General features: G+C 50.5%; 3 protein-coding genes and 1 pseudogene across 3 annotated transcripts; all 4 read right to left on the bottom strand.

The window, feature by feature from the left end:
• Nucleotides 1–55217: 55217 nt before the first annotated feature.
• Nucleotides 55218–70721, bottom strand: LOC119936591 (annotated as a pseudogene).
• On the bottom strand, nucleotides 70718–85141 carry LOC119936590 (basic proline-rich protein-like). Its single transcript, XM_038756059.1, is given in 7 exon segments — nucleotides 70718–70744; nucleotides 71910–71964; nucleotides 78721–78791; nucleotides 81105–81120; nucleotides 81952–82430; nucleotides 82432–84483; nucleotides 84485–85141. Coding segments are annotated over 7 exon segments (3357 nt in total).
• Nucleotides 85142–87914: 2773 nt separating this feature from the next.
• On the bottom strand, nucleotides 87915–92194 carry LOC119936589 (basic proline-rich protein-like). Its single transcript, XM_038756058.1, is given in 6 exon segments — nucleotides 87915–88046; nucleotides 88535–88628; nucleotides 88723–88778; nucleotides 88908–89630; nucleotides 89632–90369; nucleotides 90371–92194. Coding segments are annotated over 6 exon segments (3567 nt in total).
• Nucleotides 92195–92234: 40 nt separating this feature from the next.
• Nucleotides 92235–101673, bottom strand: LOC119936588 (uncharacterized protein C2orf78-like). The gene is made up of 6 exons (XM_038756057.1): nucleotides 101636–101673; nucleotides 95967–97857; nucleotides 95782–95837; nucleotides 95592–95685; nucleotides 92411–92607; nucleotides 92235–92343 (listed from the first exon to the last, which is right to left on the bottom strand). The coding sequence occupies exons 1-6, from the start codon at nucleotides 101671–101673 to the stop codon at nucleotides 92235–92237; spliced, it is 2385 nt and encodes a 794-aa protein (XP_038611985.1).
• Between the last annotated feature and the right edge of the window lie 41766 nt (nucleotides 101674–143439).

Raw genomic sequence — 143439 nt, 5'->3', positions numbered from 1 at the left:
CAGAGGGCACTCTCACAGCTCCTCCCATTCCCCCCAGTCAACTGGTGCTTAGGGATTGGCTGGGGTTGGAGATTCTCATGCTGCTCGCGAACTCGGTCAGCAGAGGACGCTCTCACTGCCCTTCCCGTTTCCCACCTCTCCTTAAATGACTGGAGTGTGGGGTTCAGCTGGAGCCGGGGACCATCCTGTAGGTCCTGGATCGGCCAACAGAGGGCGCCCTCGCAGCTCCTACGGGCCCACCCACCATTCAGTGGAGCGCGGGGATTGGCTGGGGGCCGGGGCCCGTCCTGCAGTTCCCTGGGTGGACCAGCAGAGGGCGCCATCTCTGTTCCTCCCGTTCCCCCTAACGACTGGTGTTTGGGGATTGGCTGGGGCCGGGGATTCTCCTGCAGCTCGGCTGCACGGCCAGCAGAGGACGCCCTCTCAGCTCTTCCCGTTTACCCCTCTCCTTAACTGAGTGGAGTGTGGGGATCGGCTGGAGCCAGGGATCGTCCTGAAGCTCCTCGGCTCGGCCAACACAGGGCGCCCTCGCAGGTCCTCCCGGCCAACCCCCAATTCAGTGGAGCTCGGGGATTTGCTGGGCCGGGTTCCATCCTGCAGGGCCCTGAGTGGGCCAGCAGAGGGCACTCTCGCAGCTCCTACCGTTTCCCTCAATCAACAGGTGCTTCAGGATTGGTGGGGTAGGGGTTTCTCCTGCTACTCGCAACCTCAGTCTGCAGAGGACACCCTCGCTGCTCTTCCCGTTTCCCACCTCTTCTTAAATGAGTGGAGTCTGGGGATCGGCTAGAGCCGGGAACCGTCCTGCATGTCTTGTCTCGGCCAACAAAGGGCGACCTCGCTGTTTCGCCACCCGACCCCATTCAGTGGAGCGCGGGGATTGGCTGGGGTCGGGGATTCTCCTGCAGCTCACGAGCTCGGCCAGCAGAGGACGGCCTCGCAGCTCATCCCATTTCCCTCCCTCTCCTTAAATGAGTGGAGCGTGGGGATCGGCTGTATCCGGGGACCATACTACAGCTTCTGGGCTCGGCCAAAAGAGGGCGCCCTCTCAGCTACTCCCGGCACACCCCCCATTCACTGGAGCGCGGGGATTGGCTGGGGCCTAATCCCAACCTGCAGGGCTCTGGGTAGGCCAGTAGAGTGGGCTTTCGAAGCTCTTCCCATTCCCCCCAATCAGCTGATCACTGGGGATTCACTAGAGTCGGGGAGTCGGGGATTCTCCTGCAGCTCGCGATCTCGGCCAGCAGAGGATTCCTTCGCAGCTCTTCCCGTTCCCCCCGCCCTCTTCTTAAAAGTGTGGGGCGTGGGGATCGGCTGGAGCCGGAGACCCTCCTGCTGCTCCTGGCCTCGGACAACAGAGGATGCCCTCGCAGTTCCTCCCTGCCCACCCCCCCATTCAGTGGAGCGCGGGCATTGGCTGGGGCCAGGGCCCGTTCATCAGGGCTTTGGGTGGGCCCGCAGAGGGCGCCCTCACAACTTCTCCCGTTCCCCCCAATCAACTGGTGCTTGGGGATTGGCTGGGGTAGGGGATTCTCCTGCTGCTCGCCAGCTCGGCCAGCACAGGACGCCCTCGCAGCTCTTCCCGTTTACCACCAGCTCCTTGAATGAGTGGAGTGTGGGGAACGACTGGAGTCGGTGATAGTCCTGCATCTCCTGGGCTCGGCCAACAGAGGGCGCCCACGCATCTCCTCCCCTTCCCCCCAGTCAACTGGTGATTGGGGATTGGCTGGGGTCAGGGATTCTACTGCAACCCGCGAGCTCGGCCAGCAGAGGGCGCCCTCGCAGCTCTTCCCGTTTCCCACCCTCTCCTTGAATGAGTGGGACGTGGGGATCGCCTGGAGCCGGTGACCGTACTGCAACTCCTGGGCTCAGCCATCAGAGGGCGCCCACGCATCTCCACCCGGCCCACCCCCATTCAGTGAAGCAGGGAATTGGCTGGGGCTGGAGCCTGTCCTGTTGGGCTCAGGGTGGGCCAGCAAAGGGAGCCCTCGAAGCTCCTCGCGTTTCCCCAATCAACTGTTGCTTGGGGATTTGCTGTGGTCTGGAATTCTCCAGCAGCTCGTGATCTCGGCCAGCAGAGAACGCCCTCGCAGCTCTTCCCGTTTCCCTCATCTCCTTAAATGAGTGGAGCGTGGGGATCGGCTGGAGCTAGGAACCCTCCTGCAGCTCCTGGGCTCGGCCAGCAGACGACGAAGTCGCAAGTCCTCCCGTCCCCACCCATTCAGCGGGGCTCGGATTGGTTGGGGCAAGGGATTTCCCTGCAGCTCGCTGGCCCGGCCAGCAAATGGCGCCCTCACAGCTTCTCCCGTCGCCCCCAAATCAGTGGAGTGTGGGGATTGGCTGGGGCCGGGGATTCCCCTGCAGCTCTTGGACTCAGTCAGCAGAGGGTGCCCTCTCAGCTTCTCCCTTCCCCTCCAAATTAACTGGTGCTTGCGGATCGGCTGAGGTCGGGGATTCTCCTGGAGCTTGCGAAATTGGCCAGGAGGGGCGTCCATGCAGCTCCTCCAATTCCCCCCAAACAACTAGTGTTTGGGGACTGCCTGGGGTCGGGGATTCTCCAGCAGATGGCGAGCTCAGTCAGCAGATGACGCCCTCACAGCTCTTCCCGTTTCCCCCATCTTCTTAAATGAGTGGAGCTTGGGGATCGGCTGGAGCTGGGGACCGTCCTGCAGCTCTTGGACTCGGCAAACAGAGGACGCCCTCGCAGCTTCTCCCGGTCCACTCCCTTTCAGTGGAGCGCGGGGATTGGCTGGGGCCGGTGCCCGTCCTGCAGGGCTCTGGGTGGGCCTGCAGAAGGTGCCCTCGCAGCTCTTCCCGCTCCCTCCATTCAACTGGTTCTTGGGGATTGGCTGAAGTAGGGGATTATCCTGCAGCTCGCGAGCTCGAGCAGCAGAGGACGCCCTTGCAGCTCTTCCAGTTTCCCCCACTCTCCTTAACCGACTGGAGTTTGCGGATCGGCTGGAACCGGGGACAGTCTGGCTGCTCCTGGGCTCGGACAACAGAGGATGCCCTCGCAGCTCCTCCCCGTCCACCCCCCCCCCACATTCAGTGGAACGCGGGGATTGGCTGGGGTTGGTGCCCGTCCTGCAGGGCTCTGGGTGGGCCAGCAGTTGGCGCTCTCGCAACTCCTCCATTTCCCCCCAATAAACTGGTGCTTGGGGATTGGCTGGGGTCGGAGATTCTCCTGCAGCTCGCGAGCTCGGCCAGCAGAGGACGCCCTCGCAGCTCTTACCGTTTCCCACCCTCTCCTTAAATGAGTGGAGGGTGGGGAAGGGTTGGAGACAGGTACCCTCCTGCAGCTCCTCGGCACGGAAAGCAGAGGGCGCCCTCGCAGGTCCTCCCTTCCCCCCCCATTCAGTGGGGCGCGGATTGGTTGAGGCAAGTGATTGAACTGCAGATCGCGGGCCCGGCCAGCAGATGGCGCCCTCTCAGCTTCTCCCGTCTCCACCAAATCAGTGGATTCCCGGGATTGGCTGGGACCAGGGATTCCCCTGCAGCTCTTTGACTCGATCAGTAGAGGGCGCCCTCTCAACTTCTCCCATCCCCTCCAAATCATGTGATACTTAGGGATAGGCTGTGGTCGGCGATTCCCTTCAACACGCGAGGTCGGCCAGGGGGGCACACTCGCCGCTCCACCCGTTCCCCCCAATCAACTGGGGCTTGACGATTGGCTAGGGTCGGGGATTCTCCTGCAGCTCGCGAGTTCGACCAGCAGAGGACACCCTCCTAGCACTTCTCGTTTCCCCAACCCCCCTGAAAAGAGTGGAGTGTGGGGATCGGGTGGAGCCGGGGATCGTCCTGCAGCTCATGGGCTCGGCCGAACGAGGGCGCCCTCGCAGTTCCTCCCCGTTCACCCGCCATTCAGTAGAGCGCGGGGATTGGCTGGGGTCGGGGATTCTCCTGCAGCTTGCGAGCTCGGCCAGCAGAGGACGCCCTCGCAGCTCTTCCCGTTTCCCCAGGCCCTTAAATGGGCGGAGCGTGGGGTTTGGCTGGAGCCGGTGACCGTCCTGCATTTCTCGTGTTCTGCCAACAGAGGGCGCCCTCGCAGGCCCTCCCGCCCCCCCCCCCCATTCAGTGGGGTGCGGACTGGTTTGTGCAAGTGATTTCCCTGCAGCTCGCGGGCCCGGACAGCAGATGGCGCCCTCGCAGTTTCTCCCGTCTCCACCAAATCAGTGGAGTGCGGGGATTGGCTGGGGACGGGGATTCTCCTGCAACTTGCGAGCTCGGCCAGCAGAGGACGCCCTCGTAGCCCTTCCCGTTTCCCCCCTCTCCTCAACTAAGTGAAGCGTGAGGATCGGCTGGAGCATTGGAGCCTCCTGCGGCTCCTGGTCTCGGCCAGCAGAAAGCGCGCTAGCAGGTCCTCCCATCCCCCCGCCCATTCCGTGCGGCGCAGAATGGTTGAGGCAAGGGATTTCCCTGGACCGCGTGGGCTCGGCCAACAGAGGGCGTCCTCGCAGGTCCTCCCGGACCCATTCAGTGGAGTGCGGGGATTGGCTGGGGCCGGGGATTCTCCTGCAGCTTGAGAGCTTGGCCAACAGAGGACGCCCTCGCAGCACTTCCCTCTTCCCCCCTCTGCTTAACTGTGTGGAGCGTGGGGATCGGCTGGAGCCGGGGACCGTCCTTCAGCTCCTGGGCTGGGCCAACCGAAGGGGCCCTCACAGCTCCTCCCGGCTCACCCCCCATTCAGTGGAGCGCGGGGATTGGCTGGGGCCGGGGCCTATCTTGCAGGGTTCTGGGTGGGCTTGCAAGCTGCACCCTCGCAGCTCCTCCCATTCCCCCCAATCAACTGGTGCTTGGGGATTGGCTGGGGTTGGGGATTCTCCTGCAGCTCGCGATCTCGGCCAGCAGAGGACGCCCTCGCAGCTCTTCCCGTTTTCCCCACACTCCTTAAATGAGTGGAGCGTGGGGATCAGGTGAAGCGGTGATCAGGAGCGTGGGGATGGGTGAAGCGGGTGACCGTCCGGCAGCTCTTGGGCTCGGCAAACCGAGTGCGCCCTCGAAGCTCTTCCCGGCACAGCCCCCATTCAGTGGAGTGCTGGGATTGTCTGGGGTAGGGGATTCTCCTGCAGCTTGACAGCTCGGGCAGCAGAGGATGCCCTCCCAGCTCTTCCCGTTCCCCCCTCCTCATTAACCGACAGGAGCTTGGGGATCGGCGGGAGCCGGGGACAGTCCTGAAGCTCCTGGGCTTGGCCAACCGAGGGCGCCCTCGCATATGCTCCCGGCCCACCCCCCATTCAGTGGATATCGGAGATTGGCTGGGGCCAGCACCCGTCCTGCATGGCTCTGGGTGGGCCAGCAGAGGGCGCCCTCGTAGCTGCTCCTGTTCTCCAAAATCAACTGGTGCTTGGGCATTGGCTGGGTTTGGGGATTCTCCTGCAGCTTGCTAGCTCGTCCAGCAGAGGACGCCCTCGCTGCTCTTCCCGTTTCTCTCCCTCTCCTTAAAGGAGTGGAGCGTGGGGATCGGCTGGAGCCGGGAACACTCTTGAAGCTCCTGTGTTCGTCCAGCAGAGGGCGCCCTCGCAGCTCCTACTGGCCCACCCCCCATTCTGTTGAGCACGGGGATTGGCTGGGACAGGGGACGCTGTTGCAGCTCGTGGGCTCGGCCAACAGAGGGCGCCCTCGCAGCTCCTCCAGGGCCACCCCCCATTCAGTGGAGCGCGGGGATTGGAGTGGGCCGAGGCCCGCCCTTCAGGGCTCTGGGTGGGCCAGAAGAGGGCGCCCTCGCAGCTCCTCCCGTTCCCCCCAGTCAACTGGTGCTTGAGGATTGGGTGGTGTAGGGAATTTCCCTGCACCTCGCGAACTCGGCCAACAGAGTACACCCTCGCAGCTCTTCCCGTTTCCCACCCTCTCCTGAAATGAGTGGAGCGTGGGCATCGAGTGGTGATGGGGATGCTTCTGCAGCTCCTGAGCGCCTTCGCATGTCTTTTCTTCCCCCCATTCAGTGGTGGGCGAAGTGGTTGGGGCAAGAGATTTCCATGCATCTCGTGGGCCCGGCCAGCAGACGGCTCCCCTCGCAGCTTCTCCCGTTGTCCCTAAATCAGTGGAGTGCGGGGATTACCTGGGGCCGGGGATACCCCTACAGCTCTTGGACTCAGTCAGTAATGGGCGCCCCCTCAGCTTCTCCCGTCCCCTCTAGATCAACTGGTGCTTGGGGATTGACTGAGGTAGGAGATTCACCTGCAGCTCGAGAGATCGGCCAGCAGGGGGCGCCCTCGTAGCTCCTCCCGTTCCCCCCAATTTACTGGTGCTTGACGATTGGCTGGGGTCGGTGATTCTCCTGCAGCTCGTGAGCTCGGCCAACAGAGGACGCCCTCGCAGCTCTTCGCGTTTCCCCCCTCTCCTTAATTGCGTGGGGTATGAGGATCGGCTGGAGCCGGGGCCCGTCCTGCAGCACCTGTATTCGGCCAACCGAGGGCCCCCAACCAGCTCTTCCCATCCCACCCGCCATTCACTGGAGCGCAGGGATTGGCTGGGGCCGAGGCCCACCCTGCAGGGCTCGGAGTGGGCCAGCAGAGGTCGCCCTTGCAACTAGTCCCGTCCCACCAATCAACCGATGCTTGGCGATTGGCTGGGGTCGGGGATTCTCTGGCAGCTCGGGAACTCAGCAAGCAGAGGACGCCCTCGCAGCTCTTCCCTTTCCCCCCTCTAATTAACTGAGTGGAATGTGTGGATCGGCCGGGGACGCTGAGTATCCTGCAGCTCCTGGGCTCGGCCAGCAGAGAGCGCCCTCGTAGGTCCTCCCATCCATTCAGTCGGGCGCGGTTTGGTTTGGTTGGGGAAACCTTGCTCCCAACTGCCATTCCCATTCCTCACCTTCCCCTTCCCCTTCCCCTCTCCCACCCAGGCTTTTCCCCCCTTCCCCCCCCACCACTCCCCCTAACCCCCTACCCAGGATCCCTCTGTACTAGCGCTAATCCTCAACTCCTCCCTCCCAGCCCCCTCCCTCCCCTCCTCCCCGACCCCACCCCATCCCAGTTCTCCTTTACCATCGCCATCCCTCTTCCCACTCTCCCCGCCTAGGCTCCCACCAACTCATCCCGATCCAAACACTCCCCACCACTTGCACCCTTCCCCCTCCCTGTCCTCCCTCCACAGCTGCTGCCAAGTGTGGCCTCTGGAACCCCCGCTCCACTATAGGTAAGCTCCCTTTCATCCTGGACCTATTCCTTTCCATGTCTCTACTCCTCCTCGGCCTACTCCTCCTCCATGGCTGTCTCCGGACAACACGGTATCTTCTGCTGCTCTCTCCAGTGGAGGCCTCCTCTTCTCCCACTCCCCCAGATTCACAGGACAAGGAGGAGGTGTCGGTTTCCTTCTCGCCCCCCAATTTCGCTTTCTCACTATCCCTCCTCCCCCTTCCCTTTCCTTCCCTTCCTTTGAAGCCCATATTATTCACCTCTACCACCCATCCACACTCTTGTAGTCGTCATCTACCGCCCCCCCCGGCCCCACCTCCAACTTCGTTTATGATTTTGACCCCTTCCTCACCTTCCTTCTCTCCTTTTCCATGACCACTCTGATCCTCGGAGACTTCAAAATCCAAGTGGATATCCCTGGTGACTCCTCTGACGCCAGCCTTCTATCTCTCCTTGACGCTGCCAACCTCTTGCTCCACTCCATCTCGCCCACTCAGCAACCTGATCGCACCCTCGACCTCATCATCTCCTACCGCTGCACTGTCTTCACCCTCAACAACTCTGAAATCCCTCTCTCTCTCTGATCATAGCCTTTTCAACTGCCTCCTCACTCACACTCCTTTCCCCTGTAAATCTACATTACTTCATCACAGAGACCTCTGCTCTCTTGACCCCATCCGTCTTTCTGAGCGGCTTACACCCCACCACGACTCCCTTTCCTCTCTACCCAATTTGATAATCAGATTACTGCTCTCAACTCTACCCTCTCTACTCAGCTCGACTCCCTCGCTCCCCTTTCCCTTCGCCACTCTCGTACCACCAAACCACAACCCTGGTTCACTACCACTGTCCGCCTACTTTGCCCTTATGTTCGAGCTGCTGAACGCTGCTGGGGAAAGTCTAAACACCATGGCAACCTCGTTCACTTCAGGTTTATCCTTTCGTGCCTTAACTCAACCCTCTCCTCTTCCAGAAAAAACTATTTCTCCTCCATTATTGACACCCATGTCCATCATCCCCGTCAGCTCTTCCGTACATTTAACACCCTTATCAGGCCCCCTGTTCCTCCCCCTCCTCCTTCCCTCAACCCCAACGATCGGGCCTCCTACTTCATTAATAAAATTAAATGCTTCAGGTCTGAGCTCCCCAAAGTCACTCCCCCCTTATCCAACCTCCCGTCTCTCACTTCTCTCCGCTACTCTCCCGTCTTTCCCACCAGTATCCTCAGATGAGATCTCCCTCCTCCCATGTGCTACTCCGGCCACCTGTTCTTCTGACCCCATTACCTCTCATCTTATGAAATCCCTCGATCCGTCCCTTCTCCCCTCTTTAACTTCCACCTTCAACCGCTCACTCTTCACTGGCTTCTTTCCGTCTGCCTTCAAACATGCCCACGTCTCTCCCATCCTGAAAAGCCCTCTCTTGACCTCACCTCACCTTCTAGTTATCGCCCTATCTCCCTCCTACCATTCCTTTCCAAACTCCTTGAACGAGTCGTCTACACATGCTGCCTCGAATTCATCAACGCCGACTATCTCCTCGACCCCCTCCAATCTGGCTATTGTCTCCTACATTCCACCGACACTGCCCTCTCAACGGTCACAAATGACCTCCTGCTTGCCAAACCCAACGGACCCTACTATAATCAATCAATCAATCAATCAATCAATCGTATTTATTGAGCGCTTACTATGTGCAGAGCACTGTACTAAGCGCTTGGGAAGTACAAATTGGCAACACATACAGTTCCTACCCAACAGTGGGCTCACAGTCTAAAAGGGGGAGACAGAGAACAGAACCAAACATACCAACAAAATAAAATAAATAGGATAGAAATGTACAAGTAAAATAAATAAATAAATAAATAAATAAATAGAGTAACAAATATGTACAACCATATATACATATATACAGGTGCTGTGGGGAAGGGAAGGAGGTAAGATGGGGGGATGGAGACGGGGACGAGGGGGACGAGAGGGACGAGGGGGAGAGGAAGGAAGGGGCTCAGTCTGGGAAGGCCTCCTGGAGAAGGTGAGCTCTCAGCAGGGCCTTGAAGGGAGGAAGAGAGCTAGCTTGGCGGAGGGGCAGAGGGAGGGCATTCCAGGCTCGGGGGATGACGTGGGCCGGGGGTCGACGGCGGGACAGGCGAGAACGAGGCACAGTGAGGAGATTAGCGGTGGAGGAGCGGAGGTTGCGGGCTGGGCAGTAGAAGGAGAGAAGGGAGGTGAGGTAGGAGGGGGCGAGGTGATGGAGAGCCTTGAAGCCCAGGGTGAGGAGTTCCTGCCTGATGCGCAGATTGATTGGTAGCCACTGGAGATTTTTGAGGAGGGGAGTAATATGTCCAGAGCGTTTCTGGACAAAGATAATCTGGGCAGCAGCATGAAGTATGGACTGAAGTGGAGAGAGACACGAGGATGGGAGATCAGAGAGAAGGCTGGTGCAGTAGTCCAGACGGGATAGGATGAGAGCTTGAATGAGCAGGGTAGCAGTTTGAATGGAGAGGAAAGGGCGGATCTTGGCAATGTTGCGGTTACTATATCTTAATCCTCCTTGACCGCTCAGCTGCCTTCAACTCTGTGGACCGCCCCCTTCTGCTCATTACGCTATCCAACCTTGGCTTCACAGACTCTGACCTCTCCTGGTTCTCCTCTTATGTCTCTGGCAGTTCATTCTCAGTCTCTTTTGCGGGCTCCTCCTCCCCCTCCCATCCCCTTACTGTAGCGGTTTCTCAAGGGTCAGTTCTTGGCCCCCTTCTGTTCTCGATCTACACTCACTCCCTTGGTGAACACATTCACTCCCACGGCTTCTACTATCATCTCTACGCTGATGACACCCAAATCTACATCTCTGCCCCTGCTCTCTCCCTCTCCCTCCAGGCTCGTATCTCCTCCTGCCTTCAGGACATTTCCTTCTGGATGTCTGCCCGCCATCTAAGACTCAATATGTCCAAGACTGAACTCCTTATCTTCCGTCGCAAATCCTGCCCTCTCCCTGATTTTCTCATCACTGTTGACGGCACTACCATCCTTCCCGTCTCACAAGCCCGCGACTTTGGTGTCATCCTCGACTCCGCTCTTTCATTCACCCCTTACATCAAATCGGTCACTAAAACCTGCCAGTCTCACCTCCGCAACATTGCCAAAAACCGCCATTTCCTCTCCATCCAAACCGCTAACCTCCTCGTTCAATCTCTCATCCTATCCCGACTGGATTACTGCATCAGCCTCCTCTCTGATCTCCCATCCTCCTGTCTCTTCCCACTCCAATCTATACTTCAGGATGCTGCCCGGATCATCTTTATGCAGAAATGGTCTGGGCATGCTACTCCCCTCCTCAAAAATCTCCAGGGCTACCAATCAACCTATGCATCAGGCAAAAACTCCTTAGTCTTGGCTTCAAGGCTATCCATCTCCTCGCCCCCTCCTACCTAACCTCCCTTCTCTCCTTCTACAGCCCAGCCCGCACACTCAGCTCCTCTCCCGCTAGCCTCCTCACTGTGCCTCGTTCTCGCCTATCCCGCCATCGACCCCCAGCCCACGTCCTTCCCCTGGCCTGGAATGCTCTCGCTCCACACATCCTCCAAGCTAACTCTCTTCCTCCTTTCAAGGCCCTACTGAGACCTCACCTCCTCCAGGAGGCCTTCGCAGACTGAGCCCCCTCCTTCCTCTACCCGTCCTCCCCCTCCCCACCCCCCGCCTTACCTCCTTCCCCTCCCCACAGCACCTGTATATATATTTGTACATATTTATTACTCTATTTATTTATTTTACTTGTACATAATTATTCTATTCATTTTATTTTGGTAATATGTTTTGTTTTGTTGTCTGTCCCCCTCTTCTAGACCGTGAGCCCGCTGTTGGGTAGGAACCAACGTATACTTCTATGTGTTGCCAACGTGTACTTCCCAAGCGCTTAGTACAGTGCTCTGCACACATTAAGCGCTCAATAAATATGACTGAATGAATAAATGCATGAATGAAAGGGATTTCCCTGCAGCTCACGGGCTCGGCCAGCAGATGGCGCCCTCGCAGCTTCTCCCGTCGCCCTCAATTCAGTGGAGTGCGGGGATGGCCTGGGCTTGGGATTCCCCTGCAACTCTTGTTCTCGGTCAGTTGAGGGCGCCCTCTGAGCTTTTCCCGTCCCCTACAAATCAACTGGTGCTTGAGTATTGGCTGTGGTCGGGGATTCTCCTTATGCTCGCGAGTTCGGCCAGCAGGGGTCGCCCTCGCAGCTCCTTCCGGCCCACCACCCATTCAGTGGAGCGCGAGGATTGGCTGGGGCCGGAGTATGTACTTAAAGGCTTTGGGTGGGCCAGCGGAGTGCGCCCTCGCAGCTCCTGCCTTTCACCCCACTCATTCGGTGCTTGGGGATTGGCTGGGCCCGGGGAGTCTCCTGCTGCTCGCGATCTCGGCCAGTAGAGGACGCCCTCTTAACTCTTCCCGTTTCCCCACCTCTCCTTATATGAGTGGAGCGTGAGGATCGGCTGGTGGCGGGGACCGTCCTGCAGCACGTTGGCCCTGCCAAAATAGGGCGCCTTCCCTGCTCCACCTGGCCCATGCCCCATTCAGTGGAGCACGGGGATTGTCTGGGACCGGGACTGTCCTGCACGGCTCTGGGTGGGCGCCCTTGCAGCTGCTCCCGTTCTCACCAATCAACTGGCGCTTGGGGATTGACTAGGGCCGGGGATTCCCCTGCAGCTCGCGACCTCGGCCAACAGAGGACGCCCTCGCTTCTCCTCCCGTTTCCCCTCCTTTCCATAATTGTGTGAAGCGTGCGGATCGGCTGGAGCCGGCTACTGGCCTGCAGATCCTGGCATCGGCCAACCGAGGGCGCCCTGGCAGCTCCTTAGGGCCCGCCCCCCGTTCAGGTGAGCGCGGGTATTGGCTAGGGCCTGGCACCGTCCTGCAGGGCTCTGGATGGGTCACCAGAAGGCGCCCTCGCAGCTCCTCCCATTCCCCCCATCAACCGGTGCTTGGGCATTGGCTGGGGCTGGGAATTCCCCTGCAGCTCTTGGACTCTCTCAGCAGAGGAGCGTGGGGATAGGCTGGAGCCTGGACCCTCCTGCAGCTCCTGGGCTCGGCCAGCAGAGAGCGCCCTCACAGGTCCTCCCATCCCCACCATTCAGTTGGGCGCGGATTGATTGGGGCAAGGGATTTCCCTGCAGCTCGCAGGCCCGGCCAACACATGGCGCCCACGCATCTTCTCTCGTCGCCCCCAAATCAGTGGAGTGCGGGAATTGGCGTGGGACGGGGGTTCCCCTGCAGCTCTTAGACTCGGTCAGCAGAAGACGCCCTCTCAGCTTCTCCAGTCCCCACCAAATCAACTGGTACTTGGGGTTCGGCTGAGGTCGGGGATTCTCCTTAAGCTAACAAGGTCAGCGAGCTTGGGGCGCCCTCGCAGCTCCTCCCGTTCCCCCCAATCAACTGGTGCTTGAGGATTGGCTGGGGTCGGGGATTCTCCTGCAGCTCGCGAGCTCGGCCAGCAGAGGACGCCCTCGCAGCTCTTCCCGTTCACCCCCCTCTACTTAAATGAGTGGAACATGGGGATCAGCTGGATCCGGGGACCGTACTGCAGCTCCTGGGCTCGGCCAACCGAGAGTGCTCTCGGAGCTCCTCCCGGGCCACCCCTCATTCAGTGGAGGGCAGGGATTGGCTGGCCGGGGCCCATATTGCAGGGCTCTGGGTGGGCCATCAGAGGGCTCCCTCGCAGCTCCTGCCGTTCCCCCAAATCAACTGGTGCTTGGGGATTTTCTCGGGTCTGAGATTCTTCTGCAGCTCGCGAGGTCGGTCATCAGAGGACGCCCTCGCAGGTCTTCCCGTTTCCACCCATCTCCTTAATTGAATGGAGAGTGGGGATCGACTGATGCCAGGGACTCTCCTGCAGCTCCTGGGCTCGGCTAGCAGAGAGGGCCCTCGCAGCTCCTCCCGTCTCTCCACCCTCATTCAGTGGGGGGTGGATTGGTTGGAACAAGGGATTTCACTGTAGCTCGCGGGCCCGGCCAGCAGATGGCGCCCACGCATCTTCTCCGGTCGCCCCTAAATCAGTGGAGTGCGGGGATTGGCCTGAGACGGGGATTCCCCTGCAGTTCTTGGAGTAGGTCAGCAGAAGACGCCCTCTCAGCTTCTCCCGTCCCCTTCAAATCAACTGGTGCTTGGGGATCGGCTGAGGTCGGGGATTCTCCTTAGGCTAACGAGGTCGGCCAGCAGGGGGCGCCCTCGAAGCTCCTCCCATTCCCCCAATCAACTGGTGCTTGGGGATTGGCTGGGGTCGGGGAACCTCCTGCAGCTCCTGGGCTCGGCCAGAAGAGAGCGCCCTCGCAAGTCCTCCCTTCCCGCCACCCCCATTCATTGAGGCGTGTATTTGTTGGGGCAAGGGATTTACCTACTGCTCGTGTACCCGGCCAGCAGATGTGGCCCTCGCAGCTTCTCCCGTCGCCCCCAAATAAGTGGAGTGCGGGGATTGGCTGGGGCTGGGGATTCCCCTCCAGATCCTGGACTCGGTAACCAGAGGGCTCCCTCTCAGCTTCTCCCGTTCCCTCCAAATCAAATGGTGCTTGGTGATCGGCTGAGATCGGGGATTCTCCTGCATCTCGCGAGCTCAGCCAGCAGAAGACGCCCTCGCAGCTCTTCCTGCTTCCCCACCTCTCCTTAAATGAGTGGAGCGTGGCGATCGGTTGGAGCCAGGGACCGCCCTGCAGCTCATGGGCTCGGCCAACAGACAGCGTCCTCGCAGCTTCTTCCGGCCCAGCCCCCATTCAGTAGAGCGTGGGGACTGGCTGGGGCCGGAGCCCGTACTGCAGTGCTCTGGGTGGGCCAGCAGAGGGCGGCCTCGCAGCTCCTCCCGTTCCCCCCAATTCAATGGTGCTTGGGAATCGGTTTAGGTCGGGATTCTCCTGAAGCTCTCGAGTTCGGCCTGTGGGGGCGCCTTCGCTGCACCTCCCATTCCCCCAGTCAACTGCTGCTTGGGAATTGGCTGGGGTCGGAGATTCTCCTGCAACTCGGGAGCTCGGCCAGCAGAGGACGCCTTCGCAGCTCTTTCCCGTTTACCTTCTTCTCCTCAACTGAATGGAGCATACATACTTCATGCTGCTGCCCGGATTATCTTTGTCCAGAAACGCTCTGGGCATATTACTCCCCTCCTCAAAAATCTCCAGTGGCTACCAATCAATCTGCGCATCAGGCAGAAACTCCTCACCCTGGGCTTCAAGGCTCTTCATCACCTCGCCCCCTCCTACCTCACCTCCCTTCTCTCCTTCTACAGCCCAGCCCGCACCCTCTGCTCCTCCGCCGCTAATCTCCTCACCGTACCTCGTTCTCGCCTGTCCCGCCATCGACTCCTGGCCCACGTCATCCCCCAGGCCTGGAATGCCCTCCCTCTGCCCATCCGCCAAGCTAGCTCTCTTCCCCCCTGCAAGGCCCTGCTGAGAGCTCACCTCCTCCAGGAGGCCTTCCCAGACTGAGCCCCTTCCTTCCTCTCCCCCTCGTCCCCCTCTCCATCCCCCCTTCTTACCTCCTTCCCTTCTCCACAGCACCTGTATATATGTATATATGTTTGTACATATTTATTACTCTATTTATTTATTTTTTTATTTTACTTGTACATATCTATCCTATTTATTTTATTTTGTTAGTATGTTTGGTTTTGTTCTCTGTCTCCCCCTTTTAGACTGTGAGCCCACTGTTGGGTATGGACTGTCTCTATATGTTGCCAATTTGTACTTCCCAAGCGCTTAGTATAGTGCTCTGCACATAGCGCTCAATAAATACGATTGATGATGATGAGCATGGAGATCAGCTCGATCCGAGGACCCTCCTGCAGCTCCTGGGCTCGGCCAGCAGAGAGCCCCCTCACAGTTACTCCCTTCCACCCCCATTCAGTGGGGCGCAGATTCCTTGGGGCAAGGGATTTCCCTGCAGCTCATGGGCCGGTAAAGCACATGGCACCCTCGCAGCATCTCCCGTTGCCCCCAAATCATTGGAGTGTGGTGATAGGCAAGGGGCCGGGGATTCCCTTTCATCTCCTGGATTCGGTCAGCAGGGGAGCCCTCTCAGCTCCTCCCGTCCCCTCCAAATCAACTGGTGCTTGGGGACCGGCTGAGGTCTTGGATTCTCCTGCAGGTCGCGAGCTGGGCCAGCAGAAGCCGCCCTCTCAGCTCTTCCCGTTTCCCCCCCCTCTCCTTAATTAAGTGAAGAGTGGGGATCTGCTGGATCCGGGGACCGAACTGCAGCTCCTGGGCTCGGTCAACAGAGGGTGCCACCGAAGCTTCCCCGGCCCACCCCCCATTTAGTGGAGAGGGGGGATTTCCTGGGGACGGGGCCCGTCCTGCAGGGCTCTGGGTCGGCCAGTAGAGGGCGCCCTCGCAGCTCCTACGGTTCCCCCCAGTCAACTGGTGTATGGGGATTGGATGGGGTCGGGGATTCTCCTGCACCTTGCGAGCTCGGCTGGCAGAGGACGCCCTCACAGCTCTTCCCGTTCCCCCCCCCCCCAGACCTTAACTGAGGTAAGCATGCGGATCGGCTGGAGCCAGAGACCCTCCTGTAACTCCTGGGCCCGGCCAGTAGAGAGCGCCCTATCAGGTCCACCCCCATTCAGAGGGGCGCATATTGGTTGGGGCAAGGGATTTCCCTGCGGCTCACCGGCCCGGCCAACAGGTGGCGCCCCGTCAGTTTCTCCTGTCACTCCCAAATGAGTGGAGTGCGGGGATTGGCTGTAGCCATGGATTCCCCTGCAACCCTTGGACTCGGTAAGCAGAGGGCTCCCTCTCAGTTTATTCCGTCCCCTCCAAATCAACTGGTACGTGGGGATCGGCTGAGGTCGGGGATTCTCCTGCAGCTCGCGAAATTGGCCAGGAGGGTCGTCCTTGAAGCTCCTCCCATTCACCCCAAAAAATTGGTGCTTGGGGATTGGCTGGGATCGGGGATTCTCCTGCAGCTTGCGAGATCGACCAGTAGGAGACGTCCTCGCAGCTCTTCCCGTTTCCCCCCTCCTTAAATGAGTGGAGTGTAGGGATCGGCTGGAGCTGGACACTTTCCTGCAGCTCCAGGGCTCGGCCTACCGAAGGCGCCCTCGCACCTCCTCCCGGCTCACCCCCCATCCAGTGGAGCGCGGGGATTGTCTGGGGCCGGGGCCTGTCATGCAGGGCTCTGGGTGGGCCAGCAGAGGGCGCCCTCGCATCTCCTCCCTTTCCCCCAATCAACTGGTGCTTGGGATTGGCTTGGGTCGGGGATTCTCCTGCAGCTTGCGAGCTCGGCCAGAAGAGGACCCCCTCGCAGCTCTTAACTGCTGGCCGACATTGCGAGCTTAAGGCGAATCCCCGACCACAGCCTTTCTCCAAGGACCAGTTGATTTGGAGGTGACGGGAGAAGATGAGAGGGCGGCTTCTGCTTACCGCGTCCAAGAGTTGCAGGGGATTCCCCAGCCTCAGCCAATCCCCGCACTCCACTGATATGGGGGTGATGGGAGAAGATGCGAGGGCGCCATCTGTTTGCCGGGCCCGCAAGCTGCAGGGAAATCCCTTGACCCAACGAATATGCGACCCACTGAATTTGGGGATGGGAGGACCAGCGAGTGCTCTCCCTGCTGGCCGATCCCAGGAGCTGCAGGAGGGTCCCCGGCTACCGCCGATCCCCACGCTCCACTCATTAAAGGAGAGGGGGTGAAATGGGAAAAGCTGTGAGGGCATCATCTGCTGGCCGAGCTCGCGAACTGTAGGAGAGTCCCCGACCCCAGCCAATCCCCAAGCACTAGTTGACTGGGGGAACGGGAGGAGCTGTGCGGGAGCACTCTGCTTGCCCACCCAGAGCCCTACAGGACAGGCCCCGGCCCCAGCCAATCCCTGCTCTCCACTTTATGAGGAGTAGGCCGGGAGGAGCTGCAAGGGCGCCCTCTTTTGGCCGATCCCAGGTGCCACAGGAGGGTCCCCGGCTCCAGCTGATCTCCACACCACTCATTTAAGGAGGGGGGGGACGGGAAGAGCTGCAAAAGCGTCCTCTGCTGGCCGACCTCGTGAGCTGAAGGAGAATCCCCGGCCCCAGCCAATCCCCGCATTGCACTGATTTGGTGGCGATGGGAGAAGCTGCGAGGGCGCCATCTGCTGGCCCGGCCCGCGAGCTGCAGGGAAATCTCTTTCCCTAACCTATCCGCCTCCCACTGAATGGGGGGCGGGACCTGCTTTGGCACCCTCTGCTGGCCGAGCCCAGGAGCTGCTGGAGTGTCCCCGGCTCCAGCCGATCCCCACGATCAACTCATTTAAGAAGAGGGTGGTAAACGGGAAGAGCTGCGAGGGCGTCTCTGCTGGCCGAGCTTGCGAGCTGCCGGAGAATCCCCGACCCTAGCAAATCCCCAAGCACCAGTTTGGGAGGAGCTGCGAGGACGCTGTCTGCTGGCCCACCCAGAGCACTGCAGGACGGGCCTCAGCCCCAGCCAATCCCCAAACACCAGTTGATACTGTGGAGCGGGAGGAGCTTCGAGGGCGCCCTCTGTGTGCCCACCCAGAGCCGTGCAGAACGGGCCCGGGCCCCAGCGAATCCCCGTGCTCCACTGAATGGGGGGTGGGTCAGGAGGAGCTTTGAGGGAGCCCTCTGTTGGCCGAGCGCAGGAGCTGCAGGATGGTCCCTGGCTCCAGCCGATCCTCACGCTCCACTCATTTAAGGAGAGGGGGGAAACGGGAAGAGTTGCGAGGGCGTCCTCTGCTAGCCGAGCTCGCGAGTTGCAGGGGAATCCCCGACCCCAGCTAATCCCCAAGCACCAGTTGATAAGGGGAAATGGGAGGAGCTGCGAGGGCGCCCCCTGCTGGCCGACCGCAAGAGCTGCAGGCGAATTGCCAGCTCCAGCAGATTCCCAAGCCCCAATCAGTTAAGGAGAGGGTGAGAAACAGGAAGAGCTGCGTGGGCGTCCTCTCCTGGCCGAGCTCGCTAGCTACAGGTGAATCCCCGACCATAGCCAATTCCCAGTCACTAGTTGATTGGGGGGACGGGAGCAGCTACGAGGGCTCCCTCTGCTGACCGTATCCAAGAGCGGCAGAGGAATCCCCGACTCCAGCCTATCCCCGCACTCTACTGATTTGAGGGCAACGGCAGATACTGCGAGGGCGCCATCTCCTCCCGGGCCTGCGAGCTTCAGGGAAATTCTTGCCCCAACCAATCCGTGCCCCGCTGAATGGAGGGGGGGGGGGGCAAGGGAAGATCCGCGAAGGCGCTCTCTACTATCTGAGCCCAGGAGCTGCAGGAGGGTCCCTGGCTCCAGTCGATCCCCACGCTCCACTCAGTTAAGGAGAGGGAGGGGAAACGGGAAGAGCTGTGAGAGCGTGCTCTGCTGGCTGAGCTCCCGAGCTGCAGGAGAATCCCCGACACCAGGCAATCCCCAAGCACCGGTTGATTGGGGGGAACGGCAGGAGCAGCGAGGGCTCCCTCTGCTGGCCCACCCAGAGCCCTGCAGGACGGGCCCAGACCCCAGCAATTCCCCGCCCACCACCGAATGAGGGTGGGCCGGGAGGAGCTGCGAGGGCACCCTCTGTTGGTCGAGCCCAGGAGCTGCAGGACGGTCCCCGGCTCCAGCTGATCCTCATGCTCCACTTATATAAGAAGAGTTGGGGGAAACGGGAAGAGCTGCAAGGGCGTCCTCTGCTGGCCGAGCTCGCGAGCTGCAGGAGAATCCCCGACCCCAGCCAATCCCCTAGCCGCAGTTGATAACGGGGAACGGGAGATGCTGCGAAGGCGCCCCCTGCTGGCCGACCTCGCAAGCTGCAGGAGAATCCCCGAACTCAGTCAATCGCCAAGCACCAGGTGATTTGGAGGAGACGGGAGAAGCTGAGAGGACATCCTCTACTGACCGAGTCCAAGAGCTCCAGGGGAATCCCCGGCTCCAGACAATCCCCATACCCCACTGATTTGGGGGAGAGGGGAGAAGCTTCGAGGGCGCCCTCTGCTGGAAGAACCCAGGAGCTGCAGGACGGTCCCTGGCTCCAGCCGATCCCCACGCTCCACTAATTTAAGGAGGGGGGGGGGACGGGAAGAGCTTCGAGGGCGTCCTCTGCTGGCCGAGATCGCGAGATGCAGGTGAATCCCAGACCCCAGCCAATCCGCAATCACCAGTTGATTGGGGGGACCGGGAGGAGCTGCGAGGACTCCCTCTGCCGGCCCTCCCAGAGCACTGCAGGACGGGCCCTTTTGCAATCCAATCCTCGCGCTCCACTGAATGGGGGGTGGGCCGGGAGGACCTGCTAGGATGCCCTCTGTTCGCCGAGCCCAGGAGCTATAAGACTGTCCCCAGCTCCAGACTATCCCCATGCTCCATTCATTTAAGAAGAGGGGAGGAAACAGAAGAGCAGCTATGGCATCCTCTGCTGGCCGAGCTCGCGAGCTGCAGGAGAATTCCCGACCCCAACCAATCCCCTAGCACCAGTTGATTGAGGGGAACGGAAGGAGATGCGAAGTTGCCCCCTGCTGGCCTACATCTCGAGCTTAATGAGAATCCTCGACCTCAGCCGATTCCCAAGCATCAGTTGATTTGGACGGGACGGGAGAAGCTGAGAAGGCGCCCTGTGCTGACCGAGTCCAAGAGCTGCGAGGGAATCCCGGGACCCTGCTAACCCCCTCACTCCACTGATTTGGGGGCTACGGCAGATGCTGTGTGGGCGGCATCTCCTGACCGGGCTCGCGAGCTGCAGGGAAATCCCTTGCCCCAAGCAATCTGCGCCCCGCTGAATTAGGGAGGAAGGGAGGACCTTCGAGGGGGCGCTCTGCTGGCCGAAACCAGTAGCTGCAGGACTGTCCCTGGCTCCAGCCGATCCCCTCACTCCACTCAGTTAAGGAGACGGGGGGAAACGGGAAGAGCTACGAGGGCATCCTCTGCTGGCTGAGTTCGCGATCTAAAGGAGAATACCCGACCCCAGACAATCCCCAAGCACCAGTTGATTAGGGGGAATTGGAGGGGCTGCGGGGGCGCTTCCTGCTGGCAGACCTCGTCATCTTAAGGAGAATCCCGACCTCAGCCGATGCCTAAGCACCAGTTGATTTGGAGGGGACGGGACAGGCTGAGAGGGCTCCCTCTGCTGACCGAGTCCTAGAGCTGCAGGGGAATCCCCGGCCCCAGCCAATTCCCGCATTCCACTAATCTGGGGGCGACGGGAGGAGCTGTGAGGGCGCCATCTGCTGATCAGGCCTGCGAGCTGCAGGGAAATCCCTTGCCCGTATCAATCCTCACCCCACTGAATGTTGGGGGATGGGAAGACATGAGAGGGCGCCCTCTGTTGTCCAAGCCCGGGAGCTGCAGGACGGTTACCTTCTCCAGCTGATCCCCATGCTCCACTCATTTAAGGAGGGTGAGCGAATCGGGAAGAGCTGAGAGGGCGCCATCTGCTGGCCGGGCCCGCGAGCTGCAGGGAAAATCCCTGACCCCAACAAATCTGCGCCCCACTGAATGTGGGGAGACGAAAGGACCTGCGAGGGCGCCCTCTACTGGCCGAGCCCAGGAGCTGCAGGAGGGTCCCCGGCTCCAGCAGATCCTCACGATTCACTCTGTTAAGGAGAGGGTGGGATAGGGAAAGAGCTGCGAGGGCGTCCTCTGCTGCCCGAGCTCGCGAGCTGCAGGAGAATTTCCGACCCCAGCCAATCCCTAAGCACCAGTTGATGGGGGTAAAGGGAGGAGCTGCGAGGGCGCAACCTGCTGGCCGATCTCTCGAGTTTAAGGAGAATCCCCAATCTCAGCCAATCCCCAAGCACTAGTTGATTTGGAGGGGACGGGAGAAATTGAGAAGGCGCCCTCTACTGACCGATTCCAAGAGCTTCATGGAAAACCCCGGCCCCAGCCAGCCAATCCCCAGACTCCACTGATTTGGGGGTGACAGGAGAATCTGTGAAGGCGCTATTTGCTGTCAGGGCCCGCGAGGTGCAGGGAAATCCCTTGCCCCAACAAATACGCGCCCCACTGAATGGCGGGGGACGGGAGGCCCTGAGAAGTCGCTCTCTGCTGGCCGAGCCGAGGAGATGCAGGAGGGTCCCCGGCTCCAGCCGATTCCCACGCTCCACTCAGTTAAGGAGAGGGTGGAAACGGGAAGACCTGCGAGGGCGTCCTCTGCGGGCAGAGCTCGCGAGCTGCAGGAGAATCCCCAACCCCAGCCAATCCCAAGCACCAGTTGACTGGGGGGAACGGGAGGAGCTGAGAGGGCGCGCTCTGCTGGCCCACCCAGAGCCCTGCAGGACGCCCCGGTCCCAGCCAATCCCTCTCTCCATTGAATTGGGGATGGGCCGGGAGAAGCTGCGAAAACGCCCTCTGTTGGCCGAACCTAGGAGCTGCAGGATGGTCCCTGTCTCCAGCTGATCCCCACGCTCCATTTATTTAAGAATAAGGAGGGAAACGGGAATAGCTGCGAGGGCGCCCCCTGTTGGCCGACCACGCGAGCTTAAGGAGAATCCCCAACCTCAGCCGATCCCCAAGGACCCGTTGATTTGGTGGGGACGGGAGAAACTGCGAGGGCGCCATCTGCTGGCGGGGCCCGCGAGCTGCAGGGAACTCCCTTGCCCCAACCAATCCGCGCCCTGCTGAATTCATTCATTCACTCATTCAATCGTATTTATTGAGCGTTTACTGTGTGCACTGTTCTAAGCAGTTGGAAAGTACAAGTGGGCAACATATAGAGATGGTCCCTACCCAACAGCGGGCTCACAGTCTAGAAGGGGGAGACAGACAACAAAACAAAACATATTAACAAAATAAAATAAATAGAATAAATATGCACAAGTAAAATAAATAGAGCAATAAATATGTACTAACATATATACATATATACAGGTGCTGTGGGGAGGGGAAGGAGGTAAGATGGGGGGATGGGGAAGGGGAGGATGGGGAGAGGAAGGAGGAGGTTCAGTCTGGGAAGGCCTCCTGGAAGAGGTGAGCTCTCAGTAAGGCTGTGAAGGGAGGAAGCGAGCTAGCTTGGCGGATGTGCGGAGGAAGGGCATTCCAAGCCAGGGGGAGGACGTGGGCCGGGGATCTACGACGGGAAAGGTGAGAACGGGGCATAGTGAGGAGGTTAGCGGGAGAGGAGCGGAGCGTAAGGGCTGGGCTGTAGTAGGAAAGAAGGGAGGTGAAGTAGCAGGGGGCGAGGAGATGGAGAGCCTTGAAGCCGAGAGTGAGGAGTTTTTGCCTGATGCGTAGGTTGATTGGTAACCACTGGAGATTTTTGAAGAGGGGTGTAACATGCCCATAGCGTTTCTGCACACAGATGATCCGGGCAGCAGCGTGAAGTATAGACTGAAGTGGGGAGAGACAGGAGGATGGGAGATCAGAGAGGAGGCTGATGCAGTAATCCAGTCGGGATAGGATGAGAGATTGAACGAGCAGGGTAGCGATTTGGATGGAGAGGAAAGGGCGGATCTTGGCGATGTTGCTGAGGTGAGACCAGCAGGGTTTGGAGTCGGATTGAATGTGAGGGGTGAACGAGAGAGCAGAGTCGAGGATGACACCAAGGTTGTGGGTATGTGAGACAGGAAGGTTGGTAGTGCCGTCAACAGTGATGGGAAAGTGAGGGAGAGGGCAGGTTTTGGGAGGGAAGATAAGGAGTTCAGGCTTGGACATACTGAGTGTTAGATGGCGGGAAGACATCCAGAGGGAGATGTCTTGAAGGCAGGGGGAGACACGAGCCTGAAGGGAGGGAGAGAGAGTAGGGGCAGAGATGTAGATTTGGGTGTCATCAGCGTAGAGATGATAGTTGAAGCCGTGGGAACGAATGAGTTCACCAAGGGAGTGAGTGTTGATAGAGAACAGAAGGGGACCAAGAACTGACCCTTGAGGAACCCCTACAGTAAGGGGATGGGAGATGGAGGAGGAGTCCGCTAAAGAGACTGAAAATGAACGGCCGGAGAGATAAGAGGAGAACCAGGAGTGGACAGAGTCTGTGAAGCCAAGGTTGGATAGCGTGTTGAGGAGAAGAGGGTGGTCGACAGTGTTGAAGGCAGCTGAGAGGTCGAAGAGGATTAGGATAGAGTAGGAGCGGTTGGATTTGGCAAGCAGAAGGTCATTGGTGACTTTTGAGAGGCCGGTTTCGGTGGAATATAGGGGGCGGAAACCAGATTGGAGGGGGTCGAGGAGATATTTGGCGTTGAGGAAGTCGACGCAGCAGGTGTAGACGACTCGTTCAAGGAGTTTGAAAAGGAATGGTAGGTGGGAGGTAGGGCGATAACTAGAAGGGAAGGTGGGTTCAAGAGAGGGCTTTTTTAGGATGGGATAGACGTGTTGAAGGCAGAGGGGAAGGAACCAGTGGAGGGTGAGAGGTTGAAGATGGAAGTTAAGGATGGAAGGTGGGACGGAGCGAGAGATTTCATAAGATGAGAGGGAATGGGGTCAGAAGCAAAGGTGGTTGGAGTAGCACTTGAGAGGAGGGCTAGAGAGAGAGGAGGGAGGACTCTCGCCTACAGTGTACGGTCTAACAAAAATCGATTCTTCTGCCTGAATCATTTTCCTTCTGGTCTGCATAATTTAGATGGATTGTGATGAGTGATATTGCATTTACTCCAATCTGTAAAAGTAACAGGTTTGATAGCTGAGAGCTCACCTCCTCCAGGAGGCCTTCCCAGACTGAGCCCCTTCTTTCCTCTCCCCCTCGTCCCCCTCTCCATCCCCCCATCTTACCTCCTTCCCTTCCCCACAGCACCTGTATATATGTATATATGGTTGTACATATTTATTACTCTATTTATTTATTTATTTATTTATTTTACTTGTACATTTCTATCCTACTTATTTTATTTTGTTGGTATGTTTGGTTCTGTTCTCTGTCTCCCCCTTTTAGACTGTGAGCCCACTGTTGGGTAGGGACTGTCTCTATGTGATGCCAATTTGTACTTCCCAAGCGCTTAGTACAGTGCTCTGCACATAGTAAGCGCTCAATAAATACGATTGATTGATTGATTGATTGATTGATTGATTGATACTACACTGGCACGGAAATGTTACATTAACGCTTCTCGTAATTGCAAAATTTCATGTCCATGCAAAATAGTAAAAACAGAAAAAGAAGATGCCTGCTCTAATATTTTTGATGCAGGATTGTAGCCAATCAGCAGTCTACATTTCCACAGAGATTATTTTCGTGCTATTCTGCTAAGTATGCAAGATAAATATGAAGTTCATTTAATGTATATTTTCTCAAACCTTAACAAAGCCAATTGGGGTTGATGAAATCTCGAAATTTCAAATGTTCTCTTCCACGTAAAACACTTGCACTGAAATGTAAGATTTCTACAAGAGAAATTTCTACAAGTCTGTTAAGAATGAATGTGAAGAGTGATTGTCTGTTCTGTGAAAGTCAATTTCGTTGAAACCTTTTAGAGAACTAAATACGTACATGGGAGCGTCGTGATACTTCAACTGTTTAGTTCATTTCAAAATAGTATTTACTGAAACAGAAGATGCTTACACCGATCCATGCACTGATGTATGCAGCACCTCAGGAGTCTAGTTTTTGCAGTCATCAGTTTTCTTCTATCTTTCTAATTAGTAAGGTTAAATACAAAAGTTGATTGAATGTCTCTGTCGGTCAATCCTGTCAATGTCATTGACCTTTAAAACTAGTTTGGTGGAAGATGTGATATGAGTTCCTCTTGTAAGTTCAAATATCCATTTTCAAAAAATACTGACAGAAGGTAACAGAGCCTTGTCTTGAAGTTTTCATCCCACTAGGGAGTTTAGTCACCTGCAGCAATCATTTCTCTTCTAGCTTGGTAAGTAAGAGTGAATGTGCTTAAGGATTGTGTGTTTTCTACAGTCGGCAAAATCCATTTGCGTTGAAAACTCTCAAGGACGATATACGTACAAGGGGACGTCCTGAAGGTTTAACTGCTCAATCCAATGTCAAATAAAAACTGCGGACACAGAAAATGCCTAATTGATCTTTGCTCTGCGGAATGCAAACCATCCAAGGATCTAGTTTTCTGCATGCACCCTTCTGGTTCTATCTTGCTTATTAGGAAAGTTTGTAACAGTTTCAATGATTACACTGTCAAATCCATTTTGTGGAAAATCGTAAGGCATGAAATCCCAAAGATGAACTCCTCTCGAAATTTCAAGTATCATTTCCATACATAGCAGCGATACAGTAACAGAAGATACCGACACCGATCCTTGCCGGCCAAGTACAGTTCATCTGGTGTCTAGCTCTCTACATGTGTCATTTCTTTAAAGGTTGCTCATAATAATGATGCTATTCTTTCAGTGCGTACTATGTGCCAAACGCTGTCGTATGAGCCTAGGATAGATACAAGGTAATAAGGTTGCCACGCTTAGGCTTTACATTATTGATTTCCTTTTAACAGTTGAGGTACCTGAGGCACAGAGAAGTTACGTGACTTGCCCAAACTCACACAGTTTACAAATGGGAGAGTCAGGATTAAAACTCACGACATATTACTGCCAAACAAGTGTTCTTTTCACTGTCACACACTTCTTTGTTAAGTAAGAGTTGATGTAGTAATGATCATAATAACAACAATGGCATTTATTAAGCGCTTACTAAATGCGAAACACTGTTTTAAGCGCTGGTGTGGTTACAAGGTGATCAGGGTGTCCCACGTGGGGCTCACAGTCTTAATCCCCATTTTACAGATGAGGTAACTGAGGCCCAGAGATGTTAAGTGACTTGCCCAAAGTCACACAGTTGACAAGTGGCCGAGCCGGGATTTGAAACCATGACCTCTGACTCCAAAGCCGGTGCTCTTTCCACTGAGCCGCGCTGCTTCTCTGTAAGGAGTGAATATGCGTATTCTCTATTCTGTTAAAGTCTCTTGCCTTGATAGCCCATTGATAACCTACTGTGAAATAGAACCTTCATGAAATTTCAACCATTCAGTTCCTAAAATGGTAATACAGAAACAGGACATGCCTACATCGATCCTGCCATTACAGTGTGTAACTAATCAGTAGTCTAGTGTTGTGCGTGTACCATTTTCCTTCAACTCACTATTCCTTTGTCAATTGGTTTGTAACCCCTCTGTTTCGAAGGGAGCTCCGTGAAATTTCAAGTGTTCAGTTCCATGTAAATAATAAGTATAAAACTCGAAGATGTCAACATCTATCCTTCCACTGAGATATGCAGCACAGCAGTAGTTTTCTGCTTGAATCATTTTTCTTTGATCCTGCTAAATTAGAAAGTTAGATAAGAAATTTAATTGGATGTATGTTCCTCTCAAGTCATTAGCTTTGATTACAGTATAACACGATATGTCACAGGAACTTATCTTAAAATTTCAAATGTTCAGGTCCATCTCCAGATATAAAGTCACAGAGGATCTACACTGATCCTGACCCTGGAGTTTTCAATCAATGAGAAGGCTACTCGACTGCGGAAGTCATTTTTCTTTTAACCTGCTCTAACCAGTTCTAACCAATAAGAATAAATACATTTTTCAGTCACTCCGCCTTTTTTTCCCGTCGTGCAGAAATTCACTTACCATGAAACCAGACTAACACAGAACTGCTACATGAACTCCTCTTTGTCATTTCAAATGTTCAGGTAAAATAGTAAATGGAGAAATTGTAGATGCTTACAGTCCTGGCATCGTAATATGTAGCCAATCTAAAATCAAGTTTTCTGCATATATCATTTTTGTTCTACCCGGCAAAGTAGTCTAGTGAAACAAGTAATTTCAATGACTGTGTGTTTCTCTCAATCTTGTCAAAGCCGATTGCTCTGAAACTCGCATGGCACGAAATTCTTTGTCAACCCGCCTTGACATTTCAGACATTATTTCCATGCCTTGCAGTAACAAAGTAACAGAGGATGGCTAGACTGATCATTGTTATGCAGTGATCAGCCTATCAAGAGCTTAGTACTCTGTGTCATTTTTTTCTAGCTCTCTTAGTAAGAGTGAAGGTGAGGTGTGATAATGCTCCATTCTGTAAACGTCACTTGCATTGAACGTCTCTTGGGATGCAGTACTCTATATGAGAGCTTCGTATAATTTCAACTGTTCAGTTCTATGTAAAACGGTAAATATTGAAACAGAAGATGCCTATACCGTACCTTAATCTGCAGTTTTCGATCCCTCTGGAGTTTAGTTTTCTACTTGTTTCATTTGTCCTCCATCCTGAACGTAAGCTAATTAAAATGAGAAAATTTATTGAACGTGTGTTTCTCTCCATCCTGTCAGAGTCAGTAACGAAACCTGTATGGCACGAAATGTCATAGAAACTCATATTGAGATTTCATTAGGTTTACATCAATGTTCAGAAATAAGGTGACAGAGAAGAGCTAACCTGACCCTTCGCCTGCAGTGCAGGTCTAACAAGAATGCAAGCTACTGCGTGAATCATTTTTCTACTAGCTTTCTTAATTTAGGTGGATGGTGATGAGTAATTGTGCGTTTTCTCAATTCTGTAAAAGTCACTTAGGTTTGAAACCACACTGGCACGGAAATGCTACATGAACACTTCAGGTACTTGCAAAATTTCAGGTCCATGTAAAATAGTAAAAACAGAAATAGAAGATGTCAACACTAATCTTTGTACTGCAGCAGTCCCGATTTCTACATACATTATTTTCGTTCTATCTTGCTAAGTACGAAAGTTAATTGAATGTATACTTTTATCAAACCTAACAAGGTCACCGAATGGCACGAAAAGTTAGATGAACTCATCCCGAAATTTCAAATGTTCACTTCTACGTTAAACACTAGTATAGAAATGGAAGATTTCTACAGGAGTCTAGTTTTCTTCTTCAGTCATTTTTCTTCTGGCCTGTTAATTAACAGTGAATGTACTCAGTAATTGTCCATTCTGTAAAAGTCGATTTCGTTGAAAGCTCTCAAATGATGAAATACTTACACGAGAGCATCGTGAAATTTCAACTGTTTAGTTCCTTTTAAAACATTAAGTACTGAAACAGAAGATGCTTACACTGATCTGTGCACTGATATATGTGCATATAGTTGTAAAATTTCAACTGTTCAGTTCCAGGTAAAATATTGGAACAAAAGATGCCAATACAGAGATTTAATATGCAGTATGCAACTCCTCAGGAGTTTCAGGAATCTAAGTTTCTGCTTCTTTCATTTGTCCTCTATCCTGCAACGTAGGCAATTTAAAATGAGAAAATTAATTGAATGTGGTGTTCTCTCTATCCCGTTAGAGTCAGTAGCGTTAAAACCCATTTGGTAGAAAATGTCATATGAACACGTTTTGAAATTTCATTAAATTTATGTCAATGTCCAGGCATAATGTAACAAATGAGAGTGACACTGACATTTCGCTTGCAGTGTGCTAACAGAAATCTAGTCTTCTGTGTGAATCATTTTGCTTCTAGCCTGCTTAATTTAGATTGATTGTGATGAGTCATTGTGCATTTTCTCCATTCTGTAAAAGTCTCAAGTTTGAAACTACACTGGCACGAAAATGCTTACATGAACACTTGTAATTTCAGAATTTCATGTTTATGTAAAATAGTAAAAACAGAAATAGAAGATGCTTGCACTAACATTTTTGCTGCAGGATTGAGGCCATCAGCAGTCTAGATTTCTACAGAGATTATCTTCGGTCTATCCTGCTAATTATGCAAGGTAAATATGAAAGTTGATTGAATGTATAGTTTTCTCAAACCTAACAAAGCCACTTGTGGTGAAACCTGTATGGCACGATAAACTAGATGAACTCATCTCGAAATTTTAAATGTCCACTTCCACGTAAAACACTCACACTGAAATGGAAGGTGTCCACAAGAGTCTAGTCTTCTGCATCAGTCATTTTTCTTGTAGCCTGTTAAGAAAGAATGTAAAGAGTGATTGTCTTTTCTGTAAACGTCAATTACATTGAAACCCTTGCTTGATCTTTAAACCTAGCCCTAGGCCTAGCTTTCAGATTACAACTAACCATAATCCTCACTAACTACTAACCTTCACACGAACTCTATGCCTACCCCAACCATATCCCTAATTACATTGTGAAACAGTCAATTCAGAAACAGAGGATGCCATTATCAATCCTTGCACTGCACTATGCATTGTATGAGGAGTGTAAGTTATCATTTTCATTCTGTACTGCTAAGAGTGAATGGAGTCCTCCTCATTCTGTAAAAGTCATTTATTTTCAAAACCTTTTGGCTATTAAGGGAGTTTCATGAATTTCAACTGTTCAGTTTGATGTAAAATGGTATTACACAAACGGAAAATGTCTTCAACTTTCTTTTCTCTTCTGGATACAAACATCGGTATGTTCTCTTTTTTCATGCTGATTAGAAAGCAAGTTATTTAGGAAACCTGGTGGAATGGTGCTTTGTTTCTTTCAATCTTGTCAAACGTACTTAATTTGCCAACCCAGTTAGCCAAAAATATCATAAGAACTTATCTTCAAAATTTTTATGGCATTTATTAAGCATTTACTATGTGCAAAGAACTTTTCTAAGTGCTGGGGAGGTTACAAAATGATCAGGGTATCCCACGGGAGGCTCTTAGTCTTCATCCCCATTTCACAGATGAGGAAACTGAGGCACAGACACGTGAAGTGATTTGCCCAAAGTCACACAGCTGACAGATGGTGGAGCAAGGATTTGAACCCATGACCGCTGACTCCAAAGCCTGTACTCTTTCCACTAAGTTACGGTGCTCGTATGTTCATCTGAACTTTTCAGATATTCAGTTCCATATACAACAAAGATACGGTAACAGAAGACATCTACATTAATCTTTACCTTTCAGTGAACAAATGCATCCGGAGTCTTGTCTTTTGCACGGGTCATTTTTTTCTAGCATGTCATAGAGTGACAGTGAAGACTGTTTCTGCGTTTTCTCCATTCTGTAAAAATCACTTGTGTTGAAACCCCACTGGGACGAAATACTACTTAAAGAGCTTCATTAAATGCCAACTGCTCAAGTCCATCCGTAGTAGGAGAGAAGATGCCTACTCTGATCTCTGCATTGCAGTTTGTACACATCATTGCAGTTTTCTGGGTGCATCATTTTTCTTCTGTCCCACAAAGTAGGCAAGTTAAGTAAGAGAGTTGATTGAATGTGTTTTTCACAACCTTATTTTGAAACCCACATAGCATATGGCACGAAATGGTATACGAACTCTTCTTGGACCTTCAAACATTCATTTCCAAGTACTGCACCACTGAGATAACAGAGGATATCTACAGTGATCCTTACGTCCAGCCCATCAAGACGCTAGGCTTCTACATGAGTCATTTTTCTTTTAGCCTTTCTCCATTCTGTAAAAGGCAATTGTGTTGAAACTCCCCTGAGAGGAAGTACTAAATGGGTGCTTCATCAAATCTCAACTGCTTAAGTTCCATGTAAAATAGTAGGAACTGAAAGATAAGGTGCCTGCACCGATCCTTTAAGAGTCTCGCTTTCCGCGTAGGTCATTTTTCTTTTATATAGCTTGGTACGCTAACTTGCATTAAGATTGATTCTGTGGTTCTCTCAATCCTAGCAAACCACGTATGTTGAAAAGCCCTATGAACATATAGAAATTTCAAATGCTCAGTTACATATATAATAGTAATACAGAAATGGAAGGTATCAAAACTGATCCTTGGTCAGCAGTGTATAACAAGCACGCCAGGATGGTGGTCTTTTGCAATGAGTCATTTTATTTCTCACCTGCTAAGAGTGAATGAGTTGAGTAAATGGGAGGTTTCTCCATTTTGTGAAAAAGTCACTTAGATTGACACACTACTTGAAAGAATTTCTGAAATGGGAACGTCATGAAATTTCAACTGAATGTTATACGTAAAATGTAATGCATAAACATAAGGTGTCTCCTCTGATTTTTGCACTGTGGTATGCAGCCCATCTAGGGTCTAGTGTTCTGCTTCACCACTGTAATTTATCCTGCTAAATGGGCTAGTTAAAGAGCAAAGTTAATTGAATAAATGTTTTTCTCTGTCCTATTAAAGTCACTAGCACTGAAACCCCTTTGACACGAAATGCCATATGAACTTAGTGACATTTTTCAAATGTTCAGTTCCTTGCTCTGCAATGTACAGCCGTTCAGGATCTAGTCCTCTGCATGAGTCATTGTTCTTTTAGCTTTCAGCTTGTTAAGTAAGATGATTGAATGTGCGTTTTCCCCAATTTTAAAGTCCACTTGCCTTGAGACCCCACAATGGCACGAAATGTTATATAGACTCTTCTTGTAATTTCAAATGTTTACATGTAAAATAGTAAATGAAGAAATAGAAAATGCCTATACGATCCTTGCACTGCATCCTATGTATCAATTTTCTTCTAGGCTGCTAAGAGTGAATGTGCTGAGTGAATGTGCGTTTTCTCCATTCTGTAAAAATTAATTGCATTGAAACCACTCTGACACGAAAAATATCTGGAAGATTCCTCAAAATTCAACTTTTCAGTTCCGCGTAATGTAGCAATACAGAAACAAAAGATGTGTACACCATTCTTTTATCTGCAATATATGTAACATCAGGAACCTAGTTTTTTGCTTGTTCCCCTTTTCTTCTATTCTGATACGTAACCAAGTTAAGTAAGAAATTTGACTCTGTGTTTTTTCAATCCTGTCACCGTTTCATAGCACGAAATTGTATATGAACTCTTCTTGTAAATTCAAAATTTGTTTCCGTATACCACAGAAATAAGGTAACAGAGGATATCTACATTGAACCGTGGCCAGCAGTGTATAGCCCATCAGGACTCTAGTCACCTGCATGAGTCCTGTTCTTCTAGTCCTGTGTTTCTTCTAGCCTGTTAAATAAGTGTGAATGAGTGAATTTGCGTTTCCTAGTTCAATAAAAAAAGTCAAATGCGTTAAGCCCTCTCTGGGAAGAAATACTTAGCTGGGAGCTTCAGGAAGCTTTGACTATGCAGTTCCATGTAAACCAGTAATACAGAAACAGAAGTTCTGTTCATCAATTCTTCTACTGCAGTATGACGCGCGTTAGAAGCCTAGTGTTCTATAAATACCTTTTCTTCGATCATGGAAAGAAGACAAATGTTATAAGACAATCGATTGGTTATGTGCTTCTCTCAGGCCGGTCAAAGATACTTTCCTTGAAGCCAGTTTGGCACGAACTGCCATATGAATTTTTCTTGAAATAGCAAATGTTCCGTTCCTTGTACAACATCAATAGAGTGAGAGAAAAGATCTATGCTTATATTTTCCCTGTAAGGAATAGTCTAAGGGAGTCTATTCTTCCGCATGAATCATTTTTCTTCTAGCATGCTAAGAGTGAAAGAGTTGAGTGATAGGGCATTTTCTCCATTCTTGAGTCTCTTTAGTTGTAACCCCTCTGGGGTGAAATATTATATGGGAGTGTGGTGAAATTTCAACTTTTCAGTTCCATTTAAAATAGTAAATATAGAACCGAAGATACCAATACCTATCCTTGCACCCCACCAGGAGTCTAGTTTTCTACCTTTATCATCTTTTCTTCGATCCTTCTAAATGAGCAAGTTAAATAAGAAATTTGTTTGGATGTGTGTTTCTCTCAATCCTAGCTTAGTCATTAGCTTTGAGCCATGCATAGCCTGACATGTCATATGAACTCATTTTGAAATTTCAAGTGTTCAGGAATAAAGTGACAGAGAATTCCTACACTGGTCCTTGCTCTGTAGTGTTCTACTGATCGGAGGCCTAGTCCGCTCCAGAAGTCATTTTTTCCTTTAGCCTGCTAAGTAAGAGTAAATGTGTTGAATCAATCTGCGTTTTTTTCCACTATGTAAAAATCATTTACCTTGAAACCCCACTGTCACGGAAATGCTACATGCACTCCACTGGTAATTTCAAATGTTCAAGTCTATGTAAAATAGTAAATAGAGAAATTGAAGATGCTTACACCGATCCTTTCACCGTAATACGTAGTCAATCTGGAGGCAGGTTTTCTGCATATATTATTTTTGTTCTACTCTGCAAAGTAGTCAAGTTAGTAAAGAAAGATGATTGAATGTGTTTCCCTCAATACTGTCAGATAATCCCATTGAAACCTGTATAGCACGAAGCTTAATCCAAACCCTAAAGCTAACACTAACCCTAAGCATTTACCTGAATTTATCCCTAGCCCCAACCCTAAACCTAAACTCAACCCGGATTATCTTTGTACAGAAACGCTCTGGGTATGTCACTCCCCTCCTCAAAAATCTCTACTGCTTGCCTGTCAACCTACGAATCAAGAAAAAGCTCCTCACTCTCGGCTTCAAGGCTCTTCATCACCTTGCCCCTTCCTACCCCACCTCCCTTCTCTCTTTCTACAGCCCAGCCTGCACTCTCCACTCCTCTACCGCTAACCTCCTCACTGTGTCTCGTTCTCGTCTGCCCCGCCATCGACCCCCGTTCCACATCGTTCTCCTGGCCTGGAATGCCCTCCCTCCACACATCCTCCATAAAGGAGTTTTTGCTTGACGCATAGGTTGACTGGCAGCCACTGGAGATTTTTGAGGAGGGGAGTAACATTTCCATAGCGTTTCTACACAAAGATGATCCAGGCAGCAGCGTGAAGTATAGACTGAATCGGGGAGAGGATGGGAGATCAGAGAGGAGGCTGATGTAGTAATCCAGTCGGGATAGGATCAGAGATTGAACCATCAAGGGAGTGAGTGTAGGTAGAGGGTAGATAGAGAACCCACTTTTCCCACGCTATCCAACCTTGGCTTCACAGACTCCGTCCTCTCCTGGTTCTCTTATCTCTCCAGCGATTCATTCTCAGTCTCCTTTGTGGGCTCCTCCTCCCCCTCCCATCACCCTATACTGTAAGGGTTCCTCAAGGGTCAGTCCTTGTTGTTTGTCTACACTCACTCCCTTGGTGAACTCAGAATGTGGGGCTGGGCTGTAGAAGGAGAGAAGGGAGGTGAAGTAGGAAGAGGCAAGGTGATGTAGAGCTTTGAAGTCACTATGAGGATTTTTTACTTAATACAAAGGTTGATAGGTAAGCACTGCAATTTTTTGAAGAGGGGGGTGTACACGCCCAGAGGGTTTCTGTAGAAAGATTATCCGGGCAGCAGTGTGAAGTATAGACTGAAGCGGGGAGAGACAGGAAGTTGGGAGATCAGAAAGGATGCTGATGCAGTAATCTAGTTGGGTTATGATGAGTGATTGTAGTAAGAAGGTAGTGGTTTGAAGAGGAAAGGGCAGATCTTGGCGATGTTGTGAAGGGGAGACCAGTAAGGTTTGGTGACAGAATGGATATGTTGGATGAATGAGGGACTGGAGTCAAGGATGACACCCAGGTTGCGGGCTTGGGAGACAGGAAGGATGGTAGTGCCATCCACAGTGACGGGAACGTCAGGGAGAGGACAGAGTTTGGGGGGGAAGATAGGAGCTCAGTCTTGTTGACTTTTAGGTGGCAGGTGGACATCCAGGTGGAGATTTCCTGAAGACAGGAGGACATGCGAGCCTGGAGGGAGGGGGAGAGAACAGGGAAGGAGATGTAGATTTGAGTATCAGCTGCACAGAGATGATAGTTGAAGGCGTGGGAGCGAATGAGTTCAACAAGGGAGTGAGTATAGATGGAGGACAGAAGGGGATCAAGAACTGACCTTTGAAAGAACCCCTACAGTTAGGATACGGGAGGGGGAAGAGGAGCCCAAGAGGGAGACTGAGAATGAAGAGAACCAGGAGGGAACGGAGTAAGTGAAGTTAAGGTTGGATAATGTGTTAAGGAGAAGGGGATAGTCAACAATGTCAACCAATCCATCAATCAATCAATCAATCGTATTTATTGAGCAATTACTGTGTGCAGAGCACTGTACTAAGCGCTTGGGAAGTAGAAGCTGGCAACATATAGAGACAGTCCCTACCCAACAGTGGGCTCACAGTATAGAAGGGGGAGACAGAGAACAAAACCAAACATACCAACAAAATAAAATAAATAGGATAGGTACAAGTAAAATAAATAAATAAATAGAGTAATAAATATCTACAAACATATATACATATATACAGGTGCTGTGGGGAGGGGAAGGAGGTAAGATGCGAGGGATGGAGAGGGGGACGAGGGGGAGAGGAAGGAAGGGGCTCAGTCTGGGAAGGCCTCCTGGAGGAGATGAGCTCTCAGTAGGGCCTTGAAGGGAGGAAGAGAGCTAGCTTGGCAGATGGGCAGAGGGAGGGCATTCCAGGCCCGGGGGAGGACATGGGCCGGGGGTCGATGGCAGGACAGGAAGGCTGAGTAGGTGCGAATGAGGTTGTCATTAATGTAACTGGGTGATAACAAGGGCCTTTTTCCCGGGGTGGTGGGAGTGGGGAGTCAGTCAGGACCGGACCGGGAAGGGGGGTTGGGGGGCACTATAAGGAAGGTCGCTTAAGTGGGTGGGAGTGGAAGCAGGGGGCGTCTATGGCGGCACTCGGAGGAGAGGAGCCTTCCGGGAGCATCGGGGGCCACACGGTGTGATGGCGGGCGGGCCTCTCGGGAACGGAGTCCCGGGCGTCCATGGCGGGCCTCTCTGGCGCACTGAGGAGAGGATCCTTACGGGAGCAGCGGGGTCCATGCGGTGTGATGGCGGGCGGGCCTCTCGGGAACGGAGTCCCGGGCGTCTATGGGGGCGCTCTGAGGAGAGGATCCTTACGGGAGCAGCGGGGGCCACGCGGTGTGATGGCGGGCGGGCGGGCCTCTCAGGAACGGAGTCCCGGGCGTCTGTGGCGGCGCTCTGAGGAGAGGATCCATCCGGGAGCAGCGGGGGCTACGCGCCGTGATGACGGGCAGGCGGGCCTCTCGGGAACGGAGTCCCGGGCGTCTATGGCGGCGTTCTGAGGAGAGGATCCTTCCGGGAGCAGCGGGGGCCACGCGGTGTGATGGCGGGCGGGTGGGCCTCTCGGGAACGGAGTCCCGGGCGTCTATGGCGGTGCTCTGAAGAGAGGATCCTTCCGGGAACAGCAGGGGCCACGCGGTGTGATGGCGGGTGGGCCTCTCGGGAACGGAGTCCCGGGCGTCTATGGGGGCACTCTGTGGAGAGGATCCTCATATGACGTCTCCCTTTGTGTAATAGTCAAGCATTTAGACAGCATCCTGTGGAAAGAGTGTTTGATTATTCTTCCAGTCATTTGGGAGTAATAGACACCTACCCTTGCCCTCCATGCAGCTGAGAGGTCGAGGAGGATTAGGATAGAGTAGGTGCCATTGGATGTGGCAAGAAGGAGGTCACTGTTGGGCAGTTTCAGTGGAGTGTAGGGGACGAAATCCAGATTGGAGGGGGTCCACGGGAGAGTTGGAGGAGAGGAATTTGCGAGTGCAGATGACTCGCTTTAGGAGTTTGGAAAGGTGGAAAGGAGATGAGGTAATAAATGGAGGGGGCAGTGGGGTCCAGGGAGGGGTTTCTTAGGATGGGGAAGACGTGGGCATGTTTGAAGGCAGAGGTGAAGAAGCCGGTGGAGAGTGAGCTGTTGAAGATGGAAGTTAAGGAGGGGAGAAGGGAAGGAGTGAGAGTTTTTATAAGGTGAGAGGGAATGGGGTCAGAAGCACAAGTGAAAGGTGTGACACAAGAGGAGGGAGGAGATCTACTCTGCAAAATCTGCTGGGAAGGATGGGAAAGTAAAGGAGCGGGTTGAGAACAGTGGGGGGTGGATGGAGAAGGAGGAGGGGTGACTTTGGCGAGCTCAGACCTGACGTTGTTAATTTTCCTAATGAAGTAGGTGGCCAGATCGTTGTGGGTGAGGTATGGGGAGGGGGAGGCATAGAGGGCCTGAGGAGGGAGTTGAATGTCTGGAACAGCGGACAGGGGTGAGGGGCATGGGTGTCAATAAGGGAAGTGTAATAGTTTTGCCTGGCAGAGGAGAAGGCAGAGTTAAGGAAAGAAAGGATAAATATAAAGTAAACAAGTTTGGCCTGGTGCTTAGACTTCCACCAGTAGCGTTCAGCATCTCGAGCATAGGAGCGAAGGAGGCGGACAGTGGTAGTGAGTTAGTGGTTTAGTGGTGCAAGAGCAACGAAGGGATAGGGGAGCGAGTGAGTTGAGTTGAGTAGAGAGGGCGAAGTTGAGAGCATCAATTTGGTCATCAAAAGTGGGTAGAGTGGGTAGGGAAGCAAGGTGGGGTGTGATGTGGACTCAATATGTCCAGGACTGAACTCCTCACCTTCCCTCCCAAACACTGCCCTCTCCCAGACTTTCCCATCACTGTAGACGGCACTACCATACTTCCCGTCTCACAGGTCCGCAACCATGGTGTCATCCTCTACCCCGCTCTCTCGTTCACCCCTCACATCCAATCTGTCACCAAAACCTGCCGGTCTCATCTCCACAACATCGCCAAGATCCCCACCTTCCTGTCCATCCAAACTGCTACCTTGCTGGTTCAATCTCTCATCTTATCCCGACTGGATAAGAGAGGCATCAGCCTCCTCTCTGATCTCTCATCCTCCTGTCTCTCCCCACTTCACTCTATACTTCGCGGTGCTGCCCGGATCATCTTTTTGCAGAACCGCTATGGACATTTTACTCCCCTCCTAAAAAATCTCCAGTGGCTGCCTATCAACCTACGCATCAATCAAAACCTCCTCACTCTAGGCTTCAAGGCTCTCCATCACCTCACCCCCTCCTACCTCACCTTCCTTCTCTCCTTCTAAAGCCCAGCCCGCACCCTCCGGTCCTCTGCCGCTAGCCCCTTCACTGTACTTCGTTCTCGCCTGTCCCCCCATCGCCAGGCCACGCCCTCCCCCGGGCCTAGAATGCCCTCCCTCCGCACATCCGCCGAGCTAGCTCTCTTCCTCCCTTCAAAGCCCTATTGAGAGCTCACCTCCTCTAGGAGGAGACTGAGCCCCCTTTTTCCTCTCCTCCTCCCCATCCCCCACCCTACCTCCCTACAGCACCTTTATATATGTTTGTACAGATTTATTACTGTATTTATTTTTCTTGTACATATTTACTATTCTATTTATTTTGTTAATGATGTGCATTTAGCTTTAATTCTATTTGTTCTGATGACTTGACACCTGTCCACATGTTTTGTTTTGTTGTCTGTCTCCCCCTTCTACACTGTGAGCCCGTTGTAGGGCAGGGACCGTATCTATATGTTGCCAACTTGTACTTCCCAGGTACTTAGTACAGTGCTCTGCACACAGAAGACGCTCAACAAATACGATTGCATGAATGAATGAATGATGGCCTAAGACAGATGGGTGAGGTCTAGAGAGCGGAGATCTCTGTAATACGGATTTAGAGGCTTTCCCCAACCAAGCCCTCCTTTCCTCTTCCAGTTCTTTCTGCCTCGCCTTGACTTGCTCCCTTTATTCATCCATCCTCCCAGAACCATAACGTTTACATACATAACTGAAATTTTATTTTTTCAAGCAAAAGTATGTCTCCCCCTCTAAACTATAAGCTTATTGTGACCAAGGAATGTGTTTATTATATTGTTATATGATACTCTCTGAAGTGCTTAGTGCAGTGCACAGTAAAGTGCTCAATGAATATGATTGACTAACGGACGACCTCTCAGCCTCCTGTCTTTCCCCCTCCATTCTTTCACTCTGGATCACTGGATCATTTTTCTACAAAAACGTTTAAACCATGTTTCCCCAATCATCCAGTCGTTTGCCCAAGAAAGACTCCTTACTATCGGGTTTAAAACACCTACTGAACCTCACAGTTTTCCTCCTACAACCCAGCTCACACATTTGCTCCTCACTATACTTCTATCTCATCTATCTCATGGCTGACCTCGCAAATGTTATGGAGAGTAGTTTTCCGGCGGATTTGAAGAGGGAGGGCGTTCCAGGCCAGAGGCAGTACTTGAGCCAAGGGTTAGTGGTGAGGCAGGCGAGATCGAGGCACACTGAGAAGGTTAGCACCAGAGGAGTGAAGTATGAGGGCTCCCCTAGTCACTGGCCTTTTCTGTGCTGATGTAACGATTACCACAAAAATACAAATTGTCAACTATATGGTATTTCCAGTGACAATGTATGGTTCTGAAAGCTGGACAGTGAAAAAACGGGATAGAAAGAATATCGATTCTTTTGAAATGTGGTGTTGGAGAAGGCATTTGTGAGTATCATGGACTACCCAAAAGACAAACAAACAGATTTTAGAGCAAATTAAACGAAAGTGGTCTTTGGAAGGCCAAATGACTCGACTTATTTTGGACACATAGTCAGGAGGACTAATTCTCCGGAGAAGACACTAATGCTACGAAACGTACAGGGAAAATGTGGAAGAGGCAGACCAGCAGCTAGATGGATAGAGACCATAACAAGAATAATGGAAGAACCATTAGAAAGGTTGGGGATTATGACAGAGGACACAGGACATGTTCTGGAGAAATTATATCCAGGGAGTCACTATGAATCAGAAACGACTCGATGGCTCTTAATAATAATAATAATTTCGTAATATACAATAATTATTTAACTATATATTATAACCACATATAATAATTATGCTGTCAATTATTATATATCATCATTAATGATATATTAAATTGTAATTCCTGTAAATTGTAATATAATGATTAATTGTTACATTAATTGCTGTAATTGCTTACCTCACCGACCTCATCATGACCCTTCAATCCCACTGCTCCTGTCAGCCCATCCCAGTTCATTTCTCCCACCACACTTCCCTGGTCTGCTCTGCCACCTAACTCCTTCCCACCCTTCCTCCCCGCCCCATCACTGTCTTGCTGACCCAGAGCCACTCCTTGTTCACCTCCTGCTTCAACTCACTCCCACCCCTCGTGCTGCCTCTTCCCTCACTGCCCTCTCCACAGCTGCTTCAAGGTGTAGCCTGTGGAACCCCCTCTACATCATGGGGATGCTCTCCTTCATCCTTGACATGTTCCTCTCTCAGTCACTCTTCCTCTTCACCATGTCTGAAACCTGGCTCTCCCCAGATGACAGGGTCTCCCCTGCTGTTCTCTCCAGAGTTGAGGGGAGGGGCGCTCATCTTCTCCCACTCCCCCAGACACACTGGGAAAGGAGGAGGTGTTGGCTTCCTTCTTGTGCCCCAATGCCACTTTTTCACTATTCCATCTTCCCCATCCCTTCCTTTCCCTTCCTCTGAAGCCCATATCATCTGCCCCTACCACCCATTCCAGATTCTAGTAGCTGGCATCTGCTGCCCCACGGCACCACCACCCCTGCCCGCCAGCTCCCACCTCCAACTTCTTTAACCATTTTGATCCCTTTCTCACATCCTTCTCTCTTTCTCGATAGATGCTTTGATCCTTGGGGACTTCAATATCCACATAGCTGCTCCTGATGACCCTCCTGCTGCCTGCCTTCTATCACTCAACTCCACTGACCTCCTGCTCCACGCCACCTCTCCCACTAGCCAACTTGGACACCATCTTATCATCTCTAACCACTGCACAATCTTTACCCTCACCAACTCTGAAATCCCTCTATCTGTCCACAACCGCCTCACCTGCCTCCTCTCCCACATATCTCCTCCCTGTAAATCTGTATTATCCCCCAAAAGAGACCTCTGATCTTTGGACTCCATCCAACTTTCTTAACTCATCACATCCCACTTGGCCTCCATTCCCATACCCATACCCATAAACCACCTCCCTTGGTGAAACAAATTGATGTTCTCAACATCACCCTCTCTACTGAACTCAACTCACTCACTCCCCTCTCCCTTCGTCGATTTCATACCACTAACCTAGCACAATCACCTGCACAATCTGCCTCCTTTGCTCTTGTGCTCGAGCCACAGAGCACTGCTGGTGGAAATCTAAATATCAGGATGACTTCGTCCACTTCAAGTTTATCCTTGCATACTTAAATTCTGTCCTCTTCTCTGCCAGGCCAAACTATTTCTCTACAATTATTGACACCCATGCCCTTGTATTGCCATTTGCTCTCTCCATTTAACTCCTTCCTCGGGCCGCCTGCCCCCCTACGCCTCCCCGATCCCTTGCCCACAATGATCTGGTCACCTACTTTATTAAGAAAATTGACAACACTAAGTGTGAGCTCTCTAAAATCGCCCCTGCCCTGTCTCAGTCTCTCCCACTTCCAGCCTTCTATTCAACTCTCCCATCTTTCCCAGAAATATCTCTAGAGGTGATCTGCTTCCTCTCAAAAGCCACCCCCTCCACATGCGCATTGGACCTCAGTCCTTCACACCCTATCAAGACTCTCGCCGCCTCTCTTCTTCCCTTCTTCACTCTCCAATGACTTCTTTCCCACTGCTTTCAAACATGCCCATGTCTCCCCCAATCCTAAAAAATCCCTCCCTTGACCCCACGGCTCCCTGCAGTTATCACCCCATCTCCCTCCTACCATTTTTCTCCAAACCCTTTGAACGAGGTGTCTACACCTGCTGTTCAAATTCCTCTTCTCCAATTCTCTCCTTGACGCCCTCCAATCTGGCTTCCGTCCCCGTCAAACCACAGAAACCACCCTCTCAAAGGTCCTCAATGTTCTCCTTCTTGCTAAATCCAACAACCTCTACTCCAACCTAATCCTACTCGACCGCTCAACTGTCTTCAACACTGTGGACTACACCCCTTCTCCTGGAAACCTTATCCAACCTTGGCTTCATCGACTCTGTCCTCTCCTGCTTCTCCTCTTATCTCTCTGACCGTTCATTCTCAGCCTCCTTCCGGGGACTGTTCCCCTGGCTCCCACCCAGTAACTGCGGGGGTGCCTCAAAGGTTCAGTTCTGGGTTCCCTTCTACTCCTCATCTACACTCATGTGGCTTAGTGGAAAAAGCACGGGCTTGGGAGTCAGAGGTTGTGGGTTCTAATCCCAACCCTGCCACTTATCAGCTGTGTGACTTTGGGAAATCACAATTTATCCGTGCTTCAGTTACTTCATCTGTAAAATGGGGATTAAGACTGTGAACCCCACGTAAGACAACATGATTACCTTGTGTCTACCCCAGTGCTTAGAACAGTGCTTAGCACATAGTAAACACTTACCCAATTCCACCATTATTATTATTTGTTGCTCCCATGGCTTCAACTACCACCGCTATGAGGTTGATATGCAAATATTCCAACCCTGATCTCTCTCCTTTCCAGTCTTGCATCTCCTCCTGCCTTTAAGACATCTCTACTTGGATGTCCTCCCATCACTTCAAGCTTAACATGTCCAAATCAGAACTCCTTATCTTCCCACCCAAACCCCGTCCTCCCTCTGTGGATTGTAGATGACACCACCACCCTTCCTGTCTCACAAGCTCCTAACCTTGGTGTTATCCTTGACTCCTCTCTCATTCAACTCACATATTTAATCTGTCACCAAATTCTGTCGGTCCCACCTTCACAGCATCAGTAAAATTCGCCCTTTCCTCTCCATCCAAACTGCTACTACGTTAATGCACTCACTCATCCTATCCCCCCTCCTTGCTGACCTCCCAGAACTCTCCCCATTCCACTCTATACTTCACTCTGCTTGCCCGGATCATTTTTCTACAAAAACGTTCAAGGATATTTCACCCCGCTCCTCAGAAAACTCCAGTGGTTGCCCAGCCACCTCTGCATCAAACAAAAACTCCTCACCACTGGATTTAAGGCACTCCACCACCTTGCCTCCTCCTACCTCACCTCACTTCTCTCCTTCTACAACCTAGCCCACACACATCGCTCCTCTAGTGCTAACCTTTTCACTGTGCTTCGATCTCGCCTGTTTCGCCCACCCCTAGCCCATGCCCTACCTCTGTCCTGGAACTCCCTTCCTCCTCAAATCTGTCAGACAATTACTCTCTCCTGCTTCAAAGCCTTATTGTGAAGGCACATCTCCTCCAAAAGGCCTTCCCAGACTAAGCAGCCCCTATCTCATCACCCACAGTATCACCCTGACTCCTCCCTTTGTTCTTCCTCTCCTCCCAGCCTAACAGCACCTATGTACATATCTGTAATTTATTTTTTTTTCTATTGGCGTTTGTCTCCCTCCGGCCCCCCAGACTGTAAGATCGTTGTGGGCAACGAGTATGTCTGTTCATTGTTATATTATACTCTCTCAAGCACTTGGTAATAATAATAATTATGGCATTTGTTCAGAGCTTACTATGTGCCAAGCACTGTATTAAGCTCTGGGGTAGATACATGGTAATCAGGTGGTCCCACATGGGGCTTATAGTCTTAATCCCTATCTTACAGGTAAGGTAATTGAGGCACAGAGAAGTTAAGTAGCTTGCCCAAGGTCACATAGCAGACAAGATCCCTTTCATCCTGGACCTATTCCTTTCCAGCTCTCTACTCCTCCTCGCCCTAACTGAAACATGGCTGTCCCCAGATGACACGGTCTGTTCTGCTGCTCTCTCCAGTGGAGGCCTCTTCTTCTCCCACTCCCCCAGACTCACCGGAAAAGGAGGAGGTGTCGGTTTCCTTCTCGCCCCCCAATGTCGCTTTCGCACTATCCCCCCCTCCCCCTTCCCTTTCCTTCCCTTCCTTTGAAGCCCACATTATTCGCCTTTACCACCCCCTCCAGATTCTTGTAGCCGTCATCTACCGCCCTCCCGGCCCCACTTCCAACTTATTTAGCGACTTTGACCCCTTCCTCACCTTCCTTCTCTCCTTCTCCATGCCCACTCTGATCCTCGGAGACTTCAACATCCACATGGATATCCCTGATGACTCATCTGCCGCCCACCTTCTATCTCTCCTCGACGCTGCCAATCTCTTCCTCCACCCCACCTCACCCACTCACCAAATTGGTCATACCCTCGACCTCATCATCTCCTATCGCTGCACTGTGTCCACCATCACCAATTCTGAAATCCCTCTCTCTGATCATAATCTTCTCACCTGCATCCTCACTCACACTCCTTTCCCCTGTAAATCCATATTACTCCCTCACAGAGATCTCTGCTCTCTTGACTCCATCCATCTTTCGGAGCGCCTCACACCCCACCTCGCCGCCCTCTCCTCTCTACCCGGTCTTGATGATCAGATTACTGCTCTCAACTCTACCCTTTCTACTCAGCTAGACTCACTCGCTCCCCTTTCCCTTCGACGCTCTCGTACCACTAAACCACAGCCCTGGATCACAGCCACTGTCCGCCTCCTTCACTCTTATGCTCGAGCTGCCGAACGCTGCTGGCGAAAGTCTAAACACCATGCCAACCTCTTTCACTACAAGTTTATCCTTTCCTGCCTTAACTCAGCCCTCTCCTCTGCCAGACAAAACTATTTCTCCTCCCTTATTGACACCCATGCCCATCGCCCCCGCCAGCTCTTCCGTACATTCAACTCCCTTCTCAGGCCCGCGGTTCCTTCCCCTCCTCCTTCCCTCACCCCCAACGATCTGGCCTCCTACTTCATTGACAAAATTAAATCCATCGGGTCCGACCTCCCCAAAGTCACTTCCCCCCCTTCTCCAACCCCACGGCTCTCAACACTCTCTGCTACTCTCCCATCCTTCCCAGCAGTATCCTCAGAGGAGCTCTCATCTCTCCTCTCAAGTGTCTACTCCGGCCACCTGTGCTTCTGACCCCATTCCCTCTCATCTCATGAAATCTCTCGCTCCATCCCTTCTCTCCTTCTTAACTTCCATCTTCAACCGCTCACTCTCCACTGGTTCCTTCTCCTCTGCCTTCAAACATGCCCATGTGTCTCCCATCCTAAAAAAACCCTCTCTTGACCCCACCTCACCTTCTAGTTATCGCCCCATATCCCTCCTACCATTCCTTTCCAAACTCCTTGAACGAGTTGTCTGCACGCGCTGCCTCGAATTCCTCAACACCAACTCCCTCCTCGACCCCTTCCAGTCTGGCTTCCGTTCCCTACATTCCACGGAAACTGCCCTCTCAAAGGTCACCAATGACCTCCTGCTTGCCAAATCCAAAGGCTCATACTCTATACTAATCCTCCTCACCTCTCAGCTGCCTTCGACACTGTGGACCAACCCCTTCTCCTCAACACGCCATCTGACCTTGGCTTCACAGACTCCGTCCTCTCCTGGTTCTCCTCTTATCTCTCCGGTCGTTCATTCTCAGTCTCTTTTGCAGGCTCCTCCTCCCCCTCCCATCCTCTTACTGTGGGGGTTCCCCAAGGTTCAGTGCTTGGTACCCTTCTGTTCTCGATCTACACGCACTCCCTTGGTGACCTCATTCGCTCCCACGGCTTCAACTATCATCTCTACGCTGATGACACCCAGATCTACATCTCTGCCCCAGCTCTCTCCCCCTCTCTCCAGGATTGCATCTCCTCCTGCCTTCAGGACAGCTCCATCTGGATGTCTGCCAGCCACCTAAAACTCAACATGTCCAAGACTGAACTCCTTGTCTTCCCTCCCAAACCCTGCCCGCTCCCTGACTTTCCCATCTCTGTTGACGGCACTACCATCCTTCCCGTCTCGCAAGCCCGTAACCTTGGTGTCATCCTCGACTCCGCTCTCTCGTTCACCCCTCACATCCAAGCCGTCACCAAAACCTGCCGGTCTCAGCTCCGCAACATTGCCAAGATCCGCTCTTTCCTCTCCATCCACACCGCTACCCTTCTCATTCAAGCTCTCATCCTATCCCGTCTGGACTACTGCATCAGCCTTCTCTCTGATCTCCCGTCCTCGTGTCTCTCCCCACTTCAATCCATACTTCATGCTGTTGCCCGGATTGTCTTTGTCCAGAAACGCTCTGGGCTTGTTACTCCCCTCCTCAAAAATCTCCAGTGGCTACCAATCAATCTGCGCATCAGGCAGAAACTTCTCACCCTGGGCTTCAAGGCTCTCCATCACCTCGCCCCCTCCTACCTCATCTCCCTTCTCTCCTTCTACAGCCCACCCTGCACCCTCCTCTCCTCTGCCGCTAATCTCCTCACCGTACCTCGTTCTCGCCTGTCCCTCCATTGACCCCCGGCCCACGTCATCCCCCGGGCCTGGAATGTCCTCCCTCTGCCCATCCGCCAAGCTAGCTCTCTTCCTCCCTTCAAGGCCCTACTGAGAGCTCACCCCCTCCAGGAGGCCTTCCCAGACTGAGCCCCTTCCTTCCTCTCACCCTCGTCCCCCTCTCCATCCCCCCATCTTACCTCCTTCCCTTCCGCACAGCACCTGTATATATGTATATATGTTTGTACATATTTGTTACTCTATTTATTTATTTATTTATTTACTTATTTATTTATTTTACTTGTACATATCTATTCTATTTATTTTATTTTGTTAGTATGTTTGGTTTTGTTCTCTGTCTCCCCCTTTTAGACTGTGAGCCCACTGTGGGGTAGGGACTGTCTCTATATGTTGCCAACTTGTACTTCCCAAGCGCTTAGTACAGTGCTCTGCACACAGTAAGCGCTCAATAAATACGATTGATTGATTGACAAGTGGAAGAGCCAGGATTAGAACCCACGTCCTCTGACTCCCAAGCCTATGCTCTTTCCACTAAGCCACGCTCATAGAGTACTCTGCACACAGTAAACGCTCAATAAATAAGATTGAATGAATGAATGAATACCCAACAGACGATAACTCTGCCTAAATTCAAAACCTGATTGAAGGTACATCTCCTCCAAGAGGCCTTCCCCGACTAGGCTCTCATTTCCTCGTCTTCCACTCCTTTCTGTGTCACCCTTGCACTTGGATCTGCACCCTTTATTCATCCCTCCTTCAGATGCACAGCACTCATGTACATAATCCATAATTGATTTATTTACATTAATGTCCGATGTGGGCAGGGAATAATAATAATAATGATATTTCTTTAGCTCTTACTATATGCCAAGCACTGTTCTAAGCGCTGGGGTAGATACAAGGTAATCAGTTTGTCCCACGTGGGGTTCACAGTCTTAATCCCCATTTTCCTGATGAGGTAACTGAGGCACAGGTAATTTAAGTGACTGCCCACAATCACACAGCTGATAGGTGGAGAAGCCGGGATTAGAAACCACGACCTCTGACTCCCAAGCCCATGCTGTTGCCACTAAGCCATGCTTAGCACAGTGCTGTACACACGGTAACTGCTCAATAAATATGATGGATTACTAGCCTTGGTTGAGATAATTGGATGATGTCTGATATTTGGATAGCTAGCTTTCCACTCTAATGTATTTCTTTAACACAATGATTTTGCTGCCATGTAATTGAGGGAAGGTATAAGGAAACGTTCATAGGCCAGTAAATTTTTTGTGGGTTCATTTTTGGAATCACGTTCAAAGGTTATGCTAAATATAGGCAAAATAGCAGAACATGATCTTTCTTACCAGGGAGTGGAGATCGTTATTTTGCTTGTGGTATTGATTTGGCCTGTCTCCCAATAAGTCTGATCTATTTGTGCTTATTTTAGACTCCACTAGGTCAGTTTTGTGTCCTGGGGGTGGGGTGGGGGGGAATTATGTTTATGTTAAGTGTTTGCATGACTCACATTCCAACAGAAATACCAAATCTTAGTTTATTTCATGTAGCCATACATTTTCTGAATATATGTTTTTCTTTCACATACTCAATCTGTCACCAAGTCCTGTCGGTTCAACCTTCACAACATCGCTAAAACCAGCCCTTTTCTCTCCATACAAACTGCTACTATGTTAATCTAAGCACTTATCCTATCCTAACTTGATTACTGCATCAGCCTCCTTGCTTATCTCCCTGCCTCCAGTCTGTCCTTACTTTAATCCATACTTCACTCTGCTACCTGGATCTTTTTTTTTTTTGCATAAACGTTCATTCCATGTTTCCCCAACTCTTTTTTATGGTATTTGTTTACCGCTTACTATGTGCCAGGCACTGTACTATGCGTTGGGATAGATACAAGCTAATCAGGCTGGACACAGTCCATGTCCCACATGGGGCTCGCGGTCTTAATTCCCATTTTACAGATGAGGGAACTGAGGCACAGAGAAGTTATGTGACTTGACCAAGGTCACATGGCAGAGAAGTGGCAGAGCCGGGGTTAGAACCCAGGTCCTTCTGACTCCCAGTCAGTACTTCCAGTACCTCCAGGACCTCCAGTGGTTGCCCATCCATCTCTGCATCAAAAATAAACTCTTCACCATTAACTTTAAAGCATTCAATCACCTTTTTCCTCCACCTATATTACCTCACTGATATCCTACTACAATACAACCCACATACTTCCCTCCTCTCATGCCAACCTACTCATTTTTCCTTGATCTCGTCTATCTCACCGTTGACTTCTCACCAATTCCTGGAACACCCTCCCTCCTCTCCCTACCTTCAAAACCTTATTAAAAGCCATCTCCTTCAATCAATCAATCAATCAATCAATCAATCGTATTTATTGAGCGCTTACTTTGTGCAGAGCACTGTACTAAGCGCTTGCGAAGAACAAGTTGGCAACATATAGAGACAGTCCCTACCCAACAGTGGGCTCACAGTCTAAAAGGGGGAGACAGAGAACAAAACCAAACATACTAACAAAATAAAATAAATAGAATAGATATGTACAAGTAAAATAAATAAATAGAGTAATAAATATGCACAAACATATATACATATATACAGGTGCTGTGGGGAAGGGAAGGAATCAGAAGGGCCTGGGTTCTTATCCCAGCTCTGCCACTTGTCTGCTGTACGTCCTTGGGCAAGTCACTTCATTTCCCTGGGCCTCAGTTATCTCATCTGCAAAATGGGGATTAAGACTGTGAGCCCCTCATGGGACAAGGACTGATTACCTTGTATCTACCCCAGCTCTTAGAGCAGTGTCTTGCACATAGTAAGTGCTTAACAAATACCACTAACCACAAATACCATTAACAATGGGTCTGTTATACCGTACTCTCCCAAGTGCTTAGTACAGTGGTCTGCACACAGCAAGCGCTCGGTAAACACAGTTGATTAATGCCCACTCTATAGATGAGGAAACTGAGTCCCACAGAAGTGAAGTGACTTGCCCCAGGTCGCACGGCAGGCAAGTGGCAGAGTCAGGATTAGAACCAAAACACATATACCTTCTTGTTTTCGTAAATAATTTTTTCTAAGGATTTTAGCTGGACCATCAAGATGTCCAATTTTTCCTTTGTTTTCAGAGTGACCTCCTGCCGTTCGTCAAACCATTTTTTCATTTCTGACCCCTCTTTATCCAGTTTTCCTTTCTCTTTTCTAAATATCTCCTTTACTTCATCCAGAGCAGCCTCCACGTCTGCAATCAGGATCTTCTCGAGGGCCATTTCCTCCTCCTTTTCTCTCTTCTGCGTGTAAATCTGGTTTATGAAAATGTTGGCTCTGGCTTTTTCTTCCATCTTCTGGTTCAGCAGCTGGACAGTGTCCTGGTACTCTCTGGTGAGCTGCCCCTGCTCTTTGTTCAGAGAACAGTTCTGTATCTTCACGTCAGTTTGCTTGGAAGTCAACAGCTCCAATTGGCCAGTGGTGCTTCCCATCATGGTCTGTAACTTCCTCGTCTTCTCGTCCCTGTCGACGTGGGCAGCTTTGACAGCATGTGTTTCCAAAGCAGAAAAAATCCATAGGCCGGGTCTAGCGCTGACCGTTGGTCCCAGAGCAGGGGAAGACAGCGGGAGCCCCATTAGGTCGCCGCTTCCAACTCGCTCAAGAGGTCTTACCCAACTAATCCCTCAATCAATGGTGGTTATTGAGCTCTTACTACGTGCAGAGCATTGCACTAAGAGCTTGAGAGGGTATGATGCAGGAGAATTAACAGGCATGTTTCCTGTCTATAATGAGCTTTCTGCATCGCTCTTTCTCTCAGCCCCAAAGCACTTATTTACATGCCATAATTTATTTTTATTAATGTCTGTCTCCCCTTCTAGGCTTCAAGCTTGTTGTGGGCAGGGAACATGCCTACCAACTCTGTTATACTGTTCTCTCCCAAGAGCTTAGTACAGTGCCCTGCACACAGTAAGTGATCAATAAATTCAAAGCAGAGATCTATTTCCGGACATTTAAAACAACCAGGAGGCTGCATACCACGTCCTCTTTACCCTTGGTGGGGCAAGGTCGGGGTAGGGAGGGAAGATCCCACACATTTTCAGTCACTTATGCATGCTCCTAGTTAAATCCAAACAATTCCTACTCCCCACTGTTCTCAGAGTGGAGGTGTCCAGGGTGCCTCCATTCACCACTGGCTCAGAGTCAAGTACCAGTTCCCATGGCAGTCATGGTAGGCTCACTCTTTTCCCCCTCCCATCCCTGTTCTAGACAGTGACCACTATTGGCTGTTTAGGATCACATGATCCCTTTTTCATGGGAGGGAGGGAGGCCACTTGCAGTTCTTGGATGGTTCAAGCCCCAGGTCCTACAGTGCCTGGACTTCTGCAATTAGGGTTTGGCGCATGCACACTATTGTTGGGAATAGCAGTGTGGCTTAGTGGATAGAGCACAGCCCAGGAGTCAAAAGGACCTCACCCTCGGCTTCAAGGCTCTCCATCACCTTGCCCCCTCCTACCTCACCTCCCTTCTTTCCTTCTACAGCCCAACCCGCACTCCTCTGCCGCTAATCTCCTCACCGTGCCTCATTCTTGCCTGTCCCGCCGTCGACCCCCAGCCCACGTCATCCCCCGGGCCTGGAATGCCCTCCCTCCCAACATCCACCAAGCTAGCTCTCTTCCTCCCTTCAAGGCCCTACTGAGAGCTCACTTCCTCCAGGAGGCCTTCCCAGACTGAGCCCCCCCTTCCTCTCCCCCTCGCCCCCCTCTCCATCCCCTCCATCCCTTCCCCACAGCACCTGTATATATGTATATATGTTTGTACATATGTATTACTCTATTTATTTATTTATATATTTATTTTGCTTGTACATATCTATTATATTTATTTTATTTTGTTAATATGCTTGGTTTTGTTCTCTGTCTTCCCCTTCTAGACTGTGAGCCCACTGTTGTGTAGGGACTGTATATGTTGCCAACTTGTACTTCCCAAGCGCTTAGTACAGTGCTCTGCACACAGTTAGCGCTTAATAAATACGATTGATTAATTGATGACCTGGGTTCTAATCCCGCCTCCAGCACTCATTCATTCATTCATTCAATTATATTTATTGAGCGCTTACTCTGTGCAGAGCACTGTATTAAACGCTTGGGAAGTAAAGTTTGGCAACTTGTAGAGTCTGCTGTGTGATCTTGGGCAAGTCATTTAAATTCTCTCCGCTTCATTTACCTCAACTGCAAAATGGGGATTAAAATTGTGAGCCCCACACGGGACAGGGCTTAACAAATACCACACTTAGTATTATTATTATTCTTAGTAATGGGTGGAGTCATCCATCTAAAATGGCATGCTTAACAAATACCATTAAAAAAGCAAAAATGAAAGAAGACTTTAAGACTGGGCCTGCGTGAAGAAATTCATTACAATAGAAGAGAAAGTGCCAAGTGCTCTCTTACCTTCCTCTCTCTTCCCCTCCTTTCCTTTTCTTCTCTTCTCTTCCCTCTACACCGTTTTATCTCTTGCCCACCCCCTCAAACATCCCCACCACCCACAATTTCAGTGTTCCACCACCACCAGAAAAATGAGAAGTGGACACCCTTGAGGGTTCTCAATGCATTGAGGGGAGTAGGAACAGTACTGGGATACTAGAGATTCCAGGGGTAGAGATGGAAGATTTTACCCTAAAAACCATGCCTATCTTATTCTTAAATTCATGCACACCAGTGTTGATAATGGGGCTGAGAGGGCCCAGATTTTCATTCTCTCTCTTTTCAGTGACTGAGGCGCCCCTATTTATTATTTTGTCTTCCATAGAATCCACATAAGATGTACACCTGGGGTAGATCTGAGGTTGAAGTATTCTTGTCCAAACAAAAAGGAGAATGTAAATGGCTCAGATCTGGAGAAAGACAGCTGAAATTCATGTCATCTGCTTCTGACATGATTTCTAATTTTCTTCAAGTAAGGATGTTCTTTTTAAACCGTTTTCTTTAACAAAGAGTATACATGGTCTGATTAAAGGAGAGTTTCTAAAAAACAGAAGTATTTAATGTTCACTAACATTAGCAGGGCAAGTAGTATCAAGATAACCATCTTCCTTTCCAGTCCCCCATCACACTGACAAGATACAAGCACACATGTGCTTATTAGGATGTCTCTGTTGTTGTTTGCAAAGTCAGAAGTTGCCTCAAAAGAAACAGTTTGAATAACTCACAATAGCTGTACGTTGCAGTAAAAAGTGTGCTTGGGAAAACATGACAGCTATGGCTCCTGGCATGAAAAACCTTCAACCTTAAACCATTTCAAACAATTTTACATTTTGAAAAAGGTTGACTTTATTCTTCCACTTTCCTGTATAAATGCTAATAAATGCCTAAGTAGGTAAATGCACTGAGCAAATTTAAATTAAAGGTTACCAGATACCGAACATTACATGGAACCACACGTCCCTCCACCCACTAAGGGAAGACGCACAAAGCATCCCACTTTAGAGTTGGGGGGAGGGAAAGGACCCCTCAACTGCCACCACTGCCACAAAGCGACTGGCACTTCTGGCTCAGTGGAAAGAGCATGGGCTTGGGAGTCAGAATTCATGGGTTCTAATCCTGACTCCACCACTTGTCAGCTGTGTGACTTTGGGCAAGCCACTTAACTTCTCTGTGCCTCAGTTATCTCATCTGTAAAATGGGGATCAAGATTGTGAGCCCCATGTGGGACAAGCTAATTACTTTGTATCCCCCCGAGCGCTTAGAACAGTGCTTGGCACATAGTAAACACCTAACAAATGCCATTATTATTATTATTATCCTAGAAAATGTATTAAAACACTTGTACCTTATTAAAATACTTGTCCCCTTCCTCCCTCTTTGATGGCTACCTTCAACCGTTCACTTTCCAACGGCTTTTCCCCTTCTGCTTTCAAACTTGCCTACATATCCCCTATCCTAAAACAACCCCTCCTTTCACCCCACATCTCCGTCCAGCTATTGTTCCAACTCCCTCCTACCATTCCTCTCCAAGCTCCTTGAAAAAGTTGTTAACCCCGTCGTCTCCTCGTCCCCTCCTCCAATCCTCTCCTTGATCCCCTCCAATCTGGTTTCCTCCCCCTTCGCTCCAGAAAACCAGCCCTCTCTAAGGTAAACAGTGACCTTCTTTCCGTCAAACTGCCTCTATTCCATCCTAATCCTGCTTGAACACTCAGTTGCCTTCGACCCTGTAGACCACTCTCTTCTCCTGGAAACTTTATCCAACCTTGGCTTCACTGACACTGTCCTCTCTTGCTTCTTCGAAGCTAGCTCCTGGATCAGTCCTTCTTAGTCTATTTTACAGGCTCTCACTCTACCGCCCACCCTCCGTCAGTGGGAGTCCCTCAGGACTCATATGTGGGTCCCCTTCTATTTTCTATCTACTCCCACTCCCTTGGAGATCTCGTTCGCTCCCATGGCATCAACTACCATCTCTTCGTGGATGATTCCCAAATCTACATCTCCAGCCCTGACCTCCCTCCTTCTCTTCAGGCTCGCATTTCCTTCCACCTTCAGGACAGTACTACGCGGTTGTCCTGCCGACACCTCGAACTTAACCCATCCAAACAGAACTTCTTATCTTCCCACCCAAACTCTGCCCTCCCCGCCTTACCCATCGATGTTGACAGAACTATCCTCCCTATCTCACAAACCCGTAACCACGACATTGTCCTTGACTCATTTTTGTCATTCAACCCACATATTCGTCCTCTCCATCCAAACTGCTACTATGTTGAGCCTTGGTCATCCCTATCCTAGCCCGCCTTGACTATTGCATCTACCTCCTCGCTAGCCTCCCTGCCTCTCCTCACTTCCGCCCACACTTCACTCTGATGCCTGGATCGTTTCTCCCCCCAAAAACAGTCAGTCCATGTTTCCCCGCCCCTCAAGAACCTACAGTGACTGCCCATCCACCTCTGCATCAAACGGAAACTCCTCACCATCGGCTCTAAAGCCCTCAATCAGCTCACTCCCTCTTACCTCACCTGATTTTCTATCACAGCCAAGCCTTCCCACTTTACTATTCTAGCGCCAGTTTACTCACTCTGCTCCGATATCGTCAATCTCATTGCTGACCCCTTTCTCACATATACTACCTCGCTTCCACCAGTCTCCCCACCTTCAGAGCCTTATTAAGGTCACGTCTCCTCCTTCCCCTCACTTCGCTGGCTCCATCTCCCTTCTCCATCGTCTATGCACTTGGATCTGTGACTTTTGAGCGTTTGGTATTTGTCCCGCCCTCAGCCTCACAGCACTTCTGTACATATCTATAAACTGTACTTTACTAATTATATGCTATCTATCTCTCCCTCAACACTGTAAGCTCGTTTTGGGTAGGGAGGGTGTCTAACACCTCTACTGTATTGTACTCTCCCAAGTGCTCGGGACAGCGCTCTGCACACAGTAAGCACTAAATAAATACCACTGAACAGTGCTTCTCACAGAGAAAACGCTTAGCAAATGCTATTATTATTATTATTATTATTATCATCATCATCATCATCATCATCATCCAGCTAGCTGTGGCTGACTGAAACCGTGTCTGTCCCAAAAGGGCCAGTTTGGGTGCAGGGGGTGCAAATTTTGCCCGCCTCTGTCACTTGGCTCGAGTGACAGAGACACTGGTAGCCAGCGAGGGGTGACCCAGAAACACAGAGACCGCGACTGGATAACGGGGGTAGTAGTCGCAGCCCGGCCGGTGCCTGGCAAATAACTTGGGAGGAAGGTTGCTACTAGTAGCATAGCACAGTGGAATGGGCCCAGGCCTGGGGACTGGGGGGCCTGGGGCTCCACCACGTGCCTGCTGTGTGGCCTTGGGCCAATTACCCAACTTCTCTGGGCTTGTTTCTTTATCTTTAAAATGGGGATTCAAGCCCTGGTCATCCTCCTACTTAGACTGTGAGCTCCATGTGGAGCAGGGATGGAGTCCCTGAGTCCAACCCCTCTAGACTGTAAGCCCGTTGTGGGCAGGGGTTCAGTCTCTCGTCACTGCTGTATTGTACTTTCCAAGCGCTTAATAAAGTGCTCTGCACACAGTAAGCGCTCAAAAATGCGATTGAATGAATGAGTGAATGAATAGACTGAATGAATGAACGAAACTTTTCATCTTGGATCCACTCCTTGGCACATAGTGAACGCTTCAAAGATACCATAGTTATCATTACTTGGCTTAGGTCATCAGCGACTCGAGTGACTCTGACCCTAAGTTTCTTTTTTTCTCTCTTCCCTCTTTCTCGCTCTGTTCTTCTGGCTTCTCTTTTCCTTTCCCCCTTTCCTCCCCGGGCCCCGCCCATCGCGAGAACGCGGAGGAAAGAAGGAGGTTTGATTTTTTCTTCCCGCAAACTACCCACGAGCTCGCGGAGGCAGATCACTGCGGACTTCCGTGCCAGCCGGTTGAGGATACGCCGGCTTCACCCGACGAACTGGACGGGAGGTTCCCTGCCCCTACAAACTGCTTCGTCATCCGGGGAGCCGGGTAGAGGTGGGGGCGAGCCGCTGAACAGTGGTTCCGGCACGAGGCCCCGGGGCGGGGCCGAGAGGAAATAGTCACTAGGCCGGCAGAGAGGGGGAGGGGAGGGGATCGTCCTGGACTGCCAAGGCGGGAGGAAGGACGAGGGGCGGAATTACGTCATTCAGTGGCATTTATTGAGCGCTTACTGTATGCAGGGCACTGTTCTGAGCGCTTGGGAAAGCATAATGCAGCAATAAAAACGGGCAATCCCTGCCCACAACGAGCTAACAATCTAGAGGATCACAAATGGGCGAACAAAGAGGGAGTAGGATAGCGCAGGACAGACGGTCGCCAGGGGTGTGAGGAGGGTCGGGGTCACGCTGGGCCTCCGGGGAGATGGGAAGTGTTGGGGCGGACCGGCGCGGGGTCTGCGTACTGTGGGCGGGCCTAGCCGGGCTGGATGGGGCTATCCGGGTCGGGTCGGGCTCAGTCCAGATGCAGGCCCAGATCCAGATCCAGATCCAGGTTTATTTATTTTTTATCAATCAGATTTATTGAGCGCTTACTGTATGCAAAACACTATACTAAGCGCTCGGGAGAGTACACTATAACAACAAAGAGACACATTCCTGCCCACAGTGAGCTCACAGTCTAGAAGGGGAGACAGACATTACTATAAAATGAACCGATAGAAAAATAAATTGATACATACATACCCTACATACATACATTGTGCTGTGGGGATGAGAGGGAGGATGAATGAAGGAGCAAGTAAGAGCGGCGCAGAAGGGAGTGGGAGAAGAGGAGAAGAGGGCTTAGTCGGGGAAGGTTTCTTGGAGTAGATGAGTTTAGGAAAGAAGAGAGGTGAGGTAGGAGGGGGCAAAGGGATTGAGTGCTTTACAGCCAAGGAAGAGGAATTTCTGTCGGATGCGGAGGTGGCTAGGCAATCACTGAGGCTCCCCAGGAGATGGGGAAACTTTGTCAGGGTTTTGAAGTGGGGAAGAGCAATTCTCTGTCTGATACGAAGAGGCGGGAGGGTGTTCCAGGCCACTGGTAAGATGTGGGCGAGAGGTTGATGGCGAGATAGATGGGATCGAGGTACAGTGTGAAGGTTAGCAATAGACCTCTATTGACCTCTATTCGTTCCTCTATTGCTAAGTATGCAAGCTGGGTTGTTATAGGAGAGTAGCAAGGTGAAGTAGGAGTGAGCAAGGTGATCGACTGCTTTAAAGCCAATAGTGAGGAGTTTTTGTCTGATGCAGTGGTGGGTCCAGGCCCAGATCCAGGGTGGTGAGAGCCAAAGGTCTCAGGCTGATGGGGAGGGACAGCAGCGGTACACTGGAAGTCCCGTCTGGTGCCCAGCCTGCACGACGGACGCCTAAGGCGTGGAGCCCGGAGACCTTGGGGAAATCTACCCCGAGGGAAGCTGAGAGGGACAGAAGCAAGCCCATCATTTTGGTCTACACGCCTGCAGGCGGTGCGTGTCCGTCGGTGGGACTGTGCACGTCTGCTGACTGTGCCCATCTGCAGATGGCACCTCTCTGCCTTCCTTTTAGTGGCCGCTGCACGTATTCGGTGGAGAAGAAAATCTCACACACCTCAGAGGGAGGCAAAATGCCTAAATAACCTATGCTTTACTTTTCACTTTTCTTTTTAATGGTATTTGTTAAGCGCTTACTAATGTGCCAGGCACTCTTCCAGGCGCTTGGGTAGATACCAGCTAATCAGGTATCACAGTCCCTATAGCACATGGGGCTCACAGTCTTAGTCCCCATTTTACAGATTAGGTAACTGAGGCACAGAGAAGTTAAGTGACTTGCCCAAGGTCACACAGCAGACGAGTGGTAGAGCTGGTGCTAGAACCCAGGTCTTTCTGACTCCCAGGCCTCTGCTCTATCCACTAGGCCACATTACTCCCAGCTGTTTTATGTGGGAGAGATTTTGCCATAAATGACCACTCCCTTTGTTACTGCTGCTGGTTCTAGTGGCAACTGTCAATACTGAAGACGGAGTTCATTTCAAGAAGCCATTGAAATCTGGGAACTCAGAGAAGAGACGGTGCATCTACTTATGCACCTACTTATGCATCTACTTGTCCCCGTGCAGGTCCATGCCCCCACTGATGCCTCTTTCAGCCTGCAGTAAAATCCCTCTCCCATAGCAGTAGCGTGATTTACCATATATATTTTCTTATGGTATTCGTGCTTGCTATGAGCCAGTGCTGGGGTAGATACAAGTTAATCCAGTTGGACACAGTCTGTGTCCCACTTGGGGCTCAGACTCTTAATTCCCATTTTGCAGATAAGGTGACTGCTGCACAGAGAAATTAAGTGTCTTCCCCAAGGTAACACAGCAGACAAGTGGCCTAGCGCATAAAGCACGAACCTGGTCGTCAGAAGGACACGGCTCCTCCACGTGTCTGCTCTGTGACTTGGGCAAGTCACATAACTTCTCTGTGCCTCAGTTACCTTATCTGTAGAACCAGGGTTAAGACTGTGAGCCCCATATGGGATAGGGACTGTTGTCCAACCTGATTAACTTGTAACTACCATAGTGCTTAGTACAGTGCCTGGCTCATAGCAAGGGCTTACCAAATACCATTAAAAATGGTGGAGCTAGAATTAGAATAATAACAATCACTGTGGCATTAAGTGCTTATTATGTGCCAGGCACTTTACTAAGCGCTGGGGTAGATACAAGCAAATCAGGTTGGACACAGTCCCTGTCCCACATGGGGCTCAGAGTCTCAATCCCCACTTTACAAATGAGGTGACTGAGGCTCAGAGAAGTGAAATGACTTGCCCAAGGTCACACAGCAGACAAGTGGTGGAGCTGAGATTAGAACCCATGTCCCCTGACTCCCAGGGCCGTGCTCTATCCACTAGACCATGCTGCTTCTTCCGCTGAAGTCTTCATTTTGGCACCGGACTAAATTTCAAATGCTCTCCTGCAATTTCCATTGCTATTTTTTTTGCACCATACAATCTTTCGACCTCCTCGTGCCCTCTCTCAAATAACTGCTAGCCCCTCTGAAGTAATAGTTAAGGTATTTACTGAGTGCTCACTGGGTACAGTCCACTGAACTTAGTTCTTGGGCCAGATTTGGTACAACCCCTGACCCATCCGGGCCTCACAGTCTAACAGGGAGGAAGAACAGGTATTTTATCAACATTTTACAATTGGGGAAACTGAGGCATAGAGGTTAAGTGCTTTACCCAAAGCCAGGCTTCTGCCAACCCTCACAGAAAATGGTAACCCTAGAGAGCAGTAGCAGCAGTGGCTTAGCTCAATCCTCCTAGTGATAGTAGTAGTAGTAGTAGTATTGAGAAGTAACATGGCCTAGTGAATAGAAAACGGGGCTGGGAGTCACAAGGACCTGGGTTCCAATCTTGGCTCTGCCACACCGCTGCTGTGAGACCTTGGGCAAATCACTTAACTTTTCTGTGCCCCAGTTACCTCATCTGTAAAATGGGGATAAAAGTGTGAGCCCCATATGGGACAGGGACTGTGTCCAACCTGATTAACTTGTATTATCCCCAGCTTGGCACATAGTAAGCGCTTAACAGATACCATTATTATTTTAGTAGTCGTAGTAGTAGTATTAGTATTTATTGAGACCCCACTGGGTGCAGTACACTGTAGTCAGTCCCTCATATTTATTGAGCACTTACTGGGGGAGTACAGTATATCACTGTAACTGACACATGTCCTGCCCACAACTAGTTTACAGTCTAGAGGGCAAGACAGATGGTAATATAAATAAATAAATTACAGATATGTACATTAAGCGCTGTGGGACTGAGAAGAGAGATAAATAAAGGGAGCAAGTCAGGGTGACCCAGAAGGGAGTTGAAGACAAGGAAAAGAAGGTTTAGGGAAGGCCTCTTGGAGGAGATGTGCCTTCAGTAAGGTTTTGAAGTCGGGGGAGAGATGGTGTCTGTCGGATATGAGGAGGGAGGGTGTTCCAGGCCAGAGTCAGAGTGTAGGCGAGGGGTCGGCAACGAGACCGGAGAGATCGAGGCACAGTTAGAAGGTTAGCATTAGAGGGGCGAGGTGTGCGGGCCAGGTTGTAGTAGGACAGTAGGAGGTAAGGTAGGAGTGGGCAAAGTGATTGAGTGCTTAAAAGCCAATGGTGAGGAGTTTCTGTTTGATGAGGAGGTGGATGGGCAACCCTCGGAGGTTCTTGAGAGTCAAGTATGGACTCCAGTGGAGAGACAGGAGGCAGGAAGGTCAGCGAGGAGGCAGATACATTACTCCAGGTAGAATAGGATAAGGGCTTTGATTAACGTGGTAGCAGATTGGAAAGGGTGGATTTTAGCGATGTTGTGAAGGTGGGACCGACATGATTTAGTGATGGATTAAATATGTGGGTTGAATGAGAGAGTGGAGTCAAGACTAACGCCAAGGTTACGGGTTTGTGAGCTAGGAAGGATAGTGGTGCCGTCTCCAGTGATTGGAAAGTCGGGTGGGGAGGGACAGGATATGGGAAAGAAGTTAAGAAGTTCTGTTTTGGACATGCTAAACTTGAGGTGATGGCAGGACATCCAAGTAGAGATGTCTTGAAGGCAGGCGGAAATGCGAGACCGCAGAGAGGGAGAGAGATCAGGGCTGGAGATGTAGATTTGCCAATCATCTTCAGAGAGGTGGTAGTTGAAGCCATGGGAGCGAATGAGTTCTCCAAGAGAGTGGGTGTAGATGGAGAATAGAAGCACTGCATTGTACTAAGCCCTTGGGAGGAACAAAACAAACATGTGACACATTCCCCGCCCACAAAGAGCTTACACTCTAATTATGGAGACAGATATGAAATGATATACGGAGAGGGTAAACAAAATAATACAATAATTTTAAAAAATCAATTTAAACGTGCAAAAGTGCTAAGCGTAGGGTTAACTCAATCAATTAATCAGTGGCATTTATTGAGTGCTAAACTATGTGCAGAGCACTGTTCTAAGTGCTTGTGCTTGGGAGGGACAATACAACTCCTTGGGCGAGTTGTCTACACCCGCTGTCTTAAATTCCTCTCCTCCAAGTCTCTCCTTGACCCCCTCCAATCTGGCTTCTGTCCCCTTCACTCCTCAGAAACCGCCCTCTCAAAGGTCCCTTGTGATCTCCTTCCTGCCAAATCCAATGGCCTCAACTCCATCCTAATCCTCCACGACCTCTCAGCTGCCTTAGACACAGTGAAGTATATATGTTTGTACATATTTATTACTCTATTTATTTATTTATTTATTTTACTTGTACATATCTATTTATTTTATTTTGTTAGTATGTTTGGTTTTGTTCTCTGTCTCCCCCTTTTAGATTGTGAGCCCATTGTTGGGTAGGGACTGTCTCTATATGTTGCCAACTTGTACTTCCCAAGCGCTTAGTACAGTGCTCTGCACACAGTAAGCGCTCAATAAATACGATTGATTGATTGATTGATGGAAGGCAAGAACGTTTCCTTCTCCTGGAAACGTTATCTAACCTTGGCTTCACGACTCTGACCTCTCCTGCTTCTCCTCTAACCTCTCTGGACGTTCATTCTCAGCCTCCTTTGCAGGTTTCCTCCTCTGCCTCCAACCCCTAACTGTGGGGGTCTCTCAAAGGTTCAGTTCTGGGTTCCCTTTTATTCTCCATCTACAGCCACTCCCTGGGAAAACTCATTCTCTCCCATGGCTTCAACTATCACTTCTCTGCGGATAATACCCAAATCTACATCTCCAGCCCTGATCACTCTCCCTCTCGCCAGTATTGCAACTCCTCCTGCCTTCAAGACATCTCTATTAGGATGTCCTCCCATCACCTCAAGCTTAACCTGTCCAAAACAGAACTCCCCATCTTCCCACCCAAACCTCGTCTTCCCGCTGTAGACTGTAGACAGCACCACTATACTTTCTGTCTCACAAGCCCATAACCTTGGAGTTATCCTCGACTTCTCACTTTCGTTCAACCCACACATTCAAACCATCACTAAATCCTGTCGATCCCACCTTCATAACCGCTAAAACCCGCCCTTTCCTCTCTGTCCAAAACTTCTACCTCTTTAATACAATCACTCACCCTATCCTGCTGGGATTACTGCATCAGCCTCCTTGTTGAACTCCCAGCCTCCTTCCTCTCCCCACTCCAGTCCATATTTCACTCTGCTACCCTGATCGTTTTCTTACAAAAACGTTCAGGATACGTCACCCTACTCCTCAAAAGACTCCAGTGGCTGTCCCTCCACCTCCGCATCAAACAAAAATTCCTCACCATTGGCTTGAAATCCCTCCATCACCTTAACCCCTCCTACCTCATCTCACTACTCTCTTACTGCAACCCAGCCTGCACACTCTTAAAGGCACATCTCCTTCAGGAGGCCTTTCCTGACTAAGCCCCTCCCCGCCCTTCCCCTTGTCTCACTCCCTTCTGCATCACCCTGACTTGTTCCCTTTATCCCCCCTCCCCTTCCCAGCCCCAGAACACCTATGTACATACCTGCAATTTATTTATTTGTATTTGTATTCATGTCTGTCTGTCTCCCCCTATCTAGTCTGTAAGCTCGTTGTGGGCAGGGAATGTGTCTGCTTATTGTTGTATTGTACTCTCCCAAGCGCTTAGTACAGTGCTGTGCACACAGTAAGCGCTCAATAAATACAGTTGAATAAATGAATACAATACAAGATAATTAGCAGACACATTCCCTGCCCATATCGAGTTTACAGTCTAAGGGGGAGGCCAGACATTAATATGAATAACAAGTTTATACTAAACAACTTAAAGATAGGTATGTAATTGATGAAATGGGAGCTGGCGAGACTTTAGTGTGAGGAGCTATTGCTCCAGATAAAACCGAAAGGCAGAGCGTTTTGGTTGTGCATCCCTTAACTTCTAATCCAAATATAAAAACAGAGACGAACAAGAGTGAAATCTTTCAATTAGCATAGATTTCAGAAGAAATTCTTACATCCAATGAGAGAGAATTAGCACACCCCAACCATAGCTTCCCCGAGATTTTCTCCGGAGTCCTGCAGGTGTAAATTACCATTCCAAAGAGAACCCTAAACTTGTAGGCTTTATCTAAAATGCCAGGAAGTACAGCCCCCATGAAGTAATTATAATGATCCCAGACATCCATTAAGCGATAACAATGAGCCAAGGACTAAGCATGCGGAGGGAATCATGGTTGTTCTTCCTGGCGTTCCAACGCAAGGCTGGGTTCTCAGAAATGGCAAAATAAAAAGTGTCAGCTCCATCATCCTGCGCGGACCCTGGGCACCAGGTTCCATCATCCCTCACCATATTAAGTTGCATTCCTCAGGGGGCAGAAGCAGTATGGCCAAGTGTATAAGTGCTAGATGTGGCTGATACATAGAGTCCTGGGAAGTTCTGTTGGAGGAGGTGGAATTTTAGGAGGGTTTTGAATACAGGGAGAGATATGATCTTCAGGATTTCGGGAGGGGGCTCCAAGGCAGGGAATACTATGAGTGAGGTTTGGAGGTGGGAGAGTCAAAAATGAGGAACAGTCTTAACTTGGGAAGAGCAAAGAAAGTGAGCTGGGGAGCAGAGGGTGAAGAGAGCAGATTGGTTACATGGGGTGAGGTGGTGGAAAGCCTGGAAGCAGATTGGTAGATAATTTGTGCAACAACTGGAATATAGATCAATCAGTCAGTGGAATTGGGAGGGTACACAACCAGCACTTGGGAGAGTGCAATACAAAAGAGTTGGTAGACACATTTCCTGCTCACAAAGAGAGTACAGTCTAGGGGGGTGGGGAGACACAGTAAAATAAAGTATTGATATTCCCCGCCTGCCCCAAAGCCTTTCCCAACTTCAAAGTCTTAATGAAGGAACATCTCCTCCAAGAGGCTTTCCCTGGCTAAGCCCTCTTTTCCTTTTCTTCCACTCCCTTCTGCATTGCCCTGACTTGCTCCCTTTATTCATCCCCCATCCCAGTCCCACAGCACTTATGTACATATCTGTAATTTTATCTATTTATGTTAATGTCTGTCTCCCCCTCTAGAATGTAAGATCGCTGTGGACAGGGAATGTGTCTGTCATATTATGCTGTCCCAAGCACTTAGTACAGTGCTCTGTACACAGTAAGTGCTCAACATATATGACTGATTGATTGTGTATGCAAGTTCTGTGGGTCTGAGAATGGGAGGGTACAAAACCAAGTGCAAAGGTGACACAGAAGGGAGAGGGAGTAGGGGAAATGAGGGCTTAGTTGTGGAAGGTATCAAATAGTGACTCCTTACCATAGGCCTTAAAGCACTCAATCACCTTGCCTCCTCCTACCTTACCTCCCTGATTTCTTACTACAACCCAGCTCTCACACTCCGCTCCTCTAATGTCAACCTACTCCCTGTATCTCAATCTCGTCTATCTCGCCTCCGTCCTCTCACCCGCAGCCTGCCTCTGGCCTGGATTGCCCTCCCTCTTCATCTCTGACAGACGATACCTCTCCCCTCATTCAAAACCTTATTAAAAGTATATACCTTATTAAAAGCATTTATCGAAAGGGATAGTGGGAATTGGATGGGAATGAGTTGATGGGGGCCAGCGCATGGGGGGGGGGGGGTGTTCAGAAGAGTTGGTATTTTGAAAATCTTAACATTTAATGATTTATTTTATTATAATTGCATTTATTAAGCGCTTACTATGTGCAAAGAGCTGTTCTAAGCGCTGGGGAGGTTACAAGGAGATCAGGCTGTCCCACGGAAGGGCTCACAGTCTTTATTCCCATTTTACAGGTGAGGTAACTGAGGCCCAGAGAAGTCAAATGACTTGCCCAAAGTCACACAGCTGACATTTGGCGGAGCCGGTATTTGAACCCATAACCTCTGACTCCAAAGCCCGGGATATTTCCACTGAGCCACGCTGCTTTGTTTATTGTTGAACAAAACTTCCACCACAACATTAAAAATTGGGTTGTACAAGGAGCCAGTGTTCTCTAGTTTAACTTGCTAAATCTTTACTAAAATCAACAAATAAGAAGTTGAAGATGATGTCTTTCCAGGCAAAATTAGAGTTAGTCAGTGTTTCTGAACAGAAAAACATGAACACATAACAAAACATAACATAACATAAAAAAGTTTTGCAGCTTTCTAAGTATTTTCAAAGCAGAATCGGTAGTTAGGGACCTTCTAAAAGAATCCCTGTCTTATTTTCCATTATTGTCAAAATTGATTTTGACTAATATTTGCAAACTCCCGGCCAACGCCTCCGCAGGATCCCGCCAGGGAATGGCGGCTTTCCTAGCATAGTTTGGATGTAGGTTCGCTCCTGGGCCACGTACCGGGCCCTGATACCAGGCCACATAACTCAGGGCAATTGCTGGGTGGCTTTTCCCCTCCACACGTTCTGACGTCCTCTCTGCCCCCCGCCCCCCGCCATATTACTGTGTCAACTACAGGAGTTGCAGCTCAGAGGGAAGATTGGCAGATGTGTTCACCAATCAGATCCTGTCGGGGGGTAGGGGGGGTGGACCCGCCACCCGCCCCTGTGGACTCCTGGCTCTGGGGCCAAGTGTGGACGCTACTCTCTGTCCTGCCATGGGTGGTGGGGGCGGGGGGGGGGCAATGCTCAGGGCACAAAGGGTTTAATTGGTAGGAGGGGGTGGTGGAAAAGGGGTCCTCAGACCCCCCCCCACACCGTTTTAAAGCCCAGACCCAATCCCACCAACACACAGCCCCCCATTCGTCCCACACTTGGACCGCTCCTTCTCTCCTCTTCCATCCCATCCTGGCCTCCCCACTTCCCGTCTCCCATAATGGCCCCTAGCAATCTACCAACTACTCTTCCCCCTCCTCTCTTATCACCCCTAGGCCCACTGTCCATTCCTTTGCTTCCAGGCCCACATCTGTACCTGCTGGCCCCTGACTTTCCTTTAGCTGATGGGAACATGAGGCGGGGGAGGCAGAAGGCGTCCTAGGAGTGGATAGTCCCTCCCCTGACCCCCACCATCCATTGCCCTCCTGGGAATTAAGAAAACATTTCCCCGCCCCCTCTTTCAGGTCAGTGAGGGGGACACCACATCCCAGTCCATCGAGCTCAAACTGGGATTCTGGCTAACTCACAGAGCATGGGCAAGAGCTACTAGCATGGGACCCCCCAACCCCTGCCGACAGACTATTCCCCATGGTTGTGGCTGTTCCCCATGACAAACAGGGCAGCTGGGGTTAGGGGGTGGTAAAAGGCACCAAGGGGGCATTGCCCTGATACTGCTTGGGCAGCTACCCATCTGAGCCCCAGATTCTCTGCACCGCCATACCCAACTCTGTTGTCCTCGTTCCACCAGCTGACTGGCATACTGCACAGGATGAGGTCCCGACACCAGGCCCAGTATAAGAGGTCCTGGGCCAGGATCTGGGGAGGAAGTATCGCCAGAGGCAGGGAGCAGTTGGTGGGAGGCTGGCTCCAGGCAAGGGTTGGGGGTGTAAGATGTCACCCGGGGTTGGGAATGGGTCATCAGACAGGAAACCAGGAACAGAACCCCATACTGGTCGCCTAGTCCCCGGCCTCCCACCCGGCCCTCTTCCCTTCCCCAGGTGTCTCCCCACTCCCGAGGTCTCCTGCGGGGCCCTGACACAGCCCCACCTCCTCACACTCTTCGGGTGACACCCGTGCCTCGCCGTCTATGGCCTCGAGGAACTTCAGCAGCAGATGATAGAAGATGCTGCGCTCCTTCACTCTCACTTTGTGCCCGAAAGCGAATGGTGACATAGCCTTCTTCAAGACGAGCACATTCTGCTCTATGTCATTTGCCAGGTACCTGTGTCCAGATGGGGGTTGTGGGCCTAGGAGCCAGGCCCCCAGCCGCCTTACCAGCGCTTAGAACAGTGCTTTGCACATAGTAAGTGCTTAACAAATGCTATTATTATTATTATTATTATTATTCCTTTCTTTACAGCCTGGCCAGACCCCCAGGGTCATTTCCTCCTCCCTTGGCAACCTGCTGCCGATCTCATGGGGAGGGCCCAGGTCGAAGGGCCTGGGACAGCGGGGTAGCCTGGTTCTGGGACCTTGGATGGGATATCACCACCCTCCTGGGGGCTACTAAGGGTGGGGTGCTGGGGAGCTCTGCTGTGGTGTGTTCCAGGAGACAGTGCGGTTCCCTCAGAGATGCTGAGTGGCAGAGCCTCTGGGGGACAGGAAGGAGCCCCAGACACTGCCTTCCCCTTCCCGGCTCCCGTGATCATGGCTGATGGCAGAGCATTACCCATCTCCTGGGCCCACACTGGGGGAGAGGAGGCAGGAATAGACTCACAAAGCCAGGAAGAAATGGAACCGCTTATACTGCCACGTAGGGTGGGCAGCACGGATAAAGTAGGAGACGACCATCGACAACATGTACTGCATCCAGGAGAGGGGAGGGGTCTGGGACCATGGGCCAGAGGAAGGAAGAGTGGGGGCAGGAGCCTGAAGGTCCTGTTCTCGGGGTATCTTGGGCCACCAGAGCTTCGGGCAGAAAGAGTCTGAGACAGGAGATTTGGGGATGGGGGATCTGGGTTGGAGGGGAAGTCGCTGGGGTTTGGGCACCACCAGGTGTCAGGGCGCGGGGAGAGATTAGCGAAGAGAGGGGAGCCGTAGACAGAAACTGCAAAGACCAGGCAGGAAGGTTGGGACGGTGAGCGGCGGGAAAGAGGGGTCAGAGGGGAGGGCTGGGGGAAGGAAGGATGCTGACGCGGTCACACCCATCTTATCTGACATCATGAAATATTTGTCTGTCTTCAGAAACCTCCGCACCAGTTGGTCATCTGTGGTGGGGAGAGATGGGGGCTCAGTTTAGCCGGGCTGGTCGGGGAGGGAGGGTCCCCCATTCCCTTCCCTTTCTGGAATATGCTCTCTGCCCTGCCTGCCCTCCAGTGACAGCTTCCTGGGGTGGAGGGTGTGCGCTCTGGAAGAGGTAAATCTCCCTGGGCCTCACAACATACCCATCAGCTGCACGAAGGCCTCATAGTTCTCCCTCAAGATAGGTATCCCTTGAGGGAGCTCGGGAGGAGGGTCCACTTCCTTTGCTCTCCACGGCCGCTTCCTCCTCCTGATTCCAGGCTGAGCACTTCAGGTGGTGATGTCGGGCCTCAGGCGGTAACCTGGTAGGGTGGACAGAGACATTAGAGAGGGAGATCCAGAATGATGTCTGGGACAACAGCGCTTGCGATGGAGGACTCCGGGTGGGGAGGGAGAGATCAGTCCCATCGCCCAACCCCATGGATGTGCTGAGTCACTGCAATGGTGCCGTATGTATGGATGAGCAGGTTAACAGCTCACAGCCTGGAAGCACCAAATCAAATTACCTGCTGGAAACGAGTCAAACAGAGCGGAGTGGTTGTGTCCCTGGGCACTGTTGAGAGGGGAATGGTGCCCTCTCCCTCCATATGGCTACCGTGTCCCACAGTGGGCAAGGAGTTTTGGTGTTCAGAAAATGCACAGGGTCTTTCTCTGTGTGCGGCTATGTGGGAGGCAGGGATGTAATTGGCCCCATGAGGAACCTAGCTGAACATGGAGCTAAATGGATCAACTGTCAGTTTGAAACGGAGTGTGGGGCATTTCTAAGCCTCTGGAATTGTACGGTACACATGTGGCGATTTTGTTCTGATAAATCTTTCCGTTGAAAGATTGGCAGACTTGATCAGTCTGGTAATGCTAGGTGTTCCATTGAACTCCCTGAACGTAGAGATCCAACTTATTTCTTGAGCTGGAAGGATTGAGTTAGGGATAACCATCCAAACTAGGTCAGAAAACATGGGTCTGTGGGACACAGGTGGTCATAAATTTCAGAGGTTGGAAAATACAGCAGAGAGAACATTTCTGGAACAAATTCTCATTCACTTCTCATCTCAGAAAGGGATAAAACTTTACCGTTGATAAGCTTTTCTCTCTGGTGAAATCAGCAAATTGCTATTGTCATCCGGATATCTGATGTAGTCAGATACTGGAATGGATGATTTTTTTGATATTGATTCTGGAAATTGTGCTTTGTCCTAAATGAGCTGCAATGGATCCATCGGGAAAGTAGTAACAGCGGCAGCCTGGAATGGAGATGGAGTGAGCGTTTTAATTACCTTGAGGCTGATGACAGAGGGGAATTATATGTCGGGGGCCAGTGTGTTTGGGGTTGATACATTCATTCATTCAATTGTATTTATTAAGCACTTACTGTGTGCAAAGCACTGTACCAAGCACTTGGGAGACTACAATATAACAATGAACAGACACGTTCCCTACCCACGATGAGCTTACATCCCGGGAACTCAGAGGTCAGGGCCTGGTTCTAATCCTGGCTCTGCCACTTGCCTGCTGTGAGACTTTGGGCAAGTCACTTCACTGATCTGTGCCTCAGTTTCCTCATCTGTAAATTTGGAGTTTAACGCCTGGCCTCCCTCCTACATAGACCGTGAGCCCCACGTTGGACAGGGACTGTGCCCGAACAGTGCTCAGCGCTTAGAACAATGTTCAGCGCTTAGAACAGTGTCCAGCGCTTAGAACAGTGCTTTTCACATAGTAAGCTGTTAATAAATGCCATTATTATTTATTATCTACCCCATTGCTTAGAACAGTGGTTGACACATAGTGTTTAATAAATACCACAAGATTAATAATGATGACAAGAATAAGTCCTTACATATTCCCAGACTCAAAAGACGTGTATTTTTCTCTGGTATTAGTATTGTTGGGTGCTTGTCAATGTCAAATGGAAAATCTGGGTAGTGTTCCCACAGGGAGAGCCAGGATTTGATTCTCTGGGAACAATGAGAAGCAGTGTGGTCTGGTAGATAGAGCACGGACCTAGGAGTTAAGAAGGACCTGCGTTCTAGTCCTGGCTCTGCTGCGTGCCTGCTGTGTGACTTTGGGCAAGTAACTTAACTTCTCCGTGCCTCAGTTACCTCACCTGTAAAATGGGGATTAAGATTGTGAGACCTATGTGGGACAAGGACAGTGTCCAACCTGATTACATTGTATTTACTCCAGCTCTTAGTACAATGCCTGGCACAAAGTAAGAACTTAACTAATACTATAAAATATGTAATATCAAGAACTGAGGTTTTTAAAAATAATAATGGCGGTATTTGTTAAACACTTGCTATGTGCAAGCACTGTATTAAATGCCAGAGTAGATACAAGGTAATCAGTTCAGGCACAGTCTATGTCTTCTACGGGGTTCATAGACTAAGTAGGCATGTTGCATGCCACACAGCAGCGAGGACCATCGAACCTCCCTGCCCAGGCAGAACTACTGAGATTAGCAGCCAGACAGGGGACAACGAGAGATTAAGTCATCCCCGCCGCCACCCTGACCCCGGGCCTGTCTCTATCTTCTCTCCCCACCACTGTCTCGTTTCTCCCGGATCCTCCCATTCTCTGTTACAGTCTCTCTGGAGCACTACACCGTAAGGTGTTAACGGTACTACCAAAGAGCTCTCAGACCAGACTTTGCCCAGGTTAATGGCTGCGGGCTGGCAGAGTTGCGACCATTGATGGAGACCAACTGCCAGGCTGCTTCCTGTTGCTCTCACTAGTTTGAGGAACAGGCAAACAGTTTAAACCCCTGAAGTGAATTGAACCCCACCCCTGCTTCCTCTCCTAGCTTGGAAACTTCAGTGCTCCACGTTCCCCTGAATCTTCCCAACTGTGTGTCCCAAATCCCATCCTCTATGCCTGATCTTCACTGGGTGTTTCCCCTACTTCCATGTTCCCTCTGGACGTGGACATGATTTCCTCTCCTCACCTTCACCAGGACCCTGGTCCCTCACCTGACGAATGGGGCACAACTGTACTCCCTTCTGCCTCCTCTCGTTGACGCTGGTGTCTTGCTCCTCTGATCAGGATCCATCCGGTTGATGTGTGGAGTGTGGGTGGACGGTTCTTCCTGGGACCTGACGGCAGGCAGAACAGGATAGGTGAGGCTTCATCCTCACCCCCCAAACACTCCAACTCTGCCCCTGCCTCATGTTCCCTGCCCCCCCCCCCCCCACTTCCATTCCCCAACATCTCACGTCTCTGAGGTGGTTCCAGAGAGGGCTGGCGCCCAGCGAGGCTCGCTGAGTCCTCCAGGGTGCTGGATGGGAGGGTGTCTCCAGTGTCTGTGCATCCTGTGGAAAGACAGCCCCCTTTTCATTAGCTGCTTTGGTTGGTTATTTGCTACTAGCCTTGCCTGCTTCCTGGCTTTCCCCTCTACTGCCCCCTCCCCATCCACAATAGTGCTCCTCTCCTCCCACTCCTAGTACCTACACCTCCCTTCCCCCACTCTCACTGCCACCCCCTTCCCCTGCCCGTCTCCCTTTCTCCTCTTTGCTCTGTCCTCTTCTCCCCTGGTCTCCCTGGATCCCATGGACCTGCCCTCCTCTCCCCTCCCTTTCTCCCCTTTCCCCATATCTCCTCTGTCCTGCCCTGACCTGTGCTGTCCTGTCCTCTTCTGCTCCAAAACTGCTGCTCTGTCGATCAGTATCCAAGTTCAGGCCGCTCACCAGTGAACACGCCAGTTGCTCATGTCTGAGTGACCTCAGATTCTGGCTGGTACCACCAACAGACACCGGGTTGAAAGGCAAACGGACAGAATCTGAGCGAAGCCTGGATTCGCCCTTGTAAAATGAGGGCGGGGAGAGACTGGAAAGGGGAGGGACTCTGATTATAGCATCATCACCTGGGCCCTCCGCCAGGACCCATGAGAAGCAGCATGGCATAATGGATAGAGCACGGGCCTGGGAGTCAGAAGGTCATGGGTTCTATTCCCGGCTACGCCACTTGTCTGCTGCGTGACCTGGGGCAGCGTGGGTCAGTGGAAAGAGCACGGGCTTGGGAGTCAGAGATCGTGGGTTCTAATCCTAACTCCACCACTTGTCAGCTGTGTGATTTTGGGCAAGTCACTTAACGTCTCTGTGCCTCAGTTAAAATGGAGATGAAGACTGTGAGCCTCACGTGGGACAACCTTGATTACCCTGTATCCTCCCCAGCGCTTAGAACAGTGCTTGGCACATAGTAAGCACTTAACAAATACCAACATCATTGTTATTATTATTATTATTATTTAGTCACTTCACTTCTCTGTGTCTCAGTTACCTCATCTGTGAAATGGGAACTTAGATACTGAGAGACCCACGTGGAACAGGGACTGTGTCGAACCCGATTTGCCTGTATCCATCCCAGCTCTTAGAACAGTGCCTGGCATATAGTAAGCACTTAGCAAAAACCATAATTATTATTATTGTTATTATTATTACCCCCCCATCATCCCCCGCCCTCCAGGCCACAATCGGCTCTATGTGTCCTCAGCTCTCTTTCCCTGTACTGGTCCATGGCTGTGGAGCTCTTCCGAGCACCTCAGGTCTCCCGTCGCCCCCCATCTCCCATTAAACGCAGGACCAGTTCCTCTGGCTACTTCATAGATGGTCCTGGTTTCCTCTGCTATGGCATGCCCACTGGCACCTGCCTGGCTCTGGCCTGGTGCAGATGGATCCTAGCTGGGAGAATCTCGGCCCTATGGCTCAAACCCAGGACATGAGCGATGGGTCGCTGGCATTAGTCCAGTGGTCTGTGCAGCGCAAAACACTATTGCCAATCGTAATACCACAGGATGCCCACTCTTTTGACTAGGTATGGACCATGTGATATTCTCTCGCTCTCTTTTCACTTCTCTAAACCATTCCCAAGGAGGCCCTAAAGCAAACCTCAGTCCTACATGCTGCTTCCACACTTCCAGCTGGCAGGACGTGGCCACTGGTTCAGCTTCGAGACTGCGTCAGCAAGCCGGTTTGAAGTCCTATGAAACATTTTTACTTTCTCCCTCACACACAGTTTAATATATTCGAAGTGTTTACTAAGAATGATGTGTAATAAGCCTTCATTTTCAAAGACAATTCAGAGCCAAATGCAAACTTGGAAACTGAAACTTGAGAACATCTCCAGGCCCTGTCAATGACAGAAAAGGATTTCTCCTTCAATAAGTCATGAATCACTGACCTTTTGTCCATGAATGGCTAATCATTTGGGCAGAAGAACCATTGCAGTTTCAGGGTGACTTTCGTCTAGGACAATCAGGACACTTCTCCATTGTCTTGATCTGGGAAAAATTCACCTTGGGAGTCTTCTTGGCTGCCTTTCCCCCAGTGAAGGAAGACAGTGTGGCTTAGTGGAAAGAGCCCAGGGCTGGTAGTCAGGGGATCATGGTTCCATTCCCAACTCTGACGCTGGACTGTAGTATAACCTTGGGCAAGTCATTTGATCTCTCTGGGTCCCAGTTGCCTCACCCGTGAATTGATAAAATCCCTTCTCTCTGTGGTGCAGAGTTTGGGTCTGATCGTATTATCTTGTATCTATCCCCACATTTAGCACACAGTAAGCACTCAGTGAATACCAAAATTGTAATTAAGAAGTTCGGAGACATCAACATTATCTAAATCCAATGGTCTCTTTTCTAATTTTCCTTGACTTATGAGCTGTCTCTGAAATCATCGACCACCCCCTTTTCCTGGAAACATTATCTAACCTTGGTTTAGCTGACCCTCTTCTCTTCTGGTTCTCCTCCCAGACCTCTGGCCACACCTTCTCAGTCTGTTTCCTTGCTCATTCCCTGCCTCCCACCCTCTCACTGTTGGAGTCCCTCAAGTTCAGTTCTGGATCCCTTTTAATTCTCCATATACACTCATTTCCTTGCAGAACTCATTCGTTCCCATGCTTTCTCCTACCATCTCTTCACTGAAAGAGTCCCAAATTCATTCATTCATTCATTCAATCATATTTATTGAGCTCTTACTGTGTGCAGAGCTCTGTACTAAGCGCTTGAGAAGTACAAATCGGTAACATCTAGAGACAGTCCCTACCCAACAACGGGCTCACGGTCTAGAATCTACCTCTCCAGCCCAGACGTTTTCTCTAGCATTTCCTCCTGCCTTCAGTACCTCTTTACTTGGCTGGCATGCCAACAACTTCAAATTTAACATTTCCAAAACAGTACACCTCAGCGTCCCTCCCAAATCCTGTCCTTCCCTTGATTTTTGCATCACTGTAGACAGCAGTGCCATCCTCCCTGTCTCACAAGCCCTTAACTTCGGCATTATCTTCAACCTATCGCTCAATCAACACACATATTCATTCTGAAACCAAATTCCATCGGTTCTACCTTCACAACAATGCCTCTCCATCAAAACTGCTACAAAGCTGATCCAACCCCTTATTATAGTCTCCCTTGACTGCTGCATCAGCCTCCTCTCTGACCTCCCTGCCTCCTGTCTCTCCCCTCCTCCGTCCATGCTTCACTCTGCTGCCCCAGAGCATTTTTCTGAGAAATCATTCAGTCCATATCTCCTCAATCGTCCCAAACCTTCACTGGGTCCCCATCCACCTTTTCATCAAACAGAAACTCCTTACCATCAGCTTTTAGGCCCTCATTTGGCTCACTCCATCCTACCTCACCTCACTGATTTCCCACTTCGACCCAATCTGCACACTTCACTTCTCTAATACCAACTTATTCAATCAACCTCAATACCGCCTATCTCTCTACCAGTCCCTTGTGCACGCCCTGTCTCTGGCCTGGAACTCCCTCCTTGTTTTGTATCTGACAGACTACCATTCCCCCCACTTTCAAAGCCTTATTGAAATCACACCTCCTTCAATATGCCTTCCCCAACTGATCCCTCATTTTCTCTACTTCCTCTCTCTTCTGCATCGCCCATACATTTGGATTTGTACCCTTTAATTGTAGTCTTCCACTCAATCAATAAATGGTATTCATTTTTTACGGTATTTGTTAAATGCTTGCTATGTGTCAGACAGCGGTCTAAGCGCTGGGGTAGATACTTATTCACTCATTCAATCGTGTTTATTGAGCTCCTATTGTGTGCAGAGCACTGTACTAAGTGCTTGGAAAGTACGATTCAGGAATAAAGAGAAACAATCCCCGCCCCCACACCGGGTTTACAGTATAGAGGGGACTTATTGAGTGCTAACTGTGTGAGGAGTACTGTACAAAGCACTTGGGAGAGTACAATACTATTGAGTGAGTAGACAAGTTCCCTGTCCATAAGGAGCTTACAATCTAGAGGGAGAGACAGACATTAAAAAAAATACACATATGTATATAAGTGCTGTGGGGCTGAAGGTGGGGTGAATAATCCACATTAAGCAGCGTGGCCTAGTGGTATGAACACGAGCCTGGGAGTCAAAGGACCTGGAGCCTAACCCAGTGCCACCATTTACCCGCTGTGTGATCTTGGGAAAGTCACTCAACTTTTCTGAGCCTCAGTTCCCTTATCTGCAAAATGGGGATTCAATACCTGTGCTCCTTCCTACTTAGAATGTGAGCCCCATGTGGGATCTGATTATCTTATCCTCAAACCCGCCAATCACTCTTCCCCCCCTTCAAAGCCCTACTAAAGATGCACCTCCTCCTAGAGGCCTTCTAAGCCCCCTTTTCCTCATCTCCCCCTCCCTTCTGCATCACCTCGAATCGCTCCCTTTGCTCTTCCTCTGCCCTCGCCGCCCCACAGCACTTACGTATATATGCATATACTTGTAATTCTACTTATTTAAATTGATGTCTGTTTACTTGATTTGATGTCTGTCTCTCCTCCTCTAGACTGTAAGCCCATTGTGGACAGGGGTCGTCTCTTATTGCTGTATTGTAATTTCCAAGTGCTTAGTGCAGTAAGGGCCCAAGGGCACACAGTAATGGCCCAATAAATACAACTGAATGAATGAATTAATGAATCTTCTATCTACCCCAGCAACTAATGCAGTACTTGGCACATAGAAAGCACTTAACAAATATGACAATTACCATCATCATCATTATTATGTTTATTAGCATTAAATGTGTAAAGGCTACATATTGAGAAGCAGCCTGGCATAGCTGAAAAGAGCACGGGCCTAGACGTCAGAGGACATGGATTCTAATCTTGGCTCTGCCACCTGTCTGCTGTGTGACCTTGGACAAGTCTCTTTACTTCTCTGTCCCTCAGTTCACTTATCTGTAAAATGGGGATTAAGAGTGTGAGCCCTATGTGGGACATGGACTGTGTCCAACCTTATTATCTTGTATCTACCACAATGCTTAGTACAGTTTGTGGCACATAGTAAGCGTTTAACAAATATCATTAATAAAAAAGATCCAAATGCAAAGGCAATTCAAAAAAATGGAAGCAAGATAAATGGAGGGCTTAGTTGGTGAAGGCCTCTTGGAGGAGATGTGATCTCCCCACTTCAATCCATACTTCATGCTGCTGCCCTGATTGTCTTTGTCCAGAAACGCTCTGGGCATGTTACTCCCCTCCTCAAAAATCTCCAGTGACTACCAATCAATCTGCGCATTAGGCAGAAACTCCTCACCCTCGGCTTCAAGGCTCTCCATCACCTCGCCCCCTCCTACCTTACCTCCCTTCTCTCCTTCTACAGCCCACCCCGCACCCTCCACTCCTCTGCCGCTAATCTCCTCACCGTACCTCGTTCTCACCTGTCTCGCCATCGACCCCCGGCCCACGTCATCCCCCGGGCCTGGAATGCCCTCCCTCTGCCCATCCGCCAAGCTAGCTCTCTTCCTCCCTTCAAGGCCCTACCGAGAGCTCACCTCCTCCAGGAGGCCTTCCCAGACTGAGCCCCTTCCTTCCTCTCTCCCTCGTCCCCCTCCCATGCCCCTCATCTTACCTCCTTCCCTTCCCCACAGCACCTGCATATATGTATATATGTTTGTACATATTTATTACTCCATTTATTTATTTTACTTGTATATATCTATTCTATTTTATTTTGTTAGTATGTTCGGTTGTGTTCTCTGTCTCCCCCTTTTAGACTGTGAGCCCACTGTTGGGTAGGGACTGTCTCTATATGTTTCCAACTTGTACTTTCCAAGCGCTTAGTACAGGGCTCCGTACACAGTAAGCTCTCAATAAATACGATTGATTGATTGATTGATTGATCTTAGTAAGGCTTTGAAAGTGGAGAGAGTGGTGGTCTGTTATATATGAAGAGTTAGGGAGTTCCAGGCCCAAGAGGTTGACAGCGAGATTGTTCAGACTGAAGTACAGTGAATAGTCTGATGTTAGCAGAGAAGTGAGTGGACTGGGTTGTAGTAGGAAGTCAGAGAGGTAAGATGGAGGGAACAAGGTGATTGGGTGCTTTAAAGCCAATGGCAACCACTGGAGGTTCTTGAGGAGTGGGGGAACAATGACTGAACATTTTTTAGAAAAATGATCTGGGCCGCAGAGTGAAGTATTTACTGGAGTTGTGGAAAGACAGGATGTGGGGAGGTCAGTGAGAAAGCGAATGCAGTAGTCAAGGTGCATACAGGAAGGGTTCAGTAAGTACCATTGATTGACTGATTAATACAATATGAGTACTTATTCATCCACAAATCTATCTTTTTATTTTCTTCTTCCTCCTATCTGAAATGTACTTCACATCTGACTCCCCTGCTAGTGTGTTGGCTGCCTGTTGTTTTAAAATCATTTCCTCTTTCATACTAAACGTATTCCTCAACTTTGTCGGTGGCCAATGTTTCGACAACAGTTTCGATATGAAATGTTGGGGAATTTGGCCAGGTCAGAAACGGCTCCATGTTATTTGTTCTGGGGAAGGGAAAGTCACAAACAGGCAGTAGGGGCTGAAAATGAGCTTGCTGAGTCACCTCGGGTAGAACTTGATAGAGATCCCAGCTATTTATTATTCGACAGCCTAGAAAAAAGCATAGGCCTCATTACATTACATTTTATCACAAACACTGGTGATAGTTAGGCTTAACCAGCTAGACTGAAACATTGCTTCAAAATTCGTCAACTTTTCTTAATGGTGCAAAATGTGACAAACTTGAATGATGGACATCAGGTTCCATCACATTAGATAAGTGGAAAGGAATGAAGGATGAGGATGTAGGGGTGAGGGAGTGCGGGAAAGATGGGGCAGGTGACCGAGAGAGAAAGACAGGGACACAGAGAGTTAAACACATGCAATAAATAAAAGAAAATATCCTTCTGAGATAAATAACAGATAACCACCTACAATCTGAGGATTTGAGGACAAGAGGGAGGGAGTGCTATTCAGCCGGGGGGATGGCTGAATAGCATTGCAAACCCAATTGCTAAACATGCAAGGTACATTCATCCCAAAGACCAATTTCACAATTGCCAAAGAGCACAGAGGACAGACAACCTATTTTTAGAGCTGCTGACATCCTGCACATCTATTTTGGTCTAGGGTGCCCAATTCCATGGAGAAAGACTGTCTTGCTACTGTATGAGGAAGCAGGATTTTCCAGGCAGAGAAGGAGGCTTCCCTCTAGAATCGGATCAAGCACAGCATGCCTCTAAACTCCCTACTGCAGGCCCACCAACCTGCCCTCAAACCCATTCCTAACCTGGCCTCCACTGCTATATTTCCCAGTGGTCCGCAGAGAAACGGTGGGCCAGGATGCTGAGCTCCCTCAATGTTTCCAGTATGCCAGTTTTGCCCCTCGTTCCCCCATGAAACACATGGCAAATGCAGAGCGACTGGCTGTGACTATGGGGAAGTGAGCCCGAGGTGACCTGGAGCTTAAACAGCTTGGGTAAGTAATGCGCTGGTCAAATAACACAGCTTCTAATAGGACTATCTTGGAAGAATTCCCAAAGACCAGAATCTCTGTCCATTGAGATGCAGTTCCTTCATGGAATTGTCCAAAATCTGGGCTATCCCACTTGCACTCCAGCTTCAATTCTTGTGGGCATCAGGTGACAGAGCTGGAGAATGGTGAACTCAAGCCAGGCAAGCCCAGATAGGGGTTTGCAAGGTTTAAGAAGAGCCTTTTTTTGGCACCTCAGGAACTGACTGGAGGACCCTGCATTTGGTGATCTGACTGCTATCGAGAAGTAGTGCCAGGACCATTGGTTCCAAACTCCCCTGGAAAACCTGGGTCATTGCAGCATACACTAAGATTTTTCTCTAAATAATTTATTTATTCTAAAATCCAAAAATATACCCATTCTTTCTTTGCTTGCCCAGTGAGCCAAAGGTACTGAGGAAATGGGAATTCTTAGAAATTTAGCCCAGTCTCTTGCTGAAAAATTGACTCTGGGCAGATAGGTAGCAGGAGGCCCATGTTTAAGTGACTATTCATTCAATCATATTTATTGAGTTCTTACCGTGTGCAGAACACTGTACTAAGCGCTTGGGAGAGTACAGTAAAACTGTAAAGAGGCACAGTCACTGCCCTCAACGAGCCCTCAATGAGCTTACAGTCTAGGCAAGGGGAGACAGACATGAATACCAATAAATACGATTACAGATATGTATATAAGTGCTGTGGTGTTGGAAGGGGGAAGATCAAAGGGAACTAGTCAGGGTGGTGCAGAAGGGAATGGGAGATGTGGAAAGGTGGGGCATTGTCTGGGAAGGCCTCTTGGAGGAGATGTGCCTTCAATAAGACTTTGAAGTGGGCGAGAGTTAATTGTCCGTCGGATTTGAAGAGGAAGGGCGTTCCAAGGCAGAGGCAGGACGTGAGCTAGGGGTTGGTGGTGAGATACCTGAGATCGAGGCACAGTAAGAGGCTCCAGCTGTCAGGAGTGAGAAGATAGTGAACCCAACTCTTGCAAGCCTGAGCAAGATTATAAGAGGGGTTTAAAAGCAGTCTCCTAGGAATGAAGTAGTTTGAGACATAACTCACTAGGCCCACTGACTTTTAGTCGAGAGAAATTCAGCTGGTTCTGCTAGGTATAGGTATAAATAGAAGGCCTGTGGTGTACTGCTCGACTGCGCACTGTGGTAGGTTGTGACATTTTCTTATGAATGTTCCTGTTCAATCCAAAATGGCTCTTATCTTTTCTGTTTCCGACCAGGAACTGTCTCTTCCTTGAGCAATTCGAGATCCCTGGTGGCCTCATACGTGCTCATGGTTTGTCTGGGATACTTAACATTAGCTGGATGGTAGCCCTAGATTTCAATGGCAACTCTCGTGGGTGTCAATTGTTGGGGGCTGGAGGACGGTAAACTCAAGGAGGACTGCCAAACCCAAGCTGGAACTTGCAAGCTTTAAGGCACTTTGTGTGTGTGTGTGTGTGTGTGTGTTTTCTTGTGATTCAATCAATCAATCAATCAATCGTATTTATTGAGCGCTTACTGTGTGCAGAGCACTGTACTAAGCGCTTGGGAAGTACAAGTTGGCAACATATAGAGACAGTCCCTACCCAACAGTAGGCTCACAGTCTAAAAGGGGGAGACAGAGAACAAAACCAAACATACTAACAAAATAAAATAAATAGAAGATATGTACAAGTAAAATAAATAAATAAATAAATAGAGTAATAAATATGTACAAACATATATACATATATACAGGTGTTGTGGGGAAGGGAAGGAGGTAAGATGAGGGGGATGGTGAGGGGGACGGGGGGAGAGGAAGGAAGGGGCTCAGTCTGGGAAGGCTTCCTTGAGGAGGTGAGCTCTCAGTAGGGCCTTGAAGGGAGGAAGAGAACTAGCTTGGCGGATGGGCAGAGGGAGGGAATTCCAGGCCCGGGGGATGGCGTGGGCCGGGAGTCGATGGCGGGACAGGTGAGAACGAGGCACGGTGAGGAGATTAGCGGCAGAGGAGCTATCCTTGAACACCTAAATGGCACTTGTCTTTTATTTCCTGACCTGTTAGTTGAGTCTGTTAACATCCTGTCAGGCCTGTGGGTGCTTGTGATGTGGCCGGGCATCTCATATTTGGCAGGGAGGACTATGTGATCATTAACTGTAATTTCACTAACTCAGCCCTATCTCCCTTTTTAGCTGAACTGGTTGTGCTCAGAATCCATCTCCCCACTCACTCTACGTATCATGCTCAGTCCTACCTCCCTTTTCACTCTACTCAGTCACACCAACCCTATCATTGTACTGGGCATACTCAATCCTCTGTGCCCTCTCTTTGTACTGGGTACACTCAGTCCGTCCTCCAATCTCACTCTATCGGGCATGCTAATATGATGGAAACAAGGCTGCCAAGGCCATAAAGGATCTTCAGCGGTTTAAATTGGCTTGAGCCATAGTTCAAAAGACTGTTGTACCTCTCTGTCAGTAAGCAATTGATCCAGCTCCATTGGTTTGAGATTTGTTTGATAAACTTCTTTGTTTACCAAACAAGCTTACAACAAACTGCCTTGTTAGTGACTGTGATGCCGCAAACCACAAGAAGGAAGAGACTGGCAAAGGCTCTAATAGGCTCTACCTGAGACGGGTGATTGCTGGCCTGTGGGGGTGGAGCGTGAAGAGACGCGTGGTTTTCTCTCCCTGATCTACACGGTAACCAGCCTGGACCAATCAGTGACAACCACATAGAGCCACAGCTGCTACGCCCAAGGTAGATGAATGGTTGTTGCTTTGAATCGCGAAGAGGCACGTTGAAGCACCGGCAGCAATCAGCACTGAGAAGCAAGCATTGGAGCAGGAGAAGCAGCTGGAGAGCAGCACTAGAAAGCAGCAGAAGGCAGCAGCACTTGGAAGCAGTAAGAAGAAGCATTGACAGAACGAGCTCCCTTCAGCAGACTGGTATTGGACCCTTGATGGAGTGAAGTGAGAGAGTGTGTGTATGTGTCACTCCCTTGCATTTTGGTAAAAACTAAGTAAAAAGCTTTCCACATTAACCTTGTATATATGTATATATGTTTGTACATATTTATTACTCTATTCATTTTACTTGTACATATTTATTCTATTTATTTTATTTTGTTAATATGTTTCGTTTTGTTGTCTGTCTCCCCTTGTAGACTGTGAGCCCGCTTTTGGGTAGGGACCGTCTCTATATGTTGCCAACTTGTACTTCGCATGCGCTTAGTACAGTGCTCTGCTCACAGTAAGTGCTCAATAAATACGATTGAATGAATGAATGAATCAGAGGAATGGTTTAACTGCACTACGTGTCACCGAGGCTTACCTGGTTCAGGAATGTCCTGCATGGTACAAGCCGGAGGCTGGTGCTCGAGACAACCTCTATCATGATGGGGGTGTCATTAGCGTTTTTGGTTTAATAATTTCTTTCCTTGTTTATTTTTCTTTCTTCCTTTACTTTATTCTCATTGTTTTCTTTCCTTTCCTTATTACCACTAACCTAAGCTTTGCGGCATTTTATAGCATTTCTATCTATCTCTTTCCTTCTTCTCTTGCTTTCACTCTTCCTTTTCTTTATTCTATTTCTTTTTGATCTTTTCTTTTTCTACTACCACTCGACTAAACGTTGCAGCATTTTGTGCTGTTTCTTTCTCTCTTTTTTCCTTCTTTTCTTGTTTTCTTTCTTCCTTGTCTTTAGTCTCTTTCTTTTCCTTCTTTTCCTTCCTTAGAACTGCTTGCCTAAGTGTTACGGCATTTTATGACATTTTCTCATGAATGTCCCTGTCCCACCCAAATGGTACCTGTCTTTACTGTTCCCAGCCAGCAGTTGGTTATTACTTCAGTTTGTCAAAGTCCTCGACAGTCTCCTGGGCTCTGCTGCTTCATTCAGGGCAGTCAACTGCTGTCCTGACAAGAGCCTGACTCTTGACAAATACTTAGCTCTGGATTTCCTCCTAGGTACACTCGACAATTGAGTGTCTCCACCTGCACCTCTGCGCAGCACAGACCCATCGTTGATGGTTTTCGCATGCTGATGTTGTGATGCACTTGGATGTTCAGTCTTGTAGACTGGGAGCCCGCTGTTGTGTAGGGACCCTCTCTATATGTTGCAAACCTGTTTTTTCCAAGCGCTTAGTACAGTGCCCTGCACACAGTAAGCGCTCAATGAAGACTGGGCTCTCTGGGCCCGGCGCTTCATGGCCTCGCGGACTGGCCTCAGATCCTTGGGAATGGGCAGTGACCTCACAGGGCCAGGGACGGTGGGCAGCCTCCAGGGCAGGGGCTGGCTGCTGAAATCGATCGGAACAGGGGCTCTGGGCCGGGAGCTGGGAAGGGGGAGCTGGGGAGGGGGCGGAAGCCGGGGCTGCGCATGGGACCTAGGGCCTGGCAAGGGGGCGGGTTCGGCCGAAAGGGGTCCGGCCGGTGGCTGTGGTGGAGCCCGAGGCGCTGGCAATAGGGGCGGCCGACCTGCGGCCGGCAAAGGGCAGCGAAGGGCTAACCTGGAATGCTTGCTCTTCCGAGTGGGCGGTGATCGTTGGGCCTCGTCGCTCCCGTCAGGCTTCTCGAACCGGACCTCCGGGGCTGCGGGCTGTCCTGAGTCCTTCCCGGGGGCTGCAGCTTCGGGGCTCCGTACCTGGAGCCGTGGGGTCTGGCGAGGGGGGGCGTGTGCCGCCCGAGCCGCCGCGGCCGCCACGGAAAGCAGCCAGGTCACAGGGACCGAGGCCCGTCGATGCCACACCGGGGCTAACCTCCAGGGACCTTTGGGGGTGGGAGGCCAACGGGCCCCGGGCCCTTTTCCCCGGTTGCGGGCTGAGCTCCTCCCGGCTTCTGCTCCGTTTGCGCCAAGGCCGCCTCCATTTCCCCTTCTCTTCAACAGGGCGGTCCAACAGAGGAGGCTCGTTGCCCTCTTCGGGGCTCGGACGGCAGCCGTCTGCATTTCCATCCCTGGGGGCCCAGACGTGGCTCCAACCCCAGCTTCCCTTGGGACGATTTGCTCTAGTACGACCTCCCGTGGCTTCCTTCCCTGGGCGCTCGTCCTCGCTCTGGAGAGGGCCCTTGGTGTCCCGGTTGGCGCCGAGAGGGCTGTGCTGGGCCTGCCCAAGACTCTCGGCTCTCTTGTCCCGGGTAGAGCTTCTTGTTTCATGCATCGCATGAGCCTGATAGCCATCTGCGTCCGTGGAGGGCTTGACGTCCGTCCCCCTGGGACACTCGGGAACCGCGCCTCCCCTCGGAGGGGGTCGGCGCGGAGCAGTGCGCAACTCCCTCAGCCCATTGGCCTGGTCCACCGAGGTCGAGGCAGGCCGCGTCGCGGCCAAAGCGCGCTCAGGACCTCGAGACCCCGGGAGCAAACCAGCGGCACCCTGCCCCGGGGTGCACGCTTCGCGAGCCTTACCTGCCTGGACGGCTCCGGTCGCTTTGGGCGTCCTGGGACCCCCCGGGCTTTCGTCTTCGCTGAGAGGAGAGAGGAGCGGAAGGATCCGCAACTCGGCGAGCGCCTTCTCGATATCCACGGGACTGGTGACGGGCCCAGTTTCCCTCTCTTGGGCCGCAAGGGAGTCAAGACTTCCGGTGCTTCTCCGCGGGAGGCCGTCCTCGCGGTTGGGCTGCTCTGGCGCCGAGCCAGCGCGGCACCTGGGCAGAGCCCCGTCCGAACGAACGGGGTCGTAGGGAGCCAGGCACGGCCACACGTCCCAGATATCACGAGGAGGTGAGGGGGGGCAGGGGGGGCATCGGATCTCCCGCTCCCGTTGGGCCCGCAGCTTCATAGCCTCACGCGCTGGCCTCTGGCCCTCGCCTATGGGCAGCGAGCTGACTGGTTCAGGGAGAGTGGGCAGCCTCCAGGGCAGGGGCTGCCAGCTCAAGTCCAGGCTAGGGGCCCCAGACCGGGAGCCCCGGATGGCGAGGCTGGGTGGGGGCCTAGGAGGAGCACCGCCTGCTGGGTCCTGGGCAGGGAGCCCGGATTCGACCCTCGAGACAGACAAGGGGTCTGGGTGGGCCATGGGGGCCCCAGCCGGGGGCTGTGGCTTCCGAAGGGCTGGACCAAGGGGAGCGCGCTCCGCGGAGGGTAAAGAGAATGGCACTAACCCGGAATCCGTCTCGTTCCGTGTCCACGATGGTCTTCGGGCCCGAGAATCCGGTGCCGAGGGCCGTCCTGAATCCTGCCGTTGAGCTGGAACTATCAGGCTCTGGGCCTGGAGCTCCGAGGCCGGACCCGCGTCTTCCCCCCGAGCGGGGTGGAGCGGACGGATCCTAGAGTCCTTCAGCTCCTTGGCGGAGTCCACAGAGCTCGAACCGGGCTCTGGCGATGAAGCCAGAGCTCGCTCAGGACGGCTGGATCCCGCGGGCGAAACAGCCGACCCATTTGCCGGGTTGGACGTTCCGAATGCCTTACCTCCTCGGACTGGCCTGGGGGGTGTGGGATTCCTGGGGCCCTCGGGGGTGTCGTCGTCGCTCAGTGGAGAGAGGAGCGGAGGGATCTGAAACTCGGCGAGCAACAACTCGATGTCCTTGGGGCTGGTGCCCGGGCCGAGCGATTCGCAGCGCCTGCTGCTGTTCCCCGGGAGGGCGTCCTCGCGACTGGACTTCTCTGGCGGCCAGTCAGGGCCGCTGAAGGGCCGAGCGCCGTCCGAAGGACAGGGGTCGTAGGGAGCCACGCGCGGCCCCACGTCCCAGATATCACGAGGAGGTGAGGGGGGGCAGGGGGGGACATCGGGTCTCTCGCTCCCTTTGGGCCCGCAGCTTCATGGCTTCGCGCGCTGGCCTCTGGTCCTTGCCGATGGGCCGCGACCTGACTGGTTCAGGGACCGTGGACAGCCTCCAGGGCAGGGGCTGCCAGCTACCGTCACGGCTGGGGGACCCCGGCCGGGACAATCTCGGTATGGTCAGGTGGGGACGGGGCGGGAGGCCATGATGGGCATCGCCTGCTGGGTCCGGGGCGGCGAGCCCGGATGGAACCCTCGAGCCGGGCAACGGGGCTCGGTGGGCCGGGGGAGGCCCAGCCACCGGGTAGGAGTGCCTACCGACTGGGCCTCGGGGCTCCCGCTCTGGGTCGCGCGAAGGGAAGGGCACTGACCTGGGATCCTCCGCGGCCCGGCTCCACGATGGCAGCTGGTCTTCGGCACCGCCGCCTAGCTTCTGGGCCCGAACGGCCCGGGCCGAGGGCTCTCCTTCATCGTATCCGGTGAATGAAGCTTCCAGCCTCCGTCCTGGGAACCCCGCGGCGGTCTGGCGTTTCCGGAGGCTCGTGCTCGCGGGCCCGCGGAGAGCAGGTTGGCCGGCCGGGGCGTGGCTCCTCGGCCCCAAAGCGTGGAAGACCCCTACCGACTCCTTCATGCGGGTGTCCAGGGAGTCGTCTCGGGGCATTCTTCCGGCTTGGTGGCTTAGCTCCTCCTGGCTTCTGCTGCTATTGCTCCACAGCCTGCCGGGCCTTTCTTCTCCGCTGGAGACTGAGGGCGGCAGCCACCCCTGCCCGCTCCGCTGGAGCCTTTCCGTCTGGGTAGTGCCACTGGTCGCTGCGGGAACGGACAGGGCGCGCCTATCCGTACTGGCCTAAAGGGCCGCCGCCCCGGTTTCGGGCACCTCTCGCCAGAACCTGGAGAATTCTCTGCCGGAAAGATAAGCAAGTCAAACAATTGAGGTTGCTTCTGCGAGCCGGCTGCCACAGCACCAGAATCCAGAAACCCCCTGCCGCTCCCCAATTCTAGGCTCAGACCCCTCCGGCTCGCCCCTGCTGGCTTCTCCGCACAGTCCCGCTCCTTAGGAAGCCCCCCTCCGAACTAGGAAACAAAATCCAAAGCAGATGCTCACCAGAAGCCCGCGCTGCTCCTCCTCGGCGGGAATCCCTGGCGTGGTGTCTCCGAGAGCAGCACAGCACACTGCTCAATCGGCCTGGAAGGTCGACAGGGAAGGTGGGGGTCCTTCTTCTCTCTTTATACTCTCCCAAATGCGTAGTTCAGCGTGGATCGGTCAGCAGGTGTTCCATGACTCACATGGGTCTGTCGAAGTGTAGATGACTCCCTAACGAGAGAGAAGGACCGATTCATCAGATGGCAAATTGGCAGCCCCGCGCCTTTGGCACTTGGTTCACACCGGCCTCACCTACAGGTGGAGTTACCGGACTCAGGCTGCCTGCACGCCCCACGTACCCAGCCCAATCCTAACGCAACCAGCTTTCTTCCTTTTTCTCCGTTTTTCTTCTGGTTTGCCGCTCTCCCTCCCACGCTCTACCTGTTTGTCTCTCCCTCTTCCTCTTCCACTCTATCCGTCTCTTCCAAGTGGGAACTCCTCCGAGGGGGAAGCATCGAAAAGGGGAAAAGAGGAAAAGGGGGAGGACAAATACCTGTACTGTCAACGAACTGAAACAGTGAGAGAGAGCGACTTGGAAGAGCTAGAGATTGAGAAAGACAGAGAGACATGGAGACTGTGTGTGGGGATGTGTGTGTGTGTGCGTGTGTGTGTGTGTGTGTGTGTGTGTGTGTGTGTGTGTGTGTGTGCTTGAGAGATAGAGAGGGAGCGAGCGAGGGAAAGAGAGAGCAGAAGGATGGGTACTCTACTGAATCACAGTATGAGGAACAGTCCGAAAATATCTGGGTCGAAGTCAACCCGTAAAGCGAGGCCCAGAAGGAGGCCATTACAATCAGCCTGCTGGACAGGACCAGGCGCGCCAGCCGTCCTCCTCTACCAAAGTTCGACATTTCTGTCCAGACCCCGGGCTCGGTCCCTTCCCCATCCCCTCTACCTCCGACGAAGTTGTCGTATGACCACAGTGCCCCCCATCCCCGCCTACCCCCTCGTCCTCCCTGGATCCCCATTGGGTCCTCTTCCCTTCTCCCCCTGACGCGCACTTCATTCAGGGCAGTCAACTGCTGTCCTGACAAGAGCCTGACTCTTGACAAATACTTAGCTCTGGATTTCCCCCTAGGTACACTCGACAATTGAGTGTCTCCACCTGCACCTCTGCGCAGCACAGACCCATCGTTGATGGTTTTCGCATGCTGATGTTGTGATGCACTTGGATGTTCAGTCTTGTAGACTGGGAGCCCGCTGTTGTGTAGGGACCCTCTCTATATGTTGCAAACCTGTTTTTTCCAAGCGCTTAGTACAGTGCCCTGCACACAGTAAGCGCTCAATGAAGACGACTGAATGAATGAATGAATGAATGAAAGTTGCCCGCCCCGACTGTCCGCTGTGAGGCTTGAAGGTCTTTCACCCTACCCGAATTGCTGAGTACAGACTGGTCTGAACCCTCCACTGCTACTTCTTAGTACCACTGCAGCCGCTGCTGCGGGGTTCCTGGCGGATTACTGAAATACCGACCAAGGGGAGAGTTTCTCGGCAAGGTCCCAGACCCCTGTGCACAGGACATGGTCCCAGGTTGAGCGGAATTCATTCACCCGTATTTCCCCAGCGCTTAAGGTATGCAAGGGACTGTACCCAGCGCTTGGGAAGACACAATCCCTCCCCTCAGCGAGCTCACAGTCAGCATGGGAGACAGGCAGTTATCTACAACAATAAATGAATGATTAACTAAATGAAGACGTACATAAGAAGAAAAGGAATGTTGGAATTTATAAAGCACCTACTAGGTGCACAGCCCAGTTCTAAGCGCTGGGCCGGTTCCAAGGTGATTGGAATGTCCCACGGGGGCTCACCGTCTTAATTGCCATTTTACAGATGGGGTAACCGGGGCACAGCGACGTTACAGTACTTGCCCAAAGTCGCACAGCTGACAATTGGCGGAGTCGGGATTTGAACCCATTACTTCTGACCCCGAAGCCCGTGCTGTTACTAGTGAGCCACAGTCTGACTGAATTTCACATATATAGGCACACACACACGCACACACACACACACACACACACACACACACGCACACACAACCACATATGAAGTGCATGGTTGGGAGGAAGGGTGAATGAAGGAATGAAGTCAGGGCGACCCACAAGGGCGTCAGAAAGGAGGAGACGAGGAGGTAGCCCGGAAGGGATTTTTGGAGGAGCCTTGCCTTCAATATGGCATTGAAATGGGGGAGGGTTATTTCTGTCTGCTCTGAGGAGCGTGGGCGTTCGTGGCCAGAGACATGATGAGGGCAGGAGGTCGGTCGAGAGACCGACGCGATGGAGAAAGAGTCTGAAGTTTAGGAACGAGGCGTGCCGGCTGCGTTGTAGTCGGAGAGGGGCGAGGTGAGGTCGAGGGAGACAAAGTGATTGAATGCTCTGGCGCCAAGTGTGCGGAGTTTTCGCTTGGTGCGGAGGTGGGTGGGCAAGGACTGGAATTTCGTAAGGAGTGGGAAAACACGTCCTGAAGTGTTTCGAGGGGAACTGATGAGGGCAGCAGAGTAGAGAATGGACAGGTGTGGTCCGGTGGGGGAGGCAGGAGGCAGGGAGGCCTGACAGGGGGCTGTTACAATACTCAAGGCAGTTGAGGATAAAGCGCTTGTATAGAGGTGGCCCTCCTAGTTGCACGGCTGGAGGCACTGGTGATCCTGGTGATCGTTTCCGTACGATGCTGGGCCCAGTCCCAGGCCAGTCCCCAGGGAAAAGGACTAGAGAATGGAGAGGGGGAATCCCCGCTGGGTTGAGAGAGGGGTGAAGAGGCGAAGTCATTGGCAACAGGCTGGCTTCCTCCTAGGGGGTGGTGTTCTAACGAGGCGGCTGTGTGGAGCGGGGAAAGGGAAGGCTGAGAAGCTGAGCTTCCCCGCTGCAGGAAGGTTCATTGCTCTGGAAGGGCGGTCCTGGTTGGACCTCGGCAGGGCACCGGGCCTTCCGAGCCGCCACTGCCCGGGCCTCGGCTCTCCCGGCATCCTGCCGACCGGATGCAGGTCCCAGGACAGGTCTTCAGAGCCATGTGGCTAGACGGGAACGGAGCGTATCGGCTAAGGTGGGGGCGGCTGCGGGGAGCAGGGCTCCTGGTCCCTCCGCCCCAAGAGCGCCCCAGGCACCTACCGGCTGCTCCGCTTTCGGCTTCGCACCGGTGCGCCCCCGAGCCTACCTGGGTTCCCCTCGTGGCCCACAGCGCGGGTGGGGCAGCGCTGGCTCGCTGCCCGCTGAGCGCCTAGGGCTGCTCCCTTCTAGGGCGCGGTTCCTATGTGGCGCGGCCTGCCTGCCGGGGCGGAGCCCAGGGCGCTTACGGGCAGAGCGCCCCTGGATGGAAAACGGTGGTCGGAAGGCCGGCGCCTGGACACATCCCAGATATCACGAGGAGGTGAGGGGGGCCATGGGATCTCCCGGGCCCTCTGGGCCCGGCGCTTCATGGCCTCGCGGACTGGCCTCAGATCCTTGGGAATGGGCAGTGACCTCACAGGGCCAGGGACGGTGGGCAGCCTCCAGGGCAGGGGCTGGCTGCTGAAATCGATCGGAACAGGGGCTCTGGGCCGGGAGCTGGGAAGGGGGAGCTGGGGAGGGGGCGGAAGCCGGGGCTGCGCATGGGACCTAGGGCCTGGCAAGGGGGCGGGTTCGGCCGAAAGGGGTCCGGCCGGTGGCTGTGGTGGAGCCCGAGGCGCTGGCAATAGGGGCGGCCGACCTGCGGCCGGCAAAGGGCAGCGAAGGGCTAACCTGGAATGCTTGCTCTTCCGAGTGGGCGGTGATCGTTGGGCCTCGTCGCTCCCGTCAGGCTTCTCGAACCGGACCTCCGGGGCTGCGGGCTGTCCTGAGTCCTTCCCGGGGGCTGCAGCTTCGGGGCTCCGTACCTGGAGCCGTGGGGTCTGGCGAGGGGGGCGTGTGCCGCCCGAGCCGCCGCGGCCGCCACGGAAAGCAGCCAGGTCACAGGGACCGAGGCCCGTCGATGCCACACCGGGGCTAACCTCCAGGGACCTTTGGGGGCGGGAGGCCAACGGGCCCCGGGCCCTTTTCCCCCGGTTGCGGGCTGAGCTCCTCCCGGCTTCTGCTCCGTTTGCGCCAAGGCCGCCTCCATTTCCCCTTCTCTTCAACAGGGCGGTCCAACAGAGGAGGCTCGTTGCCCTCTTCGGGGCTCGGACGGCAGCCGTCTGCATTTCCATCCCTGGGGGCCCAGACGTGGCTCCAACCCCAGCTTCCCTTGGGACGATTTGCTCTAGTACGACCTCCCGTGGCTTCCTTCCCTGGGCGCTCGTCCTCGCTCTGGAGAGGGCCCTTGGTGTCCCGGTTGGCGCCGAGAGGGCTGTGCTGGGCCTGCCCAAGACTCTCGGCTCTCTTGTCCCGGGTAGAGCTTCTTGTTTCATGCATCGCATGAGCCTGATAGCCATCTGCGTCCGTGGAGGGCTTGACGTCCGTCCCCCTTGGACACTCGGGAACCGCGCCTCCCCTCGGAGGGGGTCGGCGCGGAGCAGTGCGCAACTCCCTCAGCCCATTGGCCTGGTCCACCGAGGTCGAGGCAGGCCGCGTCGCGGCCAAAGCGCGCTCAGGACCTCGAGACCCCGGGAGCAAACCAGCGGCACCCTGCCCCGGGGTGCACGCTTCGCGAGCCTTACCTGCCTGGACGGCTCCGGTCGCTTTGGGCGTCCTGGGACCCCCCGGGCTTTCGTCTTCGCTGAGAGGAGAGAGGAGCGGAAGGATCCGCAACTCGGCGAGCGCCTTCTCGATATCCACGGGACTGGTGACGGGCCCAGTTTCCCCTCTCTTGGGCCGCAAGGGAGTCAAGACTTCCGGTGCTTCTCCGCGGGAGGCCGTCCTCGCGGTTGGGCTGCTCTGGCGCCGAGCCAGCGCGGCACCTGGGCAGAGCCCCGTCCGAACGAACGGGGTCGTAGGGAGCCAGGCACGGCCACACGTCCCAGATATCACGAGGAGGTGAGGGGGGGCAGGGGGGGCATCGGATCTCCCGCTCCCGTTGGGCCCGCAGCTTCATAGCCTCACGCGCTGGCCTCTGGCCCTCGCCTATGGGCAGCGAGCTGACTGGTTCAGGGAGAGTGGGCAGCCTCCAGGGCAGGGGCTGCCAGCTCAAGTCCAGGCTAGGGGCCCCAGACCGGGAGCCCCGGATGGCGAGGCTGGGTGGGGGCCTAGGAGGAGCACCGCCTGCTGGGTCCTGGGCAGGGAGCCCGGATTCGACCCTCGAGACAGACAAGGGGTCTGGGTGGGCCATGGGGGCCCCAGCCGGGGGCTGTGGCTTCCGAAGGGCTGGACCAAGGGGAGCGCGCTCCGCGGAGGGTAAAGAGAATGGCACTAACCCGGAATCCGTCTCGTTCCGTGTCCACGATGGTCTTCGGGCCCGAGAATCCGGTGCCGAGGGCCGTCCTGAATCCTGCCGTTGAGCTGGAACTATCAGGCTCTGGGCCTGGAGCTCCGAGGCCGGACCCGCGTCTTCCCCCCGAGCGGGGTGGAGCGGACGGATCCTAGAGTCCTTCAGCTCCTTGGCGGAGTCCACAGAGCTCGAACCGGGCTCTGGCGATGAAGCCAGAGCTCGCTCAGGACGGCTGGATCCCGCGGGCGAAACAGCCGACCCATTTGCCGGGTTGGACGTTCCGAATGCCTTACCTCCTCGGACTGGCCTGGGGGGTGTGGGATTCCTGGGGCCCTCGGGGGTGTCGTCGTCGCTCAGTGGAGAGAGGAGCGGAGGGATCTGAAACTCGGCGAGCAACAACTCGATGTCCTTGGGGCTGGTGCCCGGGCCGAGCGATTCGCAGCGCCTGCTGCTGTTCCCCGGGAGGGCGTCCTCGCGACTGGACTTCTCTGGCGGCCAGTCAGGGCCGCTGAAGGGCCGAGCGCCGTCCGAAGGACAGGGGTCGTAGGGAGCCACGCGCGGCCCCACGTCCCAGATATCACGAGGAGGTGAGGGGGGGCAGGGGGGACATCGGGTCTCTCGCTCCCTTTGGGCCCGCAGCTTCATGGCTTCGCGCGCTGGCCTCTGGTCCTTGCCGATGGGCCGCGACCTGACTGGTTCAGGGACCGTGGACAGCCTCCAGGGCAGGGGCTGCCAGCTACCGTCACGGCTGGGGGACCCCGGCCGGGACAATCTCGGTATGGTCAGGTGGGGACGGGGCGGGAGGCCATGATGGGCATCGCCTGCTGGGTCCGGGGCGGCGAGCCCGGATGGAACCCTCGAGCCGGGCAACGGGGCTCGGTGGGCCGGGGGAGGCCCAGCCACCGGGTAGGAGTGCCTACCGACTGGGCCTCGGGGCTCCCGCTCTGGGTCGCGCGAAGGGAAGGGCACTGACCTGGGATCCTCCGCGGCCCGGCTCCACGATGGCAGCTGGTCTTCGGCACCGCCGCCTAGCTTCTGGGCCCGAACGGCCCGGGCCGAGGGCTCTCCTTCATCGTATCCGGTGAATGAAGCTTCCAGCCTCCGTCCTGGGAACCCCGCGGCGGTCTGGCGTTTCCGGAGGCTCGTGCTCGCGGGCCCGCGGAGAGCAGGTTGGCCGGCCGGGGCGTGGCTCCTCGGCCCCAAAGCGTGGAAGACCCCTACCGACTCCTTCATGCGGGTGTCCAGGGAGTCGTCTCGGGGCATTCTTCCGGCTTGGTGGCTTAGCTCCTCCTGGCTTCTGCTGCTATTGCTCCACAGCCTGCCGGGCCTTTCTTCTCCGCTGGAGACTGAGGGCGGCAGCCACCCCTGCCCGCTCCGCTGGAGCCTTTCCGTCTGGGTAGTGCCACTGGTCGCTGCGGGAACGGACAGGGCGCGCCTATCCGTACTGGCCTAAAGGGCCGCCGCCCCGGTTTCGGGCACCTCTCGCCAGAACCTGGAGAATTCTCTGCCGGAAAGATAAGCAAGTCAAACAATTGAGGTTGCTTCTGCGAGCCGGCTGCCACAGCACCAGAATCCAGAAACCCCCTGCCGCTCCCCAATTCTAGGCTCAGACCCCTCCGGCTCGCCCCTGCTGGCTTCTCCGCACAGTCCCGCTCCTTAGGAAGCCCCCCTCCGAACTAGGAAACAAAATCCAAAGCAGATGCTCACCAGAAGCCCGCGCTGCTCCTCCTCGGCGGGAATCCCTGGCGTGGTGTCTCCGAGAGCAGCACAGCACACTGCTCAATCGGCCTGGAAGGTCGACAGGGAAGGTGGGGGTCCTTCTTCTCTCTTTATACTCTCCCAAATGCGTAGTTCAGCGTGGATCGGTCAGCAGGTGTTCCATGACTCACATGGGTCTGTCGAAGTGTAGATGACTCCCTAACGAGAGAGAAGGACCGATTCATCAGATGGCAAATTGGCAGCCCCGCGCCTTTGGCACTTGGTTCACACCGGCCTCACCTACAGGTGGAGTTACCGGACTCAGGCTGCCTGCACGCCCCACGTACCCAGCCCAATCCTAACGCAACCAGCTTTCTTCCTTTTTCTCCGTTTTTCTTCTGGTTTGCCGCTCTCCCTCCCACGCTCTACCTGTTTGTCTCTCCCTCTTCCTCTTCCACTCTATCCGTCTCTTCCAAGTGGGAACTCCTCCGAGGGAGAAGCATCGAAAAGGGGAAAAGAGGAAAAGGGGGAGGACAAATACCTGTACTGTCAACGAACTGAAACAGTGAGAGAGAGCGACTTGGAAGAGCTAGAGATTGAGAAAGACAGAGAGACATGGAGACTGTGTGTGGGGATGTGTGTGTGTGTGCGTGTGTGTGTGTGTGTGTGTGTGTGTGTGTGTGTGTGTGCTTGAGAGATAGAGAGGGAGCGAGCGAGGGAAAGAGAGAGCAGAAGGATGGGTACTCTACTGAATCACAGTATGAGGAACAGTCCGAAAATATCTGGGTCGAAGTCAACCCGTAAAGCGAGGCCCAGAAGGAGGCCATTACAATCAGCCTGCTGGACAGGACCAGGCGCGCCAGCCGTCCTCCTCTACCAAAGTTCGACATTTCTGTCCAGACCCCGGGCTCGGTCCCTTCCCCATCCCCTCTACCTCCGACGAAGTTGTCGTATGACCACAGTGCCCCCCATCCCCGCCTACCCCCTCGTCCTCCCTGGATCCCCATTGGGTCCTCTTCCCTTCTCCCCCTGACGCGCACTTCATTCAGGGCAGTCAACTGCTGTCCTGACAAGAGCCTGACTCTTGACAAATACTTAGCTCTGGATTTCCCCCTAGGTACACTCGACAATTGAGTGTCTCCACCTGCACCTCTGCGCAGCACAGACCCATCGTTGATGGTTTTCGCATGCTGATGTTGCGATGCACTTGGATGTTCAGTCTTGTAGACTGGGAGCCCGCTGTTGTGTAGGGACCCTCTCTATATGTTGCAAACCTGTTTTTTCCAAGCGCTTAGTACAGTGCCCTGCACACAGTAAGCGCTCAATGAAGACGACTGAATGAATGAATGAATGAATGAATGAATGAAAGTTGCCCGCCCCGACTGTCCGCTGTGAGGCTTGAAGGTCTTTCACCCTACCCGAATTGCTGAGTACAGACTGGTCTGAACCCTCCACTGCTACTTCTTCGTACCACTGCAGCCGCTGCTGCGGGGTTCCTGGCGGATTACTGAAATACCGACCAAGGGGAGAGTTTCTCGGCAAGGTCCCAGACCCCTGTGCACAGGACATGGTCCCAGGTTGAGCGGAATTCATTCACCCGTATTTCCCCAGCGCTTAAGGTATGCAAGGGACTGTACCCAGCGCTTGGGAAGACACAATCCCTCCCCTCAGCGAGCTCACAGTCAGCATGGGAGACAGGCAGTTATCTACAACAATAAATGAATGATTAACTAAATGAAGACGTACATAAGAAGAAAAGGAATGTTGGAATTTATAAAGCACCTACTAGGTGCACAGCCCAGTTCTAAGCGCTGGGCCGGTTCCAAGGTGATTGGAATGTCCCACGGGGGCTCACCGTCTTAATTGCCATTTTACAGATGGGGTAACCGGGGCACAGCGACGTTACAGTACTTGCCCAAAGTCGCACAGCTGACAATTGGCGGAGTCGGGATTTGAACCCATTACTTCTGACCCCGAAGCCCGTGCTGTTACTAGTGAGCCACAGTCTGACTGAATTTCACATATATAGGCACACACACACGCACACACACACACACACACACACACACACACACGCACACACAAACACATATGAAGTGCATGGTTGGGAGGAAGGGTGAATGAAGGAATGAAGTCAGGGCGACCCACAAGGGCGTCAGAAAGGAGGAGACGAGGAGGTAGCCCGGAAGGGATTTTTGGAGGAGCCTTGCCTTCAATATGGCATTGAAATGGGGGAGGGTTATTTCTGTCTGCTCTGAGGAGCGTGGGCGTTCGTGGCCAGAGACATGATGAGGGCAGGAGGTCGGTCGAGAGACCGACGCGATGGAGAAAGAGTCTGAAGTTTAGGAACGAGGCGTGCCGGCTGCGTTGTAGTAGGAGAGGGGCGAGGTGAGGTCGAGGGAGACAAAGTGATTGAATGCTCTGGCGCCAAGTGTGCGGAGTTTTCGCTTGGTGCGGAGGTGGGTGGGCAAGGACTGGAATTTCGTAAGGAGTGGGAAAACACGTCCTGAAGTGTTTCGAGGGGAACTGATGAGGGCAGCAGAGTAGAGAATGGACAGGTGTGGTCCGGTGGGGGAGGCAGGAGGCAGGGAGGCCTGACAGGGGGCTGTTACAATACTCAAGGCAGTTGAGGATAAAGCGCTTGTATAGAGGTGGCCCTCCTAGTTGCACGGCTGGAGGCACTGGTGATCCTGGTGATCGTTTCCGTACGATGCTGGGCCCAGTCCCAGGCCAGTCCCCAGGGAAAAGGACTAGAGAATGGAGAGGGGGAATCCCCGCTGGGTTGAGAGAGGGGTGAAGAGGCGAAGTCATTGGCAACAGGCTGGCTTCCTCCTAGGGGGTGGTGTTCTAACGAGGCGGCTGTGTGGAGCGGGGAAAGGGAAGGCTGAGAAGCTGAGCTTCCCCGCTGCAGGAAGGTTCATTGCTCTGGAAGGGCGGTCCTGGTTGGACCTCGGCAGGGCACCGGGCCTTCCGAGCCGCCACTGCCCGGGCCTCGGCTCTCCCGGCATCCTGCCGACCGGATGCAGGTCCCAGGACAGGTCTTCAGAGCCATGTGGCTAGACGGGAACGGAGCGTATCGGCTAAGGTGGGGGCGGCTGCGGGGAGCAGGGCTCCTGGTCCCTCCTGCCCCAAGAGCCGCCCCAGGCACCTACCGGCTGCTCCGCTTTCGGCTTCGCACCGGTGCGCCCCCGAGCCTACCTGGGTTCCCCTCGTGGCCCACAGCGCGGGTGGGGCAGCGCTGGCTCGCTGCCCGCTGAGCGCCTAGGGCTGCTCCCTTCTAGGGCGCGGTTCCTATGTGGCACGGCCTGCCTGCCGGGGCGGAGCCCAGGGCGCTTACGGGCAGAGCGCCCCTGGATGGAAAACGGTGGTCGGAAGGCCGGCGCCTGGACACATCCCAGATATCACGAGGAGGTGAGGGGGGCCATGGGATCTCCCGGGCCCTCTGGGCCCGGCGCTTCATGGCCTCGCGGACTGGCCTCAGATCCTTGGGAATGGGCAGTGACCTCACAGGGCCAGGGACGGTGGGCAGCCTCCAGGGCAGGGGCTGGCTGCTGAAATCGATCGGAACAGGGGCTCTGGGCCGGGAGCTGGGAAGGGGGAGCTGGGGAGGGGGCGGAAGCCGGGGCTGCGCATGGGACCTAGGGCCTGGCAAGGGGGCGGGTTCGGCCGAAAGGGGTCCGGCCGGTGGCTGTGGTGGAGCCCGAGGCGCTGGCAATAGGGGCGGCCGACCTGCGGCCGGCAAAGGGCAGCGAAGGGCTAACCTGGAATGCTTGCTCTTCCGAGTGGGCGGTGATCGTTGGGCCTCGTCGCTCCCGTCAGGCTTCTCGAACCGGACCTCCGGGGCTGCGGGCTGTCCTGAGTCCTTCCCGGGGGCTGCAGCTTCGGGGCTCCGTACCTGGAGCCGTGGGGTCTGGCGAGGGGGGCGTGTGCCGCCCGAGCCGCCGCGGCCGCCACGGAAAGCAGCCAGGTCACAGGGACCGAGGCCCGTCGATGCCACACCGGGGCTAACCTCCAGGGACCTTTGGGGGCGGGAGGCCAACGGGCCCCGGGCCCTTTTCCCCGGTTGCGGGCTGAGCTCCTCCCGGCTTCTGCTCCGTTTGCGCCAAGGCCGCCTCCATTTCCCCTTCTCTTCAACAGGGCGGTCCAACAGAGGAGGCTCGTTGCCCTCTTCGGGGCTCGGACGGCAGCCGTCTGCATTTCCATCCCTGGGGGCCCAGACGTGGCTCCAACCCCAGCTTCCCTTGGGACGATTTGCTCTAGTACGACCTCCCGTGGCTTCCTTCCCTGGGCGCTCGTCCTCGCTCTGGAGAGGGCCCTTGGTGTCCCGGTTGGCGCCGAGAGGGCTGTGCTGGGCCTGCCCAAGACTCTCGGCTCTCTTGTCCCGGGTAGAGCTTCTTGTTTCATGCATCGCATGAGCCTGATAGCCATCTGCGTCCGTGGAGGGCTTGACGTCCGTCCCCCTGGGACACTCGGGAACCGCGCCTCCCCTCGGAGGGGGTCGGCGCGGAGCAGTGCGCAACTCCCTCAGCCCATTGGCCTGGTCCACCGAGGTCGAGGCAGGCCGCGTCGCGGCCAAAGCGCGCTCAGGACCTCGAGACCCCGGGAGCAAACCAGCGGCACCCTGCCCCGGGGTGCACGCTTCGCGAGCCTTACCTGCCTGGACGGCTCCGGTCGCTTTGGGCGTCCTGGGACCCCCCGGGCTTTCGTCTTCGCTGAGAGGAGAGAGGAGCGGAAGGATCCGCAACTCGGCGAGCGCCTTCTCGATATCCACGGGACTGGTGACGGGCCCAGTTCCCCTCTCTTGGGCCGCAAGGGAGTCAAGACTTCCGGTGCTTCTCCGCGGGAGGCCGTCCTCGCGGTTGGGCTGCTCTGGCGCCGAGCCAGCGCGGCACCTGGGCAGAGCCCCGTCCGAACGAACGGGGTCGTAGGGAGCCAGGCACGGCCACACGTCCCAGATATCACGAGGAGGTGAGGGGGGGCAGGGGGGGCATCGGATCTCCCGCTCCCGTTGGGCCCGCAGCTTCATAGCCTCACGCGCTGGCCTCTGGCCCTCGCCTATGGGCAGCGAGCTGACTGGTTCAGGGAGAGTGGGCAGCCTCCAGGGCAGGGGCTGCCAGCTCAAGTCCAGGCTAGGGGTCCCAGACCGGGAGCCCCGGATGGCGAGGCTGGGTGGGGTCCTAGGAGGAGCACGGCCTGCTGGGTCCTGGGCAGGAAGCCCGGATTCGACCCTCGAGACAGACAAGCATCCTGCTTGTCAAATCCAACGGCTCATACTCTGTCCTAATCCTCCTCGACCTCTCAGCTGCCTTCGACATTGTGGACCACCCCCTTCTCCTCAACACGCTATCTGACCTTTGCTTCCAAGCTCCGTCCTCTCCTGGTTCTCCTCTTACCTCTCCGTTCTTCCTCTTTCACAGTTTTTCTTCTGGTTTGCCACTCTCCCTCCCACGCTCTATCTGTTTCTCTCTCCCTCTTCCTCTTCCACTCTATCCGTCTCTTCCAAGTGCGGACTCCTCCGAGGGGGAAGCATCGAAAAGAGGAAAAGAGGAAAAGGGGGAGGAGAAATACCTGTATTGTCAACGAAATGAAACAGTGAGGGAGAGCGACTTGGAAGAGGAAGAGATTGAGAAAGACAGAGAGACATGAAGACTGTGTGTCGGGGGTGTGTGCGTGACTGGGAGATAGAGAGAGAGCGAGTGAGGGAAAGAGAGAGCAGAAGGATGGGTACTCTACTGAATCACAGTATGAGGAACAGTCCGAAAATATCTGGGTCGAGGTCAATGCGTAAAGCGAGGCCCAGAAGGAGGCCATTACAATCAGTCTGCTGTACAGGACCAGGCGTGTCAGCCGTCCTCCTCTACCAAAGTTCAAAATTTCTGTCCAAACTCCGGGCTCGGTCCCTTCCCCATCCCCTCTTCCTCCGACAAAGTTGTCGTATGGCCACGGTGCCCCCCATCTCCGCCTACCCACTCGTCCTCCCTGGCTCCCCATTGGGTCCTCTTCCCTTCTCGCCCTGTCGCACACTTCATTCAGGGCACTCAACCGCTGTCCTCACAAGAGCCTGACTCTTGTCAAATACTTAGCTATGGATTTCCCACTAGGTATACTCAACAATTGAGAGTCTCCATCTGCACCTCTGCGCAACACGGACCCATCCTTGATGGTTTTCGCATGCTGATGTTTCGATGCACTTGGATGTTCAGACATGTTAACTGTGAGCCCGCTGTTGGGTAGGGACCGTCTCTATGTGTATATGTATATATGGGGACCGTCTCCAAAACTTCTCTGGTGGTGTGGACTCCTCTTTAGCTGCATGGTACACTGCCAGAGATCATCATGTCCAATTGTTCAGAGTCACTGGAATGACTGGGCGAGAAGCACCTGTCATATTGAAACAGGAACAGTTCGCCTGGTAGAAATAGTTTCCCTTCCCTGTTGTTGTCACACCATGGCTATGACTGAAGACAGGCTCTCTGGGAGGCAGTTCAGTGATGATTCCTTTGCTGGGCCTGTCTGGAAGTCAGGCAATCCTGACCATGGAATTGTGAGGCAGAGGAGCATCATATGGCCAGATACGATCGATAAAGTTTGAAATGATAGCTTTTTCCTAATAATATTAAACAATTATTCTTAACTCATTCTTTAAAACTACTAACAATTTTAAGAAATTTTCCAATTACTCTTCTGTTGCTTTCCAGATCCTTGGGATATGATGACTATGCCTTTCCAGTCCCTTAAAAGGAAACAATTGCAATGACAAAGTAGACATCCAGATCTGCACATATGTATGATACCGAATAATATACAACTGCTTTTTGCCCATTAGCTAGGCTATAGCAGAGACAACATGCAGAACTTGCATTGTCAACCCTGAAAAATGGAGATTTTATATTAAAGATCATCTGAACCAATTTAACAGGCAAAGATGAACAAACCCCAGTTCTAATACATATACTTTGTAAAATGCAGCAATTAAATCTGGACCTCGCGTGTTCTAATATTTAACACGTTAAGTGACGAGCAGGCCAAACAGTTTCAGAGAGTGATGTGTCGTCATTCCCCCTCTCCCAGGCGTGATGTCTGCAAAAGAGAAGGGTCTAGGTCTTGGAGGATCTCCAAGCCTCCACCAAAGTTAGTGGGCAGCCCTCATTGGTATTAGCTGCACAGGTTTGCCTAGTCAGATTCATTTATCATTTCAAATATATCAAGATGACTTTTGTAATTGATCTACTTTCACCGTTTACTAAGTTGGCAAAATTTAAGGCAGTGGCATTTCAGATATAATGATTAAATCACCACCCCTCCAGTTGTTCCTAGGTTGGGAGAACAATGACAAGTTCACTCCCAATTCATTCCTAATTATCGCCATTGTAGTTTCTAGGGGAAGGTGCCTTAGATTGAGGAAGGCAGCCATTCAGAAAGAGGGAGGCAGCCCTTTGCTAGAAGGAGGTGCCTTCCCTCAAAGGAATTCCCGTTGATCTCCCAATCTGATAGCTCTCGCCCTGAAGGCAAAGTGGTTACGTTTTCCTATCCCCATGCTTTAGCTTCCAAATTTCTTGAGTAGCTGGGTGCTCGGGTGATGGGAAGGGTCCCCCATTTCCCAGTAACCCCAATTATGGAATTATTTCCTGTAATTGATGGTTGGCCTCCTTGCCAAGCATCCTTCCTCATCATAGATACCCGGGCCCTGGTGTCTACCGGTAAGGAGACTTTCCGACGATCATTTACTAGGACGGTCATATGCGTGGGGGACCCGGGTTGCGAGAGGGCCGTGGCCGCCGTCCAATGGCCAGGCCCGCCGGATTCCCCTTCTAATTTCCCCGCTCCGTGGTGGTTAGGGCCTTTGGTCTACCTTCCTGAGTGAACAGCTTCAGGATATGTGTGGGCAGCCCATCCAGCTCGTCCATAGGAAATCCCCGCTCCCTTAACTCCCTCCATATGATCACCCGTTCTCCTGGGCCCAACCTTCCTGAGCCGACCCTCTGTGGGGGTCGGTGGGTATCCCTTTTACTATTCGTTGGAACTGGCTTTGCCCTCCTGAACCCCAGGCCTTTCCTAATCATGGCTGCTACACGCCGGGTAATCGGCACCTTAGGGGACTGGAATAGGGACCAGTCACTGTTGACCACATTGGCCAAAGTACTCCAGGTTTATACCCCAGTGGCCCTATCCCTCAAACGGTGGGCCAGCCCGCGCTCCGGCCCTGGGGGTGCACCCATTACTATTGCACGAAGTAGGCCCTCTTGGGCGGGGAGGGACCAGGGGCTTGGTTCCTGAGTTTTCTCCCTCTAATCCAGGAGTTGTTCAATTCCCAGCATCAGGAGATGCTGGCTTAATGTAGGTGGGTCGGTCCAGCGGAGGGTTCCGGCCCTTCCCTGTTCACTCTGGAGGACTGTCCGAGCCCAGTGTACCGCGAGGGTCCAGAGGGTACGACCTTGAGTGTGAGTGTGGGTCACATCCACCCCTGGGCCCAAATCGAGGTGGCTGCTTTCATTTGGGCTGAAGTCCAGCTGGGCTGTCGCTCCCTTCCATACCGTGGCCAGCCAGCCTATCACCGGCTCCCCGGGGTCCCGGGAAAACTCCTTAGAGAGCTGCCTGAGTTCAGCGGCTGTGAAATGAGTAGTTTGTGTGGTGACCTTTCCCTCAGGATTCCGCTTTTCCTTGATAATAGGATACAGGGGCTTGGGCTGCCCCTCGGGATTCTGCGGGGGCACCTCCCAATCCCAAGGGGAAGAGGCTGGTTCCAGTTGTGGTAGAGGATCGGGATCCCCCTTCTCCTCCCCAGAGGAATTCTTCCCACCCAGCTCCGAGTACATGACCCGCTTGATCTCCTGCTCAGTTTCGGGAAGTTTCCTCTGTGCTTCTAACTCCTTAGCCACCCGGGGTGCCAATTTCTGCTCTAAAAGTATCGCCTGCTGCATTTCTACCTCGGCCGCTGTCTGCAGTAAGAGGCATTTCGTCTCACGTTCCTTTAGTTTTGCCTCTAGGGTGGCCCTCTCCAGTCACCACCGCCGGCGGTCCTGGGCGGCGGCCTGTAGCGCCATTGCTAGGAGTCACCGTACCTCGCTCTCGCCTGTCCCGCCATCGACCCCCGGCCCACGTCATCCCCCGGGCCAGGAATGCCCTCCCTCTGTCCATCCGCCAAGCTAGCTCTCTTCCTCCCTTCAAGGCCCTGCTGAGAGCTCACCTCCTCCAGGAGGCCTTCCCAGACTGAGCCCCTTCCTTCCTCTCCCCCTCGTCCCCCTCTCCATCCCCCCATCTTACCTCCCTCCCTTCCCCACAGCACCTGTATATATGTATATATGTTTGTACATATTTTTTACTCTACTTATTTATTTATTTAATTTATTTCTACATATCTATTCTATTTTATTTTGTTAGTATGTTTGGTTTTGTTCTCTGTCTCCCCCCTTTAGACTGTGAGCCCACTGTTGGGTAGGGACTGTCTCTATGTGTTGCCAATTTGTACTTCCCAAGCGCTTAGTACAGTGCTCTGCACATAATAAGCGCTCAATAAATACGATTGATGATGATGAGGAGGGCGGTCTTTCCTTTCTTTTTCCTGATTTGGGTAGCCTCCCGCCAATCACAAAATTCCCTCACCAGATTGGCTGGGTCCTCCCAGTGCTCCTCCACCCAGCGGCTGTCCCATCTTGGGGTTTTCCATTCCTGATCGGCGAGGAATTCAAAAAGCCCTCTCGGCTCTTTGTTGCCTCTCACCGATCCCATCCCCGTCGCCATTTATGTCACCAGTCGTCCGGGAACGGGTTCGTTCAGTGATCGGCGAGGCTAGAGAGAGAGAGAGAGGATGGGGATGTAAAGCCTGAGTTTTATATAAAATTTATTCCGCGAGGCGAATTGAATTTATGTAATTGTTTAGGCCCAATGGATTGAACTTCCCTTTCAGGATGAATATAATCAATTAGCAATATTAGAGCTTCCCTACACGGGAGGAACACAATCATCAATCAGTCAATCAATAAATCTTATTTATTGAGCACTTACTGTGTGCAGAGCACTGTACTAAGCGCTTGGGAAGTACAAGTTGGCAACATATAGAGACAGTCCCTACCCAACAGTGGGCTCACAGTCTAGAAGGGGGAGACAGAGAACAAAACCAAACGTATTAACAAAATAAAATGAATAGAATAGATATGTAGAAGTAAAATAAATAAATAGACTAATAAACATGTACAAACATATATACATATATACAGGTGCTGTGGGGAAGGGAAGGGGGTAAGACGGTGGAGATGGAGAGGGGGACGAGAGTGAGAGGAAGGAGGGGGCTCAGTCTGGGAAGGTTAGCTGGAGGAGGTGAGCTCTCAGTAGGGCCTTGAAGGGAGGAGAGAGATAGCTTGGCGGATGGGCAGAGGGAGGGCATTCCAGGCCCGGGGGATAATGAGAACCGGGGGTCGATGGCGGGACAGGCGAGAACGAGACACGGTGAGGAGATTAGCGGCAGAGGAGCGGAGGGTGTGGGCTGGGCTGTAGAAGGGTAGAAGGGAGGTGAGGTAGGAGGGGGCGAGGTGATGGAGAGCTTTGAAGCCGAGGATGAGGAGTTTCTGCCTGATGCTCAGATTGATTGGTAGCCACTGGAGATTTTTGAGGAGGGGAGTAACATGCCCAGAGCGTTTCTGGATAAAGACAATCCGGGCAGCAGCATGAAGTATGGATTGAAGTGGGGAGAGACACGAGGATGGGAGATCAGAGAGGAGGCTGATTCAGTAGTCCAGACGGGATAGGATGAGAGCTTGAACGAGCAGGGTAGCGGTTTGGATGGAGAGGAAAGGGCGGATCTTGACAATGTTGCGGAGCTGAGACCAGCAGGTTTTGGTGACGGCTTGGATGTGAGGGGTGAATGAGAGAGCGGAGTCGAAGATGACACCAAGGTTGCGGGCTTGTGAGACGGGAAGGATGGTAGTGCCGTCAACAGTGATGGGAAAGTCAAGGAAAGGGCAGGGTTTGGGAGGGAAGACAAGTAGTTCAGTCTTGGACATGTTGAGTTTTAGGTGGTGGGCAGACATCCAGATGGAGATGTCCTGAAGGCAGGAGGAGACGCGAGCCTGGAGGGAGGGAGAGAGAGCAAGGGCAGAGATGTAGATTTGGGTGTCATCAGCACAGAGATGACAGTTGAAGCCGTGGGAGTGAATGAGGTCACCAAGGGAGTGCGTGTAGATCGAGAACAGAAGGGGACCAAGCACTGAACCTTGGGGAACCCCCACAGTAAGGGGATGGGAGGGGGAGGAGGAGCCTGCAAAAGAGACTGAGAATGAACGACCGGAGAGATAAGAGGAGAACCGGGAGAGGACGGAGTCTGTGAAGCCAAGGTTGGATAGCGTGTTGAGGAGAAGGGCGTGGTCCACAGTGTCGAAGGCAACTGAGAGGTCGAGGAGGATTAGGATAGTGTATGAGCCGTTGGACTTGGCAAGCAGGAGATCATTGGTGACCTTTGAGAGGGCAGTTTCCGTGGAATATAGGGGACAGAAGCCAGACTGGAGGGGGTCGAGGAGAGAGTTGGTGTTGAGGAATTCGAGGCAGCGCGTGTAGACAACTCGTTCAAGTAGTTTGGAAAGGAATGGTAGGAGGGATATGGGGCGATAACTAGAAGGTGAGGTGGGGTCAAGAGAGGGTTTTTTTAGGATGGGAGAGACATGGCATGTTTGAAGGCAGAGGGGAAGGAACCAGTGGAGAGTGAGCAGTTGAAGATGGAAGTTAAGGAGGGGAGAATGGATGGAGCAAGAGATTTCATGAAATGAGAGGGAATGGGATCAGAAGCACAGGTGGCCGGAGTAGCACTTGAGAGGAGGGAGGAGAGCTCCTCTGAGGATACTGCTGGGAAGAACGGGAGAGTAGCAGAGAGTGTTGAGGGCCGGGGGGTTGGAGAAAGGGTGAGGAGTGACTTTGGCGAGGTCGGACCTGATGGATTTAATATTGTTAATGAAGTAGGATGCCAGATCGTTGGGGGTGAGGGAAGGAGGGGGGGAACCGGGGGCCTGGGAAGGGAGTTGAATGTACGGAAGAGCTGACGGGGATGATGGGCATGGGTGTCAATAAGGGAGGAGAAATAGTTTTGTCTGGCAGAGGAGAGGGCTGAGTTAAGGCAGGAAAGGATAAACTTGAAGTGAACGAGGTTGGCATGGTGTTTAGACTTTCGCCAGCAGCGTTCGGCAGCTCGAGCATAAGAGCGAAGGAGGCGGACAGTGGCAGTGATCCAGGGCTGTGGGGTAGTGGTACGAGAGCGGAGAAGGGAAAGTGGAGCGAGTGAGTCTAGCTGAGTAGAAAGGGTAGAGCTGAGAACAGTAATCTGATCATCAAGACTGGGTAGAGAGGAGAGGGAGGCGAGGTGGGGTTTGAGGCGCTCAGAAAGATGGATGGGGTCAATAGAGCGGAGATCTCTGTGAGGGAGTAATATGGATTTACAGGGGAAAGGAGTGTGAGTGAGGAGGCAGGTGAGAAGATTATGATCAGAGAGAGGGATTTCAGAGTTGGTGAAGGTGGACACAGTGCAGCGGTAGGAGATGATGAGGTCGAGGGTATGACCAAGTTGGTGAGTGGGTGAGGTGGGGTGGAGAAAGAGGTTGGCAGCGTCAAGGAGAGATAGAAGGTGGGCGGCAGAGGAGTCATCAGGGATATCCATGTGGATGTTGAAGTCTCTGAGGATCAGAGTGGGCCTGGAAAAGAAGAGAAGGAAGGTAAGGAAGGGGTCAAAATCGTTAAAGAAGTTGGAGGTGGGGCCGGGGGTGCGGTAGATGATGGCTACAAGAATCTGGAGGGGGTGGTAGAGGCGAATAATGTGAACTTCAAAGGAAAGGAAGGAAATCGCGCATGGGTGAGGCAGCTAGCTCTCACCCATGTGCACTTCCCACTCGGGAAGAATCCACTTACTTTCTCAAACGGGAAGAATTCGTTACATTATCCACGCACGTGGTGGGCGGCTACCTCTCACAATGTGCTCTCCCTACATGGGACGAATCCACTCATGATTCCCATCAGCAGCGGGGTACCTGGGTCCCACCCACGAGACACTCACCCGCCCGCGGCCCTTGCCTCAGTGTGTTGGTTCTGGTTGTAAAGCGGGCATCTGGCCTTCTGGGCAGAGAGAGACACATGGACTGCTGCTACTGCTGCAGCGGCTGCTCCTCCTGCTGCTGGGTGTCCTGGTGTTCTGACCCTGAAGGTCAGAGGCAACAGGTATATATTGCCTGTACACCTAGGCCATTCCAGCTTCTGGCCTCAGTCTATCCAATCTATGCCCTCCCCCCTCCTCCATACCTAATTTGATTGGCACGGGGGCGAGGGACACCTTCTGTATTCCCGGCTTGGGCTGTCAATCTAGAAGATTTGGTCGTGGGGGCAGTATCCCACCCTCACTTCCGAGTTCCGCCTGCTGGCTCAGGTGGTCATGAGATAGCTTTTGACCTTGAGATGGCCGATACCCAAGGGTCACCTCGGTACAGTGAGTATTGACACTGCTCAATCGACGTGGAAGGTCGACAGGGAAGATGGGGGTCCTTCTTCTCTCTTTATACTCTCCCAAATGCGTAGTTCAGCGTGGATCGGTCAGCAGGAGCTCCATGACTCACATGGGTCTGTCGAACTGTAGATGACTCCCTAACAAGAGAGAAGGACCGATTCATCAGATTGCGAATTGGCAGCCCCGCGCCTTTGGCATTTGGTTCACACTTGCCTCATCTACAGGTGGAGTTACAGGACTCAGGCTCCCTGCACGCCCCACGTCCCCAGCCCACTCCTAATGCTACCAGCTTTCTTCCTCTTTCTCAGTTTTTCTTCTGGTTTGCCGCTCTATCTCTCTCTACCTCTTTCACTCTATTCGTCTCTTCCAAGTGAGAACTCCTTCGAGTTCGAAAAGGGGCAAAGAGGAAAAGGGGGAGGAGAAATACCTGTACTGTCAACGAAATGAAACAGTGAGAGAGAGCGACTTGGAAGAGTGCGAGATTGAGAAAAACAGAGAAAAATGGAGACTCTCTGTGTGTGTGTGTGTGTGTGTGTGTGTGTGTGTTTGAGAGATAGAGAGCGAGCGAACGAGGGAAAGAGAGAGCAGAAGGATGGGTACTCTACTGAATCACAGTATGAGGAACACTCCGAAAATATCTGGGTCGAGATCAACCCGTAAAGTGAAGACCAGTAGGAGTCCATTACAATCAGCCTGCTGTAGAGGACCAGGCGCACCAGCCTTCCTCCTCTACCAAAGTTCAACAGTTCATTGAACAAAGTTCAACTGAGCGCTTGGGAAGACACAATCCCCCCCCACCCCTCAGCGAGCTCACAGTCAACAGGGGGAGACAGGCAGTTATCTACAACAATAAATGAATGATTAACTAAATGAATAAGTACATAAGAATAAAAAGAATGTTGGCATTTATAAAGCACCTACTAGGTGCAGAGCACAGTTCTAAGCACTGGGCCTGTTCCAAGGTGAATGGAATGTCCCACGGGGACTCACAGTCTTAATTGCCATTTTACAGATGGGGTAACCGGGGCACAGCGACTTACAGGACTTGCCCAAAGTTACACAGCTGACAATTGGCGGAGTCGGGATTTGAACCCATTACTTCTGACCCCGAAGCCCGTGCTGTTACTATTGAGCCACAGTCTAACTGAATTTCACATATATATGCACACACACACACACAAACACACGCATACACACACACACACACACACACACAAACATATGAAGTGTATGGTTGGGAGTAATGTTGAATGAAGGGATCAAGTCAGGGCGACCCACAAGGGCGTCAGAAAGGAGGAGAGGAGGAGGTATCCCGAAAGAGATTCTTGGAGGAGCCTTGCCTTCAATATGGCATTGAAGTGGGAGAGAGTTCTTCCTGTCTGCTCTGAGGAGCGTGGGCGTTCTTGGCCAGAGACATGATGAGGGCAGGAGGTTGGTAGAGACACGATGGAGGAAGAGTGTGAAGGTTAGGAACGAGGCGGGCCGGCTGCATTGTAGTAGGAGAGGGTCGAGGTAAGGGCGAGGGAGACAAGGTGATTGAATGCTCTGGAGCCAAATGTGCGGAGTTTTCGCTTGGTGCGGAGGTGGGTGGGGTGGGGAGGTGGGTAGGGTGGGGAGGTGGGTGGGCAAGGACTGGAATTTCGTAAGGAGTGGGAAAACACGTCCTGAAGTGTTTTGAAGGGAACTGATGCGGGCAGCAGAGTAGAGAATGGACTGGAGTGGTGCGGTGGGGGAGGTGGGGGAGGCAGGAGGCAGGGAGGTCTGCCAGGGGGCTGTTACAATATTCAAGGCAGTAGAGGATAAAGCGCTTGTATTGAGGTGGCCCTCGTAGTTGCACGGCTGGCGGCACTGCCGCTGTGGTTCCTGGCGCGTTAATGAAGCACCGGTGATAGTTTCCGTACGGTGCTGGGCCCAGTCCCAGGCCAGTCCCAAGGGAAAGGGAATAGAGAATGGAGAGGGGGAATCCCCGCTGGGGAGAGGGAGGGGTGAAGAGGCGAAGTCATTGGCAACAGGATGGCTCCCTCCTAGGGGGAGGTGTTCTAACGAGGCGGCTGTGTGGAGTGGGGAAAGGAAGGCTGAGAAGCTGAGCTTCCCCGCTGCAGGAAGGTTCCTTGCTCTGGAAGGGTGGTCCAGGCCTCGGCTCTCCTGGCATCCTGACGGCCGGATGCAGGTCCTAGGTCAGGTCTTCAGAGCCATGTGGCTAGAAGGGAACGGAGTGTATCGGCTAAGGTGGGGGCGGCTGCGGAGAGCAGGGCTCCTTGTCCCTCCGCCCCAAGAGTGCCCCAGTCACCTATCGACTGCTCTGCTTCCTGCTTCGCAAGGGTGAGCCCCCGAGCCTACCTGGGTTCCCCTTGTGGGTCCCCTCGTCAGGAGACCAAGGTATGGCAAGTTAGGTGGCCACAGCCCGAGGCTTGCAGCGGGCAACGAGCAGAATCCGTTTGATGCCTCTGTGGAAGAGGAGAAATCGAACTGGTTCTTATGCAAATGGAGCAGGAGCCAGGAGGAGCTCAGCCAGAAAACAGGAAAAAGGTGCTGGGACCCCCGGCAGCCCAACTGCAAACGTCTATGGGGGTTATCCCTGCGTTGGCACCACCTCGCTGCTCTTTGTGACAGCCGCCAGGGCTTGGGCAGCACACGCAGCTCTTGCCAGATCACCTGGCTGCAAGTATGCATCCCGGAAGCTGCAGCTCCAGGAAGGACTCTGGACAGCCCTCGGCCCAAGAGATCTGGGTCCAGAAGCCAGACGGGCTCTCCAGTGCCCAATAATCACCGTCCACTCAGATGAGTGAGCATTTCAGATTAGTGCCCTTCCTTTTTCCCGCCCCAAGTTGCCTTCCCCTGTGGCCATCCCCTCGGAATCCATCACAGCCACCAGCCCCTGATCCCTTCTGGCAAACACTCCCCCTTTGCCTGGCCCTAATTCCACTGTTCAGCCTCATCTTCTGCACACTCCCCAGCTCTCCCTCCCCAGGTTCTGGCCTGGGGCCCTTACTCTTCTTGACATTAGCAACCAGGCCCTGTCCTGGAGGCTGCTCACCATCCTGAACCTGGGAGGTCATTGCCCATTCAGAAGGATCTGAGGCTAGTGAGTGAGAACATGAAGCAGCGGGCCCATGGGAAATCCAATGTCCCCTCTCAACCTTCTCGTGATATCTGGGATGTGTGCCTTCGCCTGGCTTCCAATGACTGCTTTTCTTCGGACAGTGATCTACCCCTTTTTGCCATGGATTCCACATGAGTAGTCAGGCCGGGCACCCAGAGACCACGCCCTAGAAAGTAGTAGCCTTAGGTGTGCAAGGGGGCAGTGAGCCAGCACTGGTCGATACTACTGAGGACTTCAAGGGGAAACTGGGCAGGCTCAGGAGCAAAGAGGGTAGAGGCCAAGAGGGGATCAGCCAGCAGCCCTAGAAAATGGTCCCGGGTGACCTGGACACACACGGGCAAGATCCCCGGGAAGTGCGTGGCCTGTCCTAGGGAAGAAGGGCCACTAATATGCTCTCCACATCCACCCACATTACCCAATAAGCTCCGTCCCCTTCTTGCTACCATGACTCCTAGGATAAAGTCTGGTAGCTGCATCCAGCTGGCAGAATTCTGGGAGAGCCATTGCCCAGTCTTTAGCGGCACTCAAAGCCAAAGGCACTGGTAAGGTCCAACGACAATCTCCGTGACAGAGCAAGGAACCATCAGCCAGGGAGCTCCGGTTAGTAGTCTTCTTTTTCCCCACTCCATAGGGTCACAACGTTAGGGCAGTTCCTCAAAGTCGGGATGGATCCTGCTGCAAATGACTTTGCCTTGTCATCCCTGTGTTTCCCCATCTGAGAGTCCCCCTCTATATTCTCTTTTCACCTTAGATTGGGACCACCTTGTGTGAGCCTGGGCCCGGAACCGTCCTGACGATCTCCACTCTTCACCGGAGCTTAATTAATACTTCAGGAACAACTGCACCAGCAGTGGCAGCAGAAGCAGCAGCAGCAGTACAGCAGTGGCAGCTTTGGTACTGGGAATCTAAATATTTGTGAAGGTTTTTGTCCAGACTGAACTAAGCATTTGGGATGGTGCAAAGGACCTACAAGACACAGGTTCCGGCCCACAAGGAGCACCAATTAACTAGAGCCATCAGAGTTAGAATCAGAAGCCATCACGGAATGAACTATGATGTGGATAAATGCGAGTGGAGACAACCAAAGGTTGAGGATGAATATCGATAAATCCATAACTAAGCATAAAGGTTAAACATAAAGGTTTGTACCATATTAGAAGAGTAGTTGGCTTTTCTGTGGGAATAAATGTAGAGTAAGAATGGAAGAGAACCCAATGGGGAGCCACGAAAGATGAAAGGTAAGATATCTGTGTCAGAGTGTTAGCAGGCAAGGAATGGTGGCTGGAGTCTAGAGAGAAAATTATAATGGTAATAATTATGGTATTTGTTAAGCACTTACTATGTACCAGGTACTGTACTAAGCACTGGGGCAGATACAACCAAATGTGGTTGGACACATCTCTGTCCCAGGTGGGGCTGAGTCTCAAACCCCATTTTACAGATGAGGTAATTGAGTGCAGAGAAGTGAAGTGACTTCCCCAAGGTCACACAGCAGATACGTGGTGGAGCTGGAAATAGAACCTTTGACCTTCTGACTCCCAGGTCCGTGCTCTATCCCTTATGCCATCTTGCCTCATAATTGTAGTGTTTATTAAGGGCTTACTCCGTCTCGGACACTGTACTAAGTGCTGGAGTACAGCCAAATCCAGGACTCCTTCCCAGACTGAACCCCCCTTTTTCCTCCCCTCCCCATCGCCCCCCTCCGTCTGCCCTAGCCTCTTCCCCTCCCCACAGCACTTGTGTATATTTGTACATATTTACTACTACATTTATTAATGATGTCTACATAGCTATAATTCTATTTATTTTGATGGCATTGACACCTGTCTACTTGCTTTGTTTTGTTGTCTGTCTCCCCCTTCTAGACTGTGAGCCCGCCGTTGGGTAGGGACCCTCTCTATATGTTGCCTATTTGTACTTCCCAAGCGCTTAGCATAGTGCTCTGCACACAGTAAGTGCTCAACAAATACGATTGAAAGAATGAATGATATTTTTCAGGGGTTGGGAGAAAGCTACCAATCAACCTACGCATCAGGCAAAAACTCCTCACCTTCGGTTTCAAGGCTTTCCATCACCTCTCTCCCTCCTACTTCACCCCTCTTCTCTCCTTCTACAGCCCAGCCCGCACCCTCCACTCCTCGGCCGCTAATCTCCTCACCATGCCTCGTTCTCGCCTGTCCTACCGTCGACCCCCGGCCCACGTCATCCCTCTGGCCTGGAATGCCCTCCCTCCACACATCCGCCAAGCCAGCTCTCTTCCTCCCTTCAAGGCTCTACTGAGAGCTCACCTCCTCCAGGAGGCCTTCCCAGGCTGAGTTCCCTCCTTCCTCTTCCCCTCCTTCCCCTCCCCAGCCCCCCCCACCTTACCTCCTTCCCCTCCCCACAACACCTGCTGCCCGGATCGTCTTTGTCCAGAAACGCCCTGGGCATGTTACTCCTCTCCTCAAAAATCTCCAGTGGCTACCAATCAACCTACGCATCAGGCAAAACTCCTCATCCTCGGCTTCAAGGCTCTCCATCACCTCGCCCCCTCCTACCTCACCTCCCTTCTCTCCTTCTACAGCCCAGCCCACACCCTCCGCTCCTCTGCCTTTAATCTCCTCACTGTGCCTCGTTCTCACCTGTTCTGCCATCGACCCCAGGCCCACGTGTCCCCCCCACCCCCCGGCCTGGAATGCTCTCCCTCCACACATCCGCCAAGCTAGCTCTCTTCCTCCCTTCAAAGTCCTACTGAGAGCTCACCTCCTCCAGGAGGCCTTCCCAGATTGAACCCCCTCCTTCCTCCCCCCTCCTCCCCTCCCCATCCCCCCGCCTTACCTCCTTCCCCTCCCCACAGCACCTGTATATGTGTATATGTTTGTACATATTTATTACTCTATTTATTTTACTTGTACATATTTATTCTATTTATTTTATTTTGTTAATATGTTTTGTTTTGTTGTCTGTCTGCCCCTTCTAGACTGTGAGCCCGCTGTTGAGTAGGGACCGTCTCCATATGTTGCCAACTTGTAATTCCCAAGTGCTTAGTACAGTGCTCTGCACACAGTAAGCACTCAATAAATACTACTGAACGAATGAATGAATAAATGAATGAATGAATGACTTCTCTCATCTGAAGCCTCACATTTCCTCCCGCCTTCAGGACATCTCTACCTGGAAGTCCTGTTGACATGTCAAATTTAGCAAGTCCAAAACTGAACTCATCGTATATGTATTCATTCAATCAATGAATCAATGTTGCCATGCTGAGCTGATGCCAAATTGAAAACGGAGTCAGATTCTCAGGATAAGAAAATAGCAATTGATTATTTGCGTCTGTCACCTAGCTTTTCCAGAGTAACTGCCATACACCTGCCAAGATCAGGCAATGGGACAGCCTCCCAGCATTTGCAGGCCTACCCCTATCAGTTTTATGTTCTGTTCTTTTATGCTTAATTTCCCTGCTCCTGCTGTGATGCTGCTTCTTTAGGGAACTTCCTCACTTCTTCTTGGCCCTGCCTGGTCCTCATCAGCTCCTTCTCCAACAACCCGATTTTTTCTCTTCCAATCCTCCACCAGATGTCCCTTTTACTGTTCTTATGTTGAACCACTTTCTGTATTCTGCTGGGTTCCTGACTTGTGGATGGAGCTAAGGATTTATCTTTACCATACTTTCTCAACTGCCCTTGGGTTCCATCTCACAACTATATCTTGATATGCACCTGCTAGCTTGATTGGTAGCCACTGGAGATTTTTGAGGAGGGGAGTAACATGCCCAGGGCGTTTCTGGACAAAGACGATCCGGGCAGCAGCGTGAAGTATGGATTGAAGTGGGGAGAGACAGGAGGATGGGAGACCGGAAAGGAGGCTGATACAGTAATCCAGACGGGATAGGATGAGAGCTTGAACGAGAAGGGTAGTGGTTTGGATGGAGAGGAAAGGGCGTATCTTGGCAATGTTCCGGTGGTGAGACCGGCACGTTTTGGTGACGGCTTGGATGTGAGGGGTGAACGAGAGAGCAGAGTCGAGGATGACACCAAGGTTGCGGGCTTGTGAGACGGGAAGGACAGTAGTGCCGTTAACAGTGATGGGAAAGTCAGGGAGAAGGCAGGGTTTGCGGGGGAAGACAAGGAGTTCAGTCTTGGACATGTTGAGTTTTAGGTGGCAGGCAGACATCCAGATGGAGATGTTCTGAAGTCAGGCGGAGATGTGAGCCTGGAGGGAGGGAGAGAGAGCAGGGGCAGAGATGTAGATTTGGGTGTCATGAGCATTGAGATGATAGTTGAAGCCGTGGGAGAGAATGAAGTCACCAAGAGAGTGAGTGTAGATCGAGAACAGAAGGGGACCAAGAACTGAACCTTGAGGAACCCCTACAGTAAGGGGATGTGAGGGGGAGGAGGAGCCCGCAAAAGAGACTGAGAATGAATGGCTGGAGAGATAAGAGGAGAACCAGAAGAGGACAGAGTCTGTGAAACCAAGGTTGGATAGCGTGTTGAGGAGAAGGGGGTGGTCCACAGTGTCGAAGGCAGCTGAGAGGTCGAGGAGGATTAGGATAGAGTAGGAGCCGTTGGATTTGGTAAGCAGGAGGACATTGGTGACCTTTGAGAGGGCAGTTTCCGTGGAACGTAGGGGATGGAAGCCAGATTGAAGAGGGTCGAGGAGAGAGTTGGTGTTGAGGAATTGGAGGCAGCACGTGTAGATGACTCGTTCAAGGAGTTTGGAAAGGAATGGTAGGAGGGAGTTAGGGCAATAACTAGAAGGTGAGGTGGGGTCAAGAGAGGGTTTTTTTAGGATGGGAGAGACATGGGCATGTTTGAAAGCAGAGGGGAAGAAACCAGTGGAGAGTCAGCGGTTGAAGATGGAAATTAAGGAGGGGAGAAGGGATGGAGCGAGAGATTTCATAAGATGAGAGGGAATGGGGTCAGAAGCACAGGTGGCTGGAGTAGCACTTGAGAGGAGGGAGGAGATCAGACAGACAAGACAGAAGAGGCAGATTCGGGCATCATTCACATGGAGATGATAGCTGAAGCCGTGAATGAGTTCTCCAAGGGAGTTGATGTTTGTGAATAATAGAAGGTGACCCAAAATTGAGTCTTTAGGACTCCCTCACACAGAGTTTGGCTTGGAGTAGGGCAATTAATGCTTCTCATTCTACATATCGTAGCAAGGTCGCTTCTCTAAGAGGAGGAATCAATTGTGAACTTCGTGCAATCCTAAACTTTATTAGTTTTCTTCTGACAACTATGATGACTTCCACCTTGTGTTATCTCTCTTTAGTCTATCCATTAGCACTTTAAAATCAACTGGGCAAAAACTGAACTCCTGAACTATTATTTTCACTTCCATTCTTTCCCATGCCACACAAATGATGTAAACATTCAAACATATACCATTATCTCCTTCCTCTTTCATGTCCTCAGTTCCTGCATCTGTAAAATGGGGATTGAGAATGTGAGCCCCACGTGGGACAGGGACTGTGCCCAACCCAATTTGCTTGTATTCATCCCAGAATTTAGTATAGTGCCTAGCACATAATAAGCAATAAACAAACACAATAATAATGATGATGATGATGATAATAATAATAATAGTAATGTCCTATTTCTTCCTCTTGGTATAGGTAAGGTATCACTTACTCTAGGTATCACTAAGGTATCACTTACTCTTCACTCTAGATTGCTATAATAGATTCCTTACTAATCTCCCTGCTTCCAGTCTCTTTTTTTGCAATCTGTCTCTCATAGAGATGCAACAATTATTCAAACAATATTATTTATTACGGGCTTACTCTAAGCTATACTAAATTCTCTGGAGAGTACAATGCAGTTGATAGACACACAATCCCTGCCCTAAAGAGGATCTAACTGTCTAGCGGGGAGTAAAACACTGTAACAAAATACAAGTAAGAGAAAGCAAGAGTTTTAATTTCTGTACATAAGTAATATTGTGGAGGAGTGAGATGAGCTCTAAAGTGCTTAGGGCACTGGAATGGCACTGACTGATTAACAGGATGGACTCGATCAGCAACAAGTGTATGAGTTATCACTTTAAACTTGGCCTCCGGAACCCAGCCACTCAGGAGAAATACTCCCATGCTTACAGTAAGCACTCAGTAAATACCACTGATTAATTGACTCCCATAGGCCCCTAATCAAACCTGGGAAGGATTTGATCAGTGACACCAGAATGAGGTCTTCTCAATTTTTCTTAAAAAAATAGTACTTTTAAAGCAATTACTTTGTGCCAGACACTGTACTAAGTACTGGGGTATATACAAGATAACGAGGTTGGACACAGTACCTATGCCTCATGGGCTCACAATCTAAGTAGGAGGGAGGAAGATTTAATACACATTTTACAGAGGCAACATAGATACAGAAAAGTTAAGTGACTCAGCCAAAGTCATTCATTCATTCAATCAATCGTATTCAATCAAAGTCACAGAGCAGATAAGTAGCGGAGTTGGGATTAGAACTCAGGGCCTCTGACTCCTCTGTCCATCGTCTTTCAATTAGGCCATGCTGCTTTTACAGCTAATATTTTGAGGTCATCAACTTCTGAGATTGTTGGGGTGAGCTGTGAGGAGCCTATAGTTTTGCTGCTCTTTGTAGATTTGTCATCATCTCTGCCCTTTCATTTATGTTTCCCTTTCCTTGTGTGTTATCCCTCCCCTCCTCATTTTTAGACTTTGAGCTACTTGGGGGCCATGTCTACATTTCATCTATGTATTTCTGAGAAACAATATGGTTTTATGGTAAGAGCATGGGCCTGGGAGGTAGAGAACTGTGTTCTAATCCCACCTCAGCCATTTAATTGCTGTGTTAGTTTAGGTAAGTCACTTAACTTCTCTGTGCCTTAGTTTCCTCTTCTGTAGAATGGAAATTCAATACTTGTGCTCCTTTCGTTTTAGACTGGAGGCCCCATGTGTAGTCCAAAGACTGTATCTCATCTGATTATCAATTATCCATTCCAAGCACTTAGCACAGTATTTTGCTTAATTACTACTATTACTACTGATACCTTTGGGGTGTTGAGGACTCACATGCCTATGTGATGCAGTGGTTGGGGAAATAGGTCATGGAAGTGAGAGATTACTCCTTACTCCCATTCCCTGGTGCTCAGCTGTACAGGAAGCATGCCCTCTCTCCCCTGGGATACCATATTTTCAATGATCCCATGTGTCACTACAGGGAAGTACTTGAACACCTGTAGTGAACCTTCTGAAATTTTAGTTCTTTGAGATGACTAGTGTGGTTTCAGCTGTGGCTTCTGTGATTGTTAGCCTGCACTATGTGGAGCCTGAAATCCTGATGCTCCTTTTATACAGGTCATCGCCTCCATTTTTTGTATCTCTGTTCAGTTCTCCTTAACTTTTCTCTTGACAACACCCCCACGGCTCATCTCCTCATGATTAGATTGTGAGCTCCCTGGAGCCAGAGACTATGACTAATCTGTCTATATATTTCTTTTCCACCCCTTGGTACAGTGCTAGACACATAATAAATCCTAAATGAATGCTACTCCTACCACTCCATGGAATTAGTCAGGGAAGGCTACTTGGAGGAAATGTGATCTTAGTAAGATTTTGAAGATTGCGAGGGTAGTGGTCTGCTGAATGTGAATTGAGAGGGACTTTCAGACAAAGGGAGGACCTGAGCACGAGTTTGATGGAATAAATTGAACCTCTTCACGTATTTGTTTATTATGCATAATCTGTGTGCATCATCTTTCTAAAATGTTAATCAGAGTACATCCCTCCCTTTCTCAAACATTTCCACTGGTTCCCTAACAAAACCTTCTGCCCAGTGGGTAAAGGCTTTTCATCAGTTCCCTCTTTCCTATGTGCTCTCCTTCCTCAATATACCAAGAAAACTTAACTCTCCCCTGCTCTCCACTATTATGTCTCTATTCCCCTTCGTCACACATTCTGTCCTGTATAAACTATCCTCCAATACTCAGTCTCATCAGATCATGTTTCCTGCCTTAACAAAGTCCTGTGGGCAAATCACCTACTCCATAATAATAATAATAATAATAATAATAATAATGATAATAACAATAATAATAATAATAATAATAATAATAATGACATTTGTTAAGCGCTTACTATGTGCAAAGCACTGTTCTAAGTGCTGGGGTAAGGTGATCAGGTTGCCCCACGTGGGGCTCACAGTCTTCATCCCTATTTTACAGATGAAGTAACTGAGGCTCAGAGAAGTTAAGGTCACACAGCAGAGTTGTGGCGGAGCAAACCAGTGGCCTCTGCCTCCCAAGCCTGTGCTCTTTCCACTGAGCCACGCTGCTTCTCTAGAAGCAGAAGGCATTCCTTGATTAATTTCCCCAATTCTTTGTCGTGCCATACAATTAGTCATCCCGTCACACATATATCTATCACTTTAATTATCTATTATTTTTCTCACATATTTATTCCCTCAGTCTCAGCTAGGAATATTTGCCAATTTTTATCTGCTGTCTCTTCCCCATTAGTATTCATGCTCCTACAGAGCAGGGATCACATTTTCAAGTTCATTTAAAAGTTCTAGCATACCTAGACTAGCACTCCACACAAACAAATACTGTTGGTACTGATAAAACATGTTCTGATGCCTGTCTACTGGAACTGCCACCTTTCTTTCCGCCACTGGGAGCTCCTGCTCTTGGCATGTTCTATATGCAACAGACTGTGGTTAACAGCTACTGGAGCCCAGTTCTGGTACCTCCCCATGAGTGAGCAAGTCAGGAAATGGCACCAGCTCTCCTCCGCACTTTCAATGGTACTCCATCTTGTTCTACTTTTCACAATCCCATCTAGAAAGAGAAAAACATCCATAGCATAAGGTCTCCACAGAACCTAAGAAAGACTGGTAGCTACACCAGTGGTTGATGTGCCTAGGGATGTACCCTGGACTGGATGACACAGGAAGTCTGAAATTCTATTCCTCTAGCCAGAGTACCTTACTGACTTCGTTTTTATTTTGCAGACGTGTCTGTGTTGTGCTTTAATGCTTCATCATTTATTCTGAAACAGACTACATTTATACATCTCAACAGAGATAGATCTATAAATATTTATTCATCACATTTCATCTCAAGAGACTGGGTGAATATTTTGCCTAATATCAGGGACATAAACAACAAAATATATCCTGGCTCTACCACTTATCAGCTGCGTGAACTTGGGCTAGGCACTTTACTTTTCTGTGCCTCAGTTACCTCATCTGTCATCTGTAAAATGGGGATTAAGACTGTGCATCCCATGTAGAACATGGACTGTGTCCAACCTAATTAACTTGTATTACCCCAATACTTCAAACGTCAAGTATTGAAATAAGGTCTGGGGTAGATAGAAATTAACCAGGTTGGACACATTCCCTGTCCCATATGAGTCTACAGTCCAAGTACTATTTTATTCAACAGTAACTACCCTATGAGACCAATCAATCAATCAATCATTAGTATTTGTTGAGAACTTAGTGTGCACAGAGAACTGTATTAAGTGCTTGAGAGAGTACAATATGATAGTTTGTAGATGCATTCCCTGCTTACAAGGACCTTACAGTCTAGAAATATTAATAGGGAATTAATACCAAAAAATTTTATCTTTTGAGGTAGAAAAAAGCTCTCAAATTATATAGGTTCTGTAGTTACAGCTCTATCCTCTCGACGCTATTCAGAAATATTGCTAATTTTGCTGTAGTGATTCCTTATTTCCAGAAGATGGCATTAAAGTTCCACTATAAGAAAAAAACGGTTGGTTAAATTTCAGATTTGATAAGTAAACCATTCACTCCATTAATAAGATTAAGCATAAAGAGAAATATAAAGCAATTGCAAAATCATAATTTGCAAAATTATGTAATTTGTAATTTGCAAAATCATAAATTGATGAGAATTATAGTAATTCAATAATGTTAATATTTATTATCATATATTCATATATATATATATAAATACGGTAAACATTTTATATTCTGAAATTTTCAGTCTCATATCTATTTTGGATAGCTTAAAAATACATTTCAGATCATGTAAAGGGAAGTTTCTAGACTGTGAGCCCGCTGTTGTGTAGGGACTGTCTGTGTATGTTGCCAACTTGTACTTCCCAAGCGCTTAGTACAGTGCTCTGCACACAGTAAGTGCTCAATAAATACGATTGAATGAATGAATGAATGAAGTTAGAGATTTTGGGGTGTTTTTTCTCCAACAGTGAGGAAGTAACTGAGGCACAGAGAAGTGAAGTGACTTGCCCAAGGGCACAAAGCAGAAAAGTGGAGGAGCCAGGATGAGGACCCATGACCTTCTGACAGCCAAGCTTTGTTCTCTGTCGACTACACCATGCTGCTTCTCTATTGGTATTGTAAGCAATACTACAATCCTCCTTGTCTCACCAGCCTGTAACCTTGGCATTGTCTTCAATTCATCTCTCTCATTCAACCCACATATTCAATCTGCAAACAAATTCTATTGGTTTTACATTCACGACATTGCGAAAATCCACCCTTTCCTCTCCACCCAACATGTTACTGCTCTGATCCCAGTACTTATCCTATTCTGCCTATACTACTGCATCTGACTGCTCACTGACCTCCCTGCTTCCTGTTTCTCCCCATTCTAATAATAGTTCGCTCTGCTATATAGATCATTTTTCTACAAAAAGTTCAGAACATGTCTCTCCATCCCTCAATAACCTCCAATTCTTGCCTATCCATCTCCAATTAGCTTTAAAACATTCAATCAGCTTGCCGTCACATCCCACATTCCAGCCCACACACTTCACTCTCCTAAAACTAACTTAGTGTACATTGATATTATCCATCTTACCCCCGACTCTTTTCTCACATCCTTCCCCAGTTTGGAACTCCCTCCCCCTCCATACACAGCAGAACATCATTCTACCCACTTTAGAAGCCTTCCCCAGTTAAGCCCTCTTTTCCCTGACTCCTTCTCCCTTCTGTGTTGTCTACGTATTTGTAATTTTTGAGCATATTTGCCCCACCTCAATCCCACAGCACTTATGTGCATTTCTATAAGTTATATATCAAAATTTTTATTTGGCCTGTCTTCCCCTCTATACTGTTAGCTCATTATGGGCAGGGAATGTATCTGTCTACCAACTTTGTTATATTATACTCTCTCAAGTGCTAAGTACAGTGCTCTGCACCCAGAAGGCTCTCAATAAATACCATTGATGATGATGATGATGATGATGATGATGATTTAAACATTTTCTTTTACATTTCAAAATGACGATTACTGATGCTCCTGACAACAATATTTCAGCCCTTCCACAGCTTTTGGTTCGCGCCCTCTGGGTATAGCAAGCTGGGGGTAGAGTTGGACTCAGGTGGAATATGAAGGAGCAGGTTATGAGAATGGTGGAAATAAAAGTTGGGGAGACCTGGAAAGAGGATGTAACACGGACCTCCTTCCCTAACGAATTGTCTCCCCAGCCCCTGCCACCACCAACCTTCCCCACATTCCACCTCATTTTACTCCTGGAGTGAGACAGAGAGGGGTATGGAGAGGGGTAGACGGAGGTGTATGGGGTGAGTTTATGTTATTGGTGGGTTAGGGTTAGGAAAGCTTCAGAGAGGGAGCTGGGGATAATGGGTAGAGGGGGTGGGGCTGGGTTACCTATCTCCACAAGAAAGAGAAAATGCATTGTGCTTAGTGCAGTAAACCAATTCACAATTTTCTATCCCTCAAATTGAGCTGCCTGAGGCTATCAGTTTGATGGCCTAGGTGTAAATCTTCCACAGGCTACCTCTGATGTGCAGTGCCTCTGGAACTCCCTAGAACATTTGTGATCCAAGAATTCTTGAGTACATTCAGCTCTCTGGGATACTATTTTCCATTACAGCTCCACATAATAGGGAGTGTAAATCTTTCTGCCAAAGGGAAGATAACTGTCACAGTTCACTGAAACAGATTTAAGTTCACTTCAGCGATGAGTCAAGCAAACCAATTTTGGGATCAAAATACTACTACAAGAAAGAAAGCCAACTAGGAGCCAACTTTCTGAGGATGCCAAAAGTGACCCTTGGGAAAGGTACAAATTAGTCTGGAGTTTGTATCTTACCATTGCTTTATGGACTGCTTCTGATAGCTTTTTATTCACTTAAAGATACCAATCACTTTATTCATATCTATTCTCCTTTCACTTGATATGGTCTTGACAGTTTTCATCTAGACTGTTCATAAGAATGGAATTAACAGAAAGGAAAGAAAAGGCATAAGCACAGGGGTGGCACAGATAAACGTAAGCCTACAATGTGCTTTTACTATAGCTCTTGTGAAAACACAATGGTTTGGAAGTCTGGAGGTTTTTTCAAATGGACAGAAAACAAAAATGGTAAAGAAATTGAAGTAATGTGGAAGCAAAATCTCCTTTTCCCTGCAAATCTTGAAGAAACATTACTATCATATTGATAACAAACCAAGATGACCCTACAGTTTGGACAAACTTCCTAAAGATGTTTGATTTTAGCAAATACCATTCATTTCTCCGTTCACCTTTCTCTATACCTCTGTGTTATTTTTTATTAGAATACCAAATAATTGCAAGAATAAATCTTTTTGCTAGACAACAACTAGCATAATTCTTCCTCTACATACTTTGCCATTTGATTCATTTCTTCAAGTCATCCCCATGGGTTTACATAGAGAAACAAGCCCCTTTCTAAGATGTTTACTCAAGATTAACTTTCTGGTGACTCTGATAGTCTCTCCATTGTAATACTAGCTTATCTATCATTTTTAAAATACAGCAACAACAAAGTCATACTTGAGATATCCTTCTCTTTTTTTCTCTTTTTTTACTGAGAAACCTGAGCAGCTGAACTCATGAATTCCTCTAGTGTGGAACCAAGGCAAGATAGGGGTGCAACTGTGTCAGGTCATTGTAATAGGGGAAGGGGGAAGGGGAAGAATGGAGCATGGAAAAAGGAGAGGCAGAGGGAGGAGGTATGAATGAGTTAGTAGAAGACAGAGAGAGTGGAGAAGAAAAACCTAAGGAGGGTTACAAAGTAAGTGAAAGAAGAAACCGGAAGAAAGAAGCCCTGCTTCTGTTCCTCCTCCTGGAAGACAGAGTGGTCAAGTAGTTGCCACTACTTTAAAGATCTTGTGAGACTGTGGGCAAGTCTTCTTATAATTTCATCACATCAGTGAATAAATTCATTTATGTTAGCATGGAAAAAGTTTGTCAGAGCCATGCCTCTGTCCTTCGACCTTCACTCCATCTTTACCAGATTGATTTTCTCCATGTCCCCTATTCAGAACCATCTTCGGTTCCCTCCCCTATTAATTCATCCTCTCTCCAATGCCACATCTGCAGATCCCCATCTACATTTTACCCGAGTGTTCTCCCTTCTCTTTTTCCCAAAGTTTGATGTCAATGAAAGAAGTATTGGCCTACTGTTGTGTCAGAGATCAGAGCCCCAAGTTCTAGGATTGATGCCTAGGCAAAATGGTGGAGGCCCAGCTACATGACTTTTGAATGAAATTATTCCTTTTCAAATCAATCAATCAATAGAGCACTTACTGGGTGCAAAGTACCATATTAAGTGCTTGAGAGAGTACCTTAGGGTTAGTAGAAATTGTCCTTATCCTCTAGGACCTTACAATTTAAGGAGAGGTAGGGTGTGCCTATAACCTCTCCTGGAACTTTAAGGATATTGAAGGTAGATTTGTTTCTAGAATACCTGAGAAATTAATTACACAGAGCCTGTGCTTTCACTGAATTAATCAGCTGCCAATATTTTCTTGAAGAAAATATCCGAGCTGGTTTTAATTTTCATTATTTCTATTATTCATTCTCTTATTATAATCTACCAATGGTATTTATTGAGTGTTTACTTTGTGAGGAGCACTCCATTACTTTTCTAATGCTGATATATTTAGGGCGTTTATAAATGTACCCATGGATGGCTCAAATGTTAAATGAACTGGACTCTTCATTAGATTTTATTTTATTTTTCATTATTTTCATATTGATTCTCCCCTTGTGACAGTGAGTAATTTTCTTAAGTTGATATTTTGCTTGAAGTTTATAAAAGTCCCAGTCTGGAGAGTAAATCACAAGTTTTTCAGTAAAATTTAAAACTTTAAATCAACTTCACTCAGTTTGTCAAAGCTTCTTTCCTCCCTGTCTTTTACCATAATTGATTGCATTAAACAAAAGAGAAAGATCTTTTGATGTTAAAATAAAGAAAAGTCTTATTTAGGTAATAAAGCCGAGTAGTACAAGAATATGAAATGGGAGAACTTGTTCAAACTTCTTCCCTACTAAGAAATTGACCCCAACATACGATTGTTAGGTGGGGAACAAAGACCAGTATTGCATTTCATGGCATTGTTATCTAAATAAATCAATACTAGACTGGAAATCAGGCATTCAGTCCTATGCTTGACTATGCTACCCCATTCTATAGATCTCTATTAAAAGTTATTGAATTACCATGTATGCAAAATTGTGTTACTACCTTTAAGAGGAATCATTAATTGAGTAATGACTCTGTAGGACTTTGAGGTCTTTGAAGAAAGGTAGTGGAAGTACAAAGCATCAGTGTAAAAACATTTTTAATAATGAAGACTATTCCTGCACTTAAGCCTAAAGTTAAATGTAGTTAAGTTTTTCTATTTTCCATGCCTGCATATTTGGGAATGACAAATAAGTGAAGTAGAAATGGTTGTCAGAAAGACATTTTTTGCCACTGTTTGCCTCAGAAAAGCATTGTTCTTTAGCAAAGGTTTCAAATACTTTACACAAACAGAGGATTTTGAATATTTGAGAAAAAGATTGTAAGATTTTATCTCCCACTTAACTAAAACCTGGATTGCTCTGAGGTTATTATTTTTTTCTGGCAAAATAAATCATATTCTATTAGAAAACTTGGAAGGAAAACACAAAACAATTTTGTTCTATACTCCAGGTAATGTTATAAAGGTTGAACATTGATTAGGAACTTATCAAGTATCAATTGTAAATAAAATGCAACCACATGGGCAATGGAAGAAATGGGAACATTGTCTTCTAGGTGACAAATGTGTCTTGCTGCTGTATCATCATTTTTTCTCCCAAGGACATAATTACTCTGGACAGAGCAGTTGTTGGAGTTTCCTGTGAGACAAGAAGCATGTGATTTTCAGCTGTGTCAGAAATTTACAGTAACTTCCTCGAAAAGGCCTAATGAGAGGTGGTGGTGGTTGCTGCTGCCACTGCCAAATTGATGATGATGGTGGTATTTGTTAAGCGCTTACTTTGTACACCTCTCCTCCACTCCTACTCCTGCTCTGTTGCCATGTTTACAATACTGACACGTGTGTGTCATGTTCCCTCCCATAACTCTGACTAAAACAGGATGCTAATGAGTCCAAGAAATGAATTTTTGGACAACAGTCAGAAACCTAAAAGGCCTAGTGAGATGTCTTACATAATTATGTTTGCCACATCAGTTCCATGAAGACTATTAGGTGCAGAATTTCCTGAAGACCCAGGAATGAACTCTATGATCTCCTCAAGCAATGGCTGCATACTGAATGTACAATACTGAACAGGTCTTCCCAAGATCAGCATTGTTTGCCCCGATTACTTCCTGGATGATTACCTTTTGATATCACAGGTTCTTCATCTGTGAAAAGAAATAAAGGTTATTTATGGACAGCAGAAACCTAACTTAATTATTGAAAAGAATAATGTCATTGTGCTTTGTCTTGGCATGGACCTCAGAGGCGGGGGTGGATGTGGTTTCCAACTGCCATTGGCCTGCTCTGAGTCTTAGTTTCCACATTTGTAAAATGGGGACTAAATACCTGTTTTCTCTCCTTTCTTTAAGACTGGGAGCCCCATGTAGAACTGGGACTGGTTCTAATTTGATTATTTTGCATCTACTCCAGCACATTTAAGAATGTTTTGATTGCTTGAATGAATGCACAGATTTTTGCAATATTACTGGCTTAGGTAGCACAATCATTTCTCAAAGTGTTTGTAATAATAATGATAACAATGGTATTTGTTAAGCACTTACTATGTGCCAAGCACTGTTCTAAGCACTGTGGGGGGATACAAGGTTACCAGGTTGTCCCTCCTGGGGCTCACAGTGTTAAACCCCATTTTACAAATGAGGTAACTGAGGCAAAGAGAAGTTAAGTGACTTGCCTTAAGTCACAGAGCTGACAAGTGGTGGGGCCAGAATTAGAACCCATGATCTCAGACTCCCAAGCCCGTGCTCTTTCCACTAAGCCACGCTGCTTCTCTAGTAATAATTGGATCATCATTATCATCATCATTTTCATTGTTATCATCATCAGTATTTGTTGAGCACAACGTATGGGCAGATCACTGTACTAGGAGATTGGAATATTGCAACTAGGCTGTAAACTTGTTGTGGGCAGGGAACATGTCTACCAATCTGTTATACTGTACTCTCCCAAGTGCTTACTAAAATCAATCAATCAGTTGATTCAATTGAATCAATCAGTTCAATTTATTTAGTGATTATTGTGTGCAGAGCACTGTATTAAGCTCTTGAGAGTGCAGTATAACAGAGCTGATAGACATGTTGCCCACCCACAACATGCTTATGATTGATTGGTTGATTGACTGCAACTCACAGAGAAGATATGTGGAGAAGCCGCATGGCCTATTGGAAAGAGCACAAATCACTTGCCTTTTGTGTGATCTTAAGCAAATCATTTAACTTCTCTCTGCCTCGGTTTCCTCATCTGCACAATAGGGATAAGACAGTTTTTTCTCTCTCCCACTTATATTGTGAATCCCATGTGGGAAAGAAGCCATGTCCACTAACTTACATTTTATGTACCACAGTGCATTGCAAAATGCTCATTAAAAAATAAATCCTTAAATGCCATTATAAAAATGTTTCCTGCCCTTGAGAAGAACCCAGACAAGCCCTGCCAATCCCCTGACTTTCCCATCACTGTAGAAGGCACCAGCAGCGTGGCTCAGTGGAAAGAGCACGGGCTTTGGAGTCAGAGGTCATGGGCTCAAATCCCAGCTCTGCCAAAGTGACTTTGGGCAAGGCACTTACCTTTTCTGGGCCTCAGTTACCTCATCTGTAAAAAGGGGTTTAAAACTGTGAGCCACCCGTGGGACAACCTGATCACCTTGTAACCTCCCCAGCGCTTAGAACAGTGCTTTGCACATAGTAAGTGCTTAATAAATGCCACTATTATTATTACTATTATTATGTCTTGCAAGCCCATAACCTTGGCATTATCATTGACTCTTCTCTGTTATTCAATGCACATTTTCTATCTCTCACTAAATCCTGTCAGTTCGACCCTCACAACCTTGCTAAAATCCACTCTTTCCTCTCCATTCAAACACCTACTACATCAATCCAAGTATTTATCCTTTCCTGCCTTGACTACTGTATCAGCCACTTTGCTGATCTCCTTGCCTCCTGTCTTTCCCCCTCCAGTCCATACTACACTCTGCTGCCTGTATCGTTTTTCTACAAAAACATTCAGGCCATGTTTCCCCTCTCCTCAAGAACCTCCAGTGGTTGCCCATCTACCACCACATCAAATGGAAGCTCCTTAACAAAGGCTTTAAATCAATCAATCACCTCACCTAACTACTCTCCTATTACAACTGAAACCACACAATTTACTCTTCTAATGCTAACTTTCTCACTGAACTCGATCTCTACTATTTCACCTCCAACCTCTTGTCCATGTCCTCCCAGTTCATTTCAGATAGACAACTACTCTCCTAACCAACAAAACCCTACTGGAGGTACATCTCTTTCAAGAGGACTCCCCTGTGTCCCTCAGGGCACAACTTCAGAAAGTGTGAAGGTGGCTTAAATTATGAAAGCATCTAGCCTCTCTCTATCCAAGATAGAAACAGGGCCTGCCAGGAAAATGCAATGGCTTTTATGGGGAAGAGAGAGGAAAATGTCAGATATCTCTCCAAAAACTCTCTGTATTCATGGATTTAGGTGGACTAGCATATCACATTGTTACCTTACACTGTGTGTCTGGCACAATGTTCACAGGGTACAAGTCAACAAAATGACATAGTACCAAATAGAAGGGAGCAGCAAATCCATCCCTGCTTCACTCCTACCATCTTCCCTTCTCCTCCCCGGCCCCCACTCCACTCCAATATACACACACATGCAAAGAGAACAAATACTTGAGACTGGGTCTGTTGTCTAATCTAGTAGACCAGACATAACCCAACACTACCAAGTCACAAGGTCTCTAGCCCATTGAGAAATCTGTTCAGTACTCTTTGGGTAAACTACTATAATCCATTCTTCTTACATATTCCACCCCAGCAAAGTTGTGTTGAGGTGACTATAGCCTCAGAATCTAGAAATTGACTTCATTCCATGACCATTCCATGGTTTGTGATCCTGTCTTGTCATTTGACATTGAGAATAGCCCCAGACTGATACGGAAGGAACCGTTCAAGGAGTTGGATATGACACCTATGGGTAATACAAATTTCAGAGCCGTGGAAAATGTTTGATAGCACTACTTTTGCTTTCATCTGGAGCCCAAAACCTCACTGCTGTTATGATTTGCTTGACATTGATGTAATAGATCTGCTGATGTTCTTGATTGGATAATCTGTTTTCTTGTCTGCTATTATATCTCTGATCAGTATGCTGCTGCAATAATAATAATAATAATAATAATAATAATAATAATAATAATGGCATTTGTTAAGCGCTTACTATGTGCAAAGCACTGTTCTAAGCGCTGGGGGGATACAAGGTGATCAGGTTGTCCCACGTGGGGCTCACAGTCTTAATCCCCATTTTACAGATGAGGGAACTGAGGCTCAGAGAAGTGAAGTGACTTGCCCAAGGTCACACAGCAGACACGTGGCAGAGCAGGAATTCGAACCCATGACCTCTGACTCCAAAGCCCGGGCTCTTTCCACTGAGCCACACTGCTTCTCTGCTTCTTATTAATTAAATAATAAAAATTATATGGTAGTGTTTAGCTCTATCTTGCTAATATGGGCTTATACCATGACACACTGTTGGCATTTGCCTTGGAAATGTGGATGTAATGTGAATGGCTGTATTGGGTACATTTTCCTATAAACTATCATGCAATTTACATGGTTCCATTACAGAACCAGACCCGACGTGATCACCCAGCCCTAAGGTAGTAAATATTACACTGCCAATTCCTCCCTACCTCACTTCTCCCCTCATTTATCCCCACCCCCGCTGTTATTAGGGGCTTTTCCATCCCCTGTCCAACAAACCTGGCCACAATTCTCCTCTGTCCCTGCACCCCCATCTTCCAGTACTTTATAAATGTTTTGAATTTTATTTATCTCGACAGTTGTTACTGCCAGACCATCTAGTTCCATCACCCCACCCCTCCCCACTCCTAACCCAACCCAGGAAATATTAGACTCAGAAGCTTTTTTTTTCATTGGTGGTTCCGTAGTAGAATTCTTGCCTCCAAGGCTCCCAGGTTCGATTCCTGGCCATTGGAAACTTTTCCTTAGAGAAGCAAGGTGGCTTAGTGGAAAGAGCATGGACATGGGAGTCAGAGGTCGTGGGTCCTAATCCCGGCTCTGCCACATATCAGCTGTGTGACTTTGGGAAAGTCACTTAACTTCTCTGAGCCTCAGTTACCTCATCTGTAAAAATGGAGATTAAGACTGTTAGCCCCACGTGGGACAACTTGATTACCTTGTATCTATCACAGTTTTAAGAACAGTGCTTGGCACATCTTAAGTGCTTAACAAATGCCAAATTCCATCATTATTATTCATGAGATTGTGCAAAACTAGGACTAAGATTGACAATTCTATATTCTGACCAATCAGGAGAAATGTGAGTTTAGAAATTCCAGGCAGTTTAGCTCTCTGAAGTCCCCAGTAATCCTGGTCAAACCAGTTTCCCAAAAAGAATACTGCCCAACATTGAGATTCAAAGGAATATTATAAATTGAAAAAAAATCAACCAAGGATACAAAGACTGAAATTAAAAGAATGGTACTTAGAGCTACTTAGATTTAAAATGTGAATGCAAAATTTGATTGCCTGGTTACTAGAAGCCACCTTCCAGGTAGTGGCCACATTTATTCCCTAAGACTTTCCTAGGGAAACATGAGTAGACAAGGTTGTAGACTAAAATAACTCCCAATTAGTTCATACTATGCCCCTTTTTACCCCAAATATTTTGCCAGCTACTCACCTCTCCAGCCCCAGTCCCATGACATTATATATTCAGCTGCTGATAATGTGCACGGAGTTCGGAGGGGAGGTGGGCTGAAAGGAGGGAAATCAACAATTTTGAAAAAGCTACTCTTTTGTCACTGGAGATGTTATTATTTCAGGGAACAGAAGAGGGATGAGGAGGGAAGACCACTGAACTATAAAACAAATATGTCTGATGCATACGCCCACCATCAGTGAGGGAAAAGCAGGTATTCTGTACTGGCATGGTGATCATTGTTATAATGTCTGATTTCAGGCATATTATTTATAACCCAAACCATAGCCATATTGAGTGGGTCATAAGAGGTCCTGTTGTATCTTTTGTGTGCCACCCTGAGGTTTGTGTGGTGCCTGCATATCTTATCTTCCAGCTGAAGCTGGCCCTGTTGTCATAAGGAATAAGATATTACTTCAAAATGATGATTGGCAATGACAAGTGCAGGGTCCCTTTACCAACAGATTAAAGGAAGGCTAGGTACTATGTCCAATCTTGTTTGACCTATTCTAGACAATCTTGTTCAAAGATACAAGAAATCTGGAGGCAAGTACCGGGAAATGATTTTTATTCTCCAAGAGTCTCTCTCAACGAATCAGGCTAATGCATCCTAGCAAATCCTTGAATAACTAATACAGGTGCTCAAATACATCCAAGACTCTGCCTTGAAAGCTCTTACCCAAGAGGCTATGCTTGAGCATGATGACGAGCCTCTTTTCTGAATTAATAAAAAAGTTGTTCCCTGAAGGATCTACCATCCACTCTGGGTAAATCCTATGAACAGAAACTCTTTATCATTAGCTCCTACCTTACCTCAATAATTTCCTACTATAACTTAATCCATACACTCTACTCCTCTAACACTAACCTACTCTCTGAAACTCAATCTTGCCATCCAAGAGTTAAGAAATGGGTACTTTGTAAAACGTCCATTATAAATCAGAGATGACTTACGTAAGTCTTCAGTTCACCTACTATTAAATTACCATTATTTGTATGCAAAAAATAATAATGATGATGATATTTGTTAAGTGTTTACTATGTGCTAGGCACTGTACTAAACAGTGGGGTGGATACAAGCAAATAGGTTTGGATATGGTCCCTGTGCCACATAGGGTAACTGAAGCAAAGAGAAGTGAAGTGACTTGCCCAAGGTCACCCAGTAGACAAGTGGTGGAGTCGGGATTGGAACCTATGACCTTCTGACTCCCAGGCCTGTGCTCTATCCACTATGCCATGCTACTTACCTAAGTCTTTTTTGCTCTACTTCATTTCTTTTTTAACACCTGTCAATTTCATTTTCTTAAAAATCTTCTGAACCACAGGATGACAATGCAAGCTTCTTGCATCAGCCTTGACTCTGTTGTCTAATAGACTAATGTTTCTTGTTGAATTTATGTAATAGACCAATATGCTTGGTAGTAACATAAGCAAGATAATGCGTAGAGCACTGTACTGAGTTTGGGTGACTACAATAGACTAAGTAGACAAAATCCCTGGTCTCAAGGATCTTATGTAGCAGGAGAGCTTACAGTCTAGCAGGGTATCAAGTCATTACCTAACTCACTCCTAAAGACTCATTATCTTTAGAGATTGTCAAATTGTGGCATCAATACGGTATCAAGATTCAAACCAGGCTGAATGTATATCCAGAGGAATTGTAATAACTGATGTAATGACTGACATTTTAGGTATGATTTAGAGGCCTCAAGTGACTTTACCTTTCCAGACTGTAAAGCCCAGTGTGGACAGGTTGTCACTATTGTTGACTTTCCAAGGTCTTAGTACAGTGCTCTCTGCACACAGACACACACACAGTAAGCACTCAATAAATACGATTGAATGAATGAATGAATTTAATATTACTGGCCATTCAGAATGACCACCAAAATTTAGTGAATCCACCAGCATCAAAGCTATGATCATCAAAACCACTTCTTCAGTGGAATAAAAGATAAACTCTAGAATCTGTGACCTTCTGACTCCCAGGTCCATGCTCTATTCCAAATTCCACCACAATACCTTTCCCTGGCATCTGAGGATAAAATTAGAATGTGAATATAAAATAAATAATGCTCCAGTTGAGGGGAGCCCATCAGCCCAGTGGTACCTGGATTCCTGGTAGAACCCATGATCTGATTCATCTCCTGGGCATCCATCCTATTATTTTGGATGGGCCATCCAATACCCTTAACTTTCCCTTTAACGATGTACTGTTTAAGCTCTCATCCAAACACTGATCAAACCCACCTTAACCAATTAAGATACAATTATGATGTCATTTGTTAAGTGCTTAGCATTTTCAAGCACTGTTCTAAGTGCTGGGTTAGTGTTGCTGTCTGCCTCCACGCGTCCAGTGCAGTGGGGAGACGGGCACTCGCAACGGAAGAACGCAGGCCAGGCGATTCTCAAGGTGGACAAGGAGACTGTTTATTGGGTTAAGCAGCAAGACTTTTATATCTTTCAGTCACATTCTGTATTTTTCCATGTTGCTGTGTTTATAACTAACACAGCCATTCTGTAACCTTCAAAACCAGTAACAAGCAACACCCGTCTATGCAAGACCATAGGGCCGATAACAAGCAACTCTTGCCTGCCCACAGCTCTCCTCTCAGTACCTTGTAGGTCTTCCTGTGAGCACGGAAGGCCTTGCTTACTACTTAGGCCCAGTAATTGATGGGCCAGATGTTTGGTCTGCCACAAGTCCCCCTTTTTGTTTTTGAGTTGAGTAAGAAGCGTGTGAAGGAAGACAGATAGCCAACGGGCAAGGCAGGGCAGGCAAAACAGGGCCAAGATCAACAAAATAATATATGGGAGACTATGAAGCAGCATTGAGAGCCAATTAAAAGGATTAACCGCCTCAAGGGCAGAAATGATCGGTGAAGCAATATCGGCAGGAATGGTCAAGGGAGGGGTATTTTGCATAGCATCGGAGAGTAAGGCAAGGTGTAACAAATCAAGGGAGACATTCGAAGAATTCCAGGCTCCTTGGAGCCGATTTCGGATCACGGACCACGAAAATCCGGGAAATGTGGCGTTATAATAATATGGGGTCACACAGATATAAGGGTAACGATAATCACAACGTTGAAAAGAAAGTTGAGTGCGCAGAGCATCAACCTCATTTCCTAATTGCATAAGAGAATGCTGTAGAAGAGAGAGGCGAGCGGTAAAGGCTTTATGTAATCATAACTGTGTTTGCAGAGCATCAGAAACATTTCTTGCAAGGGAATTAACAAAGGAGGCCTGTGTTATTTCAGTATGCAGGGTAATAGAGGATAAGGTGGTAGCAGTAATAAGGGATGCCAAAGTGATAAACCCAGTGATTAACAATCCAACAAACCGACGATGTCACCATTTTGGAATACGAAAATGATCAGCTAGCATCTGCAGGGCAGAATCCGCAGGGGACTCAGCCCAAGGGTGGGATAATGAGGTGGGTAGTATAGCATGACGAGGTTGTTCTACTGTAAGAATAGTAGCAGTGGCATCATGGGCGGATATACATTGGGTAAGTCTACAATTATCACATGTAATATTCCAGAGGGAAGGGAAGGGGATAAGGGATGGGTAGCCAACAAGGAAGGCTTGCGGTGGCAATATACATGCTCTTATTTGCCGTTCTTCCATATGCATTGGGATAGAATCGAAAGGGACCTGTAATCGAGCAAAAGCAAGCGTGATTGGACCCAAAGCAGCAAAAGCCCGCCAAAGACTAGGGTACAAGGGGGAGGAAGTTCCGGCATGAGAGGAACCTAAAGCCTGGAAAGCATCCGTGGGCAGAAACCCAAGATAACCATGCAAAGGGGATAAATAAATAAGGTTGTCATGTCTGCCCCAATTCAGTAGAGTGGCTGGGAATACGTGAGAGGACAAATGAATAACCGTGGGGAAGGGTTGTCGGCACGTTTGCCAGTTAGGCAAAACAGACTCTGATGGTGGCCAAGACAAGCTGGCAAACACACAAGAAGGAAGTTTGGGTACCGAAGGTGAGGTTCCCAAACGACGGGATACAGTAGTCAAACGGGTAATCCCACAGTACACCAAACGGGGCTGGGGTTCACGCAATTCTCTTTCTTGAGCCCAAGTAGTGAGGGGGAGCAGAGACAGACACGGACTTGGGGTCGGAGCTGCAGAGAAACATATAGGAGTGCGAGTAGCAAGGAGGGAGACATTGACAAGTGCCTCTTCCCCTGGTCCTTCCCATGGAATCACATCCCCCCCTACAAGATCAGAAGCATTAGTGAGAATATCTCCCACCGGGTCCTGCCACGTAATGGGCCGCAGCCACGGAGGGTACGGAACAAAAGTCCAATAGTCCTCAGTAATCACAACGGTGGAAAAAGCGAGGACCAGGAAAGCGATCATCATTTTGGGGAACTGGGCCGCTGATCCTCCGGAGGAAATGTCGCAGAGTCTGTCTCCTGGTTCTCGGTCAGCTCCTGAAGTACACAGGGTGAGGGAGAACGCACTGTAGAAAGGACACGGCATATGTTCTTTGTAGGTATCCAGATCGGGTGGTCCTCAGTTTCTGGAAAGACACAAGCATAACCTCGGCCCCACATTAATAAGGGATCTGGACCTCACCACTGTCGCGTGAGGGGGTCCTTCCATTTTACTCTTTCTGGGTGTTCCTTAGTTTCCCTACCACCCCATTTTTCAGTGGGGGTGAGACCTTTGTCATCTATAGTTAAAAAATTAAGGGTATATATAGCAGATTGTAATTGTCTATGGGGAGAGGTCAGTTCATCTCCCCCTTTTTGTTTTTCCAAAAAGGCTTTGAGCCAACGATGACGATTTTCGACAGTGGCTTGACCCGTGGGATTGTATGGAATACCCGTAACAAGGCGGATAGCAAAAGTATTACAGAAAGACTGGAACGCCTTAGAAGTGTATGCGGGGCCATTGTCGGTTTTCAATACCTGTGGAATTTCCATTAAGGCAAAAGCAAGAAACAAATGATCCATAACATGTTTGGCTGATTCACCAGTGTGAGCCGACGCAAAAGTAAATAATGTACAGGTATCAACAGTAACATGAATAAAAGCCAATCTGCCAAAGGGAGGGTAATGCGTGACATCCATTTGACACAGCTTTCTTGGCGCAAGACCACAGGGATTCGTGGCTTCAGAGGCCTCAGGTAATGTAGTAACACAGGAGGTACAAGCTTTCACAATAGCCTGCGCGCTTTCCCAAGAAATGCCAAATTGATGGCGTAACATTCCCGCCCCTTGGTGGAAGCGCCGGTGGGCTTGCGAGGCTGCGGCTGTACCGTCTAAAGGGAGAAGAGCCGGAGCCAACAGTGGTGCAACAAAAATAATCGCCTTTGGTGCACCAGCAAGTTCCCTAGTAAGTAGGTCCACACAGGCATTACCTTCAACCAATGGTCCGGGGAGGGACGAATGCACCCTAATATGAGAAATATAAAATCGATGAGAACAAGCACGAATCGTTGCTTGAAGTTCCTGGAACAAAGGAAAAAACGGCTGCCTCGGAAAACCGGAGCACAGCAGTCTCAATGTGAAGAGTAACAAAGCATGCATACCGGCTGAGATAATATTAAGTGATTGAGGGAAATCGCGAAGGACTGACATCACAGCCACAAGTTCCATGTGTTGAGCGGAATGGGACAGAATGGGGATAATGCGAGAAGTGTCTGGAGGACAATAATAGGCAGCTCGGCCTTTTGTTCCATCTGTAAAAACTGTGGTAGCCCCCGGTATTGGGTCCGGAACCGTGATATAGGGAAATACCCATGCAAAAGGCGAGAAAACCTTTAATCGTGGAATATCTGGGAGACCAGTAACCCAAGCCCCGGTATGCATTGCCAAAAGGATCTGCCAATCGGGATCGTTGCCAAGAAGTGTGGCAAGTTGATCTGAAGTATATGGTTGGTATAATGTAGAGGGTCTGGTCCCAGAAAGGACAGTAATGCGCCGAATTAAATGACCCAATAACTGGGCTACCAAAGTTGGATATGGGGAACCAGAGCGGTGGGGCTGAGTGGGCAAATGTATCCACTCAACCAATTGTTGTTCTTGACATATAACCCCTGTAGGCATGACAGAGGTGGGAACGACAACGGTGGATAAGGGTATCCCTGGGGTGACACGGTCCACCGTAGCCTGAGCCAATTTTTTGACTACCTGCTCTAACTCCCGGGTGGCTTGTGGTGAAAGGGAGCGGGGGGAAGAGAGTTCCGGGGCTCCTCGCAAGGTAGCAAAAAGGTGAGATAATTGATCGGTGGGGATTCCAAGATAAGGGCGCACCCAGTTTAATACCCCCAATAAATTTTGGAAATCATTAAGCGTTTTTAATTTTGAAACATCCAAGGTAGGGGTCACAGGGGACACTGTCCGATCTGTCAAAATATGTCCCAGATAGGTGATTTGGGGCTTTGTCTGGACTTTCTCGTGTGCAACCCGCAGCCCTCCAGATTCTAGAGCCGCCAGAAGAGCAGGCCGTAAGGCGTGTAGTTGGGCTGTGGTGGCACAAGCACATAATATGTCATCCATATAGTGAATAATATATGCCTCAGGATGCTTGACACAGAGCAGCATTATCAGAAGCGCAACGTAAGTCTGGCACATTGTAGGGCTATTTTTCATTCCCTGGGGGAGGACCGTCCAATGATATCGCGTAGTAGGTTGAGTCCTGTTAGCCACAGGGACTGAAAACGCAAATCGAATACGATCGTCCGGGTGGAGCGGAATAGAGAAAAAACAATCCTGAATATCTACTACTAATATCGGCCAATTCCTAGGGATCATAGCCGGGTTCGGGAGCCCAGGTTGCAGCGCTCCCATCGGCTGCATCGTCTTATTGACTTCTCTGAGATCAGTAAACATCCTCCAGGCCCCCGAGCGCTTTTTTATCACAAAGACAGGGGAATTCCAAGGGCTATCGGAGGGTTCAATATGACCCGCTGCTAATTGTTCCGCAACTATCACTTGTAAAGCAGCCAATTTCGGGGTTGGTAGAGGCCACTATTAGATTCATTGTATAGGACGACTGTAACCCATAATCACGAACACTTTTCCGCAACTCCTTAATCAACTCATAAGGGAGAGAGTCATACTGAGCCGGCCGGCTGGGAAGATAAGCCACCGGCATCGCTTGCAGTAGCTGTATGTCCCCTGGGCGCAATGCCTCCTGCCGCCAGCCCAAAAGGGCCCCTGTCTAGGCAGGCTGCGCCATAGCAGGCACAGCATATACATACGGCGGCGCAGCAGACAAAGGGGGAGCAAGGGGGGGAGGGGGAACAATTGACGAACGGGATACCGCCTGCAGGCTCTGGATCTGCAAAAGGTCCTTTGCTGTGGGTGCGGCAGCAGCCGTCATTGTAAGAGGGGCCAAAGGCAGGTATAGATCAGATCCCTCCTTCTGGTCTGCAGTCCCAGAGTCAGAAGTATCGCCAGAGTCATTATGATCCTGGTCCCTATACAAGTCCTCGGGATCCGGAACAGTAGCGTACATCGGCTCCAATCCTTCTGTTTGTGACAAAACTTCAAAGGACAGGGGGTCCTCCTGATCACTCCCTGCCCCCAAGTCGCGCATCGCCGGTGCCTCCTGTAACACCCGTTCAGTGGGATGCAGCGCCCGCAGCACCGTAAAAACAGTTTTCCATGTAATCAGTACCCCTTTGGGTAGGGACTGGTACAAGCTTTCACGAGTCTGTAAATCCCTGTAAGTCCCTGTAAGCATCTCGAAAGTGATTTGAACTGGAGGTCGGGCGCGATCATTGCGACGTGTTTGCTCCACGCACAAATCAAAAAATTCTGCCTTCTAAAGCAAATAGTCTCCGCCATCCAGGACAGTCTTGGCTAACGTTTGCCAATCATACGGGCAAAGAATTGGGGAAGCAATACTTTCTATGAGTGCTAGCACATAAGGAGTGGTGGGCCCATATGTCGCAGCACCCTGTTTCACTTCTTTTAATAGTTTGAAATTCAGGAGTTCGTGGGTACGGATTAACTGACCAGGATTAGCAGGGTCAGGTTGCTCCATCACAGGGAAACCCTCTCCCCCTTCCATAGCAACCCCCATCGCTCGCTGCAGAGGTGTTTGTGCTGGTTTCGGGACCCATGGAGGGGGTGGTGGAGGTGGTGGTGCGGAAGGAGCTGGCTCAGTGAAAGGATTCCACTTTCCTTCCTTTGGAAACCAAGGGCAGCATTTTTCCACGTATTCCAAAAATTGTTCAATCTGGGCAGTGGTGATAATCAACCCATGCTCCTTTACAACATCCTTAAGTAATTGGATATAATGATCCCGAGAACGGAATTGAATTTGTCCCATTTTCTTCCCTGCTGTAAGCCTGGTGTTTGAAAATGAAAGTAAACTTAAATGCCCTCACCTCTTCAGTTCCTTAGTGAGTCACTGCGCAGTGATGAGTTGCTTCGTGAGGGTTGCGGTGCTGAGTCTGAGGGTCCAGGGTTCATGTCCCTATCCCTGTTCGGGCGCCATTTGTTGCCGTCTGCCTCCACACGTCCAGTGCAGTGGGGAGACGGGCACTCGCAATGGAAGAACGCAGGCCAGGTGAGTCTCAAGGTGGACAAGGAGACTATTGGGTTAAGCAGCAAGACTTTTATATCTTTCAGTCACATTCTGTATTTTTCCATGTTGCTGTGTTTATAACTAATACAGCCATTCTGTAACCTTCAAAACCAGTAACAAGCAACACCCGTCTATGCAAGGCCATAGGGCCGATAACAAGTAACTCTTGCCTGTCCACAGCTCTCCTCTCAGTTCCTTGTAGGTCTTCCTGTGAGCACGGAAGGCCTTGCTTACTACTTAGGCCCAGTAATTGATGGGCCAGATGTTTGGTCTGCCACAGGTTAGGTACAAGTTAATCACACTGGACACAGACCCTGCCACAAATGGGACTTACAGTCTAAATGGATGAGAGAACATGTATTGAATGCCCATTTTACAGATGAGGCGGCCGAAACACAGAGAGGTTATGTGAATTGACCAAAGTTTCACAACAGGCAATTGGCAGAGCTGGGATTAGAACCTAGGTCCTTTGAGTCCCAGGCCTGTGATCTTTCCACTAGGCCATTCTGTTTCAACTGCATAACCCCAGTTAACTTTCCAGGACTCTGTACCATATCATCCTTACATCCAGCTTTGCGTTGTCCACTCACACTTGCCCCCCCCTCCACAAGTACTGCCAATTATGGCCTTTAGAGCCCCTGCTCCATTATGGGGAAGCTCACCTTCACCCTTGACCTGTTCCTCTCTCAGTTACTCCTCCTAGCCATCACTGAAACCTGGCTCTCCCCAGATGGCTCAGTCTCCTCTGCTGCTCTTTCCAGAGGGGTCCTCTTCTCCCACTCCCCTAGATTCATTGGGAAAGGAGGAGGTGTTGGCTTCCTTCTTATGCCCCAATGATGCTTTCGCTCCATTCCACTTCCCTGCTTCCTTTCTTTCCCTTCCTTTGAAACCCATATTATCCACCTCTCCCACACTCTGCAGATTCTAGGAGCTGTCATTTACCGCCCCCCCAGGTCCCACATCCAACTTCCTTAACCATCTTGATACCTTTCTCACATTCCTTCTCTTTCTCCATCCCCTCTTTGATCCTTGGAGATTGCAATATCCACACTGATGTTCCTGATGACCCCTCTCCCAGCCACATTCTATCACTTCTTAACTCCAAACTCCTGCTCCACCCTATGTCCCCCACTCACCAACTTGGACACACACTTAATCTCATCATCTCTAACCACTGCACAGAGAAGCAGTCTGGCTCAATGGGAAGAGCATGGGCTTGGGAGTCAGAGGTCATGGGTTCAAATCCCAGCTCCACCAATTGTCAGCTGTGTGAGCTTGGGCAAGTCACTTAACTTATCTGTGCCTCAGTTACCTCATCTGTAAAATGGGGATTAAGACTGTGAGCCCCATGTGGGACAACCTGATCACCTTGTATCCTCCCCAGCGCTTAGAACAGTGCTTTGTACAGTGTAAGCACTTAAGAAATGCCATCATTATCATTATTATCTCTATCCTCACTAACTCTGAAATACCTCTATCTGACCACAGCCTTCACTTGCCTCCTCTCCCACACTCCTCCTCCCTGTAAATCTGTTCTAATTCCCCACAGAGACTTCCAATCTCTCGACTCCATCCACCTCTCTCAACTCATCATGCCCCATGTAGCCCCCATACACAATCTATCAAATTCTTGATGACCAAATAGAGTTAACTTCACCCTCTCTACTGAATTCAACTCACTCTCTCCCCTATCCCTTTATCTCTCCTGTACCGCTAACTCACAGCCCTGGATCACCTGCACAGTCTTCCCCCTTTGCTCTCTTGCTCAAGCCTCAGAATGCTGCTGGCAAAAATATAAATATCAGGCTGACTTTGTCTACTTCAAGTTCATCCTTGCTTGTTTTAACTCTGCTCGCTCCTATGCCAGGCAAAATTACTTCTCTTCCCTTATTGATACCCATGCCCACTGTCTTCACCAGTTGTTCCAGACATTTAATTCCCTCCTCAGACCCCCTGTGCTCCCACCTCTCCCATCCCTTGTCCCTTGACCTGGCCATCTACTTTATTAAGAAAATTAGCACCATCAGGTGTGAGCTCCCTAAAACTGCTCCTCTCCCTCCCCAATCCCTTCCCCTCCTGGATCCCTCTTCAACCTTCCCATCCTTCCCTGCAGTGTCTTCAGAGGAAGTCCCCTGACTTCTCTCAAATGCCACCCCCTCCAAGTGCGGCTCAGTCCCCATTCCTTCACACCTTATAAAAACTCTCACCCCCTCCCTACATCCTTCCCAAACAACCATCTTCAACTGTTCACTCTCCAATGGCTTCTTCCCCACTGTCTTCAAGCATGCCTATGTCTCCTCCATCTTAAAAAAACTTGTCCCTTGACCCCATAGCTCCCTCCAGTTATCTCCCCATCTCCCTTCTACCATTCATCTCCAAACTCCTTGAGCCAGTCATGTACAACTGATGTCTCAAATTCCTCTCCTTCAATTCTCTCCTGGACCCCCTCCAATCTGGCCTCTGTCCCCTTCACTCCCCTGAAACTGCCCTCTCAAAAGTCACCAGTTATCTTCTTCTTGCCACATTCAATGGCTTCTACTCCATCCTAATCCTCTTCGACCTTTCAGCTGCCTTTGGCATTGTGGACTACCCCATTCTGCTAGAAACATTATCCAGTCTTGGATTCACTGGCTGTAGTCATTCACTCATTCATTCATTCATTCATTCAATCAATCATATTTATTGAGCGCTTACTATGTGCAGAGCACTGTACTAAGCGCTTGGGAAGTACAAGTTGGCAACATATAGAGACGGTCCCTACCCAACAGTGGGCTCACAGTCTAGAAGGGGGAGACAGAGAACAAAACAAAACATATTAATAAAATAAAATAAATAGAATAAGTGTGTACAAATAAAATAAACAAATAGAGTAATAAATACGTACAAACATATATACATATATACAGGTGCTGTGGGGAGGGGAAGGAAGTAAGGCGGGGAGATGGGGATGGGGAGGAGGGGGAGAGGAAGGAGGGGACTCAGTCTGGGGGAGGGGGCTCAGTCTGGGATGGCACCACCATCTTTTCTGTCTCATAAGCCCACAATCTTGGCATTATCCTTGACTCCTCTCTCTCATTCAACCCACGTATTCAATCAGTCACCAAATCCTATTGGTCCCACCTTCACAACATAGCTTAAATCCACCCTTCCTCTCCATTCATATGGCTATCATTTTAATGTAATCACTCATCCTATCCCACCGGAATTACTGCATCAGCATCCTTGCTGACTTCCCAACCTCCTGTCTCTCCTCACTCCACTCCATATTTCACTCTGTTGCCAGGATCATCTTTCTACAGAAACGTTCAGGACATGTCACTCCCCTCCTCAAAAATCTCCAGTGGTTGCCTATCCACCTCTGTATCAAACATAAACTCCTTACCATTGCTTTGAAGTACTCCATCACCTTGCCCCCTCCTACCTCACCTCACTTCTCTCCTTCTACAACCCAGTCCACATACTTCGCTCCTCTGGTGCTATTCTCAATCTCATCTTTCTCATTGTCAACCCATGGCCCATGTCCTACCTCTGGCCTGGAACACCCTCCCTCCTCAAATTCACCAGACAATTACTCTCCCCTACTTCAAAGCTTTACTGATTGCACATTTCCTCCAAAGAGGTCATTCCAGAATAAACTCCACTTTTATTCATCTCCCCCTCCCTTCTGCATCACCCTGACCTTCTCCCTTGCCTCTTCTCCCCCTCCCAGTCCCATAGCACTTATGAATATATCTGTAATTTCATTTATTTGTATTAATGCCTGTTCATTTGTATTGATGTTGGTCTCCCCCCTCTATAATGTGAGCTCGTTGTGGGAAGGGATTGGTTGCTCATTATTTTAGCATTGTACATTCCCAAGCATTTAGTACAGTGCTCTGAACATAGTAAGCAATTAATAAATATGACTGAATGAACGAATGAATGAGTGAAAGTTGCAGTAGTAGTTGTTGTAGAAGTAGTAGTAGAAGTAACTCATTAAGTGTTTACTTGTGCAAAGAATTTTACTAAATGCTAGACAAAAAGTGTCCAAGTGAGAATTAGATATGGTCACAAGGCCTCACAATCTAAAAATAAAGGTGGGGAGATGAGATTGGCAACATATAAGGAAAATGAAATAATCAAAATAGAAAACCAAAAGTTTAGGAGAAAGATAAACTCTGCCACTTATCAGCTATGTGACTTTGGGGAAGTCACTTAACTTCTCTGTGCCTCAGGTACTTCATATGTAAAATGGGGATTAAGATTGTGAGCCCCACATGGAACAACCTGATCACCTTGTATCCCCCAGTGCTTAGAACAGTGCTTTGCACATAGTAAGTGCTTAACAAATACCATTACTATTATTATTATAAATTTTTAAAAAACAAAGGCAAAAAGAATGATAGTGTGTTGTAGCTGGAGGAAAATGATTCTAGGCTCCTTATAATTCAGAGTCCTACATGTCACTGCCACAATCACGATGACAACCAATATTCTAAATTTTGTGGAATCTGTACTGCTGTTGTGTAGATATTTCCCACTAGGTCAGAATAGGTGAGGGCAGGAGTGAGAGCCAAGGTTAGCCCAGAAGCAGGATAGAAATAATCTCTAGCATTGTGGCTCAGAGGTCCTGTGGAAAAGAAGGCTGAGGCCTTGGACTCCAGGTATTTGAGAGATTCCCAATGGTGGAGGGCAGCTCAGGAGTGATGCAGGGTGAAGTGGTTCAGAATCGACATTCCAGTGGAGTCATGTGCCTCATGGGCCCACATGAAACAAAGTTAGCCACAGGGAAGTTAAGAGAAAGGAAGATGGGGCTAGGTAGTGACAAAGAAGCTCAGCTATAAGTGCTTAGCATAGTGCAAATGTTTAGTTCAGTGCTGTGCACACTGTAAATGTTCAATAAATACCATTTTCTGGATCCTGGAATTAATTAGGATAGAGTTATCATAGAATTGGCAGCAAAGTTTACCAGTTGTATTAAGATTCTGAGGGGAGGATCTGGAGCAGTGAGCATGAAAACAGATGATACTCTGAAAAAGACTGTGATTAGGAGGGGAATGCACAAAAGAACTCCCCATGGTGAGGGAAGAAGTGGATTCTGGGGAAATGGCTAGTCATCCTCTTTGTGGAGATATTAGGTTTAGGAAGAGATGTTTAATTGCAGATTTCCTTTAAAGAGTCATTGTTCTAACATTACTGCTGGTTTGGTAAATTCTAGTTTGAACTTTAAGGACTATGTAAAATCTACATTGATAATTTTCAGAAGGTAAATCACCTAATTTGTTGACCTATCATTTAGCTGTAACTAATTACAAAATGGTTATGCTCCATAACCCCTAGTGCTTCCCTGAGTACAAAGAAATGAATTATTCCAAGCCCTTGCAACCAGCCCTCCAGAGGCAGACCTGGATAGCTGAAACCCAGATGACTCTCGTGCCATCCAGGTGTCTGAATCGAGACAATCAAGGAATAGTAAAAAGACTTTTCAAGGTGTGAGGCCTTTGGGATT

Source organism: Tachyglossus aculeatus, chromosome 14, assembly GCF_015852505.1.
Source record: "Tachyglossus aculeatus isolate mTacAcu1 chromosome 14, mTacAcu1.pri, whole genome shotgun sequence".
NCBI lineage: Eukaryota > Metazoa > Chordata > Mammalia > Monotremata > Tachyglossidae > Tachyglossus > Tachyglossus aculeatus.
Note: the sequence above shows the minus strand (reverse complement) of the source record. Positions and strands in the feature narration are given on the sequence as shown.

Excerpts from the sequence above, each read along its gene's own strand:
- LOC119936588 (XM_038756057.1), bottom strand. The coding sequence starts at position 101,673 with ATGGCGCTACAGGCCGCCGCCCAGGACCGCCGGCGGTG. Across the intron at positions 97,858-101,635 it reads GCCCAGGACCGCCGGCGGTG|GGTCGAATCCGGGCTTCCTG; the intron begins GTGACTGGAGAG and ends GTCTGTCTCGAG. Across the intron at positions 95,838-95,966 it reads CATCCAGGGGCGCTCTGCCC|GGGAACCCAGGTAGGCTCGG; the intron begins GTAAGCGCCCTG and ends GTGGGCCACGAG.